The sequence below is a fragment of the Amborella trichopoda genome, chromosome 7 (genome assembly GCF_054954075.1).
Source record: "Amborella trichopoda isolate Santa Cruz 75 chromosome 7, AtrichopodaSantaCruz75HAP2 v2.0, whole genome shotgun sequence".
Lineage (NCBI taxonomy): Eukaryota > Viridiplantae > Streptophyta > Magnoliopsida > Amborellales > Amborellaceae > Amborella > Amborella trichopoda.
In genome coordinates, this window is record NC_142342.1 from 1904553 (window position 1) to 2048731 (window position 144179).

Here is a 144179-nt window from a genome sequence, read left to right on the forward strand (position 1 = left end):
TAGTAAGTTTTGTCCTAGGGTCAAAGGTTCGTCTTTGAGTTCTTTCGGGTCTTTCCTAGAGTGTTATGGTGTCCATTAGGTCTTTAAGGTTCTGTGCTTTGCTTTTATGTCCCTTAGTTTCTGTCCTACTTTGTGATATAGTGCTCCTTAGTGCTGCATCTGTTGTCCTAGGATTAGTCGTTAGTTTTGTTGCTGTCATATAATTCCCAACCCAAATAAACTGTCTTGGTGCCTATATAGGAAAGTTTATATTAGGCTAGGTGAATCCACATGTCATGGCAGTTCAAGACAATGCGAAATCATGGTTGATCCATGGTCGTGACCAAGGCCGTCGTAGTGGTCAAGTCAGGACTGGTCAATCCATCATAGAAAGATTTGATGAATGTTAAGGTGGTGCTTCCTCTAAACCCTTTATGGAAGCTTCTGTGAAGATGCTAGTGTGTGTGGTCTTGATAAGTGCGAAACACTAGGCGAGGAAGATGGAAAGTTGGATGATGATTCTTATTAGGATCCTAGGCAGTATCACAAAGAAGAGCAAATCGAGGATAGTTGAATATAACATCATTTGAGGTAAAAAGTAAGGAGACAAAAACAACCTTGCCTCTTTTGCCGAAGGAAGAGGCGGAGAGTTCAGTGCCTGTTGGATGAATTTAGGGAGCTCACCCAAGAACAACTTCCTGACAGCCTTCCTCTTATGATAGATATACAACACTGAATAAATCTCACTTGTGGATTGAGCTTCCCACACTTGGGAGCCATTAATGGATAAATCCAGATGAGCACAAAATTGCATAGGATGGTCAAGGAATTGCTAATAAATGGGCTTATTTGAGAAGCTTGAGTCTTTGTGCATCTCTGCTCTTTTTACTACAAAGTAAGATGGTAATTGGTGAATGTGTATTGATAGCTGCGTAATTAATAACTGTCACTTGTTTTTTTTCCCCCAAGATTGACCCCAAGGGTAGATGCCATCAAATTTGTATTCAACTAGGGAGTTCTCTTCCTGAGAATTTCATTCTTGAGTTACGTAGGGAGGGGTCTGGCTGAGAATATTTGGGTTAGGCTAAGACTGTAGTAGAGGAGAGGTATTTTTTGCGTAGGTCTAGGTACAACCTACAACATGAAGAGATATGTGAATCTTTGTCATGTTTGTCAGGTTTTTAAAGGTCAGTCTCAGAATACTGGCCTCTACACTCACTTCCCATCCCAGATTCTACTTGACAAGATATGAGCATGCATTACATATTACGTTTCCTTAGAGCCCCTAGGAGATCGGATTCTGTGTTTATAATAGTGGACCATTATTTGAAAACAGTGTATTTCGTTTCTTATTAAAGGACCACTGATGCGTCTATGTTGCATATAGTTTTCTAGAAAAATTATTCGTCTTTAAGGTATGCCTAAATTGATCACATCTGATCGAGATATTAGATTCTCTAGTCACTTTTTAGACAATGTTGCAGCCAAAACTAGTCAATAGTTCAGAAGTGCATATAATTGTCTCATCGATGACCAAACTAAGGTAGTGAACTGTAGTTCGGAAAATTTGTTGAGGTGTCATGCAGGTTTGAAACTGAACTAGTGGAATATGAGTCTTCCCCAATAGCTTGGCGAACTAATCGACTGGGAAGTCACCCTTCGAGATGGTCTACAGTCACACCATTCCATACGTGTTAGATTGTGTTCCATTACATTATGTGGGAAGGAGAAGTGTTGAAGTCAACGACAGTTATGCTAAGTATAAGGATGCTACTGATGAGCATTGATGTGAGCATTCATTTTTGTAGTGTACTCTGTCATGATACATCTGAGGCATGAGGGTTCCCAATCGCTACTAAGGTTTGGTCCATACCCGATTTTCAAGAAGCCATGTGATAGCGCTCATCTCCTAGGGCTTCGTGAGTACCTTCATATCGCGCTGATATTTGATATTAACGATTTACATGACTTTCTTGGCGATCACTTATACATTTGGGTGCTGAATCTCTGGATACTAAACAGAGCTTTAATGAGCTATTGAAGATGCGAAAAGAGGCTGTGGTGGACATTCTGGCCTTTGATACAAGCTGTGGTTCATATAGGAGAAACTTGGTTCATTGGAAAGATAACATGTTGATTGATTTTTCATGGGTTGATGAACATGAATTGTGGAGAAGACCTGAAGATCGTTATCAGTGTTGCATGGAGGCCGTGGGGTAAAATTCTTCCCAACTTGTGAAGAATTGGTGAGGGTATCGTGGCCTTCTCTTGGAATAGTTTAATTGTTATTTTATAATTACTCTTTTGAGGGAAAGCATGATACTTATTTAAGGATGCAGTTAGGGTTTTATTGTTTTTATTTTGTATGGCAGAGTGAAACTTGGGTTATTTGGTCTTTTAATTTGTTTTAGTTATTTAAGGGTATCTATTTCTTTTGGAGTTTTAGGAAATTCATGGGTAGTTTAATTGATTAATTACTTTATTTTGACTAGGGGTACTAAGGTCATTTTTGTCTAAGTCAAGTTCTATTAAGGGAAGAGAGGGATGCCGAGCCTCTTGGTATTTATTTTTTGAGAACTTTGAGGAAAAAATAAATCTAGAAATGGCTTTCTAAATTCTTTTGATTGAAGACCATAGGAAAGGCTTGGTAGCAATCCCAAGGTTCCTGTTTTCTTTCCATCATTTCTCTTCCTTTCCTTTCTTCTCTTTTATTTCTTTAAAGTCTGTCTTTTCCCCTCTTATTCTCTTTCCCTAAATTCTTGTCATCTCTTTTTCTTTTTCCTTCTCCCCTTTTATTTCCCTAAATTATTTTGTTTGTCCTCTTCTTCCATTCTTATTTATTTCCTTTTTCCCTTTTCCCCAATTATTTTCTTCTCTTTTTCTCTTCTTTCCCCTATCTTCTTCTTTCTTTTTGTCCTTATTTTACCTTATTAGAACCCTTCAAACGGCAAAACTTCCATGTTAATTGAATCCCTAGTCCATAGGTCCTTATAATTAACCAAAACAAGACCTGTTAAAATCCTCACTAATTTCCTCTCTAAAGTGAAAACCCGTATTTTTACACATCATTAACTTCAAAACCTAGAATTACTTGTGGAGACCTTTGGATTTAATTTGTAGACATTGAACACCCTCTTCTCTTCGGGTTGTCAGGTAGCGTTAAGTTTATGAGCCATTTTTATACAAGTAATTTTGGTTTAAGATGGATTTCAGCCCATTACAAATTCAACATCTCATTTCCAGGGCATTAGAGCAAATTCCTAAATTGCATGCTGATTTACAGAAGTTTGTTTATTAAGTTTTTTGGATGATTATCTGCTGAAATTGTAGGTATTTAATCGTATTTGAATTAAAGTGTTCTCAAAACGTGTTTTAGGGTCTTTGGATCAAATATTTGTGAGGTTCTTAGGTTACTTTATGAAGTCTTGAACTAGATGGGCCTGTGACTAGAGAACTGGTTACCTCTATATGATAATTCAGGGAAGATAATGCAGGAGTCTCAAACTAGGACTGGTTTCCTTCAGAACCCATTCAATATTACAGCATGTTTTCTTCAAACAGAGAGCTGGGTTTCCTCCTATACTGGCAATTCTCTGCTACCCATCAAACGGTAGAGCTTTCTCAATATTCCTTTGTTTGACCTTCCATGAAAAATTCTCTTTTCCTTCTTTCTACTGTAATATTCTTGTTTTTTTATAATATTTTGGTTTTTTCATATCCTTATTCTATTCTAGACAGGTTTGTAAAATTTTGCTTTAGTTTATGTTTCTTTTCTAATTCCTTGCAGGGGTGACAAAGGAAGTTAATAGAATTCCTATAGAAAGTTAAGTGAGAGATGTAGATACCATCTAGTCAAATGGAGCGATGTTTGCAGGCCCAGTATCCATTGGCTTTTGGGTTTTAAGCAATTGAACTTCTTGAATAAGGCCCGTCAGCAAAATGAACTAGCATCATTGGGAGGCTCCTAAGCCTTGTTGGTTAGAGAGGTGGATGAAGTATGGCTGTGATAGGAATGGCTCGAGTATCACATAGGTTGGTATGGTAGGATTTCTGGGTTCTGGAGAAGAATCTGCTTTATAGGAACAAAGTTTAGAAGGGGGATTGATTTTGGTTGGAGGACTGAATTAGTGTTAGCTTTTGGTTGTGTTTAGTATGGTGCAGGGGCCTTAGATATCTCTTGTCCACTATGTCTGGATTAGCTTTGATTCATGGTGGTAGCCTTTATGGAGGGAAGATGAGATAAGGTAATACAGTGGCTTGCATTTTAGGAGGGCTCCAAGAGGTGCATTCAGGCTTTCTTTGCATTCTTATCTTTGGGTGGCTGGATACTTTACTGAAGAGTTCCAAATATTGACCATCTTGAGGGGAAAGGATGACAACTCCTTAAAGATTGCTTCAATGATAGGGATATTGAGGAGCGCATCGATGATCTGTTGAAATATATGGAAAGAGATAAATCTTTTCAACGTTTCATATATAGCTTTTTTGAGGTTAATGGAAGGTATTAAGAGTTCTATCATCTGATCTGTGGGCTACCCCCCCAAGTATTTTCTTGGGCTTAGGATAAAATGAACTAGTATTTTGAGGACAGGTGGATAGGACCAACATCCTGGAAACTAAACCAAATTATGGTGAGCCAAATTCCCTTAAGTTTCAAGTCTAGCTTCCTTGGGAATACAGGGCTATCAGTAATGATATTTAATTAGGGATAGCTTTTCTAGAAATCAGGCTATCTAGTGAAACCCCCCTGCCTTCTGTCTTTTTGCTTTGGACTCTTCATTGTGGAGGATCATTTGCTAAAAGTGAGCCTCAATTAAGAGAATACATCCTGAGGATAGGGGAAATGGTCCTATCCCCTTCTCCCACGTGCTTTATGAAGCTAACAATGAAGTGGAACTATTTATTGGGCGTTTGGGAAATGGACTCTCCATCCATTTTGGACTCGCATGAATGTCTTATATGGACTTTGACATTTCCTCACATTTTCTTTGTTAAATAAAGAGAATTTCCACTACAATGCCCTCTTCTAGTTTTATAGTTGATCATTTGCCTCTTGCTCCCAAAAATGTCAAATGGTTCTTTTCCAAAAGCTGAAGCATACCCAATGATTCTACTTGCATCATGGTCACATGGAAGGATGCTCGCACAATTTTTGCATGGTGACACTTCTGTATCCTGTCAAAAGCCATACCTCTTTTTGAGGTCTTCCCTTGCTGAACAAATTCGGTCCTTGCTATTTGGCAAATGCTTAGTTCATGTGATACACTGAACTGTCAAGAATATATCGAGTTAAGGAAGCCTTGAAACTGCGTCCTTCAATTCCCAAATGTTATACAAGTAATGCTTACATGTTTTTGTATAATTTATATCCTTGATTGCATGGATGGATATATTATTTGAAGGGACATTAGGGCTTGTATGGATACTGCTGCAAAATGCATGCATGTGCATTTAGGTTGCTTTACATGATTCTGGGAATGTGTGCCGCTGGCTTATTCGGAAGACACCTTTTTATGCCCTTGTGGTTGTGCATGCATGCAAGGAATGCAGCTGCTTGTGTGCGAAAATGAATTAGAAATTTCCTGTTTTAACCCTAAGTGCCAAAGTGCAGCCTTTTTATGGACTCAATACATAAACTGACCCATATGCAAGTAGCGGCCAAAGATTTGTTTTAGCATTTTTAGATGGATGATAATGGACACTTGTGGCTGATAGTGAATATGGGGGAGAAATTATTGAGACTATAAAATGCAATGTTGTTTCTTGGGTTCTCTCTTTTACAGCCATGGATACTTACGAAGATTGATCCATATATCTTGGCTGGGGGCAATTATTTTTTCCATAAATAACGCATTACTGGGATAAAAGGTCAGGCCCAAGTTAGGACTATTATTGCAATGAGTAATGATCCTATAGGACCTTCCCGCACCCATGTGTGTAGGACCCCAAAGGATCACCATTAAATTTGGTACGGATCTCTAGAAAAGTTATCACATGGGTGTGGGACTTGACTTTTTTAGATATCCGTATCAAATTTAATGGTGATCCTTTGGGGTCCTACACATATAGGTGGGGGAGGATCCTATAGGATCATTTCTCTATTGCAATTATTTGTCGGATACTGAAATTTTTTACCATTAGTATCATTTTTTGAAAAATTAGGGTTTATGATGAAAATGACTTCAATTGTTCTGACTTGTGAGATTGGATTGATTCTCATTATATTAGATTGGATTGGTGCTCGAAGCATTTGAAGAAATTTAGGAATCATTAAAATCAAGAAAGGGAAATTATCTGTGGGAATGTATTGAGTTTTTTTAGTGCTTTTTGGTGAGAGTTGGGCACCTGGCCACCAGTTTGCCTACTGTTTAAGATTAGCGTATTTTGTGATATTTGGCTCGATTTTTTGTTTGATTAGGCACTGGATTGAATTCTCATTTCTTATCATACTTTCTCTTGCAAGAGGCACTGGACTGAATCTCACTTCGTAGTCTAGTATCTCTTGCTTATATCATGGCTTGGGTTCATTTACTGTCATGAAGCTTGGATATGAAATTAGACCATGGTGTTTTTGTTTACATTTTGAGAAACAAAGTTACCATTCAAAATATTTGTAGGAGTTCAGGAACCCATTGGTTTTTCTTTTGAACAATGGAAACAATTGCTCTCTTGGTTTCTTAATTGTGTGAAATAGAGGGTAGGACCTGAGTTTTTTGGGGCTAGAACATGACTTATGAACTTTGGGTGTAACTGAGTGGGGTCTAGCTCTGAGGTTCTAATGTGGAAAGAGAGCATCAGTTAAAATCAGGATCTTGGCTTGAGCTTGGTTGGTTGAGGTGTTGAAAATTGCAAGACTACAATACGAGTTCGAAGCTTATTTGCTGAACTAATACTACAAGTAGGTGATCTCTCCTCCCCTCTCACATTATTAAAAATATCTCCTCGTGACAATTTCACACATTGGTGTAACAGCATCTAGGTGACTCTCTCTCTCTCTCTGCAAGTAGTACACACACTCTCTCTCTCTTGCGTGTTTTTTTGGGGTAAAGGTAGATGTTCAGGTAGATATTCCTTACCTGTTAGTGGTATCTAGGTGACTCTCTCTCTCTCTCTGCAAGTAGTACACTCTCTCTCTCTCTCTCGTGTCTTTTTGGGGTAAAGGTAGATATTCAGGTAGATATTCCTTACCTGTTAGTGGTATTTAGCCAGATTGCTTCTCTTGGAGGAGCTGTGTGCCTCCTTAATGGGGTGCAATCCATATTGGTTTGAAACCCTAGTTAACAACCCCCAATACGAGACATGTGGTATAATACTATATTGTATTATATATTACGCACTTTTAAATGGTTTTTTTGCCCTTTTCTGAACAACCGCATGTGATCTGTATTCGTTCTTTCCCTGCCTTTTTCCTCCCTCACAATTTTAACCCCCCCCCCCCCGCCCCCCCTCTCTCTCTCTCTCACACACACACAGACACCCTCCTGGCTCTAAAGGGGCCCTCTCTCTCTCACACATGCGCACACACACACGCTTGACAAGTGTCTGTCCTTTCACCTTTCCATCTGTGTATGTGGACTGCCATGTTTACTTCATTGGCCATGGACTCTTGCAGAATTCCTTCAATTAATTGCAAAATTTCACAGCCCTCTCTCTCTCTCTCTCTCTCTCTCTTAGTGGACAATGGACTATTTTGCTCAATGGACTATTTTGCACAGAAAGACAACAACCTGGACAACCAAGAACTCAAAGTCTGTTGACTGCATCCACTGTGCAGCACTTGGTAAGTTACAAGCAAGGAGACCCCTACTACTACATTGCATTTCCATTGGGGTTATAGTTAGCATAAACAAATATGAAAGAGAGAACTAAGGAACTGCATGTTACATACACTCAAGTTCCATTTCCTCTCAAGTATACAGTGCTTCACTTCGATGCTTCAATTTGAAATCACAATCAAATCGATCGCCTCATCTCGAATTTCAAAACACAAATAGATCGACTGTCTCGTCTTTGATGCTGCATATTTAAAATCACAAGCAAATTGATCATCCCGTCTCTGATAGTTTGGTTTAAAAACAAAGGCAAATCGATCGAGCTTGCTGTGCTTGGATTCGGCAAATAATGCTCTCGAAAAGGATCTCATCACAAGGGATCCACAACTTGGAATAAGAGGTGAAGTCATATTCTTCTTGTGCCTGATCTAGCAGGCTCTTGAACAAGGGGTGCATGAGGAGGGTAACTCTTACCACAAAACGGCGACATTTTTCACCGACATAAATTACCAAATGGCCCTTTGGAACGTCCTTTGGGATGGACTCTTCGGACCCGAACCGAGGGCATCTCGACCAACTAAAAGGCCCACGAGGCTTTAATGGCGAGATCTCTTGCCCAAGTTTCCTCCACTTGGTTGTGCATTGCTTGAGGAATCTCAAATTAATCATCTTGATGCCCCTCTCCATGGAACTCAAGCCTGAAGAGTGTCTTGGGAGCTCTAGAGAGAGAAAGACGTGATGGGAACTTACGCTTCAAAGAGAGAGAGGGAGAGAGAGCTATTGAATTGCAAGTACAACCTCTTTTGTGTGTGAGAGAGGGAGGGAAAGAAAGCTCTGAATTGCAAGTACAAGCTTTGTTCTAGGGAAGGATTCACCCTTGAGAGAGAGAGAGAGAGAGAGGCCTTGTCCTTAAGAAGGATTCACCATTGAGACAGAGAGAGAGAGGCTTTGTCCTTAAGAAGGATTCACCATTGAGAGAGAGAGAGAGAGAGAGAGAGGAGTTGATGAATTGCAACTACAAGCTTTGTCCTCGGAAGGATTCACCATCTATAGAGAGAGAGAAAGAGAGGGAGCTATGAAAACGAAAGGAGATTTATGAAAGGAGATTCATGGAGACTCATATTATATATATATATTGCTTGGATTCGAAAGGTAGGGTGCATTCAATGCTGGAAAGGATTGCTAGCTATGCGTGTGCTTGCATGATATTTTACTATATTATTTCTCTTCATTATCATCTCCACCGAGCTACGAACTGTACGAAACAGAGTCCTTTTGACCCGATAACCATTTCTCCATCCTCTCTAATCAACACTAGACAGATGCACCACTACTAAATTTCCTAGTGAGAGAGAGAGAGCTGCACTTCTAAATTTCATAGACAGAGAAGTGCAACTGTACTAACTACCAAATCTCCTAGAGAGAGAAATCAGTTTCTATTGAATTTCCTAGTAAGCGGGTGAGATAAATGCACTTACGAAATTTCATAGAGAGAGAGAGAGAGGAGTAGCTCCAATTTTCCTTGAGAGAGATACCCATTGAGAGAGAGCAGTTCAACTAGAGAGAGAGAGGGAGGGGTGTAGTTCGACTGAATATCCTTGAGAGAGAGAGTGAGTGGTGTTGCTACATATTGAGTAAAGTGCAATTCGAAATTTCCTAGAGAGTGAGTACGGTTCTTCTGAATTTGAGAGAGAGAGAGAGGTGCATTGCTACATGTAGGGTTCTCAAGAATTCCTAGTTTGCGAAATCGAGAATTTTAAATATTGGGATTCTATCCAAGATCGTGTACATGATTGGTTAAATGCGAAGTAGATAAATATAATTATAAATCGAGTGTGAGAAATAAAGCAAACATAAAAAAAATACAACTACAACACACGATTTATGTGGTTCACCCCGTAGGACTACATCCATGGCCTCGACAACGATCACAATGAAGATTATAGTTTTGGGTTACAAAAGATATATCTCTCGCTAAATATCGATAAAAGACCATCACCAATTTTCCCTTCTAAATTTACTCTCACGACTAAGCAACACCGTCAATCAATACATTTTTTCCCAACGCAGTACTGCAACCGGAAAAATAACCTCGAGAGAAACCGTTAGATTTTCTCTTTCTAGAAGTAGAAGTCGTACCAATCCCAAACTCATGAAAATATCACCTCTATCTTTCGAGAGATTTATTCCCATAACCCAAAAAGTTGACCCTGAAAGAGATGGGTGTTATGTTTTTTTTATGTCTCTTATAAAAATATCACTTTTTTAGCTTTTTTAAGAAAAGTCCATTTTCATTTTACAATAACACTCTTGATCTTTAGAGGTAGGTGCAGTCGCACAAAAATTTCTGAGTGAGAGAATGGTGTTACTACGCATTGAGTGAAGCGCAATTCGAAGTTTCCTAGAGAGAGAGAGTACAGTTCTGATTTTGAGAGAGAGAAAGAGTGGTGCAATGGTACTAAATTGAGTAGAGAGAGAGAGGAGTGCAGTGCTACTAAATTTGCTATACACGTTTCTCAAGGAGAGGCCCACACAAACAGTAAAATAATGCAAGGGATAAGATACCAGGCATGGATAGGGTTCTTGGGATTCCATTCCTTTATTATCATGCCACACGGATAACCCAACTTCCACTTATGCATATGGATCCATATATTCAAAAAGCATCAAGTTTCGTTTCTCTAAATCCTCTTCATAAAATCAAGTTTGAAAAGTACTTTGGCAATGAAAATATTTATTATAGTTCTAAAATCAATTTTCAACATTACCAATAGAATTTGAAACTAAAAAAACGGCAAAAATCTTGTGATATATGAACACTTAATTTTAAGGCAAAATTAGCGGTCTAGATAAATTGTTACAATATACATTATTTTTAGAGTTAAAAATCCTAATTTTTTTTTCATAATCATAATGTTCAAACTGAGATGACTGATTTAAAGGTTTTATGTTACTTGAATTGTAGTTTTCGATGAGTTATGAGAAGAGGCTTTACATATTTTGATGGGGCTGCAACCCGATCAACCTATTTTCCATTGCAAATATAAAAGAAAATTAAGGAACATGTACGGCCCAACTTCTACTTTTGTGACCATAAGCATACCCATACAATGCATAACGCGTCATGTACAGGTGCCAAAAAAGGGTTTTTAGGGACACAACTACTTTTTTCAATGGGTTTTTGGGGGGCACCTTACTGCGATAGGATAAGGCATCACTTTATATAAATTTTTTGAATATATATAGAGATTGGGCGAGGTTTGTATAGTTCTGGGTTAGAACCTGGCTTGGAAAATCTGTGCTTAAAATTCAAAAAAATTACAAATTAATGCCATCTATAAATACTCGAAAATAGATAATGTATACCTATTACAAGATGCGCTATTTTTAGTACTTGAAATTATTATTATTTTATATTTATACATCTCGAGGTTGAAATGACCAATTAGAATTTTCTAACTTCGAAATAGTCTTTTCTATTGGACTTTTGAGGTGTATCTCACATCGCATAAAGTTGTTTCTTTTATTTGATTATCTTTAAATCCAAAGGATTTTTATTCTACATAGGTCGTGCATTGGATAAAAAAAGTCGGAGTACCCATTTTATGTTACAGTAAGTGGTTCACAATTATTTTATCGATATAAATGTTCTATATAGGATGAATTACTAATTCCCCGTTTTGAAACCATTTCTACTAATGCAGTGGTAGAAAAAGTACACTGTTATGCCTGACTTCAAACTTTAGCTTTAACCATGTGGTCCTACATTATTGGATTGGTTGATAGAGAATCAAAGTTAATTTACCAATGAGTCACGAAATGCTATAGTCGATTTTTTTTATTTATTTAGAAGTAATTTATTGAGATCATGCACCTTAATTTTTATTTATTTATTTATTATTTGATAACTTATGACGTAACATCAATTATTATAATTCAAAAATCTTGTGATCGTGGGCCTATGGAACAGTTGTGAGTATCATGGTCTAGATCAACTTTTTGTCTTCTACGTCAGACACCTCTCTCCCAAAAATTTCAAGTCAAAAGGATGCGTAAAAGAATATTAAAATTAAAAAAAATACATAGACAACATCGGCCGTCCCAATCTGAGATATTTAATTTGAGCCGTTGAGCATATATTGTTCCAGAGGCTGGGGGCTCACAAACATTTCATACACATGTACATATTAGGTATATTAGTAAACTGCCAAACTACTGGCATTGGAGGATTTAGGAATGAACATAGTTAGCAAGTCTCCGTTTAAAACGTGATTCTTTCAAAAAATCTGTGAAATCCGTTAAGAACTTCGAGTTTTTTAAAAGATCCTTAAAAAATCACGTTTTATTAATGGAACTGATATATATCCATATCTTATATTTTTCAAAAAACTTCTCTCCTGTAACTTTATTTTTCATTAACTTAATATTATTGAATTTTAGTTTCAAGATAAGTACATTAACAATGGGAGTAAATTAAGAATCTTGATTTTAAAAAAATATTATAAAATTTTTGCCAACGAGTTCCCTTAAAAAAAGGTACACAGAAAAATACAAGCAATATATTCACCAAAAAAAAAGTAATCAATATAATCACATATCTCAAAATAATAGGTAGAATCAGAAGAAGAGTAACCCAAAGAAAAATCTTTTTCTTTTTTAAAACCTATAGGGTCTTTATAAAAAGAAAGAGGGAGATTCAATGATACTAAAGATGTAGGTAGCTAGGAGTTCAGTGTGAGATTCGAATTTTTTAAGCATTTTGTTGATTTTTTTTATTCATAGAGAAGTTTGATTAATTCCATATTTTATATTTTATATTTTTATTTTATTGGTGTATACAATATAGCATTTTGGATGGACCACTATTTTATATATTTGGATATTTGTGTTTTCTTTTAATTAATTATATTGAGGACGTTTTTTATTTTTTCCTTTGAAAAATAATCCTATACCTTAGTTCACAGTTCTTGTTATTTACTAATTAATTAGTGTGTTTAGTATTGTTGTTGTTATTTTATTTTATGTTTTCAATAATCAGCGATATGTTTTGTGTTATGACAACAGAGTAATTTATTGAAAGTTTCAACAAAAAATTGTTAAGTATTACTCTAATGACACTAGTAAAACTATAAAAATTATTGTTTAATGGCTTTAGTATATCTACATAATAGCGGCAAATTATAATCCTATATTGTGTCATTTTTATACATCCGATTTTTTCACTACGTTTTTTTGAACCAAATCTAAAATATTCACGATTTTATAACTTAGCTTATTTTTTGCCGATACATATTTTGATTCAATTTTTTCATCCGATTTTTTAAAATAAAACTAATTTATTACCAATATTTCATTCTGCCAATATTTTATTATTCCCCGACTTGCTAATTATGGAAATGAACCAACTAGGTTCCCAACCCACAAAATGGGTATTGAATTTGAGTAAAATAATAATAGTCCTATCAATATCAACGTTATTATTGTAGGGGCAGGGTCCACAGTACTTGTGCATGTTCAGTAAAGATCAAGAATTTCATCGAAACTGGAGCTTTTTATTGCGACGACAAGTTGTGCATTAAAATCGAAGAAAATTATGGAAATATCCCTTTAATTTAGTGTTATTATAAATATTTTTTCTAAACTAGAAAGATTATATTCATACCTGATTTGCATATTTTTATTTTTATTTTTTTCCGAAATGCCTTATTTTGGGATTTTGAGAATCCAAAGTTTAAAATCTATCTTACTTTTATAATTAAAAAAAAAAACAGAGATTCAAAATCCCAAGCTGTTTTTGCTGTCAACAAAAAAATTCGGATTTTGACAATCTGAATTTGTTTATCTAATAACAAAAAAACCAAATAAATCAGAAGATTTTGGTTGACAAAATAAGCAAAAGAATTTGGTGCTTTTAGAATAAATTCGGAGCTTTAAAATGTTTTTCTGCCCTTTTTTTGTTTCAATTTAAACACACCTAAGGGACTTTAATGAACTTTGGATATTTAAAATCCGAATTATAAGCATTTTTATCAGAGACTTTAATGAACTTTGGATATTCAAAATCCAAATTATAAGTATTTTTATCATTTTTAAAAAATAAGTAAACAAATTGGGTATGGGTGGGTGAATTTTTAAAAGTGATGGTTATTTAGGCAGATATGGCCCTTAATTGCTCAAATCCAAGAATATGGATGGAGACAAGTTTGTCTTAACCAATGTAGGAAAAATCGAATTCAAACAGTTAACCGGACATTGGCCCAAAAGCGGTTCAACCGTCCTAACTGGTAAATTGGCCGGTTCAACCATTCTAATCAGAGAAGTCCCAGGCTGTTAAAAAAGCTTTAAAAAATAAAAATTTTAATAAAATATAAAAATATATTTAAAGAATGATTAAACAAAGCATGTCCAAATCAAATTGAGAATTAATGAAAAAAATGGATTTTAAAGAATCGATTTGTGCCCAAGGTTATTTTTGAATTTTTTTAAAAAAGATAAGAAAATGTAAAAATAAGTCTTAATAGCCAAAACAATTTCCAATTTTTTCCATAATATTGAAAAATATTAAAATATACATTATAAAAAAAATCTCTTATTTTTATTTTTGTGATTATATATATATATATATATATATATATATATATATATTATTTATTTTTACAAATATCAAGAGGGTCACCAAAACTACTGAAACTAAAACCGACCCGTGTACGGTTCTGATCTAATCGGGCGGTTCCTGGTTGGACCGCTTGATTTTTCCTTCAATGATCTTAACCGGAATTAATGAGGTTCGTTAGGATACTTTAAATATGGGAAGAGGATTTATAGTCGTACTTCACTCAATGGGATATGGTTACATAGTGCATATATGCCTATAGAGAAACCTTTGTCACGAGTGTAAGAATGGCTTGGGCTTGGCGGTAGTATTGTCAACCCTCATGGTGACTTCATTTTCACTAAAAGGTATAGGCCTAAATCCCCATTGACATACCACTTTAAGAAAGGGGCTGGAGTCGTGGTGGTAGCATCCTCACACCCAGTTATAACATCTTGGTATCCATTCCTGCCATTGATACCTCTAATTAACACTTTCGAATTATGACTTCCTAATCTATTGAAAAAAAACAGGTAGAAGCCTGTCTTCCCACTGAATGACCCAAAAAAAAAAAAAAAAAACACCTTTATCATGAGTAGTGGTAGCACCACTTGTGCTCCAACTAAAGTCTAAACTTTCATTCTCACCTTATGCGTTAAAAAACAACCACTAACGTTTCAAAAACGGATAGGGGGTTGTCATCCCCACTGAATTACCCAAAAAAAAACACCTTTGTCATGAGTGTTATCATTGTCCGATCAATGGTTGAATGATGATTTAGAGCCTGGCTTTCATAGTGTTTGATATGACTAATGCGTCCCCATCTCTCACCATCACAACTCAACTATTGAATGGAGGGTGATGATCCATTGGAAACTGTGATTTGCCGAGTAACTCGGGCAAGGCCAAATTTGACTCACCCAGTTTTAATTCACTGGTCGAAAATTTGGAAATCTAAAAAAAGTTTGGAAGAAACGCTAAGAAGAGGATAAAAAATTTACAGAAAAGTATACAAAAAAATTCATTCCTTATATTTGTCATTTGTAGAAAGCAAAGAGTAAACCTAGATATTCGATCAATATAACAATAAATAATGAAGGGAAAGCTTTCTATGTCCCCCCTACAATATAGAAGTTCTATCCTCCCCCTACCATCCAACCATCCATTTTTTAGCAAGAGAGCCACTTACTATTTGATCTTAGATCCGATGTCTCAAAGTATTTTTATTTTTAGTTTTTTTAATACAATTTTTTCGAATATGAAATTTGATACGTGCTATCTTCTCATTAGGGCGTACCTATAAAAAATATTATAACAAATAATGACCAAAATACCCCTTGAAGCTTTCAGGGTATTTTGGTCATTTTATTTTATTGAAAATATTTTTTTATAGTTTTCGTTAGTGCGAGTTTAATAGAGGACTGGACATCCAAAATTTGGTATCAAAATAGTTTATAAAAAATAAAATAAAAATAAAACAGTGTAGAGACGTGACATTGTGATTGGGGCAATCTTAGCCCCCCATTAAAAAGTGGATGGTTCGATAAGGGAGAAGATAGAATTTCTATATTGTAGGGGATCATAGAAAGCTTTCCCAATAATGAATAGCAATATATATATATATATATATATATATATATAAGCAATGATCCAATGCAACAGTTGTACCGTAGTATAATGCAACGACACTTCTAAAAAATCATGTTTGTGGTATTTGTATGACCCAAATTTCATGCAACCAATGTATGGTAATATAATGCAACAACCTTAAAAAACCATCTTATCGCCATTTGTTTGATCCAAATTTTGAAATCATTCTTTTCATTCTAATGAATAATCACAAATAAAGAAAAAATTGAAAACACAACCTAGAAAGTATTTTTTTAACCCAATTAACATAGGCCGTTCATTTTGGTGAGATGCTTAGATATAGGCCTTAGAAAGATTTTTTCATTTTCAATTATTTTGGATGGCTTTATTATCATTAGATGAACAATCTTAAAAAAGAACAAAATGATTTTGAGTTATAAAAGCTAAGATCTTGAAATTCACAAAATGAATGGTCTAGATTCGTTTTTGGAAGGGACTCATTTTGACCATATCTAAGGTTCAAATTAAACTTTTTGTTTTGGGGGATTGATTATTGAGAAGAAGAGAGTGTGTGTGTAAAATTTGAGATCATACAAATACCACAAACATGGTTTTCTAGAAGTATCATTGTATTATACTATGATACAACCGTTGCATTGGATCATTGCTTTTATATATATATATATATATATATATATATATATATATATATATATATATATATATATATATATATATATATATATATATATATATATATATATATATATATATATATATATATATATATATATATATATAATGATAACAAATCAGGGAAAGATAACATGCTTGCAAGGCCATGACTTTACACAATTTGGTGAAGCCGTACCTCAAAGTCCTTCTCTTTTGGTTGAATCAGTGGGGATTTGGGCCCCTACACTTTGATGAGAATGACGCATGAAACTTCATCATAGGGTTCGGAAGCACTACCACCAAAGTTCCAACTCATTCTTGCCTCAAAACCCTCTTGCGACTATAGGCTTGAAACTTCAAAAAAGTATACAAATTCTTGATTATTGATGTTGGGACGATCGATTTGCAAGTTCCAGTTCCTAGCAAGATTTGAAGTGTGGGTTTACAAAGACACAACCCTAAAAATTCTTTCCCACAATATAATCCTTGGTATGCATATAGAAAAACCTTTGTTATACTAGCGTATGAGGACCAGGATTCATGTATAACCTTTAATAAAGCAGAAATATTTGTGTAGTCGACCCCAATTAAATAAATTTTTTTTTTATTTATAATGATGATGATATCAATGTAGAAGGATCTCTCCCTCCTTCTCTTTCACTCCCCCTCCCTTCCCCTTCCCCTGCCCCTTCCCCTTCCCCTTCCCCAACCACCCAAAAAGGATAAATGTTACTTTGCTTTCTAAAAAGGTGATCCCCTCCCCCTTCCCCAAGCACCCAAAAAGGATAAATGTTACTTTGCTTTCTAAAAAGGTCAGGCTACGACCCTACAAAGTACATTCCCATACTAAAATCCAATAGTAGGCCTACGGAACGATCCTTGTTATATTACAATATAAGTACGTTTCCCCTCTCTCTCTATCTCTCCCCATGCACGCATGCTACATTGCTTTGTATAATAAAAAGCTCTCTCTCTCTCTCACTTTCATATGGGGGTAGCAACAGGTCGTGTGGGCCCCAGGTCCAATCGGAGCCAGACACAGGCTCCGAAAAAACTTATGGGACCCGGACTCAACCTTGGACCCGAATTTATAGGACCCAAACTCAGACTTAGATCCAGACTCCCTGGGTTCAATTTTTGGACCCATATCCAAAACCTAGGTTGGATCAAGTCATCGGGTCTCAAGTCTGGTCCAGATCCATTGTCACCCCTACTTTTATATGCTACGTTGCTTTCCTTACTAGAAAGGTTGTAGGTAGATTGGTGCTTTTATTGAGGGGGCGGTTGGAGCACATGAGACAAGAGAGAGAAGAGAGATGAGCCTAAACGTGGGCAGTTTCTGCCCCCCAAATGATTGGCATATGGGTGCCCTGGGGCGAGCACATGCACCCCACAGCTGGCGCATTCAACCCACCCACTTTGTTTTAGGGTTAGGGTTACAAGATCCTGCTTGCCTCCCCTCTCCCGTACGTGGTACATATGTCAAACCAATTGTAAGTAGTACTGCTAGTTTGGCCTTTTGGTTTAGTGTTAGGGCCCTAGGTTTAGATGTTAAGAGCCTTTGACTTCTTTTTCTTGCCACATTTTAAGAGAGAGAGTAGTGCTAAGGGAGCAAGGGACGGTCTAGGTTTAGTGGTTAGGGCCTAAGTGTCTGGAGTTAGATTCTAGTTGGCTTTTGGATCCTTAAAGCTAAGTCTTAAAAAACTCTTCTCAACCAACTTAGCTATATTTTAATTCAGTGTTTTTAAAAACCCAATTGATGGGCAAATCATTCACTACAAATCCATGTTAGATCATTGGATTGGTGATCTATATAAGGTTTGGATCGGTCTAAATTGGTGATATAGAAGAGTATTAAAAATAAATTATAATAAAACAAAAATTAAAATGGGGGTTTATAGAATGGACATTAAAGATAATAAAAAATATATTAGATAAGCTTTAAAAAAAAACATATAAGAGAAGATTTTAAGGGAAATAGGCCAAAAGTCATACCATCCTCGAACCAGTTTGGTCCTAACTAATTGCCATCTAGATTGATGATTGGGATGAAAATCACCTAGTTTTAAATCACCACTTTCATGATTGTCCATATCGCTCTCTCTCCCACCCATAACCGTAATGAAGATGAAATCCTTGAGCAAAGGGCTGGGTGGAAAGAAAATTGCACTGAATGTATCGAGTGCAAACCTTGCACATCTCTATAGGAGTGTATGCAATGTTGAAAACATAGCTCAAAGCTCAAGCTTTAAAAAATAAACACAATTTCAAATAGTGTGAAACTATGAACTTATCCAAAATTGAATTGACCCATTATACTGACTCAGAGGCACAAGATTGTTTCTAACTCGCTAAATTAGCGTGGCTTAGAAACCCCCAAGATGCAATCTGGTCCTGATGAGTATTCCCCTGGGTTAAATTTAAGCCCAATGAAGCATCATGAAATCTCCTCTAAGTTGCATACTTAGAAGAAGCCTCTAAAAACACAAGGAAATGAATACAATGAGACCATTTACGTTTGATATAAGGAGGTCACGATCATCATTGACCTTTAGATTTAAAATTAGGTGGTTGAGGATGTATCATTGCTTGAACATAAATTTCAAAGTAGAATTTTTTGAATATTGTAACACACTTTCATCAATTGAATTTCACATCCACTGGCTAAAAATAATTGCGACCTCCTTGTAGCAAAAAAAATGGTTTCATAGTATAAAATCTCAAAACATAATCACCAAACTAATTTACATTCAAAAGTAATTTGGCTTGGGCTTTATTTTGATTCACAACCAAATGGTCTCTATTCACTCTCGAAACATTATTCTGGATGGTCTCGAGAATTTTGGCTTGGGCTTTATTTTACTACTCACCAAGGGAGTTGAAGTAAGCTATGCTCTTAACATAACATAGTATGTGTGCCCTTGTATTATTTGTTATGATAATCGATAAGCACATAGAAAAAGAGTGTGACATGCGGATGATATATGGTTAATCATTTTAGCAGTGAGGAAAGCAAAGAAAAAAAAAAAACAATTAACGTGCATTTCAAAAATTTACTAGAAGAGGTTGTTTTGATGTCAAAAAATCCTTAGATCGATCATCTCGACCTTGAGATCTACATATGTGAAAAAAAATGGATTTCAAGTATAGGAAATAGTGCATCTTATAATATATTTTCTATGCCGTTAATTTTTACTATTTGCAACTATTTATAGTTGCTTGATCTATATTATTTTTTAAGCTTTAAATTTTATACTTAGCGATAAAATAAATTTTCAAACCATCACAAATATTATTATACCATAAAATAATCTTTCGATACTATTTAGAAATATAACTTTGATTGTTTAGGCCTCAACCTTATACAAACCATACCAAAAAAAAAAAAAACCTTAACCACAATGAGAAGCCGCCTAACCGAGGTCAACAACAAGAGAGCTATATAAGGCCTTAGATGGATTAATTAGAAGTGAAGCTTACCACCGATCCATTACGAAATGTTGGGTTGGTGGCTTATGCAAAGTGAAAACAATTTTTATTTAGATAATTTAGTGGTAAGAATCGAACTTGAGATGTAATATTGCTAACACCAACTACTAATCAGTCCAACCCCAAAAATATTTAACAAAAAGAAAAGATATTAGCCCAAACCCATGCCTTAACCTATACACAAAAGACACTAAGCTTCTCTCTCATCTAAGCCCCTTGAGACTCTTAACAAAGATTTGCACAAAGTCATAAATAATAACTCACAGAAGCTTACCTTCCTAAAAATATAAGCTGGAGGGAGACTTATGCCATTCAACTTAGTGCTTAAAGAGTATGTGTTGAAAGTTATAGAAACCATATATTGAATTTTCTATCCTATATATTACAAGATATTAAAGTTTATTATATTGAGTTTCCTATTTTGGGGGATTATTAAAGTAATGGAATTTGTTTCCTAAAAAGCAATAGTTCTAACTCTATAAATATTGGGCAAATCAGAGTAATCCCTATGAATGAAATACTAGTTTACTGTCTGTAAATTAGGCACCATTGCCAAACCACGTGTTGATGTATTTTCTCTCTTCTCATGTCTATTTCTTTTATTGCAACTTCAACATGGTCTCAGAGCAAAAGTCTTGAGACTTGTATAAAAAATTCACTATAGTCGATATATTCCGGTTTTTCAAGGATCGATCTTCTTCAGGTTTGTTTCATTCTTCGTTACAAAGACGCAAGTTCCGTTAAGCTGTTGCCGTGCAAGTTCGTCGTTGCAAACCATTAATTTATTTGCAAAAAAGTTCCATCAAGCTTCTGCCATCAAACTCTTTGTAAATTGTTTGTTGCAAACTTGGGATTCCATCAATCTCTTTGCAATATATTTTTTTGCATACCCATTACAATTTTTTTGGTGGAAAAGAAAGTTGCCCAATTTTTTTCCAAGGGATTTTTGGCTCATTGCATTGCATTGGCATAACTATCATGTGATAACAAATAGTTCGATGCACATAGGCAATTTTGTGATAACTATCATGTCATATACTTGGAAAAACAAGAAACAACATATGGTAGCTCGATCCAGTGCAGAGGCTGAATATAGAGTAATGACCTTAACTACAAGTGAATTGATGTGGCTAAAATACATACTTCGATATATTGGGCTCCCAACGGTTAATCCAATAGAGATGTTCTGTGATAATCAAGCAGCTATGCATAATAGCGTCAAATCCAGTTTTTCATGAAAGAACCAACCACATAGAAGTTGCTTCTCACTTTGTGAGAGAAAATGTTCAGTGAAAATTATTAGTATTCCTCATGTTCAAAGTGAAGACCAACTTGCAGACATGTTTACCAAAGCTATTGTAAAGACAAAGTTCCATCAGATACTGTCCAAGTTGGGCTCCATTGATATCTATGTAGCAACTTGAGGGGGAGTGTTGACAGTTATAAAAACCAAATATTGAGTTTCTTATCTTGTATATTACACGATATTAAAGTTTCTTATATTGAGTTTCTTATTTTGTAGGATTACTATTGTAATGGAATTTGTTTTCTAAAAGGCAAGAGTTCTAACTCTATAAATCTTTGGTAAACCAGAGTAATCCCTATGAATGAAATATTGATTTACCGTCTGTGGATGTAGGCACCATTGCCAAACTACGTATATGTGTGTCGAACTATTTTCTCTCTTCTCTTCTCTATTTCTTTTATTGCAACTTCAACAACATAGGATCTTCTTAATTTAAGAATGCCCCCACCAATATAAGAAGATAATGTTGTGAACAAATGAGGAAGAGGCTAGTAGGCCAATAAATTTTGGCGATGCCTAATTCGGGCTTGCTAGGCCCTGGAATTATATACATCTTAATGTATTTATCAAAAGGTGCGGTTTGTAAAGGCTAAGGCTCTAAAGTGTACATTCAAATAGTGTTGAGAAATGTAGTTTCAATACTGGAAATATTTGTGATAGCCACAAAATATATTTTCATCTTTAATCATGAAATTTAAAGCTTCAAAAATAGTGTAGATCAAACAAATTTATGGAAACTTGAAAATCTTAAAAATTCAAGGTAAAAAAATATGTAATAAGATGTACTATTTCTAAAACTTGAAATCCATTTTTTTTTCATGCCCATGCATCTAGATGTCGAGATGGTAAATTTGAGGATATTTGGGCATCAAGTGAGAGTTTTTGGGGTGGGCTCTAATTTGATTGTTTAGAGCCTCGGCTGTATATAAACTTTATCCTTTAAGAAATACGTATTTTCACAAAATATATCTTTTTATCTTTCGAAATAAATACATTCGGGAGAATTTGAGTGTCGCACCTAAAGGAGATAAGTTGAGAGAAAGTAAACTTAGTTGGGATGGTCATATGTAGCGCAGACCTAGTACATTACCTATGAGGATGTGCGAGTTAGTTCAAGTAGAAAGCTACAAAAGGGGGTAAAGGGTACGCCCAAAGGGCATAATTGGATATAGTGCCACAAAATATAAGGATTTATGACGTCACTTATGGTATGTGCCCTTAACATAACATAATTGCAAACTAGGATTTGTTTAACCCATCCCAATTAGTTGTGAAAAGGCTTTGATGATGATGATCTCATACTCTATTTTGGAATCTATACGTAGAGTAGATTTGCACGAATCTTGTTGGTCTAATCCAACCTGGAACCTCAATATTCAACATACGGGCCGGGTTTGAAATTAATTTTTTAAGCTCAAGCATGGCCCCGGGTCTCAGTCACACGTTATAGGGCTGCAGCTGGGCTGGTCCATCCCAACCGGGCTTGCTGGCTGCCAAACAGAGAGAGAGAGAGAGAGAGAGAGAGAGAGAGAGAGAGAGAGGGAGGTGTCGTTGTCTTGGCCTAACGGTCCACGAATAAGGGCAGCAAAAGTCATGCCTAAGGTCTAAATGCAGGAATGAGGATTATTGCCGCTAAATGCAGGTATGAGGATTTATTGCAAGTTTCAACCAATATGGGCAAGGTGTGTACAAGAGAAGTTGTTGAATTTTGACAAAAAAAACATGTAGTGATTTGGAGTTCTGAACCAATGTCAATTAGAAACTACTCGAGTGGGCAACTGGGCATTTGGAATGTCTGATATCTAAGTTGAATTTCATGATTTAACCTATGTTTAGTTCCAAATTTAGTCCAAATTCTATTAAATTTGAAGCCAAATTTGTTCTTGGCCCAATTTTTCCACTAAAATTAGTGCAATGCCCCATAAATTATGCAATACCAAATGTAAGTCAAATTCGGGCTTGTACTGCCGTTCTTCAAGTTTGATGAAATAAAAAATTTCGTTAAAATCCACCAAAAACTCTTTGCCCTCACTCTATCTATACACACACAGAGTAACCAGAATTATTGTAGTTGTCTGTTATATTAAGGGTCATACCCTATCTGATGTTGATCGGATGTTGAGGAGTGCATCAAACTTTTTGTATTTTTAGCTCTAGCAATCGTATTGACTGAAAACTCGAGGAGATTATAGTTGTCATGGGAGACACCAATTAAAAATAAAAGAAAATGAATAAAATACAATGATTAAATACCCCTATAACTCACGCACCAAATTCAAATTAATATGATTTTTAGAAAATAAAATCACGTAGGAAGAAAAAGAATGTTGTTTTGAGTTGGAAGCCAATATAAAACTTTTGACACATCTATTTCACATCTATTTTTTATTCCCCCCTTCCCCCCCTTTACGAAATAGTTGGGATAAGAGTCAAATCAAATGATGACGATGGTAAACCATAATTTTGATTAGCCTGAAGTCATTTGATCTTTAAGTACAACCCTTCTTTTTTTGTCTTTTATCTTATCTTTTTGTTTATCTTATCTTAGCTCTCTTGTTTTTTCAATAAAGGGCATGCTGATTTTGGGAAGGGGGCTGAGATCGTGATGCTAGCACTTCCCATACCTTAGTTGCATATTTCACTACCATCTTTAAAAACCACTAACTAATTCAAAATCGGGTAGGGCCTGTCTTCTCTGTTAACTTGACCCAAAAAAAAACAAAAAGTACAAAAGAAGATGAAAAAACAAAACTCGTTTATGCAAGTTGGAAGAGAATGTCTACAAAAGGTGGAAGAGAATCCTCAATAAAACAAAGATAGAGATTGAAGAGAACCATTAACATCAAAATACAACTTTTCTAAACAACTTGCTCATTCATCAGCCCAAAGAAGTAAGTAGCATTGGCACATCTACGTCTTGATTATGCTCTCTGTTGACGTGTTTAAAAATCTTGCCATTTTATTTTGGAAAAAGTTTATGTAGAGCCGAGGCTCTATACAATCAAATTAGAGCCCACCTTAAAAATTTCATTAGAAGAGGTTGTTTTGATGCTCAAATATTCTCAAATTGACCATCTTGACATCCGGAAGCATGGACATAAGAAAAAAATGGATTTTAAGTTTTGAAAATAGAACATCTTTGTAGTGCATTTTTGGACAATCAACTTTCAAGATTTTCAAGTTTTCATAGATATACTCAATCTACACTATTTTTTAAGTTTCAAATTTTATTTTTAAGTATGAAAATATATTTTAAAGCTATCACAAAGATTTCCAATATTGAAACTATAGTTTTCGACAGTATTTGAAGGTGCTCTTTACTTTGATTGTTTAGAGCCTCAGCTCGATACAAACTGCACCCCTTTATTTTTGTTCAAATGAAAAGTTAAAAAAAGACAAGAGGTATGCCACAAAGGACATGGTTTAAAGTTGTGAGATGAGATATGGGGACTTATAGTCTCAATGAGGGTATAACCCTTAATAGAGCAGAATGATGGACAATGATCCATGTAGTCAACCCAAATTAGCTGGAAAAAAACTTTGATGATGATTCAATGACCGGTTTGGGTCCCCTATGCATTTAATCCCTCTGTTTTAAACTCTTACTTTCTCTTCATCGTGTGATAGAAAACTCTTGTCCCTTGCACCCTCTATCCCCTGTTGAAACCGCCACACTCCCGATCCATATGCTTTACCATTTCTACAGCTAAAGTAAAGATTCATATGAACAGCTAAAGTAAAAATTCTCAACCATCTCTGCCTTTCTACATTTCTCTCTCCCCATTGAAGGTGCATTGAGACCACCTTTCCATAAAATTCAAAGTACGACCTGAATTTTTTTTGGTTGGGGTTTTATGATACCTATTTGAAGATATGTATTTATTTATTATTATTATTATTTTAATGTTTCCTATTTAAAGATGTTTACTTAGGATCTTCTTAAGTAACCTCAGATAAAGAAACTTTAATTTCCTTAAAAAGAAATGCAAAGATCAAGGGTTGATCACTTTTCCTTGCATGGGGGTAAAAAAATACTCCTCCTTGTAAAATAGTAAACAGTTCTAAAAATAAATGATAAGAGAGATTCTAAAACTTTATATTAGATAATCACTAATAAGTGTGTCCATTGTGAAATTAATTATTAGAGGGTCGTCCATATATTTAGGGGGAAATTTACTGAAAAATACTATTTATTTTTTAACTTTTAAAAATAGTCTCCTATATTTTATATGGAATTGTCTCAAAGAGACCATTTATCTTTTATACATGGATGTCACGATCATTCTTGTCCCTTAAATGTCAAAATGGGTGGTTGTAAGAATGTCATTGAATAGACACAAAATTTCAAAAAAAAAATCTCGACCTTTATGATTCATCCTAAGCCATCAAATTTGACAATCCCATTTTACACTCATGTACCATTTCTCAAGAGTGCATAGTGTGATTTGGGATGTGCATGCTTCTCACTACTATGCACTTGTAAAAAATAGAACAAATTAATTACAATCAAATAAAATTACTAAAATACCTATGAATCTTATAGGGATATTTTAGTATTTTAATACTAAATTATTTTTTATATTTTTGTCGGTGTGTATGCCGAGAAGTATGGATATCCTAAATTTGAGCTTAACACCGGGTATACTTAAAGGTAAAATATGCAATGCAAATATAGAACACAAAGATAATTTTAAATTCTGAAAGTTAAATATGAACGTTTTGTAAATTTCCCTATATTAAAGCATACTGATGCTTCAGTGCCCCAAACGCCTGTTTCCTTTTCAACTAGAAACCGACCCCTCAACCATGCCTAACATGTGAAGTACACTTAAAAATATGTGCCTCTAATGCCAGGCCCACTTAAAAAGTATGATCTCTTTGGTCTAAAGGTTTGCATTGGCTCATGATAAGTGACTGTGATCCAAGAGGAATATATGGGTAATGTCCAGCCAAAAGAGAATATATTGGATAGGTACTCTAGGAATAATGCAAGATAAAGAAATCTTGAACCAAAACTTTTTATCCAAAGGTGGCAAGATTCAGCCTAAGATTGAGAAAATGAGAGGCAAGGATATTGATCAATGGCAAAAGAGAGATTCTCCTTATCTGAAAATGTGTTTTGGAATTGTTCCTCAAGCTATTTCCCAAGCTCATCTAGCTAGAGAAGTTTTCATAAAGGGAAAAATTCATCTAAGGTTGCAACCATAAAATGTAGAATGACAGATGCATCTCAAAATCTATTGGAAATGTTGTTTTAATGTTGAAAAAACCCTCCAATTGATCATCTCGACATCGAGATGCATGCATATGAAAAAAAAAAAAATTTTTGAGTCCCGAAAATAGTGCATCTTGCAATACATTATCTAGACCGTCTATTTTCAAGATTTTCATATATGTATATATCTACTTGATTTTAACCAATTTTGGAATTTAAAATTTTCTAATTAGGTATGAAAATAGATTTTAAGATAATACTAAGTATTTTTTACAACAAAATTATATGTGATAATAAAATTTTAAGGTGCACCTTAATTGGATTGTTAAAGGTTGCAACCTTATAGAACCACACCCTTTCATAAATGATGCTATGAGATCAAAGAAATGGTTAAAATAATAAGAAAAAGGGAGAGTACAATATGTGACCATTTACCTTTTGTATAAGGTGGGTCATAATTAATATTAACCATTGGATGTGAAATTGGGTGGCTACATTTATTTCATTGATCAAGCTCAAAGTTCAAAAAAAAAAAAAAAAAGAACTTTGCAACACACCCAAACTATCAGATTTCACATCGCCTGGTTGTAAGTAATTGTGACTTCCTTGTACTAAAGATAAATGGTCTCATTATATACAATTCCATAAGAAAAAAAAGAAGTATCTGATGGTTAGAGGTGATTGTGATTATGTTGTATAAAAAGTAAGTGGTCTTAATGCAAATTATTTAGTTAGGGGTATAGTTTGGAAAAGCTTGCAACTTTATTTATAGATAAGGTTGCAATCTTACTTGTAGAAATAAAGTTGCAATATTCTACACGTCTATCGTAATTGAACGGTGTAGATTTGATAAGTCTTTTAAAGAAGTGTGAAAAAAATGACATATTTTTTAATATTATATTGAATCTACACTATCCAAATAAAATAAATAATACAAATTATTGCAACCTTATTTCTACAAAGAACCTTTCAACTTTATATAAACGTTTTCATTTGTTAATTACAAAAGTGAGCTTTGTGGGGTCTCTATTCTCGCCGGTGGATGCATGGGCCGTAAGAAGTGATTTAAAAATCATTAATTTGGCTTGGAACCATCCTAATCTAATCAAGATCATTGGTTAAGCGATTCCAGTTCGATCCACCCCAGGATCGACCCAATTCTCCATTTTTTAACATTGTTTCTTTGTTGAGTAAAGCATTATTCCGAATGTCATCCTATATCACGATACACGTTGACATATGGATATGCTTTATACACTTTACTGTACATGTCTACCATTTTTTATGCCTAATACTTTTCCACACAATTTCGGAACTTCGACATTATAGACGAGATAATAGTTAGCATGTCGCCGATTTAATCGTGATTTTTTCAAAAAAGCCGAGCTTTTTGAAAAAACGATGTAATATGCATTATTTTTCAATAGTTAAGTAACGCGATCTTTTCAGGAAGAAGTTTAAAACAAGACTTTTTCACAATTTGAAAAAAACGTTTCAAAAAATGTTTCCTATTAATATATTTTTGTTTTTTTGGAAAGTTCAATATCTTCTTCCTGTTTTATGAAATTTCTATTTCTATTCTCCCGAAACTTTCTCTGGTGGGTATTTTTTGGGGTAGTTATGGGTAGACCATAGTTAGCAAGTATGGGGTAGACAATTTCTTTCTAGGTGAAAATTGAATTCACCTCACCAATACTTATATTGACTAATAGAATAGATAATCATCTTATGATTTAGACATATATCACATTGAATATCTGAAATTTATATTTATAGGGACATCATTTTTATACCGAGTGATATATATAGAGTGAAAGCATTATTCCTCACTACCATTAATTTTTTCTATAGTGAGTGATATATATATATATATATATATATATATATATATATATATATATATATATATATATATATATATATATATATATATAGTTTTAAAATTTCTAATATTTTAAATATATCCGATTTTTTTATTCCGATTTTTTGAGCCTAGTCTGATATATTTGCGATCTCTTTACATAAAGTATTTTTGCCGATCCATATTATTTACCCAATTTTTTTTTATTCGACTTTTTAAAATAAAAATGATTAGTTTTCGATTTCATGGTGAACCGATTTATTGATAATCCCCGACTTGGGCATATCCTCCTCTTTTAAAGTAAAAAGAGCTGGCAACCCCTTTGAGGGATTGGACCTTGGTTTACCCGATGCGATCAAGGCCCACCTAATGCACAGGCTCCCAACCATTGTGGTTATATATACCTTTTTGTTTTATAAGAAGACATGTAAAAGGTTTTCTTTTACTTAAAATACCGCCTAAAGAGGGCAAAGAATGTTTTCGATGCGCAATAAGCCACATTACATAATGGCCTACGGACGGTCGTGTTAAACAAATGACTGATTTTATATATAATCATGAAATAATACACACTTCATAAGACAAATAATGAAAATTTAAACATTACACACACTTCTCTACAGGCGTGGTGGTTCTACCACCTCCGCCACACCGAAGTGTCAAAGTTAATTATAACCAAGGTCCTATAAAATATATTGTTGATATTTTTAGTTCTTTTCTAATTTTTATATATTTTATGGGAAGCAAATAATTTAGGGCATAGTTTGCATAAGGTTACAACTTTAAATAATCTAATTAAGGTACACCTCTAAATTTTATCATAAATGTAACTATGGTGTAAAAAATTCTTATGATGGTTTGAGAATCCATTTTCATTTTTAGTTCTAAAATTTTAAAATCTAAGAAATGATTCATGAAAATCTAAAAACTGGACGGTCCAAATAACGTGTTGCAAGTTACAATATTTCTCAAACTCGAAATCTTTTTTCCTTTTATATTCATACATCTCCATATCGAGATGATCAATTAGAGGGTTTTGCAACATCAAAATAACTTTTTATAATGGATTTTTAAGGTGCACTTTAATTTTACATTTTAAGGTCGCAACTTTATATAAACTTTTTCCAATAATAGTATTGTACAGACATTGTACTATAAATTTTTGTCTCACATACTAGGCACCATAACACATGCTGGACATTAACACCTGTAGGAGTGCCCTAGTATATCTACTTTAGGAATCGCCTCAATCAAACCCTTGCCAACTATGGTCTAATGGTGGAAATCCTTCTTACCTGCCTGCCAACTAGGCAAAAGAAAGCAAAATTATTCACAAAATGGGGACATTAATCCTAGAAAATGTATACAATGAGACCATTTACACTATAATGCACTATAACTTCTCCATTAGAAAAGTAAGCCACCTGCCATTAACCTTTTCTATAGAGTTATGCCATTGGCTGTTGTAAAAATAGATTTATTTATTTATTTATTCCCCCTTTAGACTGAATGCTCACTAAAAAGAATGAAAACTCAATCTTTCACATGATTGGGAGCGTATCTTTTATCGAGCACTAAACATGAAACACTATATAATCGGACAAATTAATAATTACTTACAGTTGCTTAAAGTAATTAACCCTTGCTCAAACCTAGAGTTAGGGTTTAACCCTTGCTTAAAGTAATTAAGCCTTCTTCTTCTTTTTTTGGTTAGTAAAGTAATTAAGACTTAGGCTTTGTTGTTGTCAATCCGAGTTTGTCGTAGGATCTACTCTTGCAACAACCCCACATGGGAAAATCTTGAGTTTTTTTTTTGGTAATTCAATAGGAAAGACAGTCCCTACCCGTTTTGTTTTGTGTTAGTGGGGTGGTATCAATGAAAATGGAAACCACAACATAGTGAGTAGGGTGTAGGGTGTTACCACCACGACCCCTGCCTTTTCTTGAAAATCTTGGGTTTCGTAAAACATACACACATACACACACAAGGGAGAAAATTTTTTATTTTCTTTAAAGTTTTCAATTCTCTTTCTAAATTTAATCAAGGTTTCTACCTATCTCATAGTTATGCTAGATCTCTTATCACAAACTTGGGGTCATTTTGCAACGGAATTATGACCAGGAGTTTCCAATTTTAGAATTTGGAAGCTTGAAATTTGAGTCACTAGTAATAGAAAATACTTTGTTGGGTTAAATTTTCGAAAATTATGTGGATTTTTAAAAATTGTGTTTAATTTAACTTGATATTCTTGTAAACTTGGAGATGTGGAAATTAATCAGTTTTAATCATTAATTGAAGTTTTTATTAATGAGAGAGTGATATTCTTATTAAAATGATTAGATTTTAAAAATCATAGCACAAATCTCTCTCTCTCTCTCTCTCAAGTCAAGCCCTCAACCAATGGCCATAACCTAAGGCACCCTCTAGAAGTTACACTGATGTAACTTTCTTAATTGAAGTGACGTTTTAACTCTCTATTTTGATGGTACAAATGTTATGACTTCTCCTTATCGAAATTACTGTAACTTCTGCTTGTTAAAGTCATGGTTTGTTGTAACTTTTCTTTGCTTACTACCTTCTACTCCAACTTAACTCCCCTTCATTTACATTCTTTTGATGCTTTGCATCATTCGAACTTCTTTTTCTTTGAAAATTGGCATGGTAAAACTGGTCACTGACCCAAGTAAGCTGGCTCGGCCCGTCCCAATTCAGCTCGCTAGTTCTGGGTGAGTCTGGGGCCTTTAGACTTGGACCACCTGCCCACCCAATCCTAGTTGGCTCGCTAGTTTTGGGTGAGTCAGGGTCTTTAGACCTAGACCGCTTGCCTGCCTAATTGGCTCACCGGATTTTAAAACATTGCGATGCGTTTACAAACTTTAATATCAATGTAATTTCTATATTTGTTACCTTTTACATCAGTATCACTTTTTTTTATTTATGCCAAAAGATTATATACTCCTATAGAAAGTATCATTTATTCTCTCTCCGGTAAAACTCTATCTTGGATAAACTTTAAGACTAGTAAAATTTTAGGAATGTAACCTTTTCAACCTAATAATAGCGTTAAATAAATAAATAAAAATCACACCGCACAATCTCTGCACCTAAAAAAGAGTAAGGTCTTAAGATTGAATAGAGACAATTAAAATATTTGACAATCGGATCTAATTGTTTTAAAATAAAAATTAAATATTATTTTAAATGTTCATTTAGTGACTCTAATGTGGATTCCAATCTTTTAGGTGGAAAAAAAAAAAAAGGTTATAAATGGCTCTTTGGCTTGATGGAGTAGGTGCATAATGTCCTTCAGCAGTACACTAATTGTGCGACCTACATAAACATGAATACATGTGTAAGTATTTGATATAGATACAAGTGTTCATGTGTAACACAAATGAGTGCCAAAAACATTTCACGTTTTTATTGCATTAAAAAAAAAATAAGGGTAAGATTTTAAATGACATTAATAAAAGAAATTTACACTAATTATAATCAGTGGTATTTAAAAAATATCCTCTATGCTTTACAATTTCACTCATGTCTCTCTTATTGGGGTTTTTTTCCAAGAAACACCCGTTTCGAACTATTAGCTCCGACCATTCATGGTAAGAACTAATTCAGTCGACCCAGCACCACAATTTATAAGGAATTGAAGCTGTTTGAAACAATATGTTTGGAATCAAACTTGTTTGAAACTAATAATTCTAAATTACTCATTTTCAGGAATCAAATAAGTCTAGAATTATTGGTTTCGAACGACTCATTCTAAAAAATCAAAGCGATCCATAACTAATAGTTTTTGCTAGTTGTAAGGAATCAAATTTCTCCAGAACAATTAGTTTTGAAAACTTCTCATTACAAATAATCAAAGTGGTCATTGATTCCAAACAACTCTCATTCTTTGATGGATAAAAGAGATACGTATCATCATCATCATTATCGTTAAAACTTTTTCCAACTAATTAGGATCAACTACATCAATCAACTTTTTCCAACTAATTAGGATCAGCTACATCAATCAACTTTTTCCAACTAATTAATATCAGCTACATCAATCCCGACCCATCATTGTGCTCTATTATAAGCAGATGATGTACATTCAGAATTCATGATAAATTTTTAAAATTTCTTATGTTGGCTGCCTACCAAACACAATATAATTCTTTTACCCATATCCGTGTCCAAAAAAAATTTAACACAACGTAATTCTTTTACCCAAGGTCCGTATCCAAGGAAAATTTAAGATCCTCATCTTTCAGATACCAACGAAAGAGATACGTATATAAAATATAAAATTTGAAAAACACTTATAAATACCACTAATTATAATAGGTATTAACAAACATTTTTTTTCTAGATAATTTCTATGCGGATTTTAGTGAGTACTTTACTTGTCATATCGACAAACGACACGTGCAAAAAAGTTACACCCTTTAACATTATTTATATTCAGCTTTTATTTGGCACTTATCACGTAAAATCAGATAACTCACCAAACATATCAACCGTTAGTGCCATAGACATGGCACCATATGACTTGGTATAGGCCCACATGATGGTATTTGATTGGTGGAGAGTAAAGGAGACTTTCCACGTAGCCAAACTGCTCTTTTTACAGTCGCGTTTTGTACTTTGTGTTGTCCGGAAATGCCCCCTGATTTGGCCTCAAAAGGCTTGCAAAAGCCAGGGGCACCCGCCCCTTACTTCAAGGGGAGGCACCCTCTAATTTTGTGGATTCTCTAACTTTGGAGGTCCCCACCCTAATAAAACAGCACTAAGGACTGCTTTTTTTTGTGGGAGGGGACATCCATGCCAGAGATCTTGGGATGACCAAACTGCCCCTCATTTTTGTTGGGTGTGTGTTTTAAAACATAACTTAAAAATAGGCTTCACTAATGTTGCAAAGCATTGCATTTATATCGGCCACTAAACTGATCAGGGGTCTTATTTAATTAAAATCGAGACAGAAGTTCTGGTATCACTAGCTGGATCAAATTAAAAATTATAGAATATATTATAAGAATGTTGCTCAATTTTTTTTAACTGATCGTATATATCAAAATCAGATGATCTGACTGGTTAAATATTGATATTGAATAAATTTTAGATAAACCTAGTTATAATTTTAGACCGGACCATCAAAGGTACTAGGTCCTCAATCGAAGCGGTTTGACTAGCTAGTTCAGTTCACTCTTGATAACTATGTCGCAAAGCAAAGAAAGAAAAAACAAAAAAAAGTATACTAGTGAGACTTGTGTTCGTCTTGGTTTTCGAATGAATTTGGAGCCAAACACATTTTATATAACTGTAATTTTTTGCATATGATCCAAGAACCTGAGCTCCAAAAATAATGCTGATCTCATGATCAATAAAGAACTAAAATTAGCAATCAAGAAAAAAAAGAATGTTCTATTTTTTAGGTTTAAATTTTGTTTTCATGTGGTAGTGGACTTGTAAACTTTGGACCTAAAATTAGTCTTCAAGGTGTATCTTGGGAAGGTTGACTTACTCTTAAGTCTACAAAAATAAAAAGGAAATGACCTTGTGAGACCCTCCCACACACATGTGTTGGTCCTTAAAGGATCTCTATTAAATTTGACACAGATCTCTAGACCCACAATAACTTTTTTAGAGAACTGTGCTAAATTTAATAGTGATCCTTTGAGGTCCTACACATATGGGTGTGGGAAGGTCTCATAGGATCATCACTCAAAATAAAATCATAGATTTGCTCATAATTGTTGTCAAAAAAAAAAAAGGCATAGATTTACTAATTAAAAAAAATAAAAGAAAAACATAGATTTCTTATAGGCTACTATTAAAACATTGCTGCTTTGTACATTATGGTGGTTGCATAAAAAAAGAATGAGATTAAATTCCTGCGCAAGAGAAGCAGGGAACGTCCAAAAAAAATTCCACCTCAAGATGGTAAGTGTGGCATTTATTTTAGGCACACTCTTTAAGAGTGCGTTTGATTTTGGAATGTGCAGTTTAGGAAGTCGAACTTTTCAATAATACGGATATCTTAGAAGCCGTAGTATTTATTTTTCAACATTAAAATTAAAGTAAGTGGATACCCATTTTTAAAGGTTACGCTTCTCGTTATTAAACGAGGAAGTGCTTCAGTATTGTAGCAGTGGTCAAAAAATGAAACGAAATCTAATAAACATGGTGGAGGGAAAAACAAGAAAAAAAAAAAAAAAAAGGTGGAAATCGTTGTATTCAACATTTTGAATTGTTAAAAAACTGTATTTTTGTATATTTGGGCTTTAGATCTTTATAGAATATTATTTTCGAATGCTACATAGAACTCTCTTTTTATTGATTGATTAATAAAAAATATACAAGGCGGTTTTCTTTTTATTGATTGATTAATAAAGAATATACAAGGCAGTTCTCTTTCTATTGATTGATTAATAAAGAATATACAAGACCCGTATAAATACACGGTCACTAACAATTAAAAATAAATGTCAACGGTTATAGATAACTACTAACTAATCTTATCATAATCAAGAGAGGCTTAAGATATATATATATACCCATACATATACATAATTCATTTTGTATTCATAATGATGTATATCAATATAGATATACATACTCTAATATGGAATCTATTGTTGACCTGTAGAATATCTATCTTAGGTTTATCTACTCTATGGTTAACCCGTAGAATATCCATCTTAGGTTTATCTCAGGCCCTTGCGCTTTTGACCCATTGGCAGAAATTAGATACTCAGAATTTTAGGAGAATTTTATGAGTATTTTGGGCATATAATATATCTCTTTAAGGTGGGATACTTTTCCCATATGCAACAAACATGTCCCATACAAGAAAAATATAATATGGTACTCTTTAATGATTTTTCAAAAAATATATAATTGAGAGAGTTCACTGATTTCTTAAGAGAGAGGCTTATATGGGACAAATTGGATATTTTTAAGAACCACTAAGGTTTCTGTGGAGCCATGGACAAAATGATTTTTTCAAAAAAATGTATAATTGAGACAGTTCAATGATTTCTTAAAGGGTGTCATTTGTATAAGGTTGCAACCTTAAACAATTAAATTAAGCCGTACCTCCAAATTTCATCATAAATATAATTTTGGTGTCAAAATTTTTTAGGATAGCTTGACAATCTATTTTTATCTCTAACGATAAAATCTTAGACTCCAAAAACGATTTAGATCAAGTAGATCTATAAACACTTGAAAATCTTGAAAATGGACAGTCCAGATAATTTGTTGCAAGATAACACTATTTTCAGGATCAAAATATTTTTTTCTTTTCATATTCATACATCTTGATGTTGAGATGATCAATTAGAACGTTTTCCAATATCAAAACAACCTTCTATGATGGTTTTCTGAGCTACACCTTAATTCTCTATTTTAAGGTCGCAACCTTCTATAAACGTTTTCATTTCTTTAAAATATAGGCTTACATGGACACATGGGATATTTGTAAGAACCACTAAGGTTACTATGGAATCATGGACAAAAGTTAATAATAAAAATAAATAATAATAATAAGATAAAAGTTTATATAGAGCCGAGACTCAAAACAATCAAATTAAAAGATGCATTGTTTTGATACTTAAATATCTTCAAATTGATCATTTCGACATCAAGATGTATGGATATAAAAAAAATAAAAAACGATTATAAGCTTTGTAAATAGTGCATCTTGTAGTTCATTTTTTGACCTTCAATTTTCAAGTTTCATAGATCTACTCGATCTATATTATTTTTTAAGCTTTAAATTTTATAATTAAAAATAAAATATATTTTAAAGTTATCACAAATATTTTTAAAATTGAAATCGAGTTTCTCGATACTATTTGAAGGTGCGCTTACTTTGATTGTTTAGAGCCTCGCCTCCCTAATAATAATAGCGGAGTGGTTTCAAAGGTTTGTGCGTTGTGGCATTGTCCATATTTTCATCGCAGAAAGGGTAATTAGGGAATATAACAGCAAACTTCCAACGTACTAAACCGTACCTGGTGGTCACGTGTATTTGTTACTTTAAACAGAATCCTAGGAATACCCATGCCTTTTTAAGAATACCAAATAAGTAAAAATAATGATTTGAAATCTTCTAGGTTGTTTTCAGGTTGTACAATTATTGAAGGAACATGGGGATAGCTTGGATAATATGAGAATGGGAAAATATAATTTCAACCCTTAATAGAAGGGTGCGGTTTGTATAGAGCCTAGGCTCTAAACAATCAAATTAGAGCCTACCTTAAAAAAGTGTCAAGAAATGTAGTTTCAATACTGGAAATCTTTATGATAGACTTAAAATATATTTTCATCTTTATTTATAAAGTTTAAAGCTTCAAAAATAGTGTAGATCGACTGATCAATGAAATTCTTGAAAATTGATGGTCCAAAAATACCTTACAAAATACACTATTTCCAAAGCTTAAAATCTATTTTTCCTTCATGTTGATGCATCTTGATGTCAAGTTGATCAATTCGAGGCTATTTGAGCATCAAAACAACATCTTATAGTGAAATTTTTGAGATAGGCTCTAATTTAATTGTTTAGAGCCTTGGCTCTATATAAAATTTTCCCTTAATAGAAAGGGTGTGTCTTATATAGAGCCGAGGTCTTAAACAATCAAATTAAAGCCTACCTTCAAATAGTATCAAGAAATGTGGTTTCAATACTGGGAGTCTTTGTAATAACGTCAAGTATGTTTTCATCTCTAATTATGAAATTTAAATCTTAAAAAATAGTGTAGATCAAGCAGATCTATGAAAACTTGAAAATTGACTGTCCAAATATGCGGTACAAGATGCACTATTTTCAAAATTTGAAATTTTTTTTTTTCACATATCCATGCATCTTGATGTCGAGATGATCAATTTGAATGTTTTTGGGCATCAAAACAACCTCTTCTAGTGAAATTTTTGAGGTAGGCTCCAATTTGATTATTTAGATCCTCGGATCTATATAAACTTTGCCCTAATAGAAAAGGTTTATATATGTTATCAACCTTTATAAAGGAGTAAAGGTCATTTGGCAAGCTTTCTATATTTCCCCAACTGCATAAAACTTATATACTTCCCCCTATCCAACTGTCCATTCTGAATGGATTATTGAGATAACCCCAATCACAATGTCATGTCTCTATACAAATATAATTTAAAAAAAATTACAAATTATTTTGACACCAAATTTTGAGCGTACACTCTTCTCTTAAACTCGTACTTGTAAAAAATATAAAAATAATATTATCAATAAAATAAAATAACCAAAATACCCCTGAAAATTTCAAGGGGTATTTTGGTTATTATATTTTATCAAAAAATTATTTTTAATATTTTTTTGGAAAGGTTTCTATGGTTCCCCTATAATATAGAAGAACTATGTTTCCCTTACCATCTGACCGTTCAATTTTGATCAAGAAAGCCACTCACCGTTTGATCTTAGATCCGATGTCTCAAAGTATTTTATTTTTAGTTTTTTAATATACAAATTGTATGAATATGAAATTTTCTATGTGTTATCTTCTCATTGGGGAGAACCTATAAAAAATATAGAAAATAATTTTTTATAAAATATAATGACCAAAATACCCCTTGAAAAATTCAAAGGTATTTTGGTCATTTAATTATGTTGAAATTTTGTTTTTTATTTTTCGCTAGTGCAAGTTTAATAGAGGATTGGACATTCAAAATTTGGTGTCAAAATAGTTTATATAAAAAAATTAAATATAAAATAGTGTAAAGATAATACATTGTGATTAGGGCAATCTTTGCCCTCCATTCAGAATAGACGGTTGGATAAGGAAAAGTATAGAAGTTTTATGTTTTAGGATAAGCATAGAAAGCTTGTCTTTTTTTTTTTTAGGTGCACCCCATTGAGAAGATGGTGCTTACTAAATTTTATATTAATATAATTTATAAAAAAATAAAAATAAAATACTTTGTCAGATCTAGATCAAACGGTGAATGCCTCGTTTGATCTAAATTGGACATTTGAATAGGAAGAGGAGTATCTTCTATGCTATAGGGGAAGTATAGAAACGTTTCTTCCTGGAGAAACCAATGGTTGTTTCTTGTGTTTCAAACTCTGGCAATTTATGATTAGGATCATGGATTTGGATAGAAATCTACCATGATTGAACTGGCTCTGGGATTGTATGGGCCCAACATTGTTCTCCTCCAAACCCCCCTTACTTTTTATATTTTTTCCTATTTTTGCTAACTTATCTAATTTATCTCAACTCTCCTTAAAGTCCCATCCCATAAATACTTTTTAAATTTTTTATTGTATTTCATTTATTTTCAACGTTTGTTTAGATCGCCGATTCAGATCAATCTAGACTTAATTCAAATTGATGATCCAACGATATGACATGATCTTTGGATGAACAATCCGCCCCACTGATCTAGATTTTAAAATACCAGTAAGAACTAATTAACAAGAACCATTTCTATGATAGTTTGTGTCACAAATATTTTTAACCCTTCAGTGCCAGTATTAGTCCCATACTACCGTGTCCCCATTCCAGAACTGACGACTACAATGTAAATGATGGTTGATGAAATAAAAGCTCTTTTGAGCATAGTTAATGTTTAGGTCAAATTGAGGATCAAATATGAACATAAAATGTAGCCATGAGACCAAAGTATCACAACGGCAGGGGTGGGACCTGACCAGATCTGAATTCACCGAACCTGGACCCATACCCAAATTCACTAGACTTGGACTTGGACCCGGATCCATACCTGAATTCATCAGACCTGGATCCAAACCTGAAAAATATAGTGTAGGACCTAGACCCGGACCTAGACTTGAGCAGACCTAATTAGACCCGATCCATAAATTAAAATATCTACGTACATAATTATATTTAAATAGAGCTGATATATTGAGACCTAAAAAATATTACCGGACCAAAAGTTGACCCGTTAGATCCAATTTTTGAACCCATACCTAGACCTGGATCGAATTTATCCCTCAAGTCTTGGGATCATTGTCACCCGGACAGCCCCACAACCTTATTTTTGACTACATGAGTTCCCACATGTTAGTCAGTACACTAAATACCAAATTTTTATTAAAGCAAGATGTCCTTTTATTGAAAAGCTTATCCGTGTGGGCCTTGGCTTATTGGTCGGGTCCTAGGACCACAGGACTTACGTGTGAGGTTTGAATTCTTGTTTACCTAAAAGTCTTATACCCCGACTTGTAGTTTAATGTATAGATTTATCAAATAAAAAAAAAAAAGTAATTTTATGTCAAAAATTAAAATATATCTTTTTCCATGTCTTTTCATGGAAACTAAACAACCTGTTCATTGGGTCCCATTTTCTTTTTCTTTTTTTTCTCTTTTTGTCAAATCTACTGAATAATGTAGACTACTATGTTCTCTAGTATGGGTTGATTATAGAATCCAACTTTTTATGAATTTCACTGAAACTTGATAAATATAATTTCCTTTTTTGGCTATCAACATTGCACCCTTGGAACCTTTTTAAGTCAAAATCAAATGAATCTTTTTTCATATAAATGACGTAAGATCACCATGCTCCAGTTTCGAAGAAAATTGGAATGGGTTTCTAACGACTTAGTGTCCAATTTCCATTCGTCTTCGGTAGTTCCCGAGTAAAATCAAGCTATACTTAACAAAAAATTAGAAAAAAAAACTAAAAAATAGGAGAATTGGGCCGACTTTAGGGTTTATGAACTAGAATCAATTGGTTTAGGAAAGGGGTTGGGTCGTGGTGGTAGCACTACTATTATGTTGTGATTTCCAATCATGCTGACACCACCCCTTAACACCTTATCTATATGGAAAACAGGAAGAGGGCCTGTCTTCCCCACTAGATTACCCAAAAAATAAAAAAATTAGTCCCCAATAGATTATCCCAAAAAAAAAAAAAAAAAAAAATTGTTGGCTTCCAATCTTGATCTGACTTTGAATCAACAAATTTTAAACCACTGAGTCCAGCTTAAAACAGTCACACTATAACAAGGGGATCCATTTGGCCTTTCTGTCTATAGTGTAGTTTGTATAGAGCCGAGGCTCTAAACAATCAAAATAAAACCCACTTTCAAATAATATTGAGAAATATGGTTTCAATACTAAAAATCTTTGTGATAGCCTTAAAATGTATTTTCATCTTTAATTATAAAATATAAAGCTTAAAAAATAGTATAGATTGAGCAGATCTTTGAAAACTTGAAAATCTTAAAAATTGACGGTTAAAAAATATGTTACAAAAAACTTGAAATCTAACTTTTTTTCTCATGTCTATGCATTGTGATGTCGAGATGATCAATTTGAGGATATTTGAGCATCAAAACAACCTCTTCTAATGAAATATTTGAGGTAGGCTCTAATTTGACTGTTTAAAGCCTCGGCTCTATATAAACTTTTTCCTTCTATTTCGATAAACAAATCATAGGCATTTCAGTCAGTTTTCCTGTCCAATGCTACATAGCCTTTTCAAAAATCCAGGTTCCATGGGCATTGACGTCTGCCTGGTAGAAAACCGGGGCCATTTGGGTCATTTGCCCAATCTCATCGAAGACTATGATCCCAAGATGTGAAGCCGAAGGTGGAGGACTGATAGAGAACACGACAAAAAGATTGGGGCAGTTCGGTCATTTTTTTACCGAATGATGACGTGGGGAAGACGGCGCTCCGTCAAGAGACGGCCTGTTAAACATAACGGAATATTCGGAAAAGATTCGTAAACACCCGTTTATATATAGAGCTGAGAGGCTCTTGATTCTCTAGGGGGAGATACAGCGATATGAGCGAGCAGTTGAAAAGGGATTTCGAGGTTCTTGAAGAAATCGGCCGCGGCCGCTTTGGCAGAGTTTTCCGGTGTGTTTCGCCGGATTCCGGCCAAAGCTTCGCCGTGAAATCCATCGATAAGGGCCTCCTTGAAGACCCTATCGATCGAGAGTGCATCGAGAATGAGGCGAAACTGTTGCAGATAGTCGGAAATCACCCTAATGTTATTCTGTTGCAGGCGGTTTATGAGGATGAGAGCTTCTTGCACCTGGTGATGGAGATCTGTCTAGGTCAAGATCTATATGATAAAGTGGCTGATCACCCTGTTTCTGAGCAGGAAGCGGCGGGAATTATGGCTCAGTTAATGGAGGCGGTGGCTCACTGTCATAGCAGAGGCGTGGCGCATCGTGATATCAAGCCTGAGAATGTGCTCTTTGATGGCCGTAGTCGGCTCAAACTCGCCGATTTTGGCTCGGCCGATTGCTTCTATGGCGGATCCATGAGAGGAGTGGTTGGAACTCCTTATTATGTAGCCCCTGAGGTTCTTTTAGGGCTCGATTATGGCGAGAAAGTTGACATTTGGAGTTGTGGCGTTGTTCTCTATGTCCTTTTGGGAGGAGAGCCTCCATTCTCTGGTGAATCGCCTGCCGATATTTTTGCTGCGGTTTTGAGGGGAAATCTGAGGTTTCCTTTCAGAAAATTCGTAGGGATTTCAACATCGGCTAAGGATTTGATGAGGAGGATGCTTTGCAAGGATCCTGCAAAGAGATACACTGCTGAACAAGTTCTGAGTAAGTGTTTCTTCCATGGCATTGTGTTTTTCCCTTGGATTTAACGCCATAACTTTTCTTTTCAAGCTCCGATGCTTGTTTTCTTGATGAAGTTCTGGTGATCTGATTTTGCTTTCTTTAGCATTTTCGTTTTTGAAATGGCTGATTGGTTTTGAATCTTGGATGCTTTAAGCGTCTGTTTCTTTTCTTTTTATTACAGGACTTTTCTTTTCTTTTTATTACAGGACTAGGGCTAGGTTTTCGTTTGCCCTAGTTTTTCTTTTCGTTCTTTAGTGGCCAATGGGATATTGTGATCTTTTCTCTTCTCGATGCCGGTTTCTTTACTGCATTTCCCTTTTCCGATCTCATGATTCTTTTCAGTGTTCTTGACAAACTCTGCTTTTTCTCTTCTGTGCAACGACGACGCGGTGGTCTCTCTTTCTCTCTCTATCTGTACAAGGTTTACTTTCGCTTCAGAAAAGTCCTAATGGTCTCTCTCTGAAAAAATTTCTGCCACATAATGGAAATCCTCATTGTCTCCATGTTTTTTCAAAACCTTGTATCATATACCTGGCTAGTTCCTCTCTCTCTAAAATCCTGTGTGCTTTCTTTGTTTTGTTTCTCAGGGCACCCATGGATTACCAGTGGCGGAGAGCAAAGAACCATGGTGGACATGACCTAAAACTACAATACAGAAAAGCTCGTCTCTTCCTTCCTATACATGCATACCATCCGTATGTACGGCTGTACAGTCGCATCCCTGTCTCAACGTACAAATTCCTCAAAACTGAAAGCCCTGTATACACCTTCCCCTTCTGTCCCTTTCTATGTCAAAAGCATGAAAAGAGAGTTTTAGAGAGAGAAAATCCTAGAGATAGAGGAGTACAAAACCTTACTTGGCTTTCCTTCTCAAAGAAGTGAGTTTTTAGAGAGAGGGAGTTCACAGCCCTGTCTTGACTTCCTCCTCAAGAAGAAGAAGGTTTAGAGAGAGAGTTTAAGAACGGGAGAGTTCTAGAGCGAGGGGTACACAGTCCCGGCTTGCCTAAGAGTCTTGTGAATATATACAGTATACTGTTGAGCTTGTTTATCGTACTCCCGAAGTCTACGGCTTTTATTCCTGTTTTTACCGCTTTTTTCTCCGCTCTTTTGGGGCTTCCTCTCTAGAAAGGGTATATGCTTTTGGAATTTGGAGATACTTTGGTAGTGCTAAATGACTAATGTACCCCTGGGTCTTTGTTGTTATTGTTGTTTTTGGGAAGACGAAACTGACTTGGGGGTCTTGTGGTCTTATGTGTTTCGCTTTTTACTATGCTGGACCAAATATGTTAGGAACTTGTTCACAATGCCAAGAATGCCCTTTTCTCAACAACGGGTATTATTCATATTCGACCAAATTAGTAAGGGGTGTATTGGTTATAAGCCGCAACATAATTGATGAAGACAACATATTTGATGAAAATGTTTATGAAATCAACTGGGCATAAAATGTGAGAAAGTAGATTTAGGTTGGTCATATGCAACACAAATTTAATGCATCATTTTTTAGGAGGTGTGAGTTGATTTATGCAACACAAATTTAATGCATCATCTTTTAGGAGGTGTGAGTTGGTTTGAGAGAGTGGATTTAGTTTTCATAAGTTAATAAAAACCATTAGGATAGAATCAGCCTTGGAACAATTCATTCCATGATACTTATCTATCTTAGTAATTACTCAATCAAAATATTATAATGAAATAATCATAATTACAATTTATCTATATATAATTTATAGGTAAAAAATGATAATGGGTAGTTTCAAAAATATATGGTTGGAAGTAGTGATAAAAAATATGAAGATTTATGGCTTCACATAAGGTATGACTTTTGATATCTTTGATAGATAGAGCAGGATGTGACCCTTGATATCTTTGATAGAGCAGGATGACCGATTATGATTTGTATAGAGCATAGGCGATCATAAATATAGAGCAGAATGACCAATCAGGATTCATATAGTTGATCCCAAATAGTTACGACTCTTAATAGATGGAGCAGAATGACCAATCAGGATTCATATAGTTGATCTCAAATAGTTATGGCTTTCAATAGATAGAGTAGAATGACCAATCAGGATTCATATAGTTGATCCCAAATGGTTATGACTCTTAATAGAACAGAATGACGGACCCAAATGTTTATGACTCTTAATAGAATAAAATGACGGATGAGAATTTGTGTCACTGACCCAAAATAGTTATGGCCCTTGATAGACCCAAAATAGTTATCGCCCTTGATAGAGCATAGTTATAGCCAAGAGCACCCGAAATAGTTATGGCCCTTGATAGAGAAGAAAGACAAATCAAGATTCGTATCGTCAATTCCGAATAGTTATGGCCTTCAGTTAAGCAGAAGATTCATGTACCCGGCCCTAAATAATTATGGCCATTGATAGAATAAACAACACTAATAGAGGGTGATCAAATTTGGCCCCAAATAATTGTGGCCATTGATAGAGTAAACGGCATTAATAGAGGGTGATCAAATTTGGTACCCTACTGGGCTCAACCCCACTATCTAGTATTCATGTTTCATAATATCTTGGGTGCGGTTTTGTATAGAGCCGAGGCTCTAAACAATCAAATTAGAGCCCACCTTCAAATAGTATTGAGAAATATAATTTTAATATTGGAAATTTTTGTAATAGCCTTAAAATATATTTTCATCTATAGTTATACAATTTAAGCTTCAAAGATAGTGTACATTAATCATATCTATGGAAACTTAAAAATCTTGAAAATTGATGGTAAAAAAATGCGTCATAAGATGCACCATTTTCATAGATCTTGATGCCGAGATAATCAATTTGGTTATATTCAGGCATCAAAATAACCTCTTCTACTTAATTTTTTGAAGTAGGCTCTAATTTGATTATTTAGAGCCTAGGCTCTATGTATACTTTTCCCTAATATCTTTGGTAAAACACGAAACATGGACATGTATGGAAAAAATATTCTATGTAATTTTTTCCTTTTATTTTTTAAAGGAAATATCTCGGTACTTTCTATTTTTTGTTTTTATATTTTAATAGATCCAATGATTCAAAATATATCTTCTAACCCCCGACTTACTTTATCTATTTTTAATTATTATTTTAGCCTTAACAAATATAAAAACAACTTTACCCACTTTTAATTATTATTTTAGCCCTACCGAATATAAAAACAACATGGTCTCATAGACGGCTATGCTTTCAGTCCAAGACCTCAAAAATGCCCAAAAGTTGTTCGATTCCATGCCTGAACGCAGTGATTTCATGGACAGCCATGCTTTCAGCCTATGCAAAATGTGGTCAATTGAGCTTGGCTCGAGACCGCTTCTTTGATAAGATGCCAAATCGTACAGTAGTTTCATGGAACGCAATGTTCTCTGGTTACGCCCAAAAAGTGCTTCAATGAAGCAATAAAGCTCTTTCGAGATATGGTTATGAGGAGAGAGGTTCCACCTGATGAGACCACTTTGGCCACTGTGGTATCTGCGTGCTCGAAGCTTGGTGACCCCGAGCTTGCTGAATGGATTATTGGATTCATTGATCAATGTGGGGTGAAGCCTAATTGCTTTGTGAAGACACCCATGATTGACATGTACTGCAAGTGTGGGAGCTTGGAGAAAGCGAGAGAGCTCTTTGATGCCATGAATCATAAGAATTCCTTTTCCTGGAACGATATGATTCCATGGTATTTGATAAATGGGAATTTGTGTTCTGCCCGTGAGCTCTTTGACAAGATGCCCATTAGGATTGTGGTATCATGGAATTCGATGGTTGCAGGGTATGCGTAAAATGGACTATGGTCCCTGGCCATCGAATTGTTTAAAGAGATGGTAGAACGGGCCAGAGTTCGACCAGATGAAGCGACAATGGTGAGGGTTTGGGGGCGAGAGGAGAGAGAGGGGTTAAGGCAGGGATAGTGGAGAGAGAGACCATGAAGGTTTGGGATGAGAGGTTTGGGGGACTTGCAAGAGAGAGAGATTTAGAGGAAAATCATGTGAATAAAGAGAAATAATAGTGTTTAGAAATGATGTTTTTTTTATATTTGTTTGGGACAAAAAACGATAAAGATTTAAAAGGAATAAAGTTAGCTTAAGGGTTAGAAGATACAAAAATTAGAATTCTTATGACCCAATATGCGTTTTGAAACCTTGGTCTATTGAGATATAGAATATACAAAAATTAAAATTTCTATGACCCTATGTTTTGAAACATTAACCTATTGAGATATAAAACGTAAAAATAAAAGATATGAAGATATTTTCCCTACTCTTTATCTATTTTGCTGATTGGGATTTATCCAACTTAGCAAATATAAATCTGAATTGGCATAGGGTCCATCTACGTTATCGATTTCATGTTTTGAAATGCAAGTTCATTGCTAATGTTTTAAATACCTTATTAGTGGGGTGGATCGTGCACCTGGCATATACGTGATGATTCTAATTAGTATGGATAAGTATGAATCAATCGAAAAAAATAAATAAAATAAAAATTGGTATTTAGAGGTGAAAAAAAGAAAAAGATGAGGGTAGGGGGTTTTCATGGGGAAAGGAGACTAGTACCCATATCAACTTCAATTGAGCTGTTACTGATTCTCTATCCCGATCGGAGATCGGACCTCCAAGAATCACCGGATTTCAAACATTGTTCATTACCTCAACTCATGTAGGTGGATTTACGTGGGAAGTTGTCAATTTGGAGGTCAAGGGAAAAACGGCATACCTCCAGTTTAATTCAAATCGAGGGAGGGACAAATTTGGTATTTTTGGGGTCCTAAATAGAAAAACGTGACTAACCGATTTTCCCCTCCATTCGGAACGTGTATAAAAGGGCATTGAACATTGGGACGGTCGAAAAGATGGTGACTGCCACATGGGCGTCCGTTATACCGACACGCAGAGAGAAAAGAGAGTGGGATTTCTCTGCAAAAAAACCTTGTCCCCCACGAAACGGTGATTGTGATGTGGAATATTTATTTTTATATTTTTAAAAATTATTTTTAAAATATTTTTAGCATAAATTGATTTTTTTAATCTATAATTTTTAGGAAAAATATTTTTTTATCTTTTATTTTTAACTTTTATATATAATGAGATTCAAAAATTTAAAATATTATTTGTATGTAGAAAGTCTCTATCTTTTCTATAATCCTCTTGACCCTTTTGATCATAAATTTTTTACTCAAACAAATACTGAAATGATACCCTAGTCAAACTTCATATCTCTCTCTTTTAAAACTCCATCTCTCTTTTTTTAAAACTGCAACTCTCTCTCTTCGCTTCTCGATGAGTTTACCAGTCAAGGGGTTTAGCTTGAGCTCGAACACGAGTACATCTTTTTATGTGAGAGAGATAGAGTTTGAGTTTTAGAGAGAGAGAGAGAGAGTTTTAGAGAGAGATGAAATTTGAGTTTTAAAGATAAATAGAAGAGAGAGAGTTTCAAATAGAGATGAAGTTTGAGTTTTAGAGAGATAGAAGAGAGAGAGTTTTAGAGAGAGATGAAATTTGAGTTTTAGAGAAAGATGGAATTTGAGATTTAAGGAGAGAGATAGAGTTTTGAGAGAGAGAGACTATGATCAGAAAGAGATGAAGTTTAGGTTTTAAAGAGAGATGAAGTTTTGAGAGAGAAAAAGATGATGATGTGAGAGAGAGATGGAGTTTTAGAGAGAGATAAACTCATTTCATAAGTTGTTAAGGTCAATAATACATAGATGGAGTCATTTTGCTTACAAACAATATTTTAAATTTTTTGGTCGGCTGAGATATATAAGTTAAAAATAAAGAATAATAAAATATTTTTCCTATTTTTTAATACTTTTCAACTTCAACATATGTGTTTTGTTTAAGGGTGCAGTTTTCACAAGGATGCATCCCTAGGTGTAGAGGTAAGGTGCACCTTCAAAGTTTATCATGGTATATAATTTTGATGTAAAATGTTATTATGATTATCTTATAAACTATTTTTATATCTAACTATATAATTTTAAATTTCAAAAATAGTTATAATCAAGTGGATCTATAAATATATGAAAATCTTGAAAATGGATGGTCTAGATAATATGTTGTAAAATGCACTATTTTCGGTACTTAAAATCTTTTTATTTTTCATGGTTATACATCTCGATGATCAATCAAAAGGTTTTTCAACATTAAAATTACTTTTTCCAATGGATTTTTTTTGGGCATCCGTAGTTCTACTTTATAAAGTAGCATCTTTATATAAAATTTTATTTGTTTTAAATATATATTTTTTAATATTTTTGTAACACTTTTTGGCTCGTACAAGACCTTCCCAGTTAGACCCGGTGGACCGTCCGGTTTCGGAGGTACTCGAACCCAGGCCATGCCGTGTTTTCGGGCCCGGTCCAATTTTTCTAAAACTGACGGAGAGAGAATGTTGGAAGAGAGATGAGAGAAGAAGAGAGGATATTCCCTTCTTTAACTCGCGAAATGTGATTCGAGAGGTAGAGAAGAGGAGAGAGAAAACGGATATTCTTTCCTTTAACTTCTGTCACGCAGTAGTAGGGAAAGTTGTAAAGAGAGAGGAGAGAGAAAGGGATATTGATTTTTCACCCTTGTCGCGCAAGTAATGGAAGTGTAGAGAGAGAATGGGCGATGGATATTCTCTTGCTTCTCCAACAAGCTGGGTTGGGTCAGGTCGGTGTTGGATCAAATCATGGGGAATTGTAGAGAGAGAATGACGTCGCCCGAGGGGCACATGCTAGAGAGAGAGAGACTTGTACCTTGTATCACAAGAAACATGACGATGAGAGAGAAGTAACACATACGTATAAAATTATCATTGAAAACCATACGATGGTTTCAGAATCTCTTTTTATTTTTAATTATAAACTTAAATTTTAAAAAATCATAAACCGAGCGGATCAAGAAATACTCGAAAATATACGAATTTGAAATTTTAATTTTTTACTAGAAAGAGAGTGGGCACGTAGAGTTAGAGAGAGAAAGAGGGATGGATTGTGCTTTTGCCCTGTGGTGGGACTTCTCTGTTGTGAGTGAGACACGTGTAGTGATTCAATTGGGTTCTGGCACCTCAGTTTTAGGGAGATGTCTTTTCTTTCCCCTGACTCATGCTCTCCTCTCTCTACATCGCTCATTCATGCCATGCATGCATGCTGTCCTCTCTCTACATGATTCATGCTTCCCCTGACCCTTCCCTGCATCTCTTATTCATGAATGTTGCTCTTTTTATTCCTCTGATTGGTTCCTGGGGATACGTCTAAATGAGATTAAAATATCTAAAAAAAAAAGGTAATATATATATTTAAAATAAAAATCAAACAAAACACGTCTAATTGAGGTGAAATAAAGTAGTAAAAAATAAATTTTGAAAAATTAAAATAATAAAAAAAAATTTAAATTTTTTTTTGTAAAAATAAGTATTGGGGACTTTAACAACTCATCATGAGTCCTGCTCTTTCTCTCTCCTCAATTCATTCTCGGGGACTTTACCGACACATTTTCGACTTCGTTATGTCTCAACAATTGTTTCTACATTCTTGCTCTCTTATTCTTCAAATTCTCTCTCTCTCCGTTCCTCTCTCTCTTACCATTTTTCATCCTAGAAAAAATTTCTATCCAATCGTCATCAATCTCCCTCCCCATTAATATTTTTCAATTGATTTTTTTTTTTTCTAAGTGTCTCTGATGTTTTATAGTCATTCGCTGAATCTTCAATTCATTTTCTGTCTATGCATCTTTCTATATATAATTCGAGACTAGGTGCTAATCGAGAAAGCCTTTATGTGATGGTCAACTTTATAGTATAGAAACAAACCGCACCTCAACAGTTCTTTCGATGCACGTAAACCCTTTGATCCATCATCTCTACTCATGGATGCGGAGTGATGTATGTGTGAACCTTTAAATTTTACGTAAAATACTAAATGTTCCATTTATTGGTAGAAATTAAAAAGAAAGTCTGTCGACTTATTATTTTTTTTTTCTTTTTAAATTATCTTCCGATTAACCCGAATTTTGATTTTGATTTTACTTTATTATTATTAGTTTTTTCATTAGTAGGGCAGTGCCCCAAGTTTTAAGACGCCCTACGAACGAAATAAACTAAACAAAAATAAAATAAAAAAATAATCAAAATTCGGATTGAAGCAAAAGGCAATTTTGAAAAAATAAAAAAAAGTGGATTGATTGACCTTCTTTGTAATTTCTACATTTAAGTAGAGCATTTCATAGTTTACCTAAAAATTTAAGATTCCTACGTAAATCACTCATGGATATATAAAAAAGTTTTTTGTTTTTTTTTTAATTTTTAATTTTTTTAAAGTAATATATCTTGTAATATATTATCTAGACTGTTCTTTTTAATTTGCACTAATTTGGGATCTTTGAATTTTATAATTAGGTGTGAAAATAGATTTTTAGGGTATCGTAAAAATTTTAGATTTTTGACATGAAAACTATATCTTCCGAGGAGTTTGAACTTTGAAGGTGCACCTACTTTTATTATTTAGTTTAGGTGTCTTTTATAAACAGCAAGCTACAAAAGTTGAGACTAAAAACGCATTACAATGTTATTAAAAAGAAAAAAGAAGAAGCAAAGCATGCTAGTGATTTGAAAAGTGTCATCTTGGCACTTATTAGGTAGTCTAGGATCGAATATTTGTTTGACAGAAGGTGGTCTAGCACTCCAAAATCATAGCGAAGAGTGGTTTTATTTAAGGGTAAAGGTATTTATAAGGTGTCTACCTCACACTATACAAGTAAGGCGCATCTCTAAATTGTCGGACATAATTTCCGTACAGAAATTTTATAATAGCTTGAAAATTCATGTTGAATTCTAATTATAATTTTTAAATTATGAAAACGGTGCAAAATTAGCAAATCAGTAAACACTTGAAAATTTAGAAAATATACAGTCCAAATAACAAATTACACGATGCAATATTTTTAAGGCTTAAAATCTTTTTTCTTTTATATCCATATATCTTGAAGTATAGATGATCAATTGGAAGGCTTTCCAACATAAAATACTTTTTCTCTATTTGATTTTTAAGTTACACCTTATTTGAAGAGTATATAATTTTTTTCTTTATTTAATCTAAAAAAATTAGATAATCTTAGTCCCCCTCAAGACCAATTCCATTTAAATAAATAAAAATAGAGTTAAAAAATGCTTGAAATCAGTACCCCTCAAAGCTTTGAAGAGTGTATAATTGAAGGACATGGATCTAAAGTTTCAAGAACTAAAAAGCATTTTTTGTTTTTAGAATTGCTCATAAGGTAAATAAAAGATGATATTAAAAATTTTCCAAAAAATAAGAAGAAAGGCTCCCAATATCTTGTGGGGCCTAGACCACCTAATTATTACATGGTCTGGCGAGACCATTATAATATTTTATCTTTGGAATATGATAATCCCTCGTAGATTTTAGCATTCGACGCATTCTCCCCGTCTCTTCGCATGCTCCATTTGTCAGCTTATGGTGGAGTTTGGACATGTCTATATTTGGATTATAATAATTCCTCAAAATTCTTGGTAGCATTCACAAAATAAAAGAAAAAGTTTCAACTTCTTCTTTTTAGAAGAGTAAACTTTAATTGATAATGGAAGAAAAATAATACTAAATAAATAACTGAAGAATCTAAATTCACCATCTTCTTAGTCAAATCATCAGCTACGACATTAGCCTCCCTATAAACATATTGGAATCTTCTTAGTCAAATTATCAGCTACAACATTAGCTTCTCTATAAACGTATTGGAAAGATACCACCAATACAGATATGGGTCATCACATCTAAGTTTGTCCTAAATTTGAAGTTCAAAAAAATATTTTTCGATGGTGTTTTTACTTGAGGCAGCATATACCAATGCCAATATATAATCTCTTTTTATTATGTCTATTACATCAACATCATTATAATTGCTTTTCTCTAATTAATTAGGATTGGCTACACAATTATGGTCCACTCTATTTTGTCTATTACATATAAAACAAAAATAAAATTTTATTTTTATCTTGCTTTCGTATATTTTTTGTTTTTGTCACAAAATGGAAGAAGTTACAACCACAAAATTCGGAGTACTAAAAAATACCCTTTAGGAGTTTTCTCTTTAATTTGATGTTCCAAAAATACTTTTAGATAGGACTTTTACTTGCGCGCAGACATACCTGTGCCAGCATATAAAATTTCCACTTATTCTTTCTAGTACATACAAAGCACATATAAATTTTACTTTCATCTTATTGTTTATAACTTTTTAATTGGCCACTGAATGGAGGAAGCTACATCCCCAAATTTTGGGTTAAGCTCAATGATAGGATTCGAACTTGGGATGTAAGGTGCTCGCTTGGGCCTAATTTGACTAAACAAATTTAAAAAGGATGGATCCAGACCCAACCCGGATTATGTCTAAAAATTTAAAAAAAAATCAAATTTATATATAGTTATGGGAAAATATCTCCATATCCCCTATTTTTAGATTTTACTTTTTAATAAACCCAACCTTTCAAAAAATATCTTGCAACCCACTAAGCACTTTAAACTTGTTTTTTAACCTAAACAAATATGAAAAAGACATGCTCTTTTTAAGCCTAATCCTTTCTCTCTTCATTTATATACCCCAAACTTATCTCTTTCTCTCTCTTGTTAAGTATTACACTCTCTCTCTACCTGTGTTTATCTAAATACTTCTCTCTTTCCTTCCGTATTTATTCAAACACCTATCTCTCTCCTCTCGACAACATTTCACCACCAAGCATCTCTTTGCTCCGGTGCTTATCCAAACACCTCTCTCTCTGTGTTTATCCAAACACATCTCTCTCCTCCTGGTAACCTCTCGCCACCAAACACCTCTCTCTCTTCCTGTGTTTATTCAAACACCTCTCTTTCTCTCCGTATACTTACTATATATTTGGGTTACTGTATATTTGTGAAGAGAGAGAGGGGGGAGAGATATGGAAAACGTGAAGGAGAGAGAGTGGGATGAGAGAGGGATAGGTTAGAGATGGAAAAGATGGAGAGAGAAAGGTACAGGGAGAGAGAGAAAATTTTGGGAGGATGGATTTTAGAAAATGATGTCTTTTTAGATTTGTTTGGCCTAAAAATCAGGTTTAAAGTAGATCTTAAGGGTTAGAAGAAATAAAATGTAAAATTTTTACGTCTTGAGATATCTTTTAAAACCTTAAGTCTATTGTGAAATCAAATCTAAAAATAGAGAATCTCAAGATATTTTCCCCATATTTATCATATATTTTGTATTGGATTGTGTCAACCTTGGACCATACCTGACCCGAGTGGATAGGGTCTCTACATTGGACCTGATCGGCATCCAAAACATTGATCCGGACCTAGAATACCTACTTTACCAACTACCTTACCAAATGTTATTAAGGACATTGAAAAATATCATTTTTATTTTCAAACAGAAAAAATGTCATAGTCATAATTACTCTATTAAGACATCTCAAAATTTTGGTCCGAAATCCTTCTCCTTTTTTTTTTTTTGAAAGGTATATATATATATATATATTTTTCTTCTAACCATTTTTCAAGTATAGCGCGTCGGATTCCGCTAATATTGAACTCCATCTTCCCTAGAGAATCTGCGTTGAGTTTTGATTTATGATAGAGATGAGACCCTTCGATGGAACTGCTAGTCTCTAATGTCGAACAAAGTCCTTAATTCGATTTTTTAGGGCAACTTTTTCCATTTAATTGTTCTTGAATATGAGAAATTTAAAATAATATCCCCTATGCTTAAAGATAACAAATTTACCGTATATCCCACAAAAATATTTCGATTAAAAGAAGGGGAAAGTTTACATAGAGCCCAGGCTCTAAACAATCAAATCGTAGACTACCTCAAAAATTTCACTAGAAGATGTTGTTTTGATGCCCAACTATCCTCAAATTGATCATGTTGACATCATGATACATGGACAATAAAAATAATGGGTTTCACGTTTTGAAAATAGTGCATCTTGTAATGCATTTTTAGACCTTTAATTTTCAAGATTTTTAAGTTTTCATAGATCTGCTTTATCTACACTAATTTTGAAACTTTAAATTTTATAATTAGAGATGAAAATATACTTTAAGACAATCATAAAGATTTCCAGTATTGAAACAACATTTCTTGACACTATTTGAAGGGAGGCTCTACTTTGAGTGTTTAGAACCTCGGCTTTATACAAACCATACCCTTATAATAATCCCCCTTGATTATTTGTATTTTATTAATATTATTATTATTATTATTATTAGAGTAATGATCTTATGAGACCCTCTCACACCCATGTGTGTAGGACCTAAAGAATCACCATTAAATTTGACACATATCTTTAAAAAAAGTCAAATCCTACACCAGGTGATAATTTTTCTAGAGATCTGTGCTAAGTTTAATGACGATCTTTTGGGGTCCTACACACATAAGTGTGTGAGGGTCTCATAAGATCATTACTCTTATTATTGTTATTATTATTCCAATTTTTCTCTAGATATTAAGTCACCACACAAGTTGATGACTTCATATTTTCAATATCCATAGTTATCTTTTCTCTTTAGTCATTTTTTCTCGACAAATCAATGTCACTTCAGATATTGAAAATATGATGTCACTCTTGCTTAAAATTTGTAATATCTCAAGTTATTTGAAAATAGAGATTTCTATGCAACTTTTGATATTATAAATCGAAACTTAAAAGTGACTTTGGATTGAAATGTCTAAAGGGACTTCGGTTTTCCAAGAAAAATGATTAAAGAAAAAAAATATGCCTACGAATATTAAAGAACCAAAGTAATTGCTAGGGAGGGGATGATCGACAAAAGTACCTCATGTACAAAAGTTAGTTGTATTTTTGTAATTAAAGTAATTTAATGGGATATAGGATTAATTTCCCTTTAAAGATAACCTTGGTGTTTACTTTACTGAAAAAAAAACTTTTCCCCTAAATTGTCCCACAATTCAGACCTAGATCTGAATTTATGTTACTGAGAAAAACCAATAAAATTAACTTTGGACCAGTGAGTTTGCAACTTGTTATTAATAACTATTTATACTACTTAAAAATAATAATAATAAGATGAATCACCTCTTGGGATCTTGATGCAAAGCTTGCCCGAAAAGGATTGTTGTTTAGGTTTTGCCAAGAAAGATCTGAATGAAATCTGATATGAACACCTATGCCTCTTGGCTTACTGGTCATGGTGGTAGTCGATCGGAGCACTAAAGCTCCATTTGGCGCAAAAATTCTCAAAAATATTGGGATTAGATCTTCTTTGTTTTGGTTTTCTATTTCATAATGTTGAGTGTTTTGTCTATGGTGTTCTTAATAAGCAAGGTAAAATGCTTTGAATATGGAGTTGTTTCCTTCTGCATTTTAAATGGGTGGAAATTGGCCTAAAACATAGCAGAACGCTATGTTTCCCAGATGTTAATTACTGATAACAAGTCCTCTTCTGCAACTAACACACATCCTGCACAGGACAGTGATGGCGGAGTACGGGCGTCCCATGGCTCGAATCACAGGAGAAATCTTTCGAGTCATTCCCCTCCACTGCCCGAAGGAGCTGAAATGTCTCAGTACCTGGCAGAATCTGAAGCATCCTTAACGGTTCTCAAGCATCCAAAATGAGCACCGACGAGCCAGCACAAACCGCTCGGTATTCATTGTAATAAGCCTAGACAATGCGCGTGGCCTACAGATACATAAGGAAGGAAAATGGGTCGATGTAGAGACACCATCAGGGGCTTTGTTGGTGAACCTAGGTGCCATGATTCAAGCCATGAGCAACGACGAGTACAAGAGTGCCTTGTACCTGGGGTTGCTGAATGAGGAGACGGATAGGTTGTCGCTGTGGTATTTCTTCGATGAAGCCACTATTTCGTCCCTCAACTATAAGCTAGAGCAGCAGAAGAGAGTTGGATCATCTTGAGGGCGTATTAGAAGCATTCAGGTCGACACTTCTTGTTGATGGAGCCGAATTGGCTAAGGGGCTTGTCTCAGTTTAGGACTCACAGAGAGAAACACCTTCGTTTCAATTGAGGTTATTAGATGTTTGATCTCATTCATCTAACTTTGTTTTCTTTCAAATTTGACATATCATATTTGGAGTTATAATAAAATCACAATTTTCTTTTCCCATTTGTGGTTTTCCTCCCAAGTTGGAGTTCGGTGTCTGAGATAAAGGCACAAACCGATCTTAACAAAAGTTTTGGACTAGAACTCTACTTTCTCTATTACTTGCGTATCATATTGCAACTTTTTATTTTTATTTTATATAAAATTTTAAAATCTAGAACCTGGGTTCTAGTCTCTCTTTCCCTGTGATTCTCCTAGATATGGTGCTATCTGTCAATTTTAAGTTAGTAAATTTTTTGAGGTGGGCAATTTGATTGTTTAGAGGACATGATTATCTCGACATCAAGATGCATGGACATGATATGAGAAAATAATGGATTTCAAGTTTTCATAGTTCGGCTCGATCTATATTATTTTCTAAGTTTTAAATTTTATATTTAAAAATGAATATATCTTTTAAAGCTATCACAAAGATTTTCAGTATTGAAACCACATTACTTCAAACTATTTGAAGGTGTGTTGCACTTGGATTGTTTAGAGCCTTGGCTCTATACAAACAACGCACTATTAGATAACCTGACAGATTCCATTATCCCTCAGGGTATATAGTATCCATTAATTCCCTTGGGCAAAATACATGCAGAGTACTCTTTAGTTTTCAAATTTTGGAGAGATATAATCTCTACACACTGCTCTCCGTAAAACAAAATTCCAAAATAGAAAAAACGTAATGCTTCAAGATTAAATAGAGACCATCCAAGTTTTGAAGGGATACATCTAAGTGTCACATGACTCAAATTCGATTTCTTTATTATTGAAAATAATCATCCAGTAATTTTCATGTGGTTATAAAACATTTATATCAAAAAATAATAATCCTAGATAGGCGTTTTGAGGGAGGGAGTAGATACAAAATATACTCCTGCCGGAGCATATTATACGTGCTCATCTGATAATACATTTTCAAATGACGCGTAAATTAAGGATGTAACTTTCTCATAGATGACCAGTACATCGAATCTGGTGCATTGTTGGCCGATCTACCCGCCAACCGCCCTCTTAGATTTTGAGCGGTTAGGGTGATCAAGCAGTATTTTAAAAAAAAAATAAAAAATATATATAAATTCTCAAAAATAAATAATTTGATTTGTAATATACTTTTAAATATTATTTACATTATGGTAAAGATTAAAAAATGTTTTGGTCATTAATATTCACTTTTATATTTTCCCATCTTTTTTAAAAAATTAAAAAAATAACTCTTGAAAAATATAAATAGTTTAAAATCCATTTTTTTCATTAATTTTCAATTTCATTTGAATGTATTTTGTTTTAATCATTCTTTATATGTTTTTCATATTTTAGTAGATTTTTTTTTCTTTTTTGTCAACTCTTTTTTGACCGTCCAGGACTTGCCCGGATAGATCAATTGGATCGGCTGGTTAAACCGCTTCCAGGCCCATATCCAGTTAACCATTCCGATTCGATTTTGCGAACACTGATCCGGTGCCATCCCATGTAAGATAACTAAATGATTTTTATGATAGAGAAAGCTTTTGTGACCACATTTGTTTCCAATGATATCACAAGCTCTCTCTCTACTACTGGTTTTAGTTCCCATTCCTACTAAACTTAACTCCTTTCGAAACTGCTAACGGTTACAAAAATTGCTAACCCAATATTAACATTTTAAGTTTCCATTCCTACTAAACTAACTCCTTTCAAAAACGGCTAACGGTTACAAAAATTGCTAACCCAATACTAACATTTTAAGTTTTTATATATATATATATATGCCGATGTCTATGTTGAGCTTTTAAGACATAATACCTTATGTGGCCACTTAAAGAAGGGTGTGGTTTGTTTAGAGCCGAGGCTCTAAACAATCAAAATGGGATATTAAGTGGCAACAAATGTTTTTATTATTATGTGCTTTTAAGAAAAATCGATTAGAAATTTTTTAATTTTTAAAGTGCCCAACATGAGTATCGTGTCTTCTATATTTCAACATTTACTAAAAATCATAAATACTCCATATTACATGTCTTGAGTTTCCTTTTTTTTCTTTTTTCCCTTGGGCCAAGCAATAAACAGAGCAAATGGAATGGGGCCTCAATTACTTAGGTTCTCGTCTATGAGAAAAGCTCATCATTTATTTGAGTTCAAATCCTTTACTAAACAAGGCAAAGCTTGGGCCCTACCTGTTTTTGTATGTGCACGTTTTTCTTCTTTTGTTTTTCCTTTTTCTTCTTTTTTCCCCTTTTTTGAGAAATTGTGACTCATTATGGAGAAATCATGGTTCAAAAAATCGCCTCGGCCAATGTACTCAAGCCCTAGCCGATGTGATTTACTCCCTGTGTGTTCGAGTAACTCGCCGAGTCCATCTCATTTTTTTCTTTTCTTTTTAGGAAAATGAAGATAGAATTAAATTATATATAGTAAAAGAGCCGCACTTTATCATTAAGGCGCATATAGGTATGTTGGTTATCGTCTCCCTCAGAGGCTTTAATATAAGGAAAGGTTTCTATACTTTCCTTACAGTATAAAGTTCTATCCTCCTACCATCCAACCATTCAATTTTGATCAAGAGAGCCACTCATCGTTTGATCTTAGATCCGACATCTCAAAGTATTTTTTTTTAGTTTTTTTTTATACAAATTGTATGAAGATGAAATTTGGTACATGCCATCTTATTGAAGGTGCACCTATAAAAAATATTAAAAATAATTGTTCGATAAAATATAATAATCAAAATAACCCTTGAACTTTTAAGAGGTATTTAGTTTTATTTTATTAAAAATACTTTTTTTTATTTTTTTCACTAGTACGAGTTTAATAGAAAAATAGACGTCCAAAATTTGGTATCAAAATAGTATATAAAAAAAAAAAAATAAAAATAAAATAATGTAGAGACGTGACATTATGATTGGGGCCATCTTAACCCTCCATTCAGAATGGTGGGTTAGATAAAAAAGAAGATAGAACTTCTATGCTGTAGAAAAAGCATAAAAAACTTGCCCAATAAACATAAAAATAGTGTACAACCAACTCGGACAAAACTCGCCTCACGAGTCCAAGTTAACCTAGGCAAGTTTCAAATCGCTGGGACAAATCTTTACCCCCTACAAGTGGGTTAAGACTTGCCAGTCCTTTATGAAGCATGGTAACAACCCTTGTTCTCAAAAATCTCTATAAAATAAGCCTTCAAGATATTAACAGAGAGTTGGTTCTTGTAGAGAAAGCTACAGGTAAATATTACAAAAGGAAAGAAATATGAGAACCCCAAATAAATAATGAAAGACAGAACTAAATAAAATTGGTTCTTGTAGAGAAAGCTACAGGTAAATATTACATAAGGAAAGAAATAAGAGAACACCAAATAAATAATGAAAGACAGAACTAAATAAAATGGGAAAGAGAAAAAATAGTATATATAACTAACTATAATTTTTTGAAGTTAGTTTCTAAACATTTTTTGTTAACTACTATTTCATAAATTTTAATAGTTTATAACTTATCTTATTCTTGTCAGATTACATTAAACAATATATTTTTTTTCGAAAGATTACAGTGAAAATTGAAAAAGCAGAAAATTTCGCAAAATCAGGGATAATTTTCTTGGAAGCTTGCGGTATTCTTGTGAGATTTTTAAAAATGAAAATGACTTCCATTATTGTTCCCAAGTAGACACCATTTGGGGTAGAAAGGGTTGACAAAACCAAATTATTCAGAGTTTACAAACAAGAAAATTAACCACAAAATATCAGGTTATCAGGTTAACAAGTAAGCAACAGACCCACTATTGCCTGGTAATTGCCCCCCTTCAAGAAATCTTCACATATAGATATGTATGAATGGGCGCGCTTACCTCAAAGTGATCACAAACATGCATGTTTACATGAAGATTGGCACTGGATGAAGCTCTTTAAGTATTCTGATGACATTATGGCTATGGTGAAGTCGAATGTTTAAAAAGTCGGACTTGGGTTATAACTTGCTAGGGGCCTAAGGACAAGACTCTCTAGTCAGACTTGGCGAGCCCAAGTCGGAGACTGGTCAATTTTTTATATGAAAATGTAAAACCTAAGAAAAAATTGGGGGAATCAGGCAATTTCGGTCTGGAATCACCTCGCTTTCTGATCAGGCCTGGGCAGACTCAGGTGAGTCCCGAGTCGGCCCAGCAATCTTTTAAACACTGGTGGAGTCCATGCCATCCAAGAGCAGAAAAGAAGACATCTTATTACTCATATAACCATAAGTGAACAAGAAAGGTTATTTGTATGACCAAAACATGAAACTGTCAGAAAACATAATGTACATACGAGGCATTCCTCGAGTTAAGTCTCATGGTCAAATGTAGCAGGCCTCTTGCATGGCCTTAAACAATTCGGTCTCATATGAGCACCAAACCCTTCTTCACCCTGAAGTTCAAAATGAACAAAAGCATCAGTAGGCATTATTCGGTTGGGGTTAAGGCCTTGTTAACTCAGCTCTGATACAACTTAATGAAACTTATAGGGGAGTCGACAAGCCAAGCTAGCTAGCTTGCAAGGCCAGCTCAGCTCGATGCCTTCAGCCAAACCTAAGCAATAATCCAGGCTCAACAAGTGAGGTCGAGCCTGCTAGCTCATTTACTAAACAAGAGAAGCTAGGTTTGTGCTAGTTTAACTTCTTTAGATATTTATTAAGTTATACCTCAAATATAAAACTCGACATATTATATTATAAAATTCAAGTATTACATTATAAATCTCCTTGTTATTATTCTCATTAATAGGCTTGTGTAAGTAAGAAGTCATGCCAAGACAAGTTCAAGCTGGCATTCCCTTAATCAAGCCAAGCTCAAGCTTGGCTGTTCAAGCTTGAGCAGAGCTCAACACAGGTTCGAACTGGACCTCCACCCATGCAAGCCAAGCTTGAACATGCCCAAGCTTAGCTTCACTCAGCTAGTTGATACCTCTATAAACTGAATCCAATAAATAAGTATTATGATCCAAATGTAGTTTCTTCTTCCATTGTTGACTCAAGTTATCCTCTGCCAGTTCCAGCACTTTCTTTTGAATTAAGAGTTAACTTTGAAGCTTATGAAAAATCTCTGTAATCAGGAATCCGAAGCTATCATACTCCCCCAAGTTTTAATAGATTCCTTTGGGTTCAGTGTTAAAATGTTCTAAAGAACAACAAAATTTCATATCTTGACTCGTGAATTTGAAGCCATGGTCCTCTATAAGTTTCAGTAAATTCTTTTGGGTTCAGAGACAAAAATATTCTAGGTTCCAGAAAAATCACCTGAAGAATTGAAACCATTAATCCTCTATTGGTTTTATTACCGATAATCCTCTATGAGGTTTGATAGATGTTTTTGGGATGAGTTAAATGTTCTAACCTTGAGTACCTGAACAGAGGCTATTCTCATAAGCTTCAATAAATTCTTATGGGCTCACAACATACATCACCAAGTCACAAAAATCCCATTGAATTTCGAAGCCTTCATACTCTGCAAACTTTAGTTATTATGTATAGCTTCAATCCAAAATTTTTCAACCAAAATGAGATATTTGGTTCATCTAAGGAGAGAGGTTGTCTATAAGAAATGTATAATGACATGAAGACAATCTCAATTGTCAATTCCAAGTTTCAGATCCCAGCTTAGCCATCCACATCTATATGTCTCTTGTGTGAATTCACACGTATGTGTTTGTATCTTTGTGTAAGAGAGAGAGACTTGTGAGTTAAATAGTCCAGTACCTTACTAGTCGAGACCTCGTCAATGTCGATACCTTTCAGCCATGACCCACTCTGAGGCAAACTAGAAGAAGGGACATTGAAACAACTTTCATTGAGGCTCCTCTTCCTAATAGAAGAAGAGTCAGCTGTTGAACTCATTTCATCATTTCTGCTCAGCACCTCACCTCCATTAATCTGATTCCTCAGATTAACTCTATTTACATCCTCGCCCACCAAATTATTGACCCCATTTCGTTTATGCATACTTTGAACAGTGGGAACTCTCTGATCCCAACTAGAACTTTCTGGAGCTTCTTTCTTCTTAATTACAACCCTTGGAACATTGGGAATTTCATTAATGCTGTTTAAATTGTCCCCAACATTTTCATCTGAACCATTAGCTTTCGCGGTTCTTGAGGCTGCCTCCAATTCCCACATCTTAGAGAGAGATTGAGCCAAGCATTCTTTGGCAGAATCTATTTCGACAATCGGGTTCGGATAATTCAAACCAAGTTCTACACCAGCTGCTTTAAGAACTGACACAGGAGCATCCCATGGGTGATGAATCCATTCGGTGGGCATTCGAGCAAGCTCGGGAAGCCATTGTCTCACGTATTCACCTTCTGGATCAAATTTGTAGCCTTGATCCTATTGCCAAGTCAAAAAATTGAACAAATTTAATGAGAAAGAAATAGATATTAAACTTTTTATGCAAGCACTTCTACAAAAGAGAAAAGGGGAAAAGGACTAACTTCAAGAACCGACTGCAACTGAGAAATTAATGGAGCATACATGTCTGGTTACTCAAGGGACTCTCTCTCTATATATATATATATGTGTGTGTGTGTGTGTGTGTGTGTGTCTGTGTGTGCGTGCACGCACACACACACACCCCATACTAATGGTGAACTTAGAATTTTGTATTCTGAAAGTTTTGACAATGAATTCCCTTACAAAATAACTGTTTTCATCCTAAATGTTATTTGCAATCATGTCTCAACACAACAGCAAGAATGGAAACGAGACTGATTTGAAGAACTGATTGAAATTAGAAAACTAGAAGAAATAGACTGCACCTCTGGATGATCGAGGCGATCTAGCTCATGACCATCAGGTAAACTACCTGATATATATTGCCAACCAAGGATATCACACTCCAAATCAGCATCTAATAAAGTGTCCCAAAAATACTTCATACCCCATGTCCATGGAAGTTGAAGGAACTTCACACAAAAGCTCGAAACCACCACTCTGATTCTATTGTGTAACCAGCCAGTCGCCCAAAGCTCTCTCATACCTGCATCTACTAAGGGGTAACCAGTTCTCCCTTGCCTCCAGGCCTTGAAATTAGAATGATCAGTTCGCCACGGAAAAAACTTCAGGTTACCCAACAAGGATTTTTCATGGGTGAACGGGAAATTGAAGCATAAATAGCGAGAATATTCCCGGAAGCCAATGGATCTTAGAAAGAGGTTGACGCTCTCTTCTGCATCTGAGTTTCCCTCCCTAGCCCAGGATAGTTGCTTCATTCTCACACTATGAAGGACTTTTCTTATGCTTAGTTCACCAAAGTGAAGGTAAGGGGATAAGAGAGCGGTTCCAAGGCCTTCGGCCTTGAGCCTGTTCATTGAGTAATCTTCGAGGCGTTGCGAAATGAACTCGGAGAGTGCTTTGTCAGCATGGCACCAACCAGGAGACCAAGCTCGGCTAAGGAGTGCATTGCTTGATTTCTCGTATTCATTTTCAAGACCCAGCTCCTCGATTGTGCAGCCTACCATTTTTTCTGTTAAGAAACAGTTAAATAAAATGAGTACTTGATTATTCTCCCTTATATCTTTGGGTTGTTTGCAATCTATGCATTGCATCAGTACTAAATCGTATGCTTGAGCAGAACTTTCCTCGTGGAAATTCCTAGAAGAAGATGATACCGGTTTGAAGTGACCAACAAGTTCATGGCTGGCTTACTGAGTATCTTAGATATTTCCCCAGGCCAGCATGTGAATCTTCCATAATTACATATGATTATTAATTAACTAAGTTCAAAGCCTTTGCTATGATGTAGAAATTTTCAACTAGGATTCATGTTCCCATTCTTCCCTCTCATAGCAAACATATATAGATGTGTGTACTTGTGTCATCCCATGAATCAAAGAGTTTTTTTTGTTCCAATAGAAAATACGAGCATTTTGTACAATGACGAGCCATAAAATGAGTATGTATACACTTACTAAAGCAAATAAACAAATTTTCTCTCACTCTTTGTCATTATCATCCATAGAACCAACCTGAGGCTGGGACTAGTCTCCTTGGAGGAAGAAGGCAGACTGGTTCAACAGACATGCTGATGCACTTGTTCCAATATTCATCAAAGGTCGTAAAAGCCAGTCCCTCATCATCGTAAACCTCCCAAGGCTCATATAGCAAATCTCCATTAAGACTCTGCACAATAATCCCTTGCTCCACTAGCTTCTGTTTAACGCAATGATCTCGGACAAGAGACACTGGATCTAAATTCACCAAAAATGCCCAGTAAATATGACAATTAGTTGCATGCATAGTGTACAATGCAACACGAGTGCATAGTTCCATGCACACATATATGCCTTACTGTATATAACAGCACACATATTTTCCTGCATGCATACATATATACATACATAATTGCAGACATATATACATCTAGAATGAAACATACATATGTAACTCAATACGAATTTGGATGTAGCCATAACATAATTTTACTGTGATTTCACTTTCTGTAAATTATCAAAACATGACTATGACACCCATATTCATGAACCTAAACATCAGACGTGAGAATCACAGAAATGATCCAAACAATATTTCCAGCATACAACGTAAAGTACATGATATGTAAGCATACTATTAAGTAATGCTTTTTAATTTGACTCGCGCATCGGACTCAGCCCTGGCCCTAGGTGAGTAATTCGGGACTCGGCCAAGTAGTGTACAGGGTGAAAAAATTAAAAAATCGTTTAAAAATAAATAAGAAATTGTAAAACTGAACCAAAACCAAGGGCAACATAAAAATTCCAAAAAAGCTAAAAAATTATATAATCATGGATTTAGAAAAAATTGATTTATGGTTGGAGATACTTTAGAAAAATCTGAAAATGAGAAAATTGTAGAATGGGGCGTATTATAAGAAAAACTCACAAATCGTTGTGACAAAGTCCAAATTACATACATAATATTTATAAAGCGATTCCCCAAATTTATATATTTTATACGATTTTTTAAAAGTGGCCCAAGTTGCACCCTATTACTCAGAGTGATTCCGAGTAACTCGCTATGTCCAAGACAACTTAGCCCAGGTTTCAATCATTGCTATTAAAATAATTAATCATTAAAAGCATGTTAACAAGTAAGAGATAAAAGAGATAAAATGAATACCATAGAGATGGTTATAGACAACTTGGGTGGCACCAATTGCACTGATGCATCTTAAGAGGGCAGAAAGAGTGTCTTCAGTTTTAATCAGCAAAAGGGGAGCCCCAAGAGACCTTAGAGATTGATCCAAATGAACAAGAGACTGCTTAAGCCACCATCGAGAAACCCGACCAGGGTAGAATTGGCCTTCTTCTTTAGGGCACCATATGTAAACTGGTAGGACACAGCCTACCCTAGCAGCTTGAGCTAAGGCAGGGTTGTCCTCAATTCTCAGGTCTCTCCTAAACCAAACAATGGTCTTGCAATGAGTTCCCATATTCATCAAAGCTTTGGAACCATGATTCCTAAAAGGGTGTCTTCAAAAGTTCTTCTATACCCCAAAATTGTGTCCTCTCTCTCTCTCTGGGCTAAAATTTCTCCTCTTCCTTATAAGGAGATCTAAAGAGCAATTTCCCCTGTAAACAGGTGGCCTACAGAACTCTTACAAAAATGGTGCCCTATTTTTTTTTCAAAGTATTCAAAAGGGGTGCCCTATGAACTTCTGGGTTGACCCAAAAGGTGTTCTATAAATCTTCTACTATTACCAAATAAGGTAGCCCTAAAAAAATATCTCCTTTACATCAATATCATGCACACATAATCCAATATGACATTTCTGGGGTGACCTAACATAAAATCTCCTCTGCTCCAACACGAAACCATAAAAACATCAACTTGGTCTCATCTGGTAACTCTTAATCATTACTTGGATTTCCCTTGGAATTCTCAAGGGATACAGAGTGATCCACAGTTTGTGATCTTTTAACCTGTAATTGGAGAAAAAAGAGCAATTAAACATTGTTAAACTCAAATTAAGTTATAATAACCAAAAAATTTCACCCTCCCCCCACCCCAACGTTCCCCCCCCCCCCCCAGAAAAGAAGAGAATGATTTTTTTGTCGTGGTCTAGAATTTATCCTGTAACTCAAGTTGTGGCACAAAAAAGGGAAAAAAAAAAAAAAACTCAGATTAAGCAAAACCAGTAAAACCTTCTTAACGTCAGAAAAACCCCAGGAAAAAACAGAACAGCATGATATCTATCTATTGTACCTCAATTATGCCATCTAATAAACCCAGATTAAATAAAAAAATTATGAAAAAAAGGAAAAAAACAGAGTGTTCCAGATTTCTTTATTCAAAAAAATAAAAATAAGACAGGCTGATACAATCAAAGAAAATGAAATAGAACAAAAAAGAAAAAGAGACCCAAAAGATCAAGGATTCCCAAAAAAAAGAGGCAACCAAGAATCCTAATCCAGAACAAATACCCAGCCGAAAAACTTTGGAAAGAGAAAAAAAAAAGAGGTAACCAAGATTCCTAATCCACAAGAAGTACCCAGCCAAAAAAAATTGGAAAGAGAAAAAAAAAAAAAGAACAGTTTTTTTTTGGATAAATCAGGGCACCTGATCCCAAGACCCAAATACATGAATCAGTGTGCAATAAGATACAACCCAGGATAAAAGAGATATAATTGAATTTCATAAAGCAAATCTTACTTGAGACCGTCTCACTTTTTACTGGATGATTCGAGGTGCATCCACCATGTCTGTATTCTGTATCGATGAGAGAGAAAGTGCCTGTCCTGATGAGAGAGAAACAGAGAAGCGTACTTTTTTGAGCTTGCTTTTGCGGGCTGCACTCGATGAGAGAGAGAGTGCATGTCTTGAAGAATAGTGGTGCTCGAGCTTGCTTTTGTAGGATGAGAGAGAAAGTGCATGTCCGAAGAGACGGGATGAGAGAGAGTACATGTGCAGAGAGAGAAAGGATGAGAGAGTGACTGAATACTTAAGAGAGCGCATGTATTGTAGAGAGAGAGGATGAGAGAAGTGACATGGGTTCTAGAGAGAGTTGGTCATGTGAGAGAAAGAGAGGATAAGAGAGAGATGATGTGGGTTGTAGGGAGAGCTGATTAGTTGGCGTTGAGAGAGATGATGTGGATTGTAGAGAGAGAGAGGATTAGTCATTCAGTAATGAGGAGAGTGCATGCATGAGAGGAGAGAGAGAGTGGGTTACTTAGAGAGAGAGAGAGGGGTCGTAGAGAGAGAGTGTGTGTGGAGATGTTGGGATCACGTGGTCAGGCGGCAGTGTCCAGCAAGATTTGGTTCACAGTATGTGTGTGGGGCCGGCCCCTCCTAAATCACTCTCCCCATCATCTTCGGTCCTCACCGTTCACACTATGCACAGTCAACCTGATCAGAAATTACCACTATGCCACTGGTCTTTAGGGGTCCGAATAGGTCGGGTTGCGGGTCGACCTCACTTCCGTTTTCGACCCGGACCTAACCATGACCTGCATCAAGTCCAGTTCTAGCACCTCACAAAAACTTTTAAAAAAATCATTGGAAAAATTATGTTATAAATATATAAATACACGGTTTCTATTAGTCTATGTGGAAATGAGTCCCCTCTTAAAAATTTATTTTTGAGATGGATTTTTGGACTTAAGTTTTAAAGACATGCAATATGGAACATAAATATCATAAATATGAAAAAATAAACAATTTTTAAAAATTATAAATTATAATTCTATTAAGAAAGCATTTGAACAGTTAGTTTTAAGGGGTATTTTGATCATTATATTTTATCAAAAAATTATTTTTAATATTTTTTATAAGTCTGCCCCAATGAGAAGATGATACATACCAAATTTCATATTCATACAATTTGTATAAAAAAACTAAAAATAAAATACTTTGAGACGTCGGATCTAAGATCAAACGGTGAGTTGATCAAAATTGGACGGCTGCATGTTACGGGAAGCAAATATCTTCTATGTTGTAGGGAAAGTATAGAAACCTTTCCCTTTGGAATATGTTGTATAGATGAAACAATTTTCCTATATATATATATATATATATATATATATGAAAAATATGGGATTAGCCCACTAGCTCATATGAACATATGAGCCCAACATCTCATATTGAATCTGGGCCGATCTAACGATCTCGAATGTCGCATAGTATTTGAATTTTAGTTTTGTTTTCTACAAATCCAAATCATTTGAAATTTTAGCCGCGTGTTTATCAAAAATAGGTGAATCTTCCAAAAATATCAAAAAAATATTTTACATGAAATAAATTGATCAAAATACCCCCGAAAAGCTTTGGGGGGTATTTTGGTTATCTTTTTACGAATAAATTTTCTTTATATATTTTTATTAGGTGTGCCTTGATGAGAATAACATACACCTAAATTTTCAAGTGATTTGAATCTGTAGAAAACAAACTAAAATTTAAGCACTACCAGACATCTGTGATCATCATATCGGCTTAAGTTCAATCTGGGCCGTTGGGTTCATATGTTCATATGAGCTAGTGAGTTAATCCCATCTTTTATATATATATATATATATGAAAAAGTCTTCCCAACGCCTATAAGCGAAAATAAATAGTGATTTCGTCTATGCACATCACTGTCAAAAGTTTATCGCACCATCACAGTTGTCCGATAGTGTTTCAATTTTTATTTTTTTCTACAAATCAAAATGATCTGAAATTTGGAACGTATGTACATCTTAATGAGGCTCATCTAATAAAAATATGAAAAAAAATAATTCACAAAATATAAATTGACCAAAATATCCCTGTAAACTTTATGGGGGTATTTTGATCAACTTATATTTTGTAAATTATTTTTTATATATGTTTATCAGATTCGCCTATTTTTTATGAATAGGCGTTCCAAATTTTAAATCATTCTGATTTATAAAAAAATAATGAAAATAGAAATACTAACCAGACAATTGTAACCGTACGATGAAGTTTGGATGGTGATGAGCGTAGGTGAAATCACTGTTCATTTTTTGCCTATAGGTGTTTTTGTAGTATCTTCCTCCCCCTCTCTCTCTCTCTCTTTCTCTCTTTCTCTCTCTCTCTATATATATGGTGCGGTTTTTATAGAGCCTAGGCTCTAAACAATCAAATTATAACCTACCTTCAAATAGTGCCGAGTAAGGTGGTATCAATATTGAAAATCTTTTTGATAGCCTTAAAATATTTTTTCATATTTATGTATAAAGTTTAAAGCTTCGTAAATAGTGTAGATCAACATATCTATGAAAACTTGAAAAATCTTGAAAATTGACGGCCCAAAAATGTATTACAAAGTACACTATTTCCAAAACTTGCAATCCATTTTTTTCTCATGTCCATACATCTTGATGTCGAGATAATTATTTTGAAGATATTTGGGCATCAAACAAACCTCTTGTAGTGAAATATTTGAAGTAGGCTTAAATTTGATTGTTTAGAGCCTTGACTCTATATAAATTTTTCCCATATATATATATATATATATATATATATATATATATATATGAAGATACTACAAAACGCCTATAGGCGAAAATAAACAGTGATTTCGCCTACCTTTATTACTATCCAAAGTTCATCGCACGGTCACAATTGTTTGATAGTGTTTCATTTTTTATTTTTTTCTACAAATCGGAATGACCTAAAATTTAGAGCGTGTGTTCATAAAAAATAGGTGAATATACGAAAAATATCAAAAACATAATTTACATGAAAAATTTTGACCAAAATACCACCGAAAAGTTTCAGCGGTATTTTGGTCAATTTATTTTTGCGAAATATTTTTTTTATATTTTTATTGGGTGTGCCTAACTAAGATGTATACATAATCTAAATTTCAGGTCATTCCGATTTGTAGAGAAAAATAAAAAATAAAACACTACTTGGTAATTGTGATCGTGCGATGAACTTTGGACGGTGATGAGGGTAGACGAAATCATTATTCATTTTCGCCTATAGGCATTGGGAAGACTTTTTCATATATATATATATATATGGAAAACGCTAAGATTAGCCCACTAACTCATATCAACATATGAACCCAGATTGAATATAAGCCGATCTGACGGTCACGACCTCATTTCGTATTTTAATTTTAATTTTTTTTTTATATATATAGGGAAAATGCTAAGATTAGCCCACTAACTCATATTAACATATGAACCCAGATTGAATATAGGCCGATCTGACGGTCACGACCTCATTTCGTATTTTAATTTTAATTTTTTTTTATAAATCTAAATAACTTGAAATTTTAGGACCCGATTTCTATGTGGCCAAGCTCGCATATGTAGAAATGCATGCCTCTTAATAAATCTATTTTTTATATGGATTTCAAGACTTAATTTTTAAGGACATGTAATCCCTAACATGGAGATCATGAATATGAATGAATAAATAAATTTTAAAAATTAAAGATAATAATTCTAGTAAGAAAACATTTGGACTGTTAGTTTCCATTGTTTTTAGATAGAACACCTACTTGCCTCCATCTTTAAAATAGATGCTTTATACTTTCTGGACTCAGATATATAAATATGGTCCAACATGAAACAATTTTCCTTCACATATAGGTCAATTTATCAAAATATTATATATTTCAATACCTATTATACATACACCCTCTCTCTTTCTCTCACGCCATTGTCCGTGTCCTTCTGGCTCTAGGGTCTATTTGCCCTCGCCATTCTCCATAAAAAAAAAAGAAATTTCTTTGAAAGCCTCGACAAAGTCTCAATAATGTCTACATAAAACAATGTCCTCCAAACAAGACCTTAAAGAGACACCATCTGGGGCCACCTTATTGGAATTGATGTATTACTTGGCTTCTAGAGAGAGGTAGGGCCTCCTAAATAATGGAAATATCAAATGTAGAGAGGTGCATGTCTACTAAAAAAAGTGGCATTTTATAGGTTTTGGGTTGGTTTATTTTCCATTTCTAGATGGAGACTCTCTAGGCGGTGATAATAAGGAAGTTGATCATTAGTGTTGTTTAGTCGGGTGAGAATCTAGAAGAAAAAATTAATGCAGGTTTTGCCAATATTTAGATAAGGAAAAGGTTTAGATAAAGTTGAACGGATTGTATATAAAGATATTATCTACTTTTTGTACAAAGATGTGACAATTATTGTCGCCCTTTGAATTTAAAAATAGGTAGTTGTAAGATTGTTATTAAATTGACATAAAGTTTTAAAAAAATATTTATTGGACACCCTAAGCCATCCAATTTGATATTTAATGAGTGAGAATAATTGTTACATCCTAGCAAAAAAAATAAATATTCTCTTGGTAGAAAATTCCAATGACAAACACCTTAAAATGTAAAATTAAGGTGTACCTCTAAAATCCTTTAAAAATGTTAGTTTTATGTTTGAAACAAATCTAATTGACCATTTATACACCTCGACATTATCTGGTTCGTCTATTTTCAAGATTTTCATGTGTTTATAGATCTGTTTTATTTGAACTATTTTTAGAATTAAAATTTTATAATTAAAGATAAAAATAGATTCACATACCATCTTAAGAATTTCGACACCATAATTGCTTATCATGATAACCTTTGGAGGTGCACTTTATTTTGATAGTTTAAGTACACAAACTACACTTTTTAGATTTTTTATAAAAATAGCTATTGTACCTCTCATAATGACAAAAAATAATCTTACTTGAAAAATTTTGTATTATAAATCAAGAGTAGCAAATATCCAAAAATATTGAGTACATTAAAAAATACTCCATGCATAAAAGTACCCTAACATAACCCTTTAGATAAAGATATATCTCTTGTAACCCAAATTGTAATATTCACTAATAGTATATTTCGAATTGCATAGACTACGGCAATTAAGGTAAAAAACAAATCTTCTTTTGTTATGGTTATGCACTTTTTCATTTATTTCTCGAAAAAATGTTTCATGCAGACCGGACCGCATGACTACATATGCAGTCCAAAACGTATAAAGCATCTATCTTTAAGATGGATGCAAGTCGGCGTTCCATTTAAAAACAGTAGAAACTAACAGTCCAAATGTTTTATTACTAGAATTATGATTTGGAGTTTTTAAAATTTACTTATTTTTTTATATTTATGATCTCCATATTAGAGATTGCATGTCTTTAAAATTTAAGTTAAAAAATTTATTTAAAAAATAGATTTATTAATAGATCCATTTTTCTATATATACGGGCTCGGCCGAAATGCTCCTTGTTTCCCACACTTTTTTTTTTTTCTTTGTCGTTATTATTCAATTATTCGTATTTAGTCAACTACACGATCATGGATGAGATCTGGATAAGACGATTCCTAGTTCCGCAATCGCTAGTTCCCTAGGACTCTATGCTCTAGAAACACTTGGAAGGCATATGCTACAAACAACAAATCCAAGAGATTTCATACTCTCGTGGGAGCCTACTGTGTATTTACTCCCACGGGTAAATCCCTGCCTAAGAGTAATTATAAGACCCAAAATTTCAGAGATATAACATTTTCAATCCATAGATTGAGCTTGGTAAAAAAGATTTCCAAACTATACTCTCTATGTATTTAAACAAAATACTGTCTCAAGATTGAATATAGTTGGTCTAATTTTTTGGAGTGAGATCTAAATGTCTGAAAACTTAAAATTCAAATTTTATTTTTTTCAAAACAATCTAATGATTTTTAAGTGGTTTGCAAAATTTCAAGATGAAAGATCTCACATGTAGTTTGATTTTACCAAGGGAGTATGTCCATAATATACGCCTGTCGGAACATAGTAGAGGTGAATAATTGAGATTCAATGGGTGAATATGATGGGAGCTGGCTGGCTACTTCTGTGAATTCTCAATAGAAAATCTGCTTATTAGGGAAGATATGTTTTTGAAATTTGAGATCCGGTGAAGTAGGGGTGGCAAAGGGTTGGGTCGGGGATTTAGATTCGGACATGACCGAACCCGTATTTATCAAATTTGGACTTGGACCTGAACCCAAACCGGAACAGTATTTGATTTCAAGATTTGAACCTCAATCCGACCTTGGACCTGAACCCAAACCGGAACAGTATTTGATTTCAAGATTTGAACCTCAATCCGACCTGTCAAGTCCAATTTTCATACCCATACCCAAAACCGGATTCGGTCCAGCCCTCGAGGGACGGGTCCGATCCAAAACCATTGCCATGATGATGAAGGGAGAGCTAGACATCTACAAAAAGGAGAGAGAGTTTTAAATCTAACCACGTGTGCCATTTTCTAGGCAACTAAATTAGAGGCTACAAAGCTACAATAATTTTCTAAAAGAACTAGACAGGAATTATCTAAACTAGGGATATCTAGGCTAAAAAGAAAATTGAACTAGGGTTAGGTGAAAATTCTAATTCAGTCTGATGCCTCCTTTTCAAAGTAGAGAGATGTCATGGTTGAAAACTTTTGATAAGCAAAGTTACCTAACATCATTCAGTAGAGAGGATGTATAGAAAGCATAGTCAAAGGAGGTTTTAGTAATTTTCTTTTTAAATTAGTAAAAAGTTGTCCAAGTTCTCCAAAACCAAATCTAGTTGGGTTTAATTTAAAAGTAACGTTCCTATGAGACTCTTTTATACTCATGTGTGTATGACCTCAAAGGATCACCATTAAATTTGGCACAGATCTCTAAAAAAATTATCACATGAGTATGAGACTTGTCTATTCTAGAGATCTGTGTCAAATTTAATTATGATCATTTGGGGTCCTACACATATGAGTGTGGGAGGGCCTTATAAGATCATTACTCTTAATTTAATCATAAACTAGATTTTAGAAAGGACCTGGTTTCTACACAGCAAGCCTGCATATGTAGAAATGTGGCTATTAATAGATCTATTTTTGAGATGGATTTTTAGGCTTAATTTTTAAAGACATGTAATCTCTAACATGGAGATCATGAATATGAAAAAAAAAAAAAAAAAACCCAAAAATAATAATTCTAGTAAGAAAACATTTGGACCCTTAGTTTCCACTGTTATTAGATGGAACACCTACTTGCATCGCATTCATCTTTAAGATGGGTGCTTTACACTTTTTGGACCGCATATGTAGTAATGCGGTCCAGTCCGCATGAGACAATTTTCCTTTTAGAAAAAGTATGCCAAACAACAATTTTTTTTCCCCATAAACGTGAGTTTTATAAAAAGAAATTGTTATTGTAGGACGTGGTTCTTTATATCCAACTAATATGCATTATTTTTGGAGTTGATAGAAATGGTTTTGCAAGCGATCAGAGTTTCTGGCACTAAAATTGCATCTTTAAATAAAATTTTGATATGCAACTTTAGCTTTTTATCGTATTGGTGTAGACTTATGCTAACCAACGCACCATTTAACAAAATATATAAAGTTTTATCAACGATCCCTCGTATCATATCAACATCAAAAAAATTTTCTAACTATTTGAGGTCAACCTTACATACCATTATTTTTCGGAAATTACTCCATTGGAAAATGATCAAATAATCTGGACCATGGAAGAATATGGATCAAGAACAAATAATCCTACCAAGGTGGAAATTTTCTTCCCTAAATATTGAGCCATGGGGAACCCCTAAATACTTTTCTACCCAATTACATATAATCCCCTAAACTCCCACTTCTTTCATGAATAAAAAACTTCTTTGCACATAAAACTAAAACTTTGCTCCATTTTCTTGTTGGGTGTGGTTTCTATAAGGTTGCAACCTTAAACAATCCAATTTAGACGTACCTCCAAATTTTATCATAACATTCTTAGGATTATTTTAAACCAATTTTGATAATTAATTATAAAATTTTAAAATCCAAAAATGGTTAAAATCAAGTAGATTTATGAACATATGAAAATCTTGAAATTGGATGGTCTTGATAATATATTGTAAAATGCACTATTTCTAGGATTCAAAATCTTGTTTTTTTTTCATTTGTATACATCTCAATGTCGTGATGATCAATTACAATGTTTTTCAACATTAAAACAACTTTTTTCAATGGATTTTTGGGGTGCATCTGTAATTCTACATTTTATGGTTGCGACCTTATATAAACTTTTTCCTTTCTTATTAGAAAGAAACCTTTTTTGCATATAAAATTATTAACTGGTATGACCCCACTCACATGTATAAATCTATTAACTTTAGGCTGTCTCCAAAAAAATAAAAAATTGGACACCACTATAATTTGCCTCTACTCTTCGATTTATATTCGGACACTAATAGCATGCGGGCTACAGACTCACATGTAGAAATACAGGCCCCTTAATAATTTATTTTTGAAATAAAATTTGATCCTAATTTTTATGTAATATATAATCTTTAACATGGAGATTATTAATCTATAAAAAATAAATAAATTTTTAAAATTAGAAATGATTTTTTTAGAGAAAATATTTAAACCGTTGATTTTACTTTTCCTTTGGACGACTATTACTTAAGGGACTTTGTTTTGGTGGAAGGTGTAGATCTCCGGACCGTATAGTAACAAGTGCAGGCTTGGCCACACCAAACAATTTTATTTCCGAAAGATTCATGATCCCACAAGAGCATATAATTGATTTTCGTTCCGGTAAAACCCTATCTAGCGATATATTTAGGACCCAAATTTTGGAGATGCTTAATCTAGCAACCAACCTTAAAAATATAGAGAGTTAAGATAATATATAGTCTCCATGAGCCTAAAATAAATATACTAAGGGGTGATATCTGGAAATATTGTGTCTATAAAATATATTACTAGCTTAATACAATATATGTCAATATATTGTTAATAGTATTTAGATGCAACCTTGGAAATACATTGGGTCTTACATTGCTCATACTGGATATAGTGATTTATTATGGAATTGTCTACAAAGAGATCATTTATCTTTTGTACGCACAATCATTTTTGTCCTTTAAATTGGTGTCATTGAATAAATACAAAATTTCAAAAAAAAATTCACTTCATGATTCACCTCAAGCCATCCGATGTGACATCTAATATTTGAGAATGATTGTGACCTCCATTTACAAAAAAAATGGTCTCTTTATAGACATTCCTATTTAATATTGAAATACATGTATAGATAGCATGACTATACCATGCTTGTCATGCCTCAAAGAATAATAACTTAATAGTGTGAATTAATATTGGTCATAAACATTGAGCAAACTATTTTAGTTAGAACTTTTAAATATCGTTAATTTGTAGTTTAAATAGTAAATGATGATGTATTTTTAAAAATAATTATTGTGAAATGGTAAAGTATTTTAAAAATTAGATTAAGATATTAGAAGAGGCCAATGTGAAATTAAAAAAATACAGCTAATATATTATAAGTACTTTATCACTTCTTTATCTGTATCTAACCTTAATCCCAAAAAATCTTTTTTTTTTCCAAAAGAGTAATCATTATAATTTAAATAAAATATAACTTATAATTTTTTGTCTCGATCAAAGCGAAATAGTGTAGAAATGGAGATGTGCAGGAGAATGTAGAAATGGAGGTGAATAGGAGAGTGTAGAAATAGATATCCAGGATGTGCAAACACTTACAAGCGGTTTGTCCCGATCTAAACATAATCCCAAAAAAAATCCTTTTTTTTTTCAAAATATTTAGTAATCGTTGAAATTTATCTTTTTTTCTTTTTTTTATTTAGAGAGCTACAACCCTTTGGATAGGGATGTAGAAATGGATGTGTGCAGGAGCGCGTTAGTAATCATTATAATTTATCTTCTTTTTCTTTTTTTTAAACGTGTTAGTAATCATTAGAATTTATCTTCGTCGGTTTTTTTTTTTTTAAGATTTAGAGAGGTAGAACCCTTTGGATAGAGAGATGTAGAAATGGATGTGTACGGGAGAGTGTAGAAATGGAGGTGAACATGCGAGTGTAGAAATGCAAACACTTACTAGCGGACATTAGAAGGAGGAAGTAGAAAAGGGATGTGGGCATGAGAGAGGAAGAATGGCACGAGAATGAATGACACGACAGGGAGAATGGCAGGAGATAGAGGTTTTTTTGGGAGCCATACGTGATAGTTAAATTAGTTGTTGAGTGTGTAATGGATTTCACAGTCATGGTAATAGATTTTACTCATTTTGGGGAAATCTTATATGATTTATCCATTTTCTTGCTTAAATGTACCCAAATTTAGAGCACTATCCAGATCCAGATATGGATCCAAGATTTAGATATGATGTGTCGAATCCGAATCTATAATTGGGATCTGAATAGTAATTTGGTTGGGCTCTACATGTGTAGGTGGATCCGATCTAGATCTAACCCAATTATTAAAATTTTATATATATATATATATGTTATGTAGTATTTTTATTATATATTATTTATATATATTATTTTATAGATAAAGAATAATATATAAAATAATTTTTTTAGATCAAATAGGGTATGGATCTGGATCCAAATCCCATGTATACTTTTTTAATCCAGATCCAAATCCAAAGATTCAATGAAATATGGATCCGAATCTCATGTTTTTTTTAGATCCAAACCTGGATCCTAGTGAATCCAAACCCAATCTGACCCGTTCTTAGCTCTAACATAAGCGAGTAAATGTACTCAACTCCGGCAAGAGCCTACAATGGCTCGTATAGCCCAAATTTCCGAATGTGGTCTATCCACGCCTAAAGTTACAAAGCAAATGCTTTCTTTTTAAGTTTGAAATTTAGCCCACAAAGCATGATTGCATGTGCTAATTTAAGACGCATCAATGCTACATTGCCTCATTAAGATCATAGCAAGGAATGTGACCCATCTAAACACATGTAAACATGCCATATTTGCTATATTCAAACTTGTTGGTTAAATATGAAGGCAATTTATGCTGGCACTTTCTTTTATTTTTCCCGGTAGTTAACTGGTAGGAATCAAACTTGAGATGTAGCACGGATAAATGTCAACTGTGAAAGAAATACCTATGTGATCTTTTATCAGAGAATACATTTTTTTTTTTTTTTTTTTTTCACCCATTTCTTTTAGCAAAAGATGATAAAAGATAACTTACAGGCGGTCTTTATTATAATAAGATAAATTTCAAAATAAAATCAACATAACAATAAAACCAAGATTTTAACAACTTGATGTCATTGGAATAACTATGCATTATGGTTGAGAAAAAGATAAGATTGCAAGAAACAAAATGAAGAGTGTTGGAGATTACCTCAACCGGATTTATTATATCCCATACCGAGTCACCACCATCCGATAACGCGGGATCAATGATCAACCTTCAATCTCAACTGGGAAAGCAAGTTTAGGCCAAGCCATACTAATAGAACATGAACCCCTTTGATCACAAATTCAAACCCCAGGTGAATTCTCTTAGCAACCTAGTTTGAGAGAGATGGATTATCTTTTTGCTAAACCCTAAAACCCTTGGCCATAAATCCATAGTTGAGAGATAAGAGAAAGAAAAACTCTATAACCTAAACCCTTAGGTTCTTTCACAATGTGGGATAGAGAGATTAAAGATGAGAGCGTGGTGCGTACCTCCTTTGGCTTTTATGAGAGAGCGAAACCTTTCTTAAGAGAGAGAGAAACATGGAAATTAGGTAAAGAGATAAAGTGTAGAGATTTTTGGGTAGAGACAATCTCTTTTTATAGGCTTTGAATAAGATTAGGATTTCTTAGTGTTTTTATTGGCTTGCCTTTCTTGTAAGATTGAATATGAACCATTGATCTTGGGTGATTTGTGGGGTGAGAGATTTGAGCCATCCATTCCATAAATGGGTCATCAGATGGAAGGTGTACGAACCATTATCCCCCTTTCCTAAACCATTTTATCATCAATAGAAATTAAATAAATTAAATCTAATCAAAATATTGTGTATACCATAAAATAGCACAAGTCTACTCAATCTTTCTACAAAATATTTCAAAGATATATCAAGTAAATATTTAGTCAATATCTTCCAACCATATGGTCACATGTCATATCACAAAAAATTGAGAAAGAGAATAAAGGTGGGGCATGCCACCCAAGGGAGGCACTCATAGCCCCACCTTCTAGAAATATGGTGGGCCCATGTATACAATGGGCCCCCATGATATTTTTATATATTTAAAATTAATAAAAAAATTTAGAATATTATTTGAATATTTAAACCATTGTAAAATCAATATCTTTAATTTTATAAATCCAAAAATTATAAATAAAATATTCATGAGGTTCATAAAAATTCAAATAATAATTTTAAAATAAATTTCATCATAAAACAAACGTAATTAAATTAATTTGATGGGAAAAAGATCCATATAGTTTAGGAATCAATAATCATGGGGCACTCCACCTTCAACTGTGGACTACAGACCACACTTGCTTTATCAGACCTACCACGTGTTTCTCATGACTCACAGTTCAAGCAGGGGCTCATTAGCGGATCACCAAAGTCCAATGAATGAGCCAAGGGGTCGCAGTCCTCCCCTAGAGACTAGTTAATGTCACCTAAACTTGATGCGACCACAGCTCCTATTATGCATAAGGGTTTCTCTCGCACATGCATACGCTTCACCCTAAAAGGTGGATTTCTGGCTTTTCTGAACAATCTATCGATATACATGTCGTGTGATGGCGCATGGATGACCTTTGGCCCCGTCTTTGTAGGCCACCATCACACACAATGGTCACACAGTCCCTCGGCTCGCTCATCCGAGCATATTCTCCGACTTCATCAAGGGCTAACCCATTAGAACCCTTCTCGGTTTGTTATTTATGCCCATGTAACATGGGTTTTTCCCAACTGACTGGCCTAGATCATCAAGTACAGTTTGGTATCAACAAACATCGTTTGCTTAGTATGGTCTACGAGGGACCACACTCCCACTGAGTTCATGTTCCACTATATCATTTCATTCCACAGCTTCATAGAGGTATCTCTCGCACATGCATATGCTTCACCCTAAAAGGTGGATTTCTGGCTTTCCCAAACAATCTATCGATATGCATGTCGTGTGATGGCACATGAATGAGGCTTTGGCCACATCTTTGTAGGCCACCATCATACATAAGGGTCACATAGTCCCTCGGCTCACTCATCCGGGCATATTCTCTGACTTTATCAAGGGCTAACCCATTATAACCCTTATCGGTTTGTTTTTTATGCCCAGGTAACATGGGCTTTTCCCAACCGGCTGACTTAGAACGTCATGCACAGTCTAGTATCAACAAACATCGTTTGCTTAGTATGGTCCACGAGGGACCACATTCCCACTGAGTTCATGTTCCACTATATCATTTCATTTTACAAGCACTCATAAGGCCTTCAAAGACCACATAAACCCAACAAAATGATAACGAACCAAACCCCAACCCAATTCCTATTTATGCTAGGACTTGTGTCTCCTACACTCCGTCCACCTTCAACTGTTTGGCAAGCTATGCAGCTGCGGATTAAGCGGGTATGTAGTTGAGATGGACCTTGTGTTGTACAATTACTCACAAAGGTCAAATCTCTCTGCGTTTCTCTATATACATTGTGATCTCATTACATATGCTGTATCACATTAGAGGCAATTGGGAATTTGTATTTCCCAATTTTCAAGTATTATGTTTTATTATTTCATCTCATGCTATTTCAAATTTTCCATTTCATCTCCCATAGTACGTCTTGAGTGGAATGGTGATATCTTTCCTTCGCTAGTAACTTTTGTTCTTGCTCTATGACTCAAATTACAGTAGGGAGAGAGGGTCTCAATTTGGAGTCTTGTGATAGTACTTCTTTCGGAATCAATCGATTAATAGGCTACATATGCTTAAGAATAGAGTTTGGACTCGAGTGGCTAGCAGCTGACAATTAGCAACACTACATTTCAAGTTTGATTCCTTCCGCCAAACACATCTCATGAAGAGATAGTCGTGATCTTTGATATTTGGCTTCTATGGTAAACAGTTACTGCACTCGTGAGAACGGCATTTTTGCACTCTTATCGGTCGTTGGGAACCTCTTTTGATAAGCGATCCACCCAATTGTCAACCAGGGTTATTTGGGGTGTCTTGTTTATCTACTTTAATTCTCAAACAACTGATGAACTTTTAGCAGAAGAGCACTCTTATCGGTCGTTGGGAACCTCTTCTGATAAGTGATCCACCCAATTGTCAGATGTCAACCAGGCTTATTTGGGGTGTCTTGTTCATCTACTTTAATTTTCAAAAAACTGATGAACTTTTAGCAGAAGAAAAACAACCACTTGTTTTTCGTAACAAAGACGATGAAGGAGCCCACACAGCAGTTGAGATTGGACAATCAATGGACCCATAGTCCATGTGCATGTCATGTGTGTTCGATTTTTTGCAGAGTTTATCTGTTTGTGTGTACGTATGTGTATTCCATTATTTGTAGACACAGTTATTTAGAGTATCAGATCCACTTTTTAGAGACATATTAAATGTCCCTTTGTCTCCATTCTCCTCAATGAAAGAATCGCCAGAGGTGTCCTAACTCCCAGTATACCTTACTCAACCACCTTTCCTCCATTAATTTCAAAACCATGTGAGTGCTTTACTCTTGTGCCATTAAAGCAACGATACCGAATTGTCATGTGGCCATCTATGCGCCAACGGTGTTTTGAAAATTGGAATCTGGGCCCAGTGTCCGATTCCAATTCTCTTGGACCAATTCTCGAGTCGGATCGGGCTACATTCAATAAAATAATTTCTTTTTTTTTTTAAAAAAAAGAAAAAGACAACAAGATGCTTGGGTGACTTCAAAGTTTTTCTTCCTAGAAATGCAAGCCTTCCAATTCCATTCTGACTCAACCCATTCCAAGTAAGATGGGAGACTTATGAAACTAGCGTTATGGACTGGGAATAACCGATCTTGGACTAGGAATTGGCTAGGACCGAAACAACTTCGGGAAGGTATGGGTCCCAACCCGGTTCAACCGCTATGACTACAATTTTTTTTTTTTAAACTTATATAATGTTAGGTTCCCCTTAAATCCTAACCCAGTAAACCCCTATTTAAATCTTTTTTTTTTTTTTTCTTATGGATTGCAAATTTAGAGTGATCCGGATGGGTAAAAAGGAAAGTCCCCACCACCACACTTCAAAAGCTAAAATATAAACAAATTTCTATGTAAGGCTGCTTTCGGATCATTAGCGGGATCGGACAGAAGAAGGGCAGAAAAGAAAAAAAGGGAGAGTGCTCTAGAACCGAGCCTGTATCCACCAAATCCATATTACACCTCAAATGAGTGTTTAAAAACAAGGACCAATGGGTTGAACCGATCATCCACTAGTTTTGATTCGGCAGGTCAACCAGTCTGGATTAGACTGGTTCGATTGTACCTGGGCCCATAAAAACATTTGGAAAAGTAACCAAAAATTTAAAAAATACAAATATATGACACAATTTTATGAATATGTTATGTATTCTGACGAAATTATCAAAGTTAAATCTAGTTCCTGTATACGTGCCACACAATCTAAAATGTAGTTAATCTCAATTATGAGATCCATTGGATCAATTAAATATCAAATAGTTAAAAGATAGAATCTAGTTCCAAAAGGAACAATGTGATGGCTCATAGTCATCTCAACCGCCCTTGCCCTTGGCCCTTCTTCTATCTTATCTGCTGCCCAGCTCCTCAGCTCCCAACTGCTCCAGCCGCTTGCAGTAATAGCTCGCTCCAGGGGTGTGCAACCACTCGAACATAGTCCAATTTCTCTCACAGCCTTAGGACTTCAGAGTTCAGACTACGAGGGAATACCATGGGCATGTATGGTCAGCTCAATTCCTGGTATCCTAAACTCCCAAACTTATTCGTCAATGGTAAAAAAGTGACTACGAGTCATGACGTTATCTTTTTTGGTACTAGATTATATGTTTCGACTCGATACGGTTGAATACATCTGTTTCACCGAGCTGAAGGGGTGCCAGTTGATTACAGGTCCAACCCACCGGTCAGCATTTTAAAAAATTGTGTCTCGATATTAGATTGCACCATCAATTCCCATTATATTAACTGTAAAGAAATAACAAACACAACCCAATTACATGTATCACCTAGTAGCAACCAATTCCAACTAAGCAAAGACTGGTCTCAACATTAGATTGCACCCTCAGTTCAATCGTAAAGATATGACAAACACAAGTCAATTACATGTGCCACCTATTAACAATGAACTCAAGTATACAGAGAGTCGAGCAAAACTCAGTTCTACCTCAAGAAGATAAAATCAAACTTATTTTTTTGGCAAAACGTAGCTCCCAATAGTTGAAATTAAAGAATGCAAAACCTACTAACATTGAAAAGCCGGTGACTGATATAAATCGCAGATAAGAGGTAAATGTGCATCTCAGAGATCTTGAATCTCGAGGTTGAGGTAATCGATTTTAAGGTTTTCCAATGTCGGTTGGACTTTTTAGTTGCGTCTTACTTCAACAGTATAAGGTTGATACCTTACATAAATTTTTCATCGAATTTTTGTTCGTTTCTTTTTATTGTCCTTTTCAATGTATTCCAAAGCCCCCTACATCTCTTTTTCTTGTTTTAATTTTTTTTATTGTTTTTATATTTTTCCACACCACATATTTGGATCGATGGTCCACCCCATTGACCCATTTTTTAGACACACATTCAATTGAATGGTAGAATTAAGTTTCATTATCGAGTGATGGTAAATTTGGAGTAGTTTTTTAGGGTTAAAATCCAAATGTTATTAAACAATAGTACATCACGCCAGATCATCATTTTCATAAATGATTATGAGTGTGTGTACTATACTATGCTCATGTAGGAGCATACTCTATATTTACCACCTGGTGCAAGTGGGTATTTGGGATAAATTTCTTCAAACTAAATTACGGAATCTACCTAAGAATTGTTGAAATAATATTCAAAAGAAAATAGAATGTGAATTTTTTAACACTTGGATCTTACACTCTAGAAATTGGGCAGTTTTTATTTAATTTTAGGATCGCATTTTTTAGGCATGTACATTGTGCGGTTTAAATTTTTTTAAAAATAATTGATAGGTTGAACAATATCATGTTGAAATCTTTTTTTTTATTTTCTTATTTATTAATATTTATCAAATTTTGACTGATCCATATCAACGCTCTGGCAATTTGACATAGATTTATGGAGTGGACAATCCACCTCTTTGATTCGGGTTTTAGAAATTGTTTTAAAGTATTTCAACTCATTATACATGTACTTTGATAGACTCTTTACGTTATATATGGAAAATATAGTAAAATCACTAAGAAGATAAAATGTTAGTAGTTCATCTTTAAAGTACATGTAGACAAGGAAAAAGTGTAGTAGACAAGGAAAAAGTTTAGATAAGGTTGTAGCATTTATTGTAGAAGCCAAGGTTGCTGTAATAATATGTAGTGTTCGTTTTATTCGGACAGTGGAGATTTGACATTATCTTAAAGTTGTAATATTTTTTATAAGGAAAAGTCACTCATGAGTCAACGGGTACAAGGCTTGCGAACTCATTAACGTCGATGGATGTTGTAAAAAACCCATGGGGCTAAAAAGAATTTAGATGGTGCAAAAAAAAGAAAAAAGAAAAAAAAAAAGTTAAAAAATTTATATTTTAAATATTAAATTTATATTTATTTTTCGTATTCATAATCATCTAACCTAAATCATGAATCTCTAAATTTTTGAATTAAACATCCAGTTTTAAAATAGGTTTTAAGCCGTGTTCAAAACAATGGATCAGACCTACTAGTCGGTCCTGGCCCGATCCGATTAGTCGGACCGATTCCGACTAGATTGGCCGATTAATGCCCCGATTTTTCCTGAAAAATACAACTTTGGTAAAGAAATCCCAAAAAATTTCCAAAAAAAATATTTAAAATTTACATGTATTTTTTTTAGGGAAATGACTTTGTGAGACCCTCCTATACCGACCACAAAGGATCGCCATTAAATTTGGCACAGATCTCTAGAAAAGTCAAGTCTCACACCCATGTGATATCTTTTCTAGAGATCTGTGCTAAATTTAATAGTGACCTTTGGAGTCCTATACACATGAGTGTGGGAGGGTCTCATAGGATCATTACTCTTGTTTTATTGTCACATAAAAAAGCAAAAAACTAAATATTATAAGCATAATTGGGTTTCGGATAAAAACATTAGCCACTTGAAGCAATACTTCTTTTAGTGATCACTATATAATAAATATATATTATATATAATATGTAATCAATATATACTATATAATATAAATTACATTAATAAAGTAAATATAAAATATATGATATATAATATAATATTTCAACTCAAGACCATGTTTGTTTTTAGAGTGTTTTGGAATTCAATTAAAAATGTAGGTAAAATATAAAATTGTTCGTCTCTATGTGACAATTTTGATAAATTTTTATATCTCTCTCTCTCTCATATCAGTGTCTATGTTATGTCTACGTGCCCATCAGGAGTTGGCAGTGTAGGTATTAGATTGAAGATCAAATCAGATGAACAACAAATAAATCTTATATCCCTCGAGTTGAGGGACCTACGAACTTGGCACCCTGTCTGGCTTAACCAACTTTGGTGCGTCTGAGTTTACTCGTCCAAAGCAGCAAACCCTGCAGTTAGTCAATAAATTTTTTTGTAATAATATATAAAATTTTAAGTAGATAAATAGACGAAGGAAAATTGTTTCATGCATGCTGGACCGCATTTCTACAATATGCGATCCAGAGGTATAAAGCATCCATCTTAAAGATGGATGCAAGTAGGTTGTCCGTTTTAAAACAAGTGTAACTAACGGTCTAAAAGTTTTCTTCATATAATTATTACTTCTAGTTTTCAAATTATTATTTTTTTCATGTTCATGATCTCCATAAAAAATTAGGATTAAATTATATTTAAAAATTTATTTATTGCCAAGCTCGCATTTCTACAATATGCAGCTGGCGGCATAAAAACTGTCCATAAAAAAAGAGAGGAGAAATATATAAAAAGTGTTATAAGGACAACTTTGCAAACTCTACACTGTGACAATGCAATTATCTGCCGATTTTTAGAACAAATCACCGATTAGTGCTGATTAATGCACTGGAAATTTTTTTTTTGCATACATGACTATTGGAATCGAGCAAGATCATAATCGGCTAGGGACCGATCTCGAGTTAGTCAGCCAATTTTTTAAAAATTGGCCGATCTTTTAGACACTAGTTTTAAATACGAACCCCGCATTATACATAGTATGAGTCGGCTGACTCTTAAAAACCCCTTCCTTTTGACATCAAATCCATGCTCACAGTTTAACATAGAAATTCCCGACTTTACTTACAGATTGCCACCTTACGTAAACTGTGCCATTCCTATAATGAAATGTGCCACCACATATTTGTAAAAAGTCTAAGGACAACTATAGAATAAGACCATTTACTTTTAATACAAGGGGTCACAATTAATCTTAACTATTGGATGTAAAATTAGGTGGCTATATTTATTCCATTTGACAAAGCTCAAACTTCAAAATAATTTTTTTTGATCTTTATGACACACCCAAACTATCAAATTTCACATTAAATGGTTGCAAGTAATTGTGACCACATTGTATTAAAAGTAAATGGTCTCATTTTATATAATCCTAAAAATTTAAAGGGACTGTATATAAAAAGACTATTTATCTTTTCTACATGGATGCCACAATCGTTTATACTCCTTAGATGAGATGTCAAATTGAATGACTTGGGGTGGGTCATAAACTGATTTTTTTTTTTTATTTTTTTATAGAACTTTGTGTCTATTCAATGACACTCTTAAAATCGCCCATTTTGAAATTTTAGGGACAAGAGTTTTTTTTTTTTTTTTTTTGAACTTTGTGTTTAATCAATGACACTCTTACAACCACCTATTTTGAAATTTAAGGGATAATAATAATTGTGACCTCCATATATAAAAGATAAATTGTCTATTTGCAGACAATTACAAGTAAAAAAATAAACAGCAGACACTAAAAAGGTGAAAAAATGAGGCTTGTCATCTCATTGGATCTTGTAGAGAAAAATAAGGATGCGGTCTACATGAGTCCCCAGACTAAAATGTAAAAATGCACCCCCTCTTTAAAATCCATTTTCAAAAGGGTGTAGTTCGCATAAGGTTGCAACTTTAAAAAATCAAATTAAGACGCACCTCTAAATTTTATCTTAGTACTTAATTTCGGTATAAAAAATTATTTAGGTGGCCAAAAAAGCTATTTTCATCTCTAATTATAAAAAGTTGAACTCTAAAATTGATTCAAATCAAGTAGATTTTAAATATATAAAAATCATGAAAATGGACAGTCTAGATAATATATTACAAGGTATATTATTTTTAGGATTCAATTTTTTTATTTTTTTTGCATATTCATACATCGGTAAAGATGATCAATTAGAGGGTTTTTCAACATTAAACAACATCTTTTTATGAATTTCGACTTAAATTTTTTTAAAATATATAACCTTTAACATGGAGATGACTTGTATATAATTGATAAATAAATTTTAAAATAAAAAACAATTGTTTATTTAAACAATTGGTTTTAAATTTTTTGAAGGGACTACTATTTACGTCGATCTCTGAGATAGACAGTTTACGCGTGGGGGTTGCAAATGGGTAACAATGCGTCACGCGACACATATAACACTTTTCCAATAAATAAAAGATGGAGTTTTTGTAAGACGTAGTCTTTATGAAAAAGAACAAAGCCTCGCGTTGAGATGTTGTTGGAAAATACATTCAAGCATTATAAATCCTTGAGTTAGCATTAAAATCTATTTCCACCACCATTTATAAAATTTGTAGCTCTAGTACAAATTTTATGGATCCGTGAACACCTGAGAAATAAATTGTTTAAAAAATAATTTCTTAGGGCTGCAATCTTATCAAAATAAATGAAGCTTCATCTCATAACTCATCGAAAATCCCAATTCAAGGCAGCTTTTATGTTGATAATCTTAAATTGAAAACTCTTGTTGTAAAAAATAAAAAAAGATTTCAAGCTTTAAAAATGTGTATATTATAACAAATTATCTAAACAAGTAATTTCACCTTAAAAAAAAGTGTGCAAAAATCAAAACCTGTACCATTTTTTTAGTTTCAAATTTTATTGTCCAGGTTGGAAATTGATTTTAGATAGATATTTCTTATTCCATAAGTGCCTTTCGTATGAGGATTTAAGGCGAGGGTTTATTTTGTTTACATGAAGTCTCGGCTTAAAGTGAACCGTCATCCCTATCTATTAGAGAGTTTATTATAGTAAAAAAATAATAGAGAGAGAGAGAGAGAGAGGGAGGTGTAAGGGGGAAAAAAACGCAAGCCACATTGCTCCCTATCTCTCTCTAGGAACCTGGTTTAACCTCTCTCTCTCTCTGTGAATCTTCTTCTTGGTGTTGTTTGTTAAAGGGATTCGGGATCGCTGCGACTTTTGATCAGTCCTTCTGCCAAAATTGTATCATGGCATCATATGGTAAACACTTGCACTTTTATTATTCTGCGGATCCTGAAATGGATGACTTATGTGTGGATTGTTTATTGCTTTGTGGGGAATTTCTCCATTTGGTTTTTCTTGCTTGAATCCTGATGATGTTCTTGTCTTGGAGTTTGAGATTCTGAAACTCGATTTCTTCGCATCATATTTTCGCAAATCCGATAGTTTTTCTTTTTTCTTTTTTCTGCACCCATTGTTATTTTTGTTGTTGATAGGATTTTAGTCTTTCTGGTTAATTTTCACTGGGGCTGTTTCTCTTCCCTTTCTGTTTAATTGGAAATGTACTATCTTGCGGAGCATTTATGTCTATGTTAATTTTAGGGTTCGCTTTTTCTTTGCTTATTAATGTGATTGTACGCTCTGTTTATGGTTGTTGTATTTTGTATGATTTTCGTTGTTATGTTCTTTGAATTGAGAATGGTTGATTGATCTTATTTTCTGCTGCTCTTCACAACTGTTGGTTCCTTTTTTCCTTTCGTTTCTTTGGTTTTAGTAATTATGTCAATTTTCATTTCAGTATCCAGAGAGAGAGAGAGAGTTTAATCATCGCATCTCTTGCCTATCTTTTAGTTTGTCATTTTTATGCTGTCGTCTTACTTTGTTTCTTGGCTGGGGATGGTGTTGGGGTTAGCATTGAGGTTGATGGGCTTCCACGGTGCATATGGATTTCCTCGTGTATGCTCTCTCTCCCTCAGAGTTTTTTCTTTCCCCAAGTTTTTGTTTTTCTATTTAGTCAATTTACCTTGTCCTCTCCTCCCGTTGGTTCTTGCTAGTATTTTGGAAGGATAATTGGTGCTCTCAATGTGGTAGTCAGATTGCGTGGCGCATTTGGGAAGTTTGTGGATGTAATGTAAATTATAAATTGCATACTACTGGTATCTTCCTATCCTATTTTAGGTGTTAGTAGCAGAAAGGACCTGCATATGATGATATGACACTGAATCGTAATAATTTTTTCCGAGGAAACCGTTACCATGTCCCTCCTTAAACATAATTGGATTCTCATTTTGATTGAATGAATGTCCTTGATTTTACAATGCATCTTGGATTTTCTCAAATTGGATAGTCATGGTGTTTCTGTTCTTCTACTCTTTGAGGTCAAACTTGGTTTTCCAATTGATTTTCCAATTTAAAAGGGTGTGATGGCATTGAAAATAAAAAAGAAAAGAAATAATTGCCATGGCTTCATGTGGATCCTAGGCATCTGTCACTCCATGTCACAAGACAGAAGAGACAAACCTTCACCTGTGATGTAGGGAAACTTGATAGAACAGCAAAATCAGTAAGAAATCATGCCAAACACAAGCAATAACTTGGAAAAACCTATGGTTTCCTCCTCCACCCAAGTACCAAAAGCCTAATTTTTTCTCTCTTTCCTTTCTACCTAATTTTTTCTTTCTTTTTCCATTATAAAAATCTCGTGGAATGACCCCTCTTGGCCCCACACCTCTTAAATAATAGCATTTTATGTTCAAGGACATTAAATGTCCATGCAATTATTAAAATGACCAAAAAGTCCCAACTTAAAGACAAAATTCTTAATGACAATTTTACCCTTATGAACAGTAATTGTGAATAGTACCCTTGAACAATACTCATGAATAGTAACCAGTGAATAGTAGATGAAAATATAAGAAAAACCCTAAAATCCTTAAAAATCCTAGAAATAAATCCCAAAACTAAAATCGAAATATACATCCTTTGAAATTAAATAAGAATTAAGGATAATTTTGTCGTGCATCATTCTCCCTTGGTTGGAGAAAACTCGTACTCGAGTTTTGAAGTGAGCTAAGATGAATTCGGCATCAAAACCACCTTCTTTAAAACATTGAGTTTTGTTGGCTCTAAGACTATTTGTGGTAAAAAGAATTCTTCAAGAAACAAATCTTGATATGGGTTATGAGGAATTATTGCAAATTTATCAAATATGGTTATCCTTGAACTCCTATTGAAAATCTTGTAGGAAACTTCAAACTCAATTTTTCAGTCCTTTAGAGACTTTATCGACATTTATTTCATTACTCTTTGAAACCGAGGCCACAATTTGTGGTTTATGACGACCATACTTCCATTGCACTAGTTTGATTCCAATGCTTGAATCTCTTGAAAGCTTCACCTTTTAAATATCCTTGACATCTTCAAAGGCCAGGGTTTTGATCAGTCCCCCAGCTGCCTTTTATCTATATTCTTCTCAAGCAAGAACATCTTCCAAAACGTCTTTCATCTTCATCTTGATTCTTATCATAAATAGGTTCTCCAAAGTCTTCAACTTCTTCCAATTGTTCATCAAAAATAGGATCACCATCAAAGATATCACCTAGTTCTTTATAAAAAATAAGATCACTACCAAAGATAGGACTTTCTACTGATTCAAATAATATCGAATCCAATTGAGGATTGGATCCTTCTTGTTCTCCTCCAAAATAATGCTCCCATCAATGCCATTGCACATTAAACCCATCTTTGTAGTTAACACGTTATCAATCTGTTCCCACCTAGCCTCAGACTCTGATTCATACCATTCTTCATAAAAACCCTCACGGTTTGGATCAATCCCCGTAGATTCCTCTTTGTTTAGGGCACACTGTTGCTGGCCTCGCTTACAGAACAGTTGTGTAACGCTATCCGTCAAGTTGTTGATTTCTTTTATAAAATTGGATCAGATTGGCATCCCTACGGCCAAGACCTCCACAACCAGTCATTGCAATCTTTAACTATCTTCGAATTGAGCTCAGATACCACATTGATGTAGGGAAATTTGAGAGAAAGGTAAAATTAGTAAGAAATCAAGCCAAAACGCAAACAATAATCGGGAGAAACCTATGGTTTTCTCTCACCCCCAGCTAGGGTTCCAAAAGCTCAAGTTTTTTTCTCTTTCGATTCTAAAAATCTTGTGCAATGACCCCTCTAGGCCTCACACACTTTTTAAATAATAATAGTTTAATGGCCATACAATAGTTAAAATGACCCAAAAAAGTCCCGACTTAAACTCAAATTCGTAATAACAATTTTACCTCTATGAACAATAATCCGTGAACAATACCCGTGAATAGTACTATTGAACAGTGTTCATGAATTGTAATTGGTGAATAGTAAATGAAAATATAAGAAAAACCCTAGAATCCTAAAAAAATTTAAAACCCTAGAAGTAAACCCTCAAACGAAAATCAAAATATACATCATTTGAAATTGAATAAAAATAAAAAATAAGAATAATTTTGTCCTGCATCAACCTACGGGTGGCAACAGGTCGGGTCAAGTCCGGGTTGACCCGATCCCAACCCAATTAGCTTGCACATGAACTCAAACCCCAACCCTGGTCAAGTCCAAGTCATTTCAACCCAAACCCTGGTCTAGAAATTTAAAAAATAAAAAATATATTTATGTATTATTTTAGCATATATGCTTCACGTGTTTTGTATATTTTTTACCGCGTTGATCCCGACCTAGCGCGGCACAATAGGTCCATGCTGGAAACTGGACTCGGAACCGCCTGGCGGGTCCAAAACATGGACCCCGACCTAGACCGGGTGCGGGTTGACCCGACCCTATTGCCACCCCCACCTCCACCTCCACCTCCACCTTTCTTGATGCAATTTCTAAGATTCAGCTATGTAGTTACCCTTATTCAAAAATGTTATCAGCTATGTAGTCACTAGACGCTGCTGCTTTTAAAATTCATATGTTCTTGAATCCTGGCATTTGAAACCACCTGGTGAGCTTAGAACTTTCTTAGACACTTCCTGATTAAATCCTCAAACCATGATTGCTTCACTCCTTTGAGTTTGACTTTAAAATATTAGATCTGTGGTTCCATTTTCGAAAGCATTCACTGCCCGTTTGAGTTGTCCCTTTGAAGCACCTTTGAATTCTCTGTAAATTGTTTCCATTGGTTTGGGAGTTCCAACTTGACATGTTTAGAAGCTGCTGATCTAGAACTAAAACTGTGTGAGGTAAAAGTATGTAAATAAAAATTATACATTTCAATGAAGAAGTCTGTCAATGCTTTAGCAAAATTAATGGGAATCCAACAATCAAATCCCATGGCTGGAATTGGAAGGTGTGGTTCTCTTTGACATTTCTCTTTTAAGGGACAATTGTCGTATGCTTTAATCTGTGCTCAAAAACTTGTTTCAATTTTTTAAACTAAGTCCAAGTTAACTCGATTGGCAACGTCCATAAGTTATTATGTCAAGCCAGGGTTGATTGGGTCAGCATATAACTAAATGTACGAGAATTTATGCCAAAATGTTTTGTGGTTTTGTGGTGGCGTTATATATTTCCTTATCTAGATCCCAGACTTGGTCTCAAGTTCGAATCCTGCAAAAGATTTCTCCAAAAGTGAAATACTCATGGAGTTCTTTTTCCAAAGTTGAAAAATGGCGTGTTGACGTGGTACTTTCTGTGAGAAAGTCAGGGACTGAGTTCGAGTTTAGAAATACTGTTTATAACTAATATGGATGGTCTGAACTGATGATCACAATTGATTTCTGAGTGAGCCAGTTTATTATGTACTTAAATAAATAACTTAGTTATTGCATGAAACATCTCCACATAAGGGAAATGAAATAATGATAGGCATGCCAAAATCAAACCCATAGGAGTTGTCATCTTTGGCTGGGTATCTGGGACATCATCTGTTAAGTTCATGCATAGTGGAGTTATAATTATCTCCAGGGTGAACGTTTCACATGAAGGGTAGGAAGGTTGATTTGGTTATTCTTTTTAAGCACACTGAGAGAAACACCCCAATTGTTGACTTTAAAATTCCATACATTGAAGGAATGTGCTCAAGGCATAGATGATCGGTGGCAGGTGCAACAGTTCCATTCCTACCAAGTCTCAAGTTAACATTAAGAAAGAAGAAGAAAAAAAAGAGATCCAATGCATTGAAAGATTTATTCCCGGAGAAGATGGGATCTAGTGCCTGTCTTTTAGTTGTTTTATGTATGGGTGCGGTTTGTATAGAGCTGAGGCTCTAAACAATCAAATTAGAGCCCACCTTCAAATAATGTTGAGAAATATGATTTCAATACTGGTGTGATAACCTTAAATTATATTTTCATCTTTAGTTATACAATTTAAAGCTTCAAAAATAGTGTAGATCGAGCAAATCTATGAAAACTTGAAAATCTTGAAAATTAACAACCTATAAATGCATTATAAGATGCACTACTTCCAAAACTTGAAATCCACTTTTTTCTCATATCCATGCATCTTGATGTCGAGATGATCAATTTGTGATATTTGGGCATCAAAACAACCTCTTATAGTGAAAATTTTGAGGTAGGCTCTAATTTGATTGTTTAGAGCCTAGGCTTTGTATATATGTATTCATCAATAGTTTGGGTTTAAGTGGGTTTACTTTGCACTGGTTTCTACAAGACCAAATATTATGTATTGGTGGTCCTCCTTGTAGGTCTTTGGTTTGGCTGGTTTCAGCCTTTGCTGAAAACTGAAAATGCTTAAAAATAGGCTCAAGTTTTGGAGCCAGCAACAACGAAGGAATTTTTGGGAGTAAAAAGAAAAACTCCGATTGATATCAGACTTGGACTGCAAAGAAGAATCTAGGGCCTTTAGGGCGTGTTTGATACACATAATTTATGGGAGAGGAAGGCAGTCTCCCATTTATTATGGAAGACCGCCCTTCCATCATTTTTGATGGAAGAGCGGACTTCCTAAAATGGGCTTGCTTTGATGTTAAAAAAAGAAAGCCTTTGGAAAGGCATTTCATGCCACCCTTCGAAAATCTCCATGTTATCAAATGTGGAAGTGGGATGTTCTGCTTCCACTTCCAAAATCTCCCTGTTATCAAACACGCCCTTAGTCCCACTGAAAGTTTCAATGGAATAGTGGCCAAAGCAGCACTATAATGCCCCATTGAAGAGGAAAGAAATTTATTGTCATCAAAGATCTAGAATCAATTGGCTTAAACATGGGGACATGAATACGTCTTTCTTTCATAAATCAGGTAGCTGTCATAGAAGGTCAGAATGCCATATACCAAACTAAACATGGAAGGAGCTTTTAGACAGCCGCTTGACATCGATACGAAATTCATTAATACTCCAAGAGGCTCTTCTCAGCAGACCCAGTCCATAGGCCTAAAAATAACAACTTCCCCTTCCCTACCCTTCCTAGTGAGCTGGTGGATGAGTTGGAACAACCTTTCTTGCTTGACGGGATTTGCTGAGCCATTAAAGATCTTAATCAAAATAAGGCCCCTTGGCATGATGGCTTCCTTGTTGCCCTGTCCAATATCTTCTGGGACCATCTAGCCCCTGATATAAGATATTATTGAAGGTGCTAGCCTCGAGATTACAGAAAGTCTTACCATACACAGTCTCCCCAAACAAAGGGGCTTTTGTTCAAGGCCGACAAATCCTTGATGGGGTGCTTATAGCTAATGAATGCATTCACGTCATGCATCAAATGAAGTTCCTGGTCTGATTCTAAAATTGGATAGGGGAAAGGCGTACTGTCTCAAAGATTAGGAGCTGCTTGATCACGTCATGCTGCCTATGGTGAGTCTGGATCCGAGGTCGCATTTCATTGCCATGTTTCTCTATTCTTGTCAATGGGTCTCCAAAGGGTTTCTCCCCTATGAGAAAAGGCTTCCTTTTTTATTCGCCATCATGGTGGATGTTTTCAGCAAGTCTATTTTGGTCTCTGCAATTGTAATCTGTTGGAAGTCTCAAAAAAAAAAAAAAAGACCTTCCTGGCTTAGCCCTAATATATCACACACTGACACTTTGTGTTTGCCGATGCTACCCTTCAACAAGTGGACAACATATGGTTATTTCTGAGATGTTTTGAAGTGTGAATTGGCTTTAAAGTCAATATGTCGAATACTATGCTCTTTAGGATTGTTTAGACCAGGAGTCAACCTCAGTTTTGGCTTCCAGACTTGGAAGCGGCATGTCCGCATTGCCAAACAAGTATCTTGGCCTGCCATTATGCATGTGGGTCACCGTTGTGGAACGTTGTAACTGCCATCTTATGGCTTGAACGGGTCATTTCCTTTCTTTAGGGGGATGAATCAACCCTTCCAATGTCTCATCCAAATGTCGTGTTTACATGCCTATATCAATGCTAATCACTTAGAAAGGATCAATGTTTGCAAACTCGGTGGGTCCAACTCGGACCCATGGAGTTGCTTAGGCTTGGCAGGGTGCCGAGCAGGTAACCCCCCAAACTCAGGGGGAATATAGTTGATATATAAATTAACTGTAACTGATCTAGATTTAATCTTTGACTAAATGAATTATAAATGACTTAATAGGTTTTTTTTAAGGGTGTGGTTTGTATAGAGCCTAGGCTCTAAACAATCAAATTAGAGCCTACCTTCAAATAGTGTCAAGAAATGTGGTTTCAATATTGGAAATCTTTGTAATAGCCTTAAAATATATTTTTATATTTATTTATAAATTTAAAGCTTCAAAAATAGTGTAGATCAACAAATCTATAAAAACTAGAAAATTTTAAAGATTGACGGCCCAAAAACGCATTACAAAATATACTATTTTCAAAACTTGAAATCCATTTTTTTCTCATGTCCATGCATCTTGATGTCGAGATGATCGATTTGAAGATATTTGGGCATCAAAACGACCTCTTCTGATGAAATTTTTGATGTAGGCTCAAATTTGATTGTTTAGAGCCTCGACTCTATATAAACTTTTTCCTTTTTTAATATATATATATATATATATATATATATAGGGAAAAAGATCCCGTCAGCCCACGGCCTGATAGCTACAGTGTCAGCCAATGGGCCAAATTGAATCTGGGCCGATCTGACGGTCACGACCTCTTTTCGTATTTGAATTTTCATTTTTTTTCTACAAGTTTAAATCACTTGAAATTTGGAGCATCTATTCTTCAGAAATATAAGAATCGTAAAATATAAATTGACCAAAATACCCCCGAAACATTTCGGAGATATTTTGGTCAATTTATATTTTGAAAATTATTTTTTTATATTTTTATTAGGTGCGCCTTGATGAGAAGAATGAACACCTAAAATTTCAAGTGATTTGAATTTGTAGAAGAAACATGAAAATTCAAATACAAAATGAGATTGTAACCGTCAGATCAGCTCAGATTGAATCTGGGCCATTGGCTGACACTGTAGCAGCACAGTGTTAGCCAACGGCCCAGATTGAGTCTGGGCTCAATCCAATGGTCACGACTTCATTTCGTATTTGAATTTTTATTTATTTTTTATATAAATCCAAATCACTTGAATTTTGAACGTCTATGCTTCTAAAATAGGAAAATATAAAAAAAATAATTTGCACAATATAAATTGACCAAAATACCCGCGAAAAGTTTCAGGGGTATTTTGATCAAATTATATTGTGCGAATTAATTTTTTATAATTTTATTAGGTGAGCCTTGATAAGTAGAATGTACGCCTAAAATTTCAAGCAATTTGGATTTGTTGAAAAAAAATGAAAATTCAAATACGAAATAAGGTCGTGACCATCAGAATTGCCCATATTCAATTTGGACTGTTGGTTGACACAATAGCTGTCAGCCTACCGGCTGACAAGATCCATTCCCTCTATATATATATATATATATATACTTCTCATGGTTTTATGATTTTTAATGATACTATATTTTTTTTCTACTTTTTTTCTTTTTTATGAAACGATGATCTTTAAGAACTTTACTATTTCTTTTACTTTTTGGAAAGTTTTTTCTCATCTTTTAAATACTTCTATTGTTGTCTATCATTTTTCGTTTCTTTTATTTTTAGCGATATTTGAGGATTTTCCCCAAGTTTTTGTGGTTTTTTAGCCTATTGCACAGGATGATGAGGGAATTTCTGTGGTCAAGGACGGAAGGACAATGCAAGTTTCACTTGGTTAAATGGGATATACTTTGCCAGCCCATGAACAAAGGATGTTTGGGCATTAGAAAGCTTAAAGAGCGCAACACAGCACTCCTTGGCGAATATGGCAGCCGGTAGTGTTTTAAATTTCAAGAGCCTTGGCGCTTAGGCAGCACGCCTAGGCAGTCTAGGGCCCTGGGCCAGCCAGGCGAGCACCTAGGGTAGAGGGGTCTAGGTGCCCTCCTAGTTGGCCAAGTCACTGCCTAGGTGATACCTAGCACTCTCATTGTTCTTCTTCTTCTTCTTCTTGTCTGTACCAGAAACTTGGAGTTCTCCTCCTCTCCATCTTTTGTCTTATGCTTATTGAACATTTGGAGTTCTTCTTGAGTGCATTTGGAGTTCTGTGCTCTCATCATCAAACACTTGAAGCCTTGAAGCTCTCTCTCTCTCTCTCTCTCTCTCTCTCTCTCTCTCTCTATATATATATATATATATATATATATATATATATATATATATATATATACACACAAACGCATGCATGCACGTGAACACACAAGAGACTCGTCACAAAATCTGTTGCACAAAACCAGATTCTGGAAGGATTTGTGGATTGAGGAGGCCTGTCTTCAGCAACACTTTCCGATCCTTTACTCCATGGCCGTCAACCATGACGTCACTGTAGATTCAGCTAATGAAGTAATTTGAGTGTCCCTGGTCTGGTCACCAGGTTACAGAAGAGCCCTTCTCTACTCTGAGATTCGAGAATTGCTTTCTCGAGCCAACTGGATTGCTACTATACCCTGGAGTAGGAAATGATCTGCTGATTTAAATTACCTTCACCCACTAGTGTTTTCACAGTACACTCCTTTTATCAAGCTTTATAACCATTCCAACCCACAAACCCCTTCTACATCACTGTTCTTAAGAGCATGGTTTCCCTCTGTCCTTCTTAAAGTACATTATCTTCAATTGGTTGATGGACGATCAACTCCAACAGCGGGGAATCCAATCGCCTAATCAGTGCTCCTTTTGTTTGGAGGAGGAAGAGACCCTAGGCCATCTAGTCATCCACTGTCATTTCACCTACTCCATTTGGGCTGCTATTCTCCAGCATTTGGTTGGACTAGGGTGGCTCCACATGCAGTCCACCAACTCTTTGCAGCCTATAACTATCCACCTCCCCCTAAGACTGGCCTGTTTTCACGGATGGCCTCATTGCTAGCACTGTTCTGGAATACATGGTTCGAAAGGAATAGAAGAATCCTTGAATGCTGACAGTCTTACTAGATGGTGTCAAAGAGCACATCCTGGCCGCAGTCAGGCTCGAAACAGGCCTGAATTGAAGAGTTGGTCCTCGGTTGGTTTCATACAGCAATGGTCGAACATTATTCGGGCCAATCAAATGACAATAAATAGCACTGGGCTGTGGTTACGGACGGAGGAGGGCTCCATCAAACTTAATTTTGATGGAATCCCTCTGGCAAACCCTGGGCCCCTTGGGGTTGGTGGTATTTCCCGATATAGTCTAAGTGGCACATCTTTGTAACCTAAACTATCTTGCAAATATTTCCCCCCTTAAATCTGAGGCTGAAATTTTTTGTAACCTCTATTTGTACTCGATAAATTACAGACTGAACTCTTTGTATCAAAAAAAAAAAAGGAAAAAAAGGAATGTGCATACAACCTATGACACCTGAATATTTTTGCTTGCTTAATGTATCTGGGTCAGCAAGATACAACACTGATATGGATACTGGATACTCCTAGGATACTTGTAAGAATAAAATAATACAAATATAAAAAAACCACATGCATAAAAATAAGTTGTCTTATGCTATGATATACATCTGTATCAATGTACATAGATGTGCATGTAACGTATGACACCTGAATATTTTTGCATGCTTAATGTATCTGGGTCAGCAAGATACAACACTGATATCGATACTGGATACCCTTAGGATACTTGTAAGAATAAAATAATACAAATATAAAAACCACATGTATAAGAAATAAGTTGTGCCTTATGCTATGATATACATCTGTATCAATGTGTAGTTTTTTTTTCCCTTTTTTGATCAGTGTAAATGTGTAGAATGAATGCAAAATGTGGCATATGAGCTATAACATATAGGGATTGTTAAACTGGATGGGCTTCCTGCAGCTGTATCTGGGTATTGGATTCCAGGAAATTGCTGAGTCTTACTCTTATCCCCTCTTTCCCACATATACGTCCACGTCCATATCTGTATTTGTACATCTTGGCATGTACTTAGATATATATGTTAATTTGCATATGTGGATGCATGGGACCATGTGCCTATGGATGTCAGTTTGTGCATGTGACATGGGGATAAGCTTGGGTGGAATGTGGGTTACAGCACCGATCCAGGATGAGTTTTTTCAGAATCAACTATGACTACTTGCTAGAAAGGAAAATGCAATAAAAAATGAGATCCCCTCACACTTCGAAGAAATTCATGACAAAAGTTTGTTAAACAGGTGGCATGAATACTAGATCAATACAGAACTCATAATTGAATAGTATATCTGCCTAGAAGTAAGCAAATGGGTTTCCGGTTTGCACGGTCAAATTATCTGGTTTCTATTTTCTTTCTGAATAGTTTGGTTTCCATCCAGAGAGGGAGAATCAATCTGTTGTTTCTCTGCATGTGCAGATAATATAACAAGAGAGAGAGGGAGCCATTGAAGAGGAAAAATGATGTCTTTAGGAGGGGAGGACGAACAGAGTGAGGATTACCTTTTCAAGATCGTCCTAATTGGTGATTCTGCGGTTGGCAAATCAAATCTTCTTGCGAGGTTTGCGAGGAATGAATTCTATCCCAACTCCAAATCAACTATCGGAGTTGAGTTCCAAACTCAGACCATCGACATTGAGGGCAAAGAGATAAAGGCCCAAATCTGGGACACTGCAGGCCAGGAACGATTTAGAGCAGTCACATCTGCCTACTATCGAGGTGCAGTTGGGGCCCTTGTGGTCTATGACATCAGCAGGCGCCAAACCTTTGATAGCATTGGCCGATGGCTCAATGAACTCCACAGTAAGTTACTCTCTCTTTCTCTCTCTCTTTCTCTCTCTCTCAAACATTCTCTCAGTCTGCTCACTGTCGTGATTGGGAAGAAAGATAGAAAATAGATGATATTATGACTGATCAACCAAGGATAAAACTAAAAAATAAAATTAACTGACCAGCCACACTGTAATTTTAGTATTTCAATTCCCTTGGATTGCACATGCTAATGAATGAAGACCACATACAAATGCAGGTCATTCAGACATGAATGTGGTGACCATACTGGTGGGCAACAAGTGTGACCTGAAGGATGCTAGGGAAGTAAGCATTGAGGAGGGAAGGGTCCTTGCTGAGGCCCAGGGTTTGTTCTTCATGGAAACGTCTGCCCTTGATTCATCAAATGTGTCTGCCGCCTTCCTGACTGTGGTCAAAGAGATTTACAACATACTCAGCAGGAAAGTTTTCCTCTCTCAAGAGCAACAAAGAGTGGACACAAGGCTGGGGGATGGAAAGACTCTTATCTTACAAGGGGATGGTAGTGAACCTGAGACACGGATTAGACGTTGGTGCTGCTCTTCTTCTTAAGCTATATGTTTTTGGTCCTTGTCATCTCTGTCGATTTTCTGCTCAATTTGGTATGCGATTTTACTTGATCTTTTGCCTGACTGTTGCATTCTTATCTCAATCCCAATATCGGAAAGAAATTGTTGCTTTTTCCTATCATTCAGCAAAGGTTGACTGCCCAATTGAGAGTTTTTGGTTGGAAGGGAGTTCAGGGACGATGATGTAAATGTACTTAAAAGATGATTCTTTATTAATGGTTGAAAATGGTTAACTTAAGGCATCTCTTCAATAATTATAGTTTATAGAAACCTCTGTTTCCATAGTCATCAGTGTTGAACCATAGCAATTTGAAGTTTTTAGCTTTTGGTTTCTTATTTCATAATTTTATGACTGATAATGGAATTTTGCAAAAATTGCATTCCTTTTCTGGACATGTCTAGTTTCTTCACTCGACTAGACATTGTGTTGGAGGCCATACATAACATTGATAACTTACTTGGAATGTTATCTGATCTTCGCAATTTCTAGGCCAAGTTCTAAAGATGCTTAGTTATACAGTGTCATATTCATATGGCTCTTCGGGAACTTTATGCACAATTCTCCCCCTGAAGACTAGAGAACCCCAATATGTAGAGGTTTTCACATTTGTTGAACATAGTTCATCGAAGTGAGGCACATCTCAAAAACCCATTGGAAAAGATTGCCCCGATGTCCGGAAGACCATCTAGTTAATATTCTCAGCTTTGAAATGTATGGATATGAAAAAAAGAAAAAAAGATTTGAAATCCTTAAAACAGTGTATCTAGTAACATTTTATTATGCCGTCAAATTTTCAAGTATTTATAAATCTATTTGATCTACACTATTTTTGGAAATTTAAGATTTCACAGTAAGGGGTGGAAACACTTTCAGGCTGTCGTCAGAGTTTATGGTGCTGGAATTATACCTTGTGACAGGGTTTGGAAGTGCCCGTCACTTTGGTTTCTTGAGTTGGTTCAAATATAAACCGCACCCATAGTTACTTGTGCTCCTCTATTGTGTACTTTACAGTTCTTGGTAATCCTCCTTTCTTTAAACATAGTATGTTAGATACTTGAAAATTTTAAAAATAAAATATGTGTACTCTTATGTCAAACTTATTATTAATTCAATGTCTTTATTCAAAGGGAAAATTATAGATACCTTTTCAAAATGAATTTTGTAGATATTCTATACTTAATACTTTCAGTGTCACACCTATAACCCATTCATTTTATTTTATTTTATTTTTATTTGATTTTTATTTTTTTTGCTTTTACCCTTAAGTTTTTTTTGCTTTTACCCTTAAGTTAAAAAATAAATGTTTTAAAAACTAATCTACCTTTCTCCTCCCTTACTCTCTACTAATTAAATCTCTCTCTCTACCTATCCTCTCTCTTTTTTCTACTTGGTAGAGAGAGAGAGATGGAGATAGAGAAAAAGGGTGGGTAGAGAGAGAGAGAGGGCAGGTAGAGAGAGATGATAGGGAGTGAGGGAAGGGAAGGGTAGTTTAGTTTTTAAAAATTAAGAAAAATTAGTGACTAGGTTGTGGGTGTGACTAAAAATATTGGGGTACAATGTCTAGAAAGTTCCTTTTTTGGGGATATTCATAATTTTCAAAACCCAAATACCATTTGCTATTCCTCTATCTTCTGCTTTAATTTGTTGAGTTACTTGTTCTTTTATTTCTTTTGACAAGTTGCATTTCATTCAAAGGTTAAAAGGATCTATTTGGTTGCAAAAAGTGAAGACATACAGAGGTGCATACATCAGTAAATTAGAAAATTAATATTGGATCTGTCAAAAACTACTATTACTCTCCCCCTCTTTAAGAGACCTCTCTAGATTTTTAGCACAACAAGGAGACGGGCTCGGTTAAGGAGAAGCACATTGCTTGATTTCTAGGATATTTCTCGACTTTTCAAGACTCGGTTCCTCAATGGTGTAGCCTACCATTTTTCTATTTTGAGAAACCAGTCAAACGGAATGAGTGATTGATCTCTCCTGTGTATCCCTGGGTTGTTTCCATCATACACATAAGAGCAAACATGGGTTCAGGGTCTTTCTTGTGAGATGAATTTTGAGAGAGAGAGAGAGAGAGAGAGAGAGAGAAATTCCCATTTTCTAAATCTTACCAATATGTTTTGTCAATCTTACCAATATGTTTTGTCAATTTTACCAATATGTTCGAAATATCGAAATTCCCAATCTTACCCTTATGTTTTGTCAATTAGATAGAGAGAGAGATAGAAAGTCTGAATCCTACCAATAGCTAAAGAGTTTCTTGGAAAATATAAATCTAGTTGGGTGTGCTTGTAGTTCTGGCATCGGAAAACCTTCAAATAGATCATCTTAACCTTGACAATTATGGTTGTGAAAATAAGTAGGATTTCAAACTCTAAAAATAGTGTATGTTGGAACACATTATTTAGAGCGTCAAACAAAATAAGCATTATAAATCTACTAGATTTTTTTTACCTTCAAATTTCATAATCGGTATTAAAAATTGATCTTGGTGATTTCCGATACCCAATGGGCTTTCCCAACAACAATTCGAGGTGAGGCTTTATTTCGTTTTCATAAAGCCTAAGCCTTATAGAAGCTGCATCTATATGTAAAATTGTTTGGCCGAACATAAACTAGGATATCATTTAAGAGAGAAAAAGTTTATATAAAGCCGAGGTTCTAAACAATCAAATTTGAGCCTACATCAAAAATTTCACTAGAAGAGGTTGTTTTGATGCCCAAATATCTTCAAATTGATCATCTCGACATGGATATGCATAAATTTCACTAGAAGAGGTTATTTTGATGCCCAAATATCTTCAAATTGATCACCTCGACATGGATATGCATAGACATGAGAAAAAAATGGATTTTAAGTTTTGAAAATAGTGTATTTTGTAACACATTTTTGGTCAGTCAATTTTCAAGATTTTCACGCTTTCATAGATCTGTCGATCTATACTATTTTTAAAGATTTAAACTCTATAAATAAATATAAAATATATTTTAAAGCTATCACAAAGATTTTCAATATTAAAACCATATTTCTCAATACTATTTGAAAGTAGGCTCTATTTAGACCCTAGGCTCTATACAAACCACACCCATCCTTTAATTGAACATAAACTAGGATATCATTTACTTTGGTAGAATGTCACAATCGCCATTTACTTGTCAGATGTAATATCCGACATAATGAGATATGGCACAGTATTTGAATATTGTTCATTGGGCATAAATAACCACTTGATTTCGCATCTACTTTTAATTATCCACTGTACGATTATGACTTCTTAGCACTGGTCTTATTATATACTCTTTATTAATTTCTTCATTAAACAAAAGCATGTCATTAATCATTGTAAGCATCCCGAAAATCACATAGCTGATCTCCGTTTAAATTGTGGATAAGAATCTCGTGCTCCACAAGCTTTTGTTTGACACAATGAACTCGAAAAAGAGATACTAGATCTAAATTTAAATAAAGTTGCCCAATAAAGGAGAACCATTCAAAGGGATTGTATATTATAGGAACATTTGTTTTTTTTTATATACAGAGATCACAATTCATATGTGAAATTTGATAGTTTGGAATATGTCACAAAATTCAAAAAAATAAAATAAAGAACTCTGAGCCCTATCAATCACCACCTGATTTCACGTCTGAGTCTGATAGTCAGAGAGCAATTGTGACTTCCTTGTAGTAAAATAACAGCTTACTATATTCTTTTCCTTATTCAAATGGGTGAGATAAAGTCTATAATGTGGGTTGCCATTCAAAAAAAGGAAAGGTGATATGGGTTATAGAGAGAGCACTGCATGGAAAGAGCACATGATAGAGTGAATACATGTGTATAGAGAATGAGAAAGGAGTGACGTAGGTTGTCAGGAAATTGGAATGGATGAGAGAGAGATCATCATTTGTCTCTATTAAAAACTCAGAATACTGTAGATAACTCTCTCTTTATTTATTAATAATTGCTTAATAAAGAATATACAAGACCCCGTATAAATATACGGGCTAATTACGGTTCTAGATAGACCCCAATAGTTATTGATAATTTCTAACTAATTTTATCATAATCTTGGACACCTAAGATATATGTACCCATACAATCAAGATATATATATATATATATATATATATATATATATATATATGTGTTAACATTTCCTCTCAAACTCAAGATGCTTTGACATCAAGCAGATGGAGTTTGAACCATAAGTTGCATAAACGAGCAAGTTGGATCTTTACGTGCATAAACGAATGAGTTTGAACTATAAATCTTTACGTGCATGACATGACCAATAGAAGCAGTGGTCTCCATGCTCAGATTGCTTGAACAATAAACACATAATGCCACTTGGAATAGCCAACAGAACTTGGTATGGATCCGAGACAGATTCAATAATTTGCAGTCCGAGACAGATTAAGCAACTCACAGTCCAGAACACAGGCCAAAACAGAGACAAATGTTGTTTTGCATAGAGTTTTGAAACACGACTCTGCAGAGAACAGATGAGTTGAAAGCGAATCTGAGGCATTTGGCAGTGCTTTTTTGGTTTATGAGTTTCTCTCACTAAACTGAAAGTGCTGATTTATTCAATCATGGACAAAGTGGAGAGCTGGAGTTATTATGCAAAGGGGGAAAAGATCGAAAAAGAAGACGAGGCCCTCAATTGGATTGAATTGAATTTGAACAGTGCACCATGGATGCAAAGGTAAGGAAATTCAGAGAAAATCGAAACCGAATAATTTAGAGAGATAGGATTGTTGGCTTGTAAAGGGATCAAAAGATGAGATGCAGCGTGAAGCCCATATTAATGACAGATAAAACGAATGAGGAATCTTATTTTGCACACAAAAACACGAGGGCAGCCACTGATTCCTGCCCTAATTTCTCCTAGGACCTTTAACAGTGATCAGACCATATTATTATTATTATTATTATTTTGCAAGAGAGAGAAAGGGTGCATTTGTTTGACAGAGAGTCGAAACGAATCTGAAGCCGAGCTCAAATCCGACAACCTCATATCTGAGCTCACACCTTGGATATGAGGTTGAGCCTATGGCTCTGATACTATGTTAGAAACTAAAAATACTGTAGAGAATTCTCTCTTTATTGATTAATAATTGATTAATAAAAAATATACGAGACCCCGTATAAAACACTAACAGTTATTGATAATTATTAACAATCTTATCATAATCGTAGACACCTAAGACATATATACTCATACAATCAAGAGATATACATACGCTAACAGCTTCTACTCTTGTGTGATGTACATTATTTGCCCAAAGATTTTCATGCTCCTTCGCGAATACATCGTTCATTAGTTCACAGGTAATGTCTAGCAATATAATAAGGACCCCATATTACAGATATATAATCTCTTCAACCTAGCGAAAAACCTTAAAATTGAGGAAAGGTAAATTATATGAACTCTACATAAATTTGAAAAAAAAAAAAAAGTCTTAATATTGAACAAAGATTGTCTAATTCTGGGCAGTCAAATCTAGGTGCCCAGGAAGAGATTGTCGAATTCTGGACAGTTAGATCTAAGTGCTTAGGAAGAGATTGTCTAATTCTAGACAATCAGATCTAAATGCTTAAGTAGATATTGTCTAATTCTCGGCAGTCAGATCAAAATGCTTGGGAACTCAAAAATCATTTTTTTTAATGCTCATCTATCCCAAAGTTTCGTATACGAAATTTTTTTAAGTAGGTCCCGAAGGAGTAAATATACAAAGCGCTGGCACGAGAATACACCATACTTGTTGTCAGTTACAGTGTGGAGTTAACAATGCTCAATGGGTTAACAAACCCATATGTTGAGGACTTGGTGACATTCCAATGAATTAGGGTGTAAACTCTGCGTTAAAAAAAAAATGTTGTAAACACTAACTGAAATCTTTAAACGAGGAGTACCAGGGCTTTCATCATTATTGTCAACATTATCATCCGAACTTTATCCCAACTATTAAGTCTTATTTTATAAAAACAAATTTAGATAGAGGGAGTCTAGATTGTTTTTAAGATGAAGTTTTGTTGGGTTTTTGTGGCCTTTAAAGACATTATGAGAACTTGTATGGGCATTGTATATAGTGAAACATAAACTCAGTGGAAGTGTGGTCCTCTTGTGGACCATACTAGGGAAATGCAATTTGCCTATACTCAGACTTGGCTTGACGTGCTAGGCTAGTTGAGTTGGAAAACCCTGGGCATAGAGATGAAACCGATTAGAGTTTAGTGGGTTAGCCTTTGATGAGGTCGGATATGCTCAGATGAGAGACGAGGGATTGTGTGACCCTTGTGTGTGTAGAATAGTCTATAGAGATAGGACTAAAACCTCATTGTTGTATCATCACATGACATGTACATAGATAGCAGTACTGATATAGTAATCCACCATTAAAGATGAAGCATGTATATGTACGAGAGATTACTCCTATACACTATAGAGCCATGCTTACATTATGGTCTGACAGATCATAGTTTGTCTCTATAGGAGAATCTGAAATCCATAAACTTGGATTACATCCCCCAGCCTATTTATTGACTTTGGCAGTCCAATTATGAACCCCTGCAGTAGACTGTGGGTCATGAGAACTACTGTGACAATTTGAGAAAGCTAGTGTAAACCATGGTTCATAGTTGAAGGTGGAGTGCTCCTATACGTTGATTAAATCCTAGACCTATTCGGATCTGATTCCCATCAAAATTAATTTAATTTAATTAATTTTATATTATTTGATTTTTAAAATGTTTATTGAATTTTTATGAATCTTTTGATGTTTTAATTTTGTCATTTGGATTTATAAATCAATAGAAATTCATTTCTAAAGTTTTAAATAAACTAAGAGGCTTGAAAAATCTAAAAATCAATTTTTATTGTTTCTAAAATATGTAGGATCCTCTATAATTATTGAAACCCATTTAAATCATATGGGACAATTGGGTGGGGCCCATGAGTGGCCACCAAAGGGTGGCACGCCCCACCGATAGGGGATTGCCTTTTCTTACTAAATATTGTGAGAGGCATCTCATGTTAATTGGCTTTCCATTTTCAGAGAGAAACCTACTTGCATTAAGGAATGATAATATTGAGTTTTAGAATATCTTATTGATCAAGAAGATTTGATTTGAAAAATAATGAATGAATATTTACTAATAGAGAAAGTAAAGAGTTAATTTCTTTATTTAACTTATTTGATGGGAATATTTTTAAGAAGGCTAGGATAAGGTTCTAGTACCTTTAGTAGCATCTTGATGGTGGATCTAGAGAATGAATGGCTCACATCTCTCACCCCACATGTATCTTTAGATCAACGGTTAAGATTTACTCCTACGATTTTATGCCAAAACTTAATGCATAAAAATCTATATAAGAGATCATTCTCTTCCGTTATCTCTATGCCTCTTACTTACTCTATCTTCTCTCTCTAAAATAGAATCTATCTCTAGCCTCTCTAAGGGACACTCCCCACATAGGTTACTCTATCCCTCTCACAAACTATCCTAAGGGGGCATGCCCAAGCTAAGCTAAGTTAAGCTTTATTCTCTCTGATGGTTTATAAATCAAGCTATGTTTTGATTATGTGATTTTGTAGGCAACAAATGGATCATCTCTAGCTAGTAGTTTTCTCTCTCCTTTTTTAATTTCTCTCTCTCATAAGCATCAAGCCATGGGGCTTGAATTAGGCTAAGCATTGAGGCTTTAGGTGGGTGATTTTAGATTGAGATCCATGTGCATCGTTTGGTTTTTGCCATAAGAAGGAAAAATCAAGAGACCGATCAAATAACTCGAGCATCATAGGAAGAAGGAGACTTGGCATGAGGTGTATTAAACCCGATTGAGATAATCTCTAGTACCCTCTTTTGTTTCTTCCATAGTTATTTATTGTGTCTTTTATTCCCAAACATAGGTTGTGGTTTTTCTTTGTTGTTGAAAAAAAAGTTTTGAATGGTTTCAAGTTCTTGAGATCCTATTGTATTTTTTTATTTTATTTTATTTAAAGTTGTTATATTGTAAAATGACTTCTTGTGAGTGATCTAGACCGTGAAGAAAAGAAAAGAATTGAAAATAATAAATAAATTATTATATACTCCGGCTAGATCATACGTGTCCTTTCAAGTTTGAAAGTAGCAAAGCATAAGCATGATCACATGGGTCTAAGACACGTACAATGTTACAAGGAATTGTGTACTTTTAAGACTATTCATTTTTAGTACAATGAGCTTCAAATTAATCCTGGCTGGTTGTGAAATTCGACGGCTTAGAATGTGTCATGAAGTTTAAAAAAAAAATTTGAACTTTGTGTCTAGTTAATAGCTCACGCCCAACTACCAAATTCGACATCAAAAATGCTATAATGTTTGCAGCCTTTTTATAAAAAAAAGTAAATAATATTTGATTATATACTTTTCCATGCTACAATGCCCCCCTATGGATCAGTCATCCGTACAAGGAATGTGTTATATTCAAGTTCGCAGCCCAAAATACACATGATAAGGCATTTTATGCTAACAGTTATGTTTCCTACATTTTTGCCAGCATCACATCGACCGTTTGATATCAACACGGGACGAACAAGTTTGTTTTTTGTTTTTTTGTTTTGTATGACACTAAACAAGTAGGTGTTTGTCGTGGTATCGTATACGTTAGTATTAATACCGATGAAAAATTTACAGGAGATGAGACGCACATCGTGTGACACAATATTTACAAAGATCCTCACTATAAATCTCTTTTTATTTATCTATATGTATTGAGATCTTATTACATATGCTCTAGCTCGCGATGGTCCATTGAGAAATTGTGTTTCTCATTTTTCAAAGGAAAATTTACAAAAATTTCCAGTTTAATTTTTTAAATTTAAAGGTAGTCCCATATTTTTCAAATTTTACACAAGTCCTACTTTTCAAAATTTGGCATATCTACGCTTCTAACCATCACACAACTATATAAAATATTTTAAATAATTTAAAATAAATAAATTTATTAAAACAACCCTGAATATTGTATGCATATTTTCTTCATTTATTATTTTTAAACATTTTTGTAGTTTTGTGATGGTGAGAACTGAGAAATATAGACACATCAAATTTGAGATTAATCCAATGTATAAAAATAAAAATAAAATTAAAATACACTTTATGCACTCAAAAAATAAAACTTGATGTAAAACACAAAATAAACAAAAGAGATAGGTTCTATACCACTCTTCTCTGGAAGTCACCTCTGAACTCCAATAGGCTACATTCGAACTAAACGAGAGTCATGGCCACTCATTGTATAGAGTGACTGTTATAGGAATTTTTTTTTTTTTACGAATATTATAACCTTTTATTGAATATCGGGAAAAATTATAGGACATTTATTGGACACTTAGATTGGGTGAAGACGACTTTTGTTAAATTTCAAAAACTAAAACATGATTTTCTTAAATATCCCAATTTCAATTTCAAATATTATGCGCAAGTGTATTATCTTGTCTTCCATGACAATATTCCGCATCTTCATACTATCACGCGTAGTGCACCTTGAATCGAAGAAAATGGCAATATCTTCCATGTGACTAGAATTAAGGTGGGGAACAATACTCGCTAAAGCTTGTCTGAGGTCTTGTTTTAATTATTCTTTTAGAACTAATTGGTTAAGAGACTTCGTACATTTAAATTTACCAATGATTTAAAAAATGGATCGGTAACTAGGATCAGGCATCGCAAAAACCAGTCAAGATCGTTGAATCGACAGCTAGGATCACCAATTTACTGTGCAAAAAAAAATAATAAACCGGCGAAAAAACACATACAAAAACAATGAACTGGCCAAGAACCAATCCAAATCAATTAATCAATGTTTGTGTTTAGCAAAACACCATTTTACTATAGCAAATTGCCAATTCTACGATTTTCTATATATACCGACTCTTGAGTTGAACCGGGTGATTTGATGCTGACCTAACTTTTTTTAAATCACTATAATTTACTATAGCTCAGGTGCTAAATCTCGTAACCTATCACAAAAAGAGGGCCATGAGTTTTTATGTTGGTCTTTTACAATAAACACCTTTTTTCTTTCTTTTTTTTTTTGTGGTAATTTAGTAGGGAATACAGGCCCCTATCCATTTTTTCAGATTAGGGAGTTAGCTTTTTTGAAAGTGCTAAGTGGTATCAACAGGATTTAAAATACCGGCCCCTACCCATTTTTTCAGATTAGGGAGTGAGCTTTTTTGAAAGTGCTAGTAAGTAGTGTCAGCAAGATTGAAAACCACAATGTGGCAACTAGGCATGGGGGTGCTACCACCACGACCCCACCCCTTGTCCACAATAAACACTTATTGCAGCGTTGAAAAGGGCTATTTTTGCATTGTACTGGTGATTGGGAGCCTCTTTAACAAGCTACCTACCGATAGACAATGATCTCACGCGCCTACGTGATCCAGACCGTAAATCCAATTATCAGCCAAATCTAAATCACATTTATTAACAAAATCAAGATGGATACCAAATTTCATTTTTAATGTCCAAAAAAAAAACAAAAAACAAAAAACAAAAAAAAACACAAGATGGAACCCACACAGTAGTAAAAAACAAGATGGAACCCACACAGTAGTTGAGATTGGACAATCAATGGACCCACTGTCCATGTGCATGTCATGTGTGTCCAGTCTAAGATCTGTGTTTTTGTGTAGGTATGTGTATTCCATTATTTGTAGACAGATATTTGGAGTCTTAAATCCTCTTTTAGTATCACAATAATGTTCCTTTGTCTCCACTCTCCTCTATAAAGAAATGAACAGGGATATCCAACCATTACTAACCTCTGCATCAAAATACTAAACCTTCTAAGTAGTTTAATCTTGTGCCATTAAAGCAAAGGCACACGGGCGCCAAATGGCCGTATGTGTCCAACCAGGGTTGCCTGAAATCGGACAAGCCCCAACTAGGCAGGGGCCCGATTCTGACTCCCCTAGACCAATTCCCAAGTGAGACTGCGTTAAACTTAGCAAGCAATTTAAGAACGAAGGAAATAACCATGAGGTTGGATGATTTCAGGGTCTTCTGGACTGAATCGCCCTCCTTGCAGTTCCAGTCCGACTTGCATTCCAAGTCGGATTGGAGATTTTTGAAACACTGCTCCCAACTAAGATATGTTACCTATCTTTTATATTGAAATTCTACAGGTTTTTCAACATTCCTAAGTTGAGAAGAGATTAACTAAACCACATCTGAAGTATTTCTTGATAGATGGCTAAACCAAGGGTAAAATCCCCATCTCCACATTTCAAAAGCTATAATACAGACAGATATTTCATAAATAACCACCACATGCATATTAACAGCATAAATTATAAACATCCATAATATGTCATTCAAATTACTAGTGAATTTTTGTGCCATCAAGACTGGAATCACTTATTAATAATATCAAACCCAACCTTTTTTTAAAATATTTACTGTAATATTTTTCGTACCAAGCGTTTCCTCGAAGCAAAGCAGTACAGCAAATAGACTCCACCCTCAGATGATGATAAGAATTTGCGTAGCTCCTACTCCAAATGTATTATAAATGGCCCTGTTTCTTGAGAGCAATAAAGCTTTGAGTTTAGTGTGCACGGTCCCTGAGCACTTCCAAGTCCATCTCAGTGGGATCAGTGGCCTGAATCTCATAGTGGATGCCATCAAGCTCTCGTCGGAATCGATCCTTGGAGGTTGCATAAAGCATCTTGGCTCGGATCCTAGAAATAGAGGGAGACCTGGTCCAAATCCAAACAGTTGATTCATAATATTAATACTGAATACTGATAAAAACAATGAAATCAGAACTCAACACAGCAGTCAAAAAGTCTCTCTCTCTCTCTCTCTCTCTCTCTCTCTCTCTCTCTCTCTCTCTCTCTCTCTCTCACACACACACACACACACACACCAACGGCACACCCCAAAAAATAAAAGCTAAAGAAAACAACCACCCTTAACCAAGTTGTGGGTGCGAACTGCCAATACTTGGTGATTACTGAGTTCACATTAGTAACATCCATTCACAATAATAAAACAAATGAATAAATAGAGATTTAAGAGCGATATTCTCTTGAGAAAGCTGTATGTTGAGAGAATCGCAACCAGAAATAGTTTGATGCACAAAGTGCACACTGCTCACTCTACAATCAAAGGAATTTAGAGCAAAGAAGCAAACTACAGGGACTGCTTCAAGTAGAAGGCAGATGTGAATAGACAAATACAACAAATTGTGATTTTTGTTTCATTTTTAGATAAACCTTTTCATTTAGAGTATGTGACAAATTTTCAGCTTTACTGTAGGAAACCTATATGCTTTCAAATAGAGACATCTTCACTTGAAGAACTTCGGCATAGACATGGTCTAAGTTCATGGAAAGATGGTCAGAAAGGTGGTGCACAAGTTATGGATCCCAACACTGGGTCTTCAAAGAGTCAAGTACAAATTTGAACAAAATTGTATAAACAATTGGTATAAAGAATTAACTTTTTAGTTTAACTTTTTTGATAATTAGTTTATTGTGTGAGGTCAATAAATAGAAGATTATGAAGATGGTGAACAATTGGAGTCATACGAACATGAAAATGAGAGCATTGTTAAGATGTTACGTTAAGACTTCTTCTTTGGTTTGTTCGAAGTTTGCATTATGTTGAAATTGGTACCATCTCAAAGTTGATATCTGGTTTGTTCCAAGTTTTGCATTCTTATAGAATTGGTTCCATCTGAGAGAGTTCATATATGTGGCTTATTTGGAGATCCTACATATTGGTCCTCTGTTAGAAGAGTCCTACTAATATTACAGGCAAATTTCATACTTCTGTTAAACCACTGCATCTCCAATTGTTGATGTCATTCACAACTAAAGCAGCGGTCGGCATCTAACGGGGTCAACTAATCTCTAAAGTTCGGTTATCATAAACACAATCATTGGTTTTCTCTCCCGCTGTAGATATGTGGGACGATCCAAACCCTAATAACTCCACATCTCCTGTGCTTTCTGTATCTTTATCTCTTTTTTGAATAAAGAGTCTACATCAAGATTGTCTCCATATTCGTTTTTTCCACGTTTCAGATCTATTTCCAACATTTTTATTATGTAACAATCCATCTCTTTTTTTCCTTTTTTTTGTCCCTAGGGACAGGCACCCATCAAAGAAATAAAGAAGGAAAGAAAGAAGAATGACCTCATGTAGAACATGAATATAGATCATTTGTTAGGGTAAAAAAGTAGTGGTTAAGCATGAACACGCAAATCTACCACTGGACTACCAAAAAAGAAACATCATTGGCTGGAGTTCGTATAGCCAACAAAACAGCAGAAATTTAGAGATGGAAGCTATATGCTTTTGGGGAACGTCTCCACGTTGAAATTAGAAATCAAATTATTTTTATTTTCTGAAGGGTATTTTCCTTTTTCCATGGATCACTTCAAGAACGATGCATGACACAATGGTGAAATGAAAAAAAAAAGTATGAAAACACCCTGATTGAAAACTCTATATACATAAAGGCAAAGCAAAGACTTAGTGGAAAAGTATTAACAACCAAAAAATTTCTAACCCAAAACCCTTTACAAAAGGATTGTGGAGGCTAAGATAACCTTCCGGGAAGAAAGAAAGAGGCTAGAGAAAATTCCAAAAAAGAGACAGGCTAGAGAAAACATAAGTCAAAGACTCAAGATTTTTCCTTCAAAATGAAAATCATTTGAGGTCACTGATTTCAATAGCAATATTGAAAATTCTAAGGCTTTCTATCCAAATGTTAAAATAATTTAAGGTTTCAAGATTAGCTAACATTGTCACATGAACCAACCAACCCCATAGAAAGGGGCCATAAGATTAGGGCTTGAATCCCATGATACCCAATCCCAAAAAAAAGGCCCCGGAAGAGGTTCTTATTAGACAAATATGCAATGTTAGAACAAACATAGAGTGCCATTAAAGCACAATAATGCACCACTACAAGCCCCATATAAGCATTTTGAGCAAAACAGAGAACCGCTACATTCTTGGTTTATGGAATCGAGCAAGAAATCAACAAACCCGTGTTGTAACAAGGCAAAACCAGAATAGCCTACTGGAATTGAGTTCATTGTCCCAACATTAGATTACACCTTCAATTCCCATTCCACCAACCCAAAGGAAATACAAAACACAAGTCACTTCCAAGTACCACCAATGGGCAATGAACACCAACAAAATCCACAAGTCACGCTGGACTAAGTTCTACCCCGAGAAGATAAAACCCAAACATTTTTTGGCACAATTTAGTTCCTAAGCCTACAGTAGTTTTTTTGTATCATTGTTCAGCATATATGTACTTTTATATATCCAAAGAGAACAACAAATGCAAAAATCACCAAAACTACCAATCTTGAACAGTCTACATGACTCAAAGAAATAAAAGATCAGAGAAAAACCAAAAACTAACCAGGCAATGAAGAATATTTTGCTCTTCTGGCAATTCTCAGAGGTCACGAAATCAAAGTCATATATAGCATAGCGGCAGTCATTTTCAGGCAAAGCAGCTGTGAAATCATCATAGCTCTCAGCTGGTCCACCCGTCTTCTCCACAACAACCTCCTTCTTCTTCTCATCGATCTTGAATATCACATAGCGATGAACCTTCTTCCTCTTCAGCTCCAGAAAGGTGTGCATGCAGTGGTCAGCCACTCCCATACCAGATGATGCATTGGACTACAAATTGAACACCCACAACCATTAATTATTTGCCATAAATCAGCCATAAATTAATGGCAAGCCCGCATTATTAGATCCAATAGCAACTTTCTTTTTCCCTTCATTTTTTTTGACAATTTATGGGCCTCCCATCTTAAATTCTAAATTTGGAGCATTCCAAGGGTCAGCTTTAGATACCAAAGTAAAGATGCCATCAATAGATAAACAGCGATCCAGTCAAGATTTTACATCTATGAAAGGAACCAAGCATTGTAAGCGCCAATTTATGACCAGAGACACAGGACAAAGTGTGCTAACTTTTAATTAAAATTTCACGCAAAATGGAAAAGGGTCATCAAATCAGCAGGATTGCATTAAGGAATTAAACCATAATCCTGCAACTACATTCTTCTCTGAGAAAATAAGAATCAATATTTAGTTTGTCCTTCTCCATAGAAATACTGAACATAATGATAAATTGGGAAGGAGCACAATGAAGACAATTTTCAACCAAGTCCAATATTATTTACATTGGTGTCAAACTCCTAGCTCCATCATTAACTATAACTAGTTCAAACATGTCACTCATCTCGACTAAAATATCCATAAATCTTACCCAAATCAGCACCCAAAAAACTAGAAAAAGATCCCACATAATTCTCCCCAAAAAACCATTTCTCTTCAAATTAAATTGCTTGATTTAACATCACACTGATCAAATGTCCACCATTGTGCTGGAATAAGAACCAAACCACAAAAATGTTTTTTTGGAGCAAAACGTAATATATATATATATATATATATATATATATATATATATATATATATATATATATATATATATATATATATATATATATATATATATAACTCACAGCGATCTAACTCATTTCAACAACATAATTTGACCAAATATACATCATCCTGGTCCCTTCGGCTTCAGCTTAGTGGTAGCAATATCAGTTTGGGTGAGGGAAGTCGAGGCTTAGAATAGGTTTGTACAAAGAGTCCAAACAAGTTTCCTAGCATTTTTTTTTCTCTATAGTGTCCTCAGGAAAATAAAAGGAACCCTCTCTCCCCACTGAGATGGTGGCTCAATTAAAAGTTGAAAAAAACAGAAGATCAAATCCATAACTTCAAATTAGAAGGAAACCATCAAAACGCTGAAAAACTTTCCAACTGAAGCAATTTTCTCAAATTAATACAAAATGATGAATTCTAGATGATCCTGCTTCTTTCTTTCAAAAAATAGATGATCCTGCTGGATTGAAGCCAGAAATAACCTCATAACTTTTAAACCAGAATAAAAATGCTCATTTCAACGGGAACAGTTGAAACTTAAGGACTCAGTTGGACTAAAACCAGCAAAATTTTAACACTCTCAATTCAACATAAAATGATAAAATAAACATGTAAAAATTCTGGATCAAAACTAAAAAAGTAGTACAAATGTTTCATCTTCGGATGAATCTGCTCAGTTCCACGTCAGATGATGAAATTTAAACAGCATTAGTGGATTTAAAAACTTTACTCATTTTCATCAAATCACTGATCAAGCATGAGAAAACCAGCGCTGAAAACAAATTCAGAGACTTCTATTCCTGATACAAAACCTCAAAAAATGTTCTCCTAACGAAAAATTGTAATCCTGACACTGGATCGCACAAAAACCTCCATTAAAATGACTGGTGGTGCAATACAGGGAATATAAGCTCCAAAAAATTACAAGAAATTACAAAAAAAAAAAAAAAAAAAAAAAAGAATATTATCATGAAAGATTGAAGCTTACCGATCGGAAAGACATGACTGAAACAATGGAGAAGAAACCCTAAATTCCGACCAGCAAAAGAGAGCTTATCTGGTCTATATGGTGCGGAGAGAATGAAGAGATAAACGAGTGAGAATATATTCCAAAAAAAAAGGTGAAAAAAAATTGGAGGCGAAAGGCCAAAGAGAGAGAGAAAGAAATTTAAAAAAGAAAAGGAAAAGTAAAGGGGAGGTGGCGCCATCCATAGGCCGCCAGGACCTTTTCCTTAAAGGATGCGGTTTCTAGTTTCTACAAGGCTTAGGCCTCATAGAAAACCGTAAAGCCTCAATTTCAAACTTCATATGGAAAATATTTCGGGCATAGAAAAGGATGCGGTTTGTATAGAGCGTAGGCTCTAAACAATCAAATTAGAGCCTACCTTTACATAGGATCGAAAAATGTGGTTTTAATATTGGAAATTTTTGTGATAACTTTAAAATATATTTTTACATTTATTTATAAATTTTAAAGCATAAAAAACAGTGCAGCTCGACATATCTATGAAAACATGAAAATCTTGAAAATTGATGGTCCAAAAATGTATTACAAAATACACTACTTTCAAAACTTTAATCCATTTTTTTCTGGTGTCCATGCTTCTTGATGTCGAGATGATCAATTTGAAGATATTTGGGCATCAAAATAACCTCTTCTAGTGAAAGTTTTTAGGTACTCTCAAATTTGATTGTTTAGAGCCTCGGCTCTATATAAACTTTTCCCATAAAAAATCCCAATGCCGGCTCTAAAATTGATTTTCATTACTGATCATAAAATGTTTAGCTGAATAATTGGTACAAATCTCGTGGATTCATGGATATTTGAAATTGTACTAGATAATGTGTTATAATATACATTATTTTTAGATTTGAAATTTTTTTTTGTAATATTTAAAATAGGGGTGCAATTGGCATACGGATGCATCTGTAGTTGTAAAGATAAGGTGCACCTCCAAAATTTATCATGGTATATAATTTTGATGTAAAATATTCTTATGATTATCTTAAAATCTATTTTTATATCAAATTATAGAAATTTAAATTTCAAAATGGTTAAAATCAAGTAGATCTATAAACATATGAAAATCTTGAAAATGGACAATATGGATAATGTTGTAAAATGCACTATTTTTTAGACTTAAAATCTTTTTATTTTTCATGGTCATACATCTCGATGTCGAGATGATCAATCAAAAGTTTTTTTAACATTAAAACTACCTTTGTCGATGGATTTTTGAGGTGCATCCCTATTTCTACATTATAAAGTTGCATCCATATATAAACCTTTTCTTTAAAAGAGTTAATGTCATGATTGTTTTGGTAATATTTGCGGGGTGCGATTTGTATAGAGTTGAGGCTCTAAATAATAAAAGTAAAGCTCACCTTTAAATAGTGTCGATAAATATGGTTTCAGCATTGGAAATCTTTGTGATAGCCTTAAATATTTTTTATATTTAATTATAAAATTTAAAGTTTCAAAATAATGTAGATCGAGTAGATCAATGAAAACTCGTAAATCTTGAAAATTGATGATCTAAAAATGCATTACAAGATGCACTATTTTCAAAACTTGAAATCCATTGTTTTATTATGTCCAAGCATCTTGATGTCGAGATGATCAATTTGAGTATATTTGGGCATCAAAACAACATCTTCTAGTGAAATTTTTAAGGTGAGCTCTAATTTGATTGTTTACCGCCTCGGTTCTATATAAACCATTTCCATATTTGAAACACAACTTTACTTCTTCTTTTTTGTAAAGCCTAGGCTTTATTTTAACTCTTTCTTTTTAGTAAAATACATCTCTTATGTTTTAAGTGTTTGACATTTTACCCTCTTTCTATTATTCCAACTCAAAGTCATGTGCATTTTGATAAGCATTTTGAAATTAAATATAAACATATGAGTAAAATGTTATGTAATAAATACCTTGAGTGATTTTTGGTACAAAATGTTGGGTGGTCAAAAAACATCATACCCATAGAATACTTATAGTTAAGATGAGGATTTTAAGATGGATGAGTGGCAAGAAAATAAGAAATAGAATTCCAAACGAATACATTTTGAGAGAATTTAAATGTGGTACCAATAGGCGATAAGATGAGAGAAAGTATACTTAAGTGAGTTGGACATATGTGGTGCAAACCAAGTATAATACCAGTTAGGAGGTGCAAGGTAGTCAAGTAGAATGCTTTGAAAAGACAAGAGATAAGCCCAAAAAGACATGATTAGAAGTAGTGATAAAATACATAAGGACTTATGGCCTCACCCTTAATAGATCATAATAACGGATCAGGATTCATGTAACCATATTTAATTATTTGAAAAAAAAATTTGATGATGATGATTATGATGACCTTAATGCATTTTGATAAATTTTTTAAAATAAAATAAAAGATTTTTTTTTTTAAAAAAAGTGCTTATCAGTCTTGCAATGCATTCACCCAAAACAATATCATATAAGTGATATAAGATCTCAGGATTTCAGGCAAGTTCTACTAGTTTGGTAATGAGTAGTTATACTCTGCATCCAATGTCCAACCTTATCTATAAGGAGGAAAATGAATCAAATCATTCCCACTTAAAATACGAGTACTTGAAAATGCAAAAACAACCCAATATAGTTAACAACTCATTTTCTACCTAATATAGTTAACTATAAATGGTAGATGTTGTGTTTGAGAACCAAACACTATACTCGTCTACAGTAAAATATATTTTTCTCTTTCTTTATGGGTGGAAAGATTTGGTGTGTAAGCCCTACAAAATACTTTACCTTTACCTGATGTAAACAAACCATATAAATGTCCAGCTTACTCTCAAAAAAGAAAGTTAGAACTATAGATATAGTAGACAAATTTAAGAAAAGTATACAGTAAAACTATTTGTCTTTAATACAAGGAGATCACAGTCATTTTCGGCTATTAGATGTGAAACTGAAAGTGTTTATATTATATCATAAATATATGACAAAAGAGAAAAAAAGACTTCGAGACTAAAAAATAGTGCACCTTACACTATATTATCTAGACTATCCATTTTAAAGATTTTCATGTGTTTATAGATCTACTTGATTTGAACCATTTCTAAAGTTTAAAATTTGATAGTTAGAGAAAAAAAATAGATTTTTAAGGTTATTTTAAAAAGTTTTGGTACCAAAACTACAAGATAAAAATTTAGAGGTATGTTTTAATTTGATTGTTTAAGGTTGCAACATTATTATGCAAACCACACCTTTTAAATTTGGAAAACGGTTTGATAGGGCAGCAGCCCTATCGAAATAAATAAAGCCTCACTTTATAATTCATCAAAAACTGCAATTCAAGCATTAGAAAACTTTTCGATCATCTTGGCTTGAACATTATGGTTGTGAAAAAAAGAAAAATTTTAAACTCTAAAAATATGATTATTATAACAAATTATCTAAACCACCAATTTGCCTTAAAAATAAATGTTCATAGATCCACAAGATCTTTTAAATTTTATATTTGGTATCAAAAATTGATTTTAGAGCTTTCATGAAAACTTCTGTTTGCCGAAAGTGCTTTTTGGAAGAGGATTTGAGATGAATATTTATTTTGTTTTCATATAAGCTACGCCTTTTGGTTTCATATAACCTACGCCTTATAAAAACCTCATTTATGGAACTTCGACAATTTATACGTGAAAGGAGTATTTTAAATTGCAAAAAGCAAAGGTCAAAAGTGGATTCTTTTTGGCTTTTCTTTTTTGTTCTTTTTTGTTAAAAACTCGTTTCTTTTGGACTTTTCTTCTTGCGTCTTTGAAGCCAGGGATCTTTTCACACGTGTAAATGGTACAAAACATTCTCGCTATTAGCGAAAGTTTCAGGCGTGTGGGGATCGTGAACATAGGGAAGTGTGAAAATATTTTAAATATTAAAAGCCGTGATTCGAAATATGAAATGCCGGATTGCACGTGCAAGTAAAGACCGGTCTGCGGATCATTAAGTGAACGGACGGCTAATATTTGATAGCAGACTGTAGCCCTCTACGCGATAAGAGCGATCAATGTTTTATGTTTAATGCCGAAGAAGTATACTAGCCATCTACTCCTTTGGGCAAAACTTAAATTAGGAGTCAAATTTGAAAGATTGTTTCATGCGGGTTGGACTGGATTTCTACAATATGAGGCCAGAGGTATAAAGCATCCATCTTTGAAGATGGATGCAAATAGGTGTTCCATCTAAAAATAATTGTAATTAATAGTCCAAATGTTTTATTAATATATTTATTATTTTTAATTTTCAAATATTGTTTTATTTTTTATGTTCATGATCTCCATGTTAAAGATTATATGTGCTCTAAAACTTAGGATCAAATAATATTTAGAAAACATATTTATTGCCAAGCCCGCATTTCTACAATATGCAGGTTGGCCGCATGCTAGCAGTGTCCATCAAATTTTGAGATGTGATCTCTAAAACTAGACAATGAACCTCAAAGAATAAAAATGAACTCCTACTATCTATGTCACTCAAAAAAAATAGCAACTCGAAATTGCATCGGAGCCATCCAATTTTTTGTGGGAATGATCTAGATGTTCAATAACTCAAAATCCAATTTTTTATCTGATAATAATCATAATGGATTCCACTTAGTCCTCACGATAGAACTCATGGCTTATCTGTTGCACTGTAGCGTGACAATACCAGGTACTTATCTTCAAGCTTATGGCCTACCCTAAAATCTTGGCCATAAAAGTTATTGGAAAAAAAATAAAAATACAACTATTCCTTTTCTTTTGGACACTATGCTGTGACCTTGGTACCTTAACCACTATCCTAAAAGGGAGATATTTTTACTCTGAATGAAAAAGATGTTTTGACCTTTTTTTTCCTCTTTTTTGTTGGGGGAGGAGGTACCTTTTTTACGAACCTTATTTAGAGTACGTATTCTATGCTCTTTTGGGGGTGTAGTTTTCTTCTATTCCTTCGGTCAAAAGATTTATTTGGGAGGATTTTTTTAATTTTTAATAATCACTTCAGAATTAGTAGATGATTATTCTAAAAAAAAATTTAGTTCTCTAACACTTAGATATCACCATCTAAAAATTGGATGGTCTATATTCAATCTCAAGACATTACCTTTTTCAAGTGTATAGGGTTACTATTAAGAAATTTTTATTATCGAGGTTAATGTATGGATTGAAGATGTTAAATCCCCAAAATCTGAGGTCCTAAAATTATTTATACATGGGGTTTTACCTTGGTGTGTAAATAGGCATTCTACTCGAGCATTTAATATTTTTTAATCATTTATCCACAAATGATACAACAGTCTTCTTTTAAAAAAAAAATTATCTTTAATTTATATACATTGATATACTATCCACTTGCTCCCTCAGGTAAAAAAAAGCTGCTTAGGAGAGTTTTTTGGATCTTAAATTTTTTTAATCAACCTAAGAAGCACCATATAATTAGTTTTTTTAAAAAGGTAAAGAATTCCTCCTAAGCTTTGTGATCCTAAAATTACTCCTAGATCAAAATTTACCCACCGTAACAAATAGGCAGTATGTTCCAGCATGGCATGGAATCTTTTGACATTGAAGAATACTCTCTCCACCTTTTGCCACTAAAACATGAAAGAAAAAGTCACATTGACTTTCTCACAGCATGTAAACCGTTAAAGGCTTAAAGCAAACCCATTTCACAAGAACTAGAACTTATGACTACGTGCATTTTACTAAAATGCCCCTTGTGTGCCTAAATTACAATTATGCCCTCGTGAATGATGGAAATAATTACTGAATTGTCATTCTTTTAGGAGCTTGAGAGAGTTTTGAGCTTTTGACCCACGGCATAAACCTTCTATCTAAAGATGGATGCAACTGATGGTCCCTCCAAGAAAATAGTAAAATCAATAGCTCAAATATTTCCTTATAAACAATATCAATTTTAGTTTTAGTTTTAATTTTTTTCTTTCTATTTTTCACACATTAACATTCCCCATGTTAGGGATGGTATATTTCTTGAAAATCAGAGTCAAAATTTATTTAAAAAATGGATTATTAAGAGAGGCCGCATTTCTACATATGAACCTGGGGACTCATAGAAACATGTGTCCTAAATATTATTTCAAAATGTCATTCTCACCTTTTGTAAATTTCAACCTTATAAATATAATGGGTGGGGTACCCACACAAACCCCTGCTTACCTAGCAAAAAAGAAAAAATCTAAACAGCCATGATCAATGTTTTGAAAAATAAAACGAATTCTAAGCTTTAAAAATGTATCCATTATTTAGACCATTTATTTTAGGGTGCAGTTTGTATAGAGCCTAAGCTCTAAACAATCGAATTAGGGCCTACCTTAAAATAGTATCGAGAAATGTGATTTCAATACTGGAAATCTTTGTGATAGCTTTAAAATATATTTCCATCTTTATTTATAAAGCTTAAAGCTTCAAAAATAGTGTAGATCGACACATATATGAAACCTTGAAAATCTTGAAAATTGACGGTCTAAAAATACATTACAAGATGTATATTTCCAAAACTTGAAATCCATTTTTTTCTCATGTCCATGCATATTGATGTCGTGATGATCAATTTGAGGATATTAGGGCATTGAAAAAACCTCTTTTAGTGAAATTTTGAGATAGGCTCTTATTTGATTGTTTAGAGCCGCGGTTCTGTCTAAACTTTTCCCTTTATTTTAACTATTCAAAGAATGATCTTATTGTATTATATTTGGAATTATAAATTTATAAATCTAAAACGAAAGTGGATTTCCAAGCAGTTGAAATATTTTTTGATTGAAAATGCATTTCCACCTTAGACCCAATCAGTTGGAATATATTTTAGGTTCTAGCATCCTTTAAAGATAGGAACATCACATGAGTCCGACAGACTCACCAAAAACTTTTTCTTTACAACTATTGAACTTGTGGTGCATCCAGAATACTAAAACGTTCCTGACCCTGACCCGGACCCAACCCCGATCGGACCTAGACCGAGACCGGGGCCACTATGTACATTTTGTTTTTTATTTTTATCAAAATTAATTATTTACTAATTTAAAACCCTTTCTTAATTTGGACCAAGCCACTTGAGTACATGTAAAACATGTATGATACTCAGATTTGCTTTAGTTTTACAAAACTGTGTGGCGCCCTTCATGGTATATTATTTAAACCTACTCAATATTTTTGGACACTTAATACTCTTACTCTTCGATTTAAGTACTTTTTATTATAGGTAGTTTAGTAACTAATTAAAGGTAAAGTACAAATATTAAATATAACAATATTTATTAACTATATAAGATGTGTCATTATCTACATGGGCCAACACAGTATATTAATTATTATTTTTTGGGTAAGTAACAAGGTATATTAATTGCTTTCCAGTAACAATGTTGAAATATATACAATATGACTATTTACCTCTTGTATAAAAAAGTCACAATCATTTCTGGCCGTTAGATATGAAATCAGAAGGCAAGGCCAAGGGTGTGCCATAGGCTAGACTTAAAAGTTTTTTAAAAAATTTATTGAACTTTATGATATACTCTAAGCTATCTAATTTGACATCTAATAAACTTCTTATTCCAAGATAAATAGCCACATGGTATTCATTCTCATAAAATGCATCCCTCATCTTTTGAAGATATCCATTATTCCCCTCACGAATTACAAGAAGGGCCTTTGCTCAAATAGTATTTATTTTTTTAAGACATGGACAATGAATGTTCAATAAATGTTTGGTAGATTAAGGACATGATTTGCAAGAGGGAGTAACCTACAAAACCTAGTGTGGCCTTTGTTTATTTTAAATAAGCTAAAGTTAAGCATTTTGCATTCAAAAGTTATTTACGAGTCCATATTTTATAGTTGAAATTATCACCAAGTGAACATAATAATTGTTAAATGGATGACATCACATTGAGCTATTGAAAAGTGAGGTGGGAGACATTGTTTTTGTTTGGGTTTTAACCAAGACATAAAAGTAGTGTGAGGTGAAATGCAACCCTTCTTTTCAATGAGTTCCTTATTTATTGAATATTAAGGTAATATCCATGTTTTGATAAAAAGGCCCTAAAACATAGAATAAGAGATGTGATACATGTGGCTTGTGTGGGTTTTATCCCATGAATGAAAGTAGTGTGAAGTAAAGTGGGAGTTAACCGCATAAGACTGGCTTTTATTTGTGTCAAACTTCGATTGTTTATTATCAAATAAATGAGATGAGATATTGGAGGAGAGCGATGTAAGTTTGTTATTTTCATGGACATGCAAAATACGGCCCTGTTTATTTTTAGGAAAACCGAGATATATATCACGGAGATGCAAAATACGGTCCTGATGTTTATTTTTAGGAAAGGCGAGATATATATCTTAACGAAGACTGATTCAAATATACGTACATTTAACTTTTGAGACAGTTTTCATTTTTCAGTAACCTAGAAATGTACAACTAGCTTAAATTCTTTTATCGGTTGGCAACAAGTAAATAAATGAGATATATGTTAATTAAATTTTATTAATTATTATTGAATAAATGAGATAGTAGAGAAAACCAGAGCAATTTCAAATTTCTTTGAGGATAATATTTAGACATAATATTCTATACAAAGTTTTATTTAGTTTAAGTATTTAGAGTTTAATAAACAAACCATAGGTCATTTTTAAAAATTACATTATAACATAAATAGTGTGTAGTTCTTTGTTCTCTAGTGTGTTAATCATTTATTGTCCCATATATATATATATATATATATAACAAAAACTAAAACCTAACTTGTTCCATACGATATTTAATTAATATTAAAACATAATCCTTCATCTTTTAAAATGTAAACTTTCAATTCTACCCCTCAAATCTTTATAACAAAAAAGATACAAATACCCTTAAAGAAAAGTTACCCTAATAACTTTGTAATATGAAATATAATCTTAGTTTCTGCTTTAGGCTCTTATGCAAATTGAGAAAATTGATTCTCCAAAATATATATATATATATATATATATAAACTAAAGCCTAACTTGTTCCATACGATATTTAATTAATATTAAAACATAATCTTTCATCTTTTAAAACTTAAAATTCCAATTCTACCTCTCAAATCTCTACAACAAAAAGGATACAAATACCTTTAAAAAAAAATTACCCCAAGAACTTTGTAATATGAAATATAATCTTTGTTTCTGCTTCAGACTCTTATTGGGAAAATTGATTGTCCAATACATAATTATATATATATATATATATATATATATATATATATATATATATATATATATATATATATATATATATATATATATATATATATATATATATAAACTAAAGCCTAACTTATTCCATACGATATTTAATTAATATTAAAACATAATCCTTTGTCTTTTAAAACGTAAACTTTCAATTCTACCCCTCAAATCTCTTTAACAAAAAAGGTACAAATACCCTTAAAGAAAAATTACCCCAAGAACTTTATAATATGAAATATACTTTTAGTTTATGCTTCAGACTCTTATGCAAATTGGGAAAATTGAGCTTGATACCGCTATCATGTTGACCTTTTTCAAGTCGTAATTCTTGCCTCAAAATTTGTTCATTACATATGAGATCATCCCTTGGTGTATGTAATGAATATTGATTCATCTCTTGAGTGAGATTTGGTATTGAATTTACAAGAGTGATTGTATCTCCTTCTTTTTGTTTGGAAATATATACTAATTGATGAAAATAGGAGGGAGAAAAAATAAAATAAAAATAAATAATAAACCAGAAAAATCTATATCCTATCTCAAGGATCTACAAGATAATTCACCCTAAAAGAACTTCCACAGGACCCATAAAGTATATTCTTATTCTCTTCTCCTTTTCTTGTTCAAATGTATAGTTATGAAAATAAAACTTAAAACTTAAACTTGTTCCTTATAAAACCCTAATCAATACTAAATTATTGCCCTTTATCTTTTAAAATTTAAATTTTCAATTCTGCCTCGCAATTTTTTATAATAGAAAAAACATAAATACCTCTAAAGAAAACTAGAAACCCAAGATAACTTTAAGCCCCATTTTTTATCTCCTAATAAAATAATAATAATAATAATTACATCAAAATTAATGAGAGACCAACAAATTAGGGGAGTTGGGGCATCATAGTGCACATGATATTTTTGGGTGAAAAAAAAATAAAAAAAAAGGTGGTTAGCGTGTTTGGTTGCATTGGACAAACTTTAAGGATTTGAACCGTTGACCCCTCTCAATCAAACCGATATGTCAACTACTAAGCATAAATTGAAGGGCATGAAAGTATGCATATATCTATTTTGAGGTTGAAGCCTTGGAATTATAGAAACCTTCATGCCTTCTCTCTTTGCCCATGAAATTCGGAAAATTTCCCTAAACGCTCTAGGATTCTATGTCCATTTATGCTTAGTCCATAGTTGGTCAGGTTTGTATATGGTGCGCACCTTATACTTTTTAAAAGAAAGGCGCATCTATAAATCTGCCAAAAATATGTAATTTCGATGTCAAAAATCTCACAATAGATTAAAAATCCGTGTTCAATTTAATTATGATATTGAAAATTCAAAAAATGAGGAAGATCAAGCAGATCTATTAGTATATGAAAATCTTGAAAATAGATGGCCCAGATGACCTGTCATAAGATGTACTATTTTTAGGATTTGAATTTTTTTTTTCTTTATATCTATATATCTCGAGGTGAAGATGATATATTGGGAGGTTTTCCAATTTCGAAACACTCTTATCTATTGGATTTTCGAGGTACACATTATTTCTATAGTATAAGGTTGCCACCTTATATAAAGTTTTTTCTTCAAGTAAATGCCACGATTCGATTATTTCATTTAAATCATAGAAAGCGTGAATCTCCTCTGCTGCCAATATTTCTCAGCAAAATATTCCTCACGCTGATTTAGATGAATATTTTGCCATTGCTTTAAATAGTTGGGAATAGGATGATGTTGATGATTACGACGATGATTGATATACACTTCTCTGATTCAGCCGTCTAATTTAGATCAAGTGAGCCACTGATTGTTTGACCTAGATCTGATGTCTCAGAATATTTTTTTTTTAGTTTTTTTGACAAATTGTATGAATATAAAATTTTGTACGTGCCATCTTCTCAATGGGGCGCACCTAAAAAAATATTAAAAAGATTTTTTCGATAAAATATAACGAAGAAGATACCTATTGAAATATCCATAGGTACTTTAGCCATTTTATTTTATTGAAAATATTGATTTTATATTTTTTACAAGTGCTCTTTTAAGAGAGAAATGGATGCCCAAAATTTGGGGTCAAAATATTTTGTAGAAAAAATTAAAAATAAAATAGTGTAGAGATGTGATATTGTGATTGGGGTCATCTCAGGCGTCTATTCAGAATAGACGGTTGGATAGGGGAAGTATATAAGTTTTATGGAGTAGAAGTATAGAAAGCTTGCCCTAAAAACCAGATAAATGGACTTGTCAAAACGCACAAACGAAACCTTAGGATGTCTTTTTTTTTTTTTGGGAGAACACCAATTGGGCCAGTTTGGATGACAATTAATTTTATCTGAAAATAGATGATCTTATCTAAAATCAATGTAATATGTATAGTATTATTGTGTTAGTTGTTTGATACATTTATTGTATTATGTAAAATATTATTTAATTATTTAACCTTTTCAGTGATTTAGCTATTGTTAGCTATACTGACTAAAAATATGTGATTTTAAGAAAACTACTTTAAATAAAGTAGAACAAAAAATAAAAAAACAAGGGCTGGTTTCAATGTACTCGTAATTGCAGATAATTCCTTATTTCAATTAAAGTTAATTTTCATGACGAGTTATCGATAATTCCTTGTTTCAATTAAAGTTAATTTTCATGACGAGTTATCTATCGTTTCACTCTGTCCATCATAAGGTTATCTGAGATAAACTTATAGGTAGTTTTGCCCAAAAGTTTAGCTGTTTTAAATGTTGTTTTTACTTTATTCAAAATAATTTGTTGTACATTACATGTTATTGGACAGAAATAGCTAAAAATAGCTCGAAATAGTAGAAAAGCTAAATTTTTAAGTAATATATTACATAATACAATACAAGTACCAAACAACTACCAAAATAATGGTATTAAGAGTATATTAATTCCAAAAATAATAATATATTTCAGATAAAATTAATTGTCATCCAGACAAGCCCTAAACTTATATGTAAAATTATCTTTAAGTTTATCTCAAAGATAATTTTATCTGGGTAACGAGTACATCGAAACATGCCCTAAGTTTAGGATTGAATCAAACATATCCCATTTCAAATATAGGGTTGAAAAGTTGGTTGCAATTTAAATTAAGAAGATGTTGGGAATAATATTTTTTGCAGTATTTGTATTTTGCCTTGAGTTTTATTTGGCCGCCACCGCTGAATTTGCAAATATGTAAAACACTTAACATTCTATTCAGGCAAAATTAACGGGCCCATATTGCATGCTCTTTGTGAATCATACTGTATATTAACTCTTTCGAGCAAAATAAATACTTTGGAAGATTTTTCTTCTAGGTGAGGTTGGTATAAGGTGCCCACCTTATACTAAGCTGCACCTCTTAATTTTAGCAGGAAGAAGTAGATTGGGTGTCAGAACCCTTATGATGGCCGGAAAATCCATGTTCAGCCGCACTAATGAAATTTAAAATTTTTAAAATAGTGTAGATCGAATAAATCTATTAACACTTAAAAATAGACGGTCTAAAAAATTGTCACCAAGACTTTAAAATCCTTTTTTTTTTTTATATCCATATAGCTCGAGGTCAATGGTAAGGTTTTCCAACTTCGGTTGAGGTGCATTTTACTTTTAGGAAAGGTATACAAAGAGACATTTGCCTTTTGTACAAGGAGGTGACAAATCACTCTTGTCCCTTGGATTTCTAATTAAGTGGTTGTAAGAGTGTCATTGAAAAGACTCAAAGTTCAAAAAACTTTTTTTGGACTTCGTAACTAACACAAGCAATTCAGTTTGACATCCGATGAGTAGGAATTGTGACCTCCTTATAATAAAGATAATTGGTCTCATTGTATACAATACTTTACTTTTATAGCATAAGATTGCAAACTTTTCCTTTACTTATTTGAATCTTTGGGATCTAACAAAGAAGGACCCGGTTTCTATGTGGCTAAGCCCGTATATGTAAATATGCAGGCTTATTCATAAATCTATTTTTGAGATAGACTTTTGGACTTAATTTTTATGGACATGTAATCTCTAACATGGAAATCATGAATATGAAAATATAAGTAAATTTTTAAAATTAGAAATAATAATTCTTGTAAGAAAATATTTGGACTGTTAGTTTTAATTGTTTTTAGATGGAACACCTACTTGCATCCATATTTAAGATGGATGCTTTACACTTTTTGGACCACACATTAATCATGCGGTCCAACCTGCATGAAATAATTTTCCAACAAAGAATCATTAGATGATTATTTCCAAATAGAAACAAAAATAAGAATATACAGTTTGAAATTTGCTACAGTCAAGATTTGTGCCAAAATAATTTCTAACTTTTAATTTACCTGAGGGAGAAAATGGGCAGTATACTCCTGTAGGCTCAACATAACTTTGGCAAAATGAATTTATTAGAAAATTTGAACAAAAATCTTGTTTTATTTTTTACAATTAAAAGATAATCCAAAATATTTCATATTTTACATTGAAGTCCCTCTTTTTTAGAGCATAAACTCTATTGATAATCTCAAATTTGATATTTTCATACTTATCAACATTAAACACCTGTAAAAAATAATTTTTAAAAATAAATGAGCAAAATAACTCACAATATTTTACAGGTATTCTAGTAATTTAATTTATTTAAAATGATACTTTTACTATTTTTTATAGCTCTGTCTGAAAATGAGAAATATGAACGTATTAAATTTGAGTTTAATATGATATATACATAAAAAGACAAAAATTAAATACACTTTATACTTTAAAAAAGTAGAACTTTATTATAAAATATGAAATATTATATTTTTGAATGGAAAACTGTTTCATGCTAGTTGGACTACATTTCTACAATATGTGGTCTAGAGGTATAAAGTATCCATCTTAAAGATGGATGTGAATAGGTGATCCATCTAAAAACAAGAGTAACTAACGATCCACATGTTTTCTTAATGTAATTATTATTTTTAGCTTTCTATTTTTTTTTTTCATATTCATGATCTCCATGTTAAAGATTATATATTCTCTAAAATTAAGATCAAATTGTATTTAAAAATATATTTATTGCCAAGCTCGCATTTCTACAATATGCGGGCTGGATGCATAAAAACTGTGTCCTTTCTGAATCCCTAAAAGTAAAATAAAACATAATTTTTATGTGAAGAAAGTTGTTTCATGCGGACTGGACCGCATTTCTACATATGTGATCCATTCCTCAAGATGGATGTAAGTAGGTGTTTTATCTAAAAACAATAGAAACTAACTGTCCAAATGGTTTTTTAGAATTATTAATTTTAATATTTTAAATTTATTTCTTTATTTTTAGATATTATATGTTTTTAAAAATTAAGTCTTAAAATCCATCCCAAAAATAAATTTATTAATAGGCCCGGATTTTTACTTTTAGATATTATATGTTTTTAAAAATTAAGTCTTAAAATCCATCCCAAAAATAAATTTATTAATAGGCCCGGATTTCTATACATGCGGGTTTGGCCGCATAGAAACCGGGTCCTTCGCGTAAATCTCCGATGATTGTTCTACAGATTGTTTTAACAATTTTTTAGAGCTCCACTTTTGGCCCTTTTTAGCTACATTTTTAAACCAAAAGCGAATTATTACCGATATTTTGTATCACCGTTATATCGCTCCCCGTCACACGAGTTCCTAACTCATTATGAGACCATGGAGTAGCCGCTTTTTTTTTGAAGTTTTAAAAATTTTAGAGAATTCTCTCTTTCGGTGCCCTAATTTTTATTAGCGCAAGTGTTTTTTTGTCACTTTGAGTGGTCAAAGCGTTCCGAATTTTAGCTGGAAATGGATTCGGAAGGTAAGCGTTCTAACCTAAATGTCCATTTTTAACTTCTTCTCTTCTTCTCTCTTTTATCATCACGTTGATTTTTTCTCGGGCAAAAATGAGTAACCCAACCTGCAATTTTACTTTTTTTTTTTCTAGAAAAAAAATGAGTTTATCAAACACTGGTTTACTTGTATATTCTTGTCTTTAGGGCAAAGACCAGCTTCAAACCCCACAGCAATACTTGCATCTCTGTTGAGCAAGCGCGAGAAGCTACAAGAAGAACTCCGAAGTATTGAAAAGCAGGCATGAATCTTCTAGTCTGTTTAATTTTGTTTGTTTGTTACTGTTTATTAGAAACTTGGGTTTGTTTGATTTGCTCGTTCGATTCTGTAGTTTGGAAGTTGTTCTGGTTTCTTGGTTTGGTAGAACACATTTTAGCATTTGATAATGTAGTTAATTCATGTATTATTTGCTATGAATTCTCTTAAGATCATTCTTCTTGGAAAACTGTAGAAATATTTATCAGTATCTGGAGCAGTTTAGAACTTGGAAGATAACTCCTGGTGTTTCATTTTATCAGTTTTGAATATTTGCTTGGGTTTGGATCTTGCATTCGAATAACTGTCACTTGATATATTATGATCCATGGTATGATTTTAGTCTTATTCTTTTTAGTTTCTTAAATAATTAACAGTTGTGTAATAGCATGTAACAAGGTTCTAAGCTGTTGGTTGGAGTGATTATTACAATGCTGATACGGGATACATCTATTAGGAAGATTTTGTTGTGGAAAATTGGAAATTCCATTTATAATAGTTTAGAAGATTATAATGAGTAGACAAGAGTGCCGTGAGTAGCCTGAACTGTGTTGAAAATATGCGGAAGCTTAGACTGTTGATGGGCTTGATCTATCACACACTCGCATGAAGAAAACTGGAGCAAAAAGAGAACTTGTACATCGAGAGAATCCGTGCCTCTTTGGGCTGCTCACACAACAACATTCTTCCTCTGTGATTTTCTTTCTCCTAGACTTGGTGAACTCTCCTCTTTTCTCTTCTAGCTCACCCCAAAGCCTTATGTGACAGCCTCTTCTAAGATCTCTTAATCTCATGTCAACCTTCTCTTCTCCTGTTTATTAAACCTAATTCTATAATGACATTATCTAACTTATCTAAATCTACTTTCTTAACTATATGGATAATTGGACTTCAAGATAGATTTTTTCATGGACCGATCAACTTCCCTAAACATATCCCTACAACTTAGTCATGCTTATCTCTTAATACCCCTTTCATTGCTAAGCCATTCCAGCATTTTTCATTCCTAAGGCTCACTTGTATTTCATTGTCTTCTCTTGATATAATGCTTAGTTGACGACATTGGCCACTTGTTTGTTGGTTGGTATATATACCAAGTCAACCTCCTTGTTCAACACCTTCTCACGAACAAAGTGAATGCATCTCAGTGTGCATCATACACGCATGAAATACTGGATTTGATGCCAACATGATTGAAATGATGTTGTTGTTGTGAATTGGGACACTGTAGTCCACAAACAACATGCTACTTTATGTTGCTTGTTGCTTGCTGCTTGCCCAAGATTTATGAGAGATCCACATATTAGTGGAAATGGGGCATCTTAGTGCATAGGATATTTTGGGCAAAGAAAGGTGGGACGCCGTAGTTCATTGAGACCAACGTATCAGTTTCGGATCTTCATTTGGAGTAGTCCCATTTCTGTCAATGCCAACATGGTTGAAATGATCTTGCTTTTGTGGATGGCAATGTACTGTATGTTGCTTCTTTCTTGCGCACGATATACTTCTCAGAAACCAAACTGAAATTGTATCTAGAAATCGAGTGATGGATGGTTGGGACTCCTGCCCAATTGGCATTATAGTGACCTGCTAGGTTGATAGGAATTCCATGCTCGTAGAATACCTCATTGATTATTATCTTCAAATACCTCAATATTCTCTTCACTGCATCCATGTGTGGTTTCCTTTGATCTTGCATAAATTGTCTCACAACCCAATTGGATGTGCTAAGTCTGGCCAGGTTATGGTTGAGATATTAGGATGTCTACCATCTCTCTATATGTTTTGGCCTCTTCTATTAGATCCTCATCTTTCTTTGATGATTTGTGGTCCACATCGAGTGGTTTACAATCGGCTTTGAATCCATTATTCTGAACTTTATCAGTAGATCAAATACAAACTTCTTTTACATGATCAATATGCCTCGTTCATCCCTTAAAACTACAGTCCCAATAAAATGTTGAAGTTCTCCCGGTTCTTTCATTTCGAATCTTGGGAGTGAATATCATTAATTCTTTGAACTTCACTCGGTTGCTGCCTATAATGATTAGATCAATATAAACCACTCAAATAACTGTTCGTCTAGCTAAATGCTTGATGAACATGCAAAAATCTGCTTTAGAGAAAAGAAATCCTAGTGAGTATTTGAGTGAGAGAACTTTCTTACCTCGCCAAATCATGCTCTAGGTGCTTGTTTCAAGCCATATAGAGCCTTCTCTAACTTGCACACATATCGAGACTTCACCAGATCTTCATATCCCTCTTGCTGATGCATATAATCGTCTTTGTTAATCTCTCCATTTAAGCAGGAATATTCATGTCCATTTGATGGAGCTTCTAACCTTTTTCTATAGCCAAATGATGATCACTCCAACACTTGTAATCTTTGCAACTGGGCTAAATGTGCTCCATAGTCTTCCGCAAAAGTTTGGGAAAACACCCTTTAGTGACCAACTGCGCCTTATAAAACTCAATTTAACTGTGGTATTTATCATTTATTTTGTAAATCCATTTGCAACCAATCGCTTTCTTACTTTCTGAAAAATGAACTGAATCCCATGTTTGGTTCTTTTAAAATGCACTCTTTTCTTTCTCAATGTCTTGTTGCCACTTGATTGCTGGTTAAGCTCTTCGACTCATGCTCATCTAGGACATGCATCTTGTATGCATAATGCATATTATAGGCATTAATGATCAATTAATCATCAAGCCTTTTGACTGCGTACCTCTATCTTGGAGTGGGAACGGGTCGGGTCCGGGTCAACCCTGACCCGAAATCGACCCGACTAGGCCTAAGTTAGACTCGGACCTGATCTTGACCCAGTTCTTGTCAAAGTCAATTGAATCCGAATCTAACCCACTAGGTCCGGTTGGGTTTGAGTCTATCGACAAAAAATATAAAAAAAATTATTTTATGTATTTTATACTACATAATAAATATCATTTATATCTAATTATATTAATATACTTGGGTCGAGTGGGGCTGGGTCCAGTTGGCCTTGACCTGTACCCGTCCCAACTTGATAGGATCCAAGCTGGATCCAGACCTTGACCTGGACCCGGACCCAATTGGGTCAAGGTCAAGTGGACCGAGACATGCTTGTCAGGTCCATTGTCTAGGCCAGATCTGGACCCGGTTGGGTCACGTCCATGGCTCAACCCACCCCAATTCTCACCCCTACTTCTGTCATTCTAGCTACCGCTTGGTATGTTCTTGAGTCTGGGAACTTAAGGCAATATTTCATTCTCTTTTGAAGGTATGGAAGTAGTCAGCTCCAAGGGGGTTTTTGGATCTTCATTGGTGTCAAAGATTTTTCTCCTTCGACTTTTTGTACAATTTGATGTCATTGTGCCTGCTCATCAAACTTCACATCTTTGCTTTCATAGGTGCAGCGGGTTACTGGATCTATGCATCAATACGCTTTTCTTTACGATGAATGCCCTTGGAAGTTGCACAGTTGTCATCAAGTTTATCATGATCCTTATCACCACACTTTACACATGCCAAGAACACAATTATGTGTAATAGTGGGTTTCTTCTTATAGAGAAATGATATGACACCTTTTTTCTCTCGCTCAGTGTGTATGCCACTAATTAAGATACTATAAAGCACATTACCTCAGCCTAATATACCTAATGCACGTTCTTGGCCTTCATCTTTGCATGAGCGGCTTCTGATTGATTCTTCCTCTTTGCAATCTCGTTTTGTGTCCCAACTCCCTACACATATCAGCTGCCTCTTAATCTTGTTTTTTTTCTAGAAATCATTGAATTTTTTGACACATGGTTTCCATTATTGTTTGTACTAAGTACTTGATTCTTGAATATTCTTTCGCTACAAGTGCTTTGGATTCTTTGAAGTACCTGAATACTTTAGATTTGCTTCACAGAAAATAAATCCATGTGTACCGGAATAGTCATCAATGAAAATGACAGTACCTCATGCACATGTGAGAGTGGACCCTGCACATCACTATGGATAATCTGCAATAGGTATTTTATGGTGGTGGATGATTGGCAAATGGATTTATTGCGGCCTTTGCAAATGCACATGCTTTGCAAATGTGATTCCCATCATATTGATCGCATGTATCATAATAAGAGCCTCTTTCCTTCCATATCTTTTAGCTTAGGGAGATTGCAATGCCCCATTTGCTTATGCCATAAGGCTGCAATATTAATATAGGAACTCTTTGTAATAGATATGCTTTTAGCAAATAAAGGACAACTTTGTTATCACTGGCGACGATCTCCCATCTTCCTTTGACAAGATTTCACAACCTCTTTCATAAAAAATAACATGAAAGCATTAATATACCAATTGTCCCACACAAGATTTTTTTGAAGTTGTGGAACATGTTGGACATTAGAAAGATGCTTGATAGTTCCATTGAGCATTTACAGTGTAATATTTCCTCTGCCTTCCACTTCAAGAGTAGTCACTCCTAACATGTGAGACAGGGTTCTTTGGTGTTGAAGAGATCTTCTTGTTGTCATATGGTTTGAACATGCTAAACCCACGAGCCGTTGGTGCTCTCATGTGCATCATTGATGTATTGTGCCTCTTCAATTTTCTCCTTACAAGCTTCTTTTCCCTACTTCTAGTTTCCCTTGGCAACAAAATTTCCTTGTTTATGCCAACAATCCTTGGCATAATGTCCGACTTTCCCACCAATACAGCAGGATCCTGTCTTTGCTCTATTGGATTTATGAGACTCACCTTGCTCGTTGATGTGAGGTTGTGGTTGAGATTCTTTATTAATTTGGGGCTTTCCCAAACCATGCTATCTTCCTTTATTGACCTCTCCCAAGAGTTCGTAAACAAGGCCTCATTCCTGTCCTCCATTTTCTTCGAACGACCATTTGACTTCATTTTTCTTCTTTCAGGATGGGGTTCGTCTTGAAGCAATAGGCTTATAGCCTCTTCTATGGATGGCTTGGATTTTTGAGTCGACACCCTCATGGCATCAAATTTGGTTCTTAATTTTTCCAAGATGATAGCAACTCCGGTGTCATTCTCCATCTTAATGTCGATTCCCTCTAATTGATCACAAAGATCTTGAACTCATGGATTAAACTTCATGATGAAGCTATTGCCTTACTTACATGCTTGTAGCTTTGCTTCCAGAAATGCCTTTCTCGCACTACTCACCTGTTTGTGCACAGTGGCCAATTGATCCAGTGTACTTTTGCCCTTCTATATTCGTCACATTAGAGAACATATCTGGACCACACCAAATTTAGATTGCATCTAGAGCCTTTCCGTTCTGCTTTTTCCATGCCATGGGTATAAATGAGCAGCTAGTCTAGGTTCAGTCCCATCGACCACATCCCAAGATACCAGTTGCTTTGAAACCATATTTCCCAATTGCCACAGTCCTTATCTGTGAGAACTTTGGGAACTATGGAACTTGATTATGAGATGGTAGAATTTTCCACTCCTTTAAAGAAGTAAACAACTGAAAACAATTTTTTTTTATTAGGTTAGGAAGCAAGAACTCACCTCGAATCGATTGAATTTCCAATCTCAATAACCAGGCTCTGATACGATGTTTGAAAAACCTTAAAAGCTTATACTGTTTATGGGCCTATCTATCATGCATACACAGAGAAATTTGGGGCAAAAATATATATTTTTTTATTTCAATAGAATCCGTGCCTTGCCGGGCTGCTTACACTCATTCTCTCTACAACTTCCTCACTCTGCAATTGCCTTTCTCTTAGGCTCGGTGGCCTCTCTCTTATCTTTTCTCTCTCTAACTTACCCCAAAGCTTCCCATCACAACCTCCTATAACTTTTGCTGGATTTCACTTCAACCCTCTCTTCTCCTATTTGTAGTACTCAAAGACTATTCTATTATAATCCTATAAAAACACCTACCTATATGAGATGAACCTAATTGAATCAAATTTTATCTAATAAATTATCCAACTTATCTAATTCTACTTTCCTAACTATATGGGACTTCAAGATAGACGTTTTCATGTACCGATCTACTTCCCTAAACATATCCCTTCGATTTAGCTATGCTCATCTCTTAACAAACTACTCTCACTGCTAAGTTGTGATCTTATCTTGGTTCTTGTTCATAATTATATGCATCTAATTGGGCTTGTTGTATTATTTTTGTGTTCGTTTTTTGATAGATATCATGATTGTAATGCATATGCATTGCCCATTTCTAGTCCCTCATCTTCTGATGGAGGTCCATTGGTTATCACATTAACCTTATTTTAACTTTTAAAAGTACTGTACATTTCAGTGGTCTTCTGGATGTCGGAACGCCATTTCAAGTTTGAACTCAAACGAATTAAAGTTTGACAACATGAATACTTCAAAACTAAATAAGGCATATTTGAGTACATTTTGGGAATATATGTTGTCAATATAAAATAAATTTGGTGAAATAGAGTAATTGTCTAAGAGAAACTGAATTAATGTGGTTAAATGTTAAATATGCACAGAAAAAACTTCTAATCATGTGGAATTTGGCCAACTTTTGTAAGTTACTTCGTAACCAGCCAAATTCCCTTGTTGGTCTTTGCAATGGCGAAAGATGGACTCTACACTGGTCCAACCACGTTGTGAAATTTGTAATATTAGAAAAGAGAAGCATTTAGGAAGTAAAAATTCTTCCTGGTCTGCCAAAGCGTCTATTCCTTTGATATTCACCTTATTACTCTTGCTCTGCAGCTCTTGATTGCCTCTTCTGATTGTTGGCCAGTTCAAGAGAGAGGAACAGAGTGGGGTTTGTCAGTAGATTAGTGTCTCTTGATTTTATAAATTGAAAGATAAATAGAAAGTGAAATTTCATCCCTTGACGTACAAACCATCTCCCCTGTGCCCCTTGCCCACACCTTGTGCTTGTTGCTGTCCATAGTCAATTGTTGCACGCCAAAGAATGAGAGAGGGACGTGGATAGTATTAGGGTAGCAGCCCTTGAGCTCTAATTTAAAGGTGACTTTGAAACAAAATCAAACACCAACAGTTTATTTTTGAATGAAACAACTTTGAATTTGAATATTTGTATCAATTTGGCTCTCTGTGGCTTACTAAACTTGTTCAGATGGGAAAAGATCCTCTCCTTACAAGAGCAACAGTTTTAAGTCTGCTCTAACAAGGTGGATTCTTATGTATTTCCTTCTCGTAGTTTTCTGCATCTTTTTTACAAGTTCAGAATAAAGCAAAATGGCATATCAATGACCCCGTTGTGTGTTTATGTCACTGTTTTGGAGGTACTGGACATGCCAAAACCAAGTTAGTGCATTATTTTATGAGGTTTTTTCCATCTAGTTTCTGTTTCAGCTTTGATATCAGGCCATCCTCTGTTCACATTGGCATTGGTTATTGTTTCTCTGCCTTCAGATAAGTAAGATATTCATTTCAAGATGAAGCTAATCACAATATTTAGTTACAAGCTCAAGGCTGGAAGATCCCATAAACCTACAAGATTTAATTGTGACACCCATGGTAGGAGAAAATTCCAGAAATGAAACCTGTGCCATTATCCCTCTTTTGGCCGTGTTATTTTCCAATATTATCAGTCATCCATCAGAACATGATCTCTATCTGTGAGAGTTGGTGTCTTGGTCATTACTTTTGTTTACATATGTTAGATTCGCTTGGTCTTTACTCTCTACTCTCAAGAACATACTTGCTTTGCCGAAGTATGTTTTACAATCTCTTCATTAATGTTTTTAACCTTCTGTTAACATGTGATCCTGAAACAATTCTAAGCATGAAACAATTCTAAGCGTGTCACAGTGTCAGTATTACCACAATATTTTATTTTGATAGTTGTTTGATTTTGTTACCCCCATGCTTTGGTTTTGTTTTTTTCTATCTTACATAAGCTGATTCATTATTTGTTTATCATGGTTCTGTAGGTCTATGAGTTAGAGACATCCTACTTACAAGATTCAACACAATGTGGGAACGTGTTAAAAGGTTTTGAAGGATTCCTTTCTTCATCCAAGAGTACAACTAAGTATGTCACATGTTTGAGGAACATGTTGAATGGTTTTAATGGACCTTTCATCACTTGGTGGCATTGGGTTTCATTTGGTTCACTTTAAATCATGCTTGCATGTTCTTTCTGATATCGTACTGCACATAGCCCTTTGTTGTCTGCCAATGTGAGAATAGTAATGCTGGCATCCTTTAATAAAACATTAGGGGCATATCACATAACATTTGGTTGCTTGGGGAATCATCATGTCATATGGTATGGCCTTGTTTTGGTGCATTAAATTTTAACAATAGCACCAATTTTTTCCTACACCCATGAAAGAACGATAGATTTGCCAGCTTTGCACGCCATATCTTAATTTTTTTGGAACCCTGCTTGTCCCCATTGAAACTTCCCTATTACTACAAGAAAAAAAACTTGCTTTTCCTCAGTTTTCCTCTATTCCAAAAAACAGAGGATTCTTGATATGATTATGAATTTATGACCGTTTATGATGACAGATTTTCAGGTTTGTCTTGTCCATAAAGTTAAGGAGGGTTATTTCTTTGGTATAACTATTAAACTCTCCAAAGAGGGATTCAGATTACGCACTTTCTTATTTACTGAAGTGTCAATTGTAATATGATGAGAGTTGATTGTTTATTTTATTTTCCATAATACCATTCTTGGAAAGAAGAAAGAACTTCTCTGTAAGACATGAATTGATGAAGTTTATACTCATTTTATTAAATGATTGGTTCGTCAATGGTGAACATGAAGGCAAAAACTTTAAGCATTTTTTATGTATGAAAAGATAGAAACTAAACATGTGTTTGTCTTATGAACTAATTGTTTTCGTCCCTGCGTGCTTTCGCAATGTATAGTACAAGCATTTATATTCATGGTTTATTTATTGCATAAAATGAATCCAAATGTTTGAGTTTATTGTTACGCTGTTAGTTTTGAGAATTTAGAATCAACGTTATGCCCTCTCTTTCCCCTGAAATTGAAAGCAATTCATAAATTTGCGTGAAATCTCTTCTAGTACCATTACTTGCAACCATTGAAGCACACCTGTGTTTTCAGATATTCCCTTCAAAATTTCAAACTGAAGACTTTATTATCAACTTTTAGCTGCGTTGCTGCATACCAAAATCAAGTGCTCTCGATAAAATTCTCTTAAGTGGTTCTCATTTTGCTTTGTTAAAATCTTTGTTTTGGGTGGGTTGGGAGGCATTTCTCTGGTTCTGAATTCTTTCATGAATCCCACATGCAGTGAAGGGCCACTAGAGCTAGGATTTCAATGATTTTAGACATGAGTAAGCTATGCAACATAAACTGCCGTTCACTCATTCTAATTACCATGCTAGAATGTAGTTCATATTGAGGAATGTGGTCACTTTTGGATATTGATAGGGTTAATGGAATTCCCTTAATATCAACAGGGCATAGTTAGAAAGTATAATTACTCTCTCCTTGGTGTTTGCTGGCCACCATGTTGAGCCCCACTTGGCGACACCCTTTGCCCTGCATGTGAAGAAGCCAACAAATGACTGATCTGACTTTGGTGGCTGAGGTCTTGAGTAGACTTAAGTGATGTCTCTTGGTGCATCAAGACCTTGGCATCTCACCTGATTCTTTCGAGGTGTACGTATAGTCATCGTAATCCTGAGTCCTCACATATGCAAGAACATGGCCATAGCTTGCTTAGGTCATCCTGGTGTGAATGTATAAATATAAGGTTGATATATATCTCACGTGCAGAAGCACATGGCTAATAGCTTGCTTAGGTCATCCCTGGCATGAATATTAGTGTGTGTGTGTGTGACTAACCTGAAAAAAGCTTCTAGGATGCCATAGGTTCCTGGGCCTTGATTGTAGAGTACCTTGTGTGTGATTATGCTTGTACCCGTACTTAGGCAAGTACTCTAGTCCTTGTGTTGTTTGCTTGTTCTTCAGTAGAAGGTTGTTTTATTGATTGAGGAGAAAAGTGTTCCCCCTTTAATAGTCATTCAAGGAGGTGAACTCTTGAAATAGTTGTAGCTTTTTTTGAGGCTTGATGAGTTGATAGTTTATTTTGACTCTCCCCCCATTTTCAGTGGATGTTGATGGCTTTCTTAAAGAATAATCAGCATTCAATATACTGCATATGCAATTGCTATGATTATATGGCAGTGATTGACGCTCACAATTGCAAAAATCCTAGTTTTTTACATTTGCAAGCTATGGATGGCTATATAAGTGTCCACATCTGTTGAGTCAATATCATAGTTTGTGATAATATCAACACTCTTTTCCCAAGAAAAATTCGCTATTTTCGGTTTTTTATAACATGAAGCTACAAACTCCCTTTTTATAGAGTGAGAAGATGAAGGGGGGAGAGAAGAAAGGGGGGCTTGGTGTGCGAGGTAGGGGTTTAAGAGTTGGACCGAGAGAGAGCTTAATGGTGTTTTTTTTGTGTGCGGACGCACGTGTGTACGTGTGGGTGTGTGATTGTGTGCCTATGCATGTGTGTGTGTGCCCCACTCTTTTCCCAAGAAAAATTCTCTATTTTACTTTTTATAACATGAGGCTATGGACCCCCTTCTGTCAAAGAAAAATTCTCTACTTTTCTTTCAGCTGATGCAACTGTTCAAATGCGTCCGCCTTCCAAAGTCCATCTTAGAGATGAATTTTGATCCAGATTTCAACAGGTTGATAATCTCGACCACCACGTCCATGAATCTGAAAAAAAAAAAAGCAAAAATTTGAACCCTTCAAATAATCTACTTTAAAAATTTTCTTTGGACCGTTCATTTTAGTTTTTCACAGATCATCATATCTGCACTTCTTTTTGTTTTTTTTTGAGAAAATTGACTTGTATTAAGGAAAGGAAGACATTACAAAAAATAGCACTTCAAAGGGGCAGTGTACAAAATCACTAAGATGGTGAGTTAGGTATAAGATCTGCACTATTTTTGGAGATGCAAATGTATGGAACTAAGGCACCAACACATTTGCAGCGAATTGGGATGTGTCTTATCCTAAATCCATGGAAAACCAGGGTGGACGCATATGTTGGCCGACACTAAAAACTTTCCTCTTTACATTCCCTGCCAATGTGGCAGCTCTGATTGATGGGCTGCAATGCGACTTCCTTTGGATGAGGATCACGAATTAATCTTGTAAGGTTGGACAGAGTATGCCTACCAATCAAAGAGCAAGGTTGGGGGTTTGGAAGTTGAGAGTGGCCAATAAAAGCTTTGTTGGGTAATGGTGGTGGAGCCTCACCAAAACCCACGTGCAGCAACTTGAGCAATGAAGTGTCAGCCATCTTTCTATGGCACTGCTTAATACCATTCTCATATCGACCAGTGGAGAAGGCTCCATGATCTGGGCTATCTATGATTCTATCCTTAAGGTGAATATGAACT

The 144179-nt window shown here is 34.3% G+C and overlaps 6 protein-coding genes across 14 annotated transcripts in view; 4 read left to right on the forward strand and 2 right to left on the reverse strand.

Annotated features, from left to right (window-relative positions):
- LOC18995832 (uncharacterized) overlaps positions 1-5441 on the forward strand; it is a 10978-nt gene extending 5537 nt beyond the window's left edge. The window contains exon 2 of the mRNA XM_088872077.1: positions 3767-5441. Coding sequence (XP_088728203.1) covers positions 3767-3772 — 6 coding nt within the window. The 3' untranslated portion in view covers positions 3773-5441. The remainder of the gene's footprint in view (positions 1-3766) is intronic.
- A 35798-nt stretch (positions 5442-41239) lies between these two features.
- Positions 41240-43299, forward strand: LOC18995834 (phosphoenolpyruvate carboxylase kinase 2). Its single transcript, XM_006846765.4, has 2 exons — positions 41240-42032; positions 42638-43299. The coding sequence occupies exons 1-2, from the start codon at positions 41258-41260 to the stop codon at positions 42691-42693; spliced, it is 831 nt and encodes a 276-aa protein (XP_006846828.2). The 5' UTR covers positions 41240-41257; the 3' UTR covers positions 42694-43299.
- Positions 43300-60322: 17023 nt separating this feature from the next.
- Positions 60323-67034, reverse strand: CRY2 (cryptochrome 2). 5 transcript variants are annotated; one of them, XM_088872080.1, is made up of 6 exons: positions 66794-67034; positions 65246-66048; positions 64117-64338; positions 62908-63614; positions 61853-62479; positions 60323-60525 (listed from the first exon to the last, which is right to left on the reverse strand). In XM_088872080.1, the coding sequence occupies exons 2-6, from the start codon at positions 65562-65564 to the stop codon at positions 60442-60444; spliced, it is 1959 nt and encodes a 652-aa protein (XP_088728206.1). In that variant the 5' UTR covers positions 65565-66048; positions 66794-67034; the 3' UTR covers positions 60323-60441. The 5 variants fall into 5 exon arrangements, with proteins under 5 accessions (XP_088728206.1, XP_006846831.2, XP_020524346.1 ...); XM_006846768.4 differs by having other exon boundaries at positions 66779-67034; XM_020668687.2 differs by having other exon boundaries at positions 60323-60686; positions 66779-67034.
- Positions 67035-88315: 21281 nt separating this feature from the next.
- On the forward strand, positions 88316-101236 carry LOC18995838 (ras-related protein RABA5a). 2 transcript variants are annotated; one of them, XM_020668711.2, is made up of 4 exons: positions 88316-88498; positions 89151-89194; positions 100040-100423; positions 100650-101236. In XM_020668711.2, the coding sequence occupies exons 3-4, from the start codon at positions 100081-100083 to the stop codon at positions 100979-100981; spliced, it is 675 nt and encodes a 224-aa protein (XP_020524370.1). In that variant the 5' UTR covers positions 88316-88498; positions 89151-89194; positions 100040-100080; the 3' UTR covers positions 100982-101236. The 2 variants fall into 2 exon arrangements, with proteins under 2 accessions (XP_020524370.1, XP_011624288.1); XM_011625986.3 differs by lacking the exon at positions 89151-89194.
- Positions 101237-112304: 11068 nt separating this feature from the next.
- On the reverse strand, positions 112305-117638 carry LOC18995839 (actin-depolymerizing factor). The gene is made up of 3 exons (XM_006846770.4): positions 117479-117638; positions 115442-115707; positions 112305-112751 (listed from the first exon to the last, which is right to left on the reverse strand). The coding sequence occupies exons 1-3, from the start codon at positions 117491-117493 to the stop codon at positions 112601-112603; spliced, it is 432 nt and encodes a 143-aa protein (XP_006846833.1). The 5' UTR covers positions 117494-117638; the 3' UTR covers positions 112305-112600.
- Positions 117639-132185: 14547 nt separating this feature from the next.
- LOC18426365 (histone acetyltransferase subunit NuA4-domain protein) overlaps positions 132186-144179 on the forward strand; it is a 15298-nt gene continuing 3304 nt past the window's right edge. For 2 of the 4 annotated variants that reach the window (XM_088872085.1, XM_088872083.1), the window contains exons 1-3: positions 132186-132529; positions 132708-132802; positions 140705-140805. In XM_088872085.1, coding sequence (XP_088728211.1) covers positions 132517-132529; positions 132708-132802; positions 140705-140805 — 209 coding nt within the window. In that variant the 5' untranslated portion in view covers positions 132186-132516. Of the gene's footprint in view, positions 132530-132571; positions 132619-132707; positions 132803-140704; positions 140806-144179 lie in introns of those variants that run through there. The other 2 variants (XM_088872086.1, XM_088872084.1) reach the window with 1 other exon arrangement.

Bases quoted from the DNA above. Each gene is read 5' to 3' on its own strand.
- LOC18995834 (XM_006846765.4), top strand. From the start codon at position 41,258: ATGAGCGAGCAGTTGAAAAGGGATTTCGAGGTTCTTGAAGAAATCGGC. The intron at 42,033-42,637 runs GTAAGTGTTTCT...TTTGTTTCTCAG, and splicing joins CACTGCTGAACAAGTTCTGA to GGCACCCATGGATTACCAGT.
- CRY2 (XM_088872078.1), bottom strand. From the start codon at position 65,564: ATGAATATGGGAACTCATTGCAAGACCATTGTTTGGTTTAGGAGAGAC. The intron at 63,615-64,116 runs GTTGGTTCTATG...GTTTCTTAACAG, and splicing joins GAGACTAGTCCCAGCCTCAG to AAAAAATGGTAGGCTGCACA. The intron at 62,480-62,907 runs GTGCAGTCTATT...ACTTGGCAATAG, and splicing joins ATCGCCTCGATCATCCAGAG to GATCAAGGCTACAAATTTGA.
- LOC18995838 (XM_020668711.2), top strand. From the start codon at position 100,081: ATGATGTCTTTAGGAGGGGAGGACGAACAGAGTGAGGATTACCTTTTC. The intron at 100,424-100,649 runs GTAAGTTACTCT...ATACAAATGCAG, and splicing joins ATGGCTCAATGAACTCCACA to GTCATTCAGACATGAATGTG.
- LOC18995839 (XM_006846770.4), bottom strand. The intron at 112,752-115,441 runs GTTAGTTTTTGG...GATTTGGACCAG, and splicing joins AAAATATTCTTCATTGCCTG to GTCTCCCTCTATTTCTAGGA.